The 128,299-nt window shown below is 45.4% G+C and overlaps 1 protein-coding gene and 1 long non-coding RNA gene across 5 annotated transcripts; one reads left to right on the top strand and one right to left on the bottom strand.

The window, feature by feature from the left end:
- Positions 1–23,339: 23,339 nt before the first annotated feature.
- On the bottom strand, positions 23,340–103,640 carry IRF2 (interferon regulatory factor 2). 4 transcript variants are annotated; one of them, XM_027598064.2, is made up of 9 exons: positions 103,437–103,640; positions 63,581–63,673; positions 55,475–55,574; positions 54,100–54,276; positions 53,740–53,786; positions 44,633–44,750; positions 33,232–33,396; positions 26,009–26,055; positions 23,340–24,699 (listed from the first exon to the last, which is right to left on the bottom strand). In XM_027598064.2, the coding sequence occupies exons 2-9, from the start codon at positions 63,665–63,667 to the stop codon at positions 24,391–24,393; spliced, it is 1,050 nt and encodes a 349-aa protein (XP_027453865.1). In that variant the 5' UTR covers positions 63,668–63,673; positions 103,437–103,640; the 3' UTR covers positions 23,340–24,390. The 4 variants fall into 4 exon arrangements, with proteins under 4 accessions (XP_027453865.1, XP_027453866.1, XP_027453867.1 ...); XM_027598065.2 differs by lacking the exon at positions 103,437–103,640 and adding an exon at positions 103,044–103,103; XM_027598066.2 differs by lacking the exon at positions 103,437–103,640 and adding an exon at positions 101,952–102,217.
- Positions 103,641–103,870: 230 nt separating this feature from the next.
- LOC113925850 lies at positions 103,871–108,566 on the top strand. Its single transcript, XR_003521073.2, has 3 exons — positions 103,871–103,911; positions 104,347–104,773; positions 105,195–108,566. It is a non-coding gene; the product is annotated as an uncharacterized LOC113925850 (long non-coding RNA).
- The last annotated feature ends 19,733 nt before the right edge of the window (positions 108,567–128,299 follow it).

Raw genomic sequence — 128,299 nt, 5'->3', positions numbered from 1 at the left:
ATTTGGGCAAGAGCAGATTGTTTAGAGCATAAGAAACAGTAAAGCAGAAACAGCATGATTGGCCAGGAGGTCAGGGACTTCCTTCTAAGGCGAAAAGTTCCTATTTTCTAGGCAAAGTTCAGCTAACACTGAGTTGGAGGGTTGTGACCGGTGTACGGTAGGTTTCTTTGACAGTGATGCATTTCCCTTAAGTGTGACTGACTCAGGTTTCAATCTGTGGGGTGGCCAGGCCACTGGGGCGGCCTCCATTTTGTGAGTCCTGATAGAATTACCTTTATCGCCAAGACCATAGAGGTAGTAAGCAGCTGGGTCCAGGGTCAGACCCAGGTCTTTGCTTCCAAAGACAGGCTGTCTATCACTTCTGTGAATAATAGACTTGAAGTTTCCTAGCACGATTGTACAACTCATCTGAGAAACCGTAGGACCTTGGCATCACTTTGAAGTTCCTATTGTACTGAAGCCTCTTAGGAATCCTTGAGAGTAGAAAAAAGAAAGGATTTTTATATGTATTCAGAGATTGCTTATTTGTTTTACACACATAGCCCTTTCTTAACCCACGTTGTTCACCTGCCAGAGTCCCTCAAAATCTACCATCCGTCCACTATATGACGTAATACATAATTCCAGTGAGCCAAAAGTCACTTTTTTTGAGCTCCAAAACTTTGCGCGTCATTGCCCATTCAGAACCCACGGGGCTACATTATCTCTGTCTGAAGATCGGCACAGTGACTCTCCTGTAGCTCAGTTTTCTTGGGGTCTGTCAAGAGAGACGATAGAGGCAGCACATCAGCAATTTAAAGCCTGGTTTCACGGAAATCTCTGTAAGTAAAGCCCTGGGTGAATCTGTATCCTTAGACTTTTTGAGACCAAACTTTGAAAAATATATTGATGTCACTTCTTTGTGTGGTTATCTTGTTGTAGCCATGCCACCCTCTTGCACATGGGGCTGTGGCTCCCCTAAAGGGTGTAAATTCCAACTGGCAATCATCCTGGCAAAAGATAAATTCTGGGGCAGGAAATAAGGGCCCAGGGTTGAGATGAAGGGATACAACTTCCTCGTCTCTGAAGCCATGGTGCAGTTAGTTGGGTGCTGAGTCTGAGGATGGAAGTGCCCCGGGTATTTCCGGCAGTGGAGATGAGCTGTCCCTTGTCACATGCAAGTAAGCCATGAAAACAGCAGGATAGTGGTCTGGTAAGAAACCCCAGGGCAGATACTAGTTTGCGCAATATTTGTAAATTCATTCCTGGGAGATCCATATCTGTATCTATATCATTTTCTCTATCTATATCTCTGTCTGTCATCTATCTATCTATCTCTACAGCTCTGTGTGTTGTCTTATGTTCCTTCCTATATCTTTGAATCTCATGTAAAACCTGGGTTTTTGTTTGTTTGTTTTATTTTTAAGAGAGGGAGGGAGAGAATCCTTAGCAGGCTCCATGCCCAATGTGGAGCCCGACATGAGGCTCGACGCAGGGCTCAATCCCACGACCCTGAGATCATGACCTGAGCCGAAATCAAGAGTCAGACGCTTAACAGACTGAGCCACCCAGGCGCCCCTGGAATAAAACCTTGTTACCCTGGAATAAAACCTTGTTAAATGTTATCGTTTTGTCTCAGCCATGCCATGAAGAATTAATGAACCAGGCCCATGCAGTTGGTAGACAGAGTACAGAACAGAGTGGTATCCCCTCCCTCAGGCTGGTAGCAGGAGCAATCTCTGGAAAAGGCCAGGTGTGCCCAGTAGAGACGTGATCCTTGGGAGGGTCGATTGCAGTGTGACCAGAAGGTCAAGATGGAAGGCCCCGAGAGACCTACCCTTGAGTTCAAGTCAGACAAAACTTTGGGAAACAGCCATGAATGGCCAGCGAATAACTGTGAAGACAACCCATGTGTTGCAATAATATAGCCAGGGGCCATGTCATTAGGATTGTCACTTGGCTACTTTGTGCCCTGCCGAGGACAACCAGCCACGGGGGTGAGTTAGGGCTGAAACCCAGCCTGTCCTCCACTTACCAAGCATGCACACTTGCACAGGGCTGTGTCCATCTGGAGGAAGTGGGTGATGTTTCCAATTTTCAGAGAGGTGTTGTATGCCCTAGGGCAGCCCAAATTTGGCCACTGTAGTTTGAGTTACACTTTAAAAAGTACAACTCTGGAGTATAGTCAACAGAGTACAAGTCGTCGTGAAGTGGACTCAGGACCAAGTGAAGTGACCTGTGAAACAGGTTCGAGTAGAGAATGATCATGGGGCTTGGGCAGTGGGCCAGAGCAGGTGGCATGTCTCCTGTCACGGAACTGGGAGGGGACATATATATAGTGCCTTCAGCCAGTATCTGGAGTGCAGGGTGCCTTGGGTGGGCATTCATATCTGTGTGCCACAGGAACCAGGAGAGCTGAGCTGACCACAGTGAGCATGGGCAGACAGAGAAAGACCTGTGCTATACTGTGGCAGCCAAGGCATCTTCATAACCTTATGGAAGACCCCAGAAACTCCTAGACTTGTGTAAGTGAGAGTCAGAGCAATACACATTTGTGACTACTAGTTGGATCTCATATCCCAATTCCCATCACCATCGGTGGCACAACCTAGGAATCATGGCTTCCACTTGTGGTGCATTCGAGGCTTTTATTTATATACCTGTCTCCCATCAAGACTAAGTTCCTTGGGTCAGGGCTCATGTTCCATTCATACCTGTATCCCCCAAGAACTCCTCAGTGCCTGATATACAGTAGATGCTCAATCTATGTTTGTTGAAAGGACAAAGGATAGAAAGCTACAGGGTGTGATCTCTGCAGAACTGGGCACATCATGTTCCCACTGACTGATTTCTGGCTGCACGCAAGTTTGGGCCACCCGGTCTGACATTGCTACAGGGCTAGAGTGCTTGGAAAAGGATGTGGGAGATGTGGGAGAACAGCTGTACCTCTTTTTTTTTTTTTTAAGATTTTATTTATTTATTGGACAGAGAGAGACACAGCGAGAGAGGGAACACCAGCAGGGGGAGTGGGAGAGGGAGAAGCAGGCTTCCTGCAGAGCGGGGAGCCCGATGCGGGGCTCGATCCCAAGACTCCGGGATCGTGACCTGAGCCGAAGGCAGACGCTTACCGACTGAGCCCCCCAGGCACCCCCAGCTGTACCACTCTTGACAGTCATCCTGGGACACCTGAGTACTGAGCACTCTTGATGCACCATCTGCCCGGGCTAGCCAGTGCTTTGACTAACGAGCTGGGTGTGGATGGTTCGCTGAGCTAGGTAAGAAAACCAATGAGAGGAGAGAGCGCACAGAAACCTGAATGCCACACGGTCCACTGTTTCTTCTAGTGATGGATGCAATCCAACTTAAAGACAAGAGTGGACTGGGTGCTCTCCTCCAACTCCTTGATTTCATGACCAATATACCAAAGGAGAAGACACAGTTGGGGGATATGGGTTGGTAGGCTTGGCCACAAACTCCTAGTTTCATCTACAAGTTCCAGGAGACCCACGCATGAGCTTCATATTTCCATTAAATGTCTTCTCCCCATTCAGTCAGGAACTGTGAACAAACTTCTGTTTTTGACATTTGTTCTTGGTGGCTGGATAAATGGAGAGTTAACATTTAAGTGAACTGATGTAAATGCCTATTAATTTACTTCAGCTGAATTCAACAGGGGTTTTTAAGCAGGAACTATGTACACAACTCAATGCATCAGGGGACTTTTAAAAAAATCTAGGATATCAGGGCCTTTCACTAACTATCCAGTTACAAAAGTAGAGCAGAGCAACTTTGGGAAAATATAGAAACAAGAAAGGCAGGATGTGATCAAGAGTCCCCATGAGTGGCCCAGTCATTGGGGAGGTCTGAGGAAGATCACTGTAGGCTGGAACACCTCCCTGTGGGCATGAGCCAGATAGGCAAAGCTGGGTGAGTTAAGGGAGAAGAAGGGAAGGGGGAAGGGGAAAGGCATTTCAAGCAGGTGGAATGGCATGAGCAAAGGTTTTGGAGGTAGCATAACTGATACCTCAAAAATGTTTCTGTTAGGAATAGGAAACAAAGGCAAGTAAGATTGAATGAATTGGCTGCAAGTAGATTAAATGCTTTACAGGAAAGTATGTACTTGACCACATATACAGGCCAGCATTTGCCAAAATATTCTCACTGGAATACTAGCCTTGTATCTTGAACATAAGAAAAGAGTTCCATGGTCAAGTAAAAATCACAGTCCCAGCTGTCTTCGCATTAGGTGATTCACACTGTGCATTAACGTAGTCCTGAAATCTGTTTAACTTGGTTTAAAGCCCTGTTAAACATGAAAAGATGTGCAACATCATTAGTAGTTGGGGAAGTGAAAATTTAAAACATAACACCCTAGTAGAATGATATTAATCATGATCCCAGAGTCCTTGGATTGAGCTCCATACTGGGCTCCCTGCTCCGTGGGAAGCCTGCTTCTCCCTCTCCCTCTCCCCCTTACTTGTGTTCCCTCTCTCGCTGTGTCTCTCTCTGTCAAATAAATAAAATCTTTAAAAAAAAAAAAAGTTACTAGACTTAATTTAAAAAAAAAAAAACCAGCAATACTAAGTATTAGTGAGGATGCAGAGCAGATGGAACTCTTGTACTACTGCTGGTCAGAGTGCAAAATGGCACCACAACTTTGGGAAACAGTTGGGCAGTTTTTAAAAATAAAGTCAAATACATACTATCTTGGCTCAGGGCTGCCATAGCAAAATACCATACACTGGGTGGCTTAGCCAACAGAAATTTATTTTCTCACGGTTCTGGAGGCTGCAAGTCCAAGATCAAGGTGCCAGCATGGTTGGTTTGTGGCGAGAACTTTCTTCCTGGCTTGCAGATGGTCACCTTCTCTTTGTCCTCACGTTCAGTCTGTCATCTATGCCCACCATACACCCAGCAATCTCACTTCTAGACATTCACCCCATGAAATGAAAACTTATACCCACATGAAACTAGGACACAAATGCTTAAAACATCTTATTCATCATCACCTACTACTGGTAACAACCCAAATGTCCTCTGAAGGGGACCAGAATATACTACCCCAAAATACTCCACTTTGGTATAAGGATTATTTTGAGCTGGAGGCAACTGAGAATGAACAGAAGAAAGAAGCCTTCCCAGAGCTGCCCCTATCTGATTAAGAACAGAAATGTCTAAGAAATGAGGACTGCCATAAATCTCTCATTTTACGGCCACAAAGAAGACAGAAGGTCAGCGCCATGATGGACCTACACAAGCAAGCTGTACCAAATAATCCTTATCTTCCATTAGTGTCCCCATATATTTACCGTCCCACAATTTACCATCCCTAGAAGCTCAAACCCTTTTCTTTTGTCTTGTTACATCTCTACAAATTTATTGCCCTTTGGCTAAAATGGTATATAAGCTTTCAGGTCTGATTGCCTCTTTAAGGTTTTGATTTCCATGAGACCCTCCTTATGCATATGAAATAAACCTTTTTTTCCCCTCTTAATTTGTCTTTTTGTCAGTTCAATTTGCAGGCTTCCAGCTACTGAACCTAGGAGGTAGAGGAAGAAGTGTTTTTCTTCCCCTACACATTTAAGGAATGAATGGATGAACAAACTGATACATTCCTACAAGGAATACTGCTCCACAACAAAAAAGAATCAGCTACTGACACGTGCAACCATATGGTTGAATGTCAAGTACATTGTATGCAGGGAAAGAAGCCAGACTCAAAAGGCTACATATTGTATGATCCTGGAATAGGCAAAACTTGTAAGAGTAGAAAGCTGACACCTGGCTGCCAAAGACTGGGAGTAAGGTAAAGGGTGACTAGGAAGGGACAAGGGGCAAGTTCGGGGAGTGGAGGAAAGTTTTGGGAAACTCAACATTTTACATCATGATTGAGGGGGTGGCTGCACAATTGTGCATTTGTCAAAATTCGTAGAACTGGATGCATTTAAAAGGTAAATTTTATTGCCTATAAGTTGTGTCACAATCACTTCTTTTAAAGGAAGATAAAGGAAAAAATGACACAGAATGAATGTCAAACAAGTGAAAAAGATGCCTATTCACATCCCTTGGAACTATGTTTACATGGAACACAATTTGTAACTGGGGTTTGAAATCATAGATGAACAGTCACACCAGGATCCATCATTCATTGATTCATCCCACCAATATGTAGTGAATACCTACCATATGCATTGTTCTAGATGCTGGGGCCTTTGAGGGCAAATGCAAATTAAAAATAAGAGGCTTAATCATCCCTGTTGAAAATAAGGCAAGAAGCAACTCCGGTCCTTTCACCATTTCTTTCTCTGTCCTTTGCCATGCTATGGAAGAAAATGCAGGGAAGGAGATTATGGAATGTGGGGAGTAGAAATTTGTTGTTGTTAATATGGTGTTCAAAGAAAACCTCAATGAGCAATTGAAATTTAAGCAAAAACTTGTAGGAGATGAGAAAGAAAGCCATGAGGCCATCTAGGGGAAGAATGGTCTGGGCAAAGGGGACAGTAGGTGCAAAGGCCCTGAGGGAGGTTGTACACCTGATCTTTAAGTGCTCACATGTCAGTGCCTTCTCTTCTTTTGAGAATGCTGCTTGCTGATCTGCCCATCTGACCCACGTGCCATGCTTACAAAACTAAGACTCACCCTTTCTCGACATCCACTCCAAATAGGTTGGAGGATCCTGGCCTTTGCTTATGTTTATCTGCACTCGACTCTGCTATGGTGATTCTATTTCTTCAGCATCTTCTCTAAAGAGACCCAGTAATCTCACTTGTTTGAAGTCATCCCCAGTTCTTCATCCCATAAACCTCCACTCAAGCAACCTGAGATGCTATTTCCCCAATTCTGAGATGCTATTGATAGTAAGATGCTCTATCACTGAATAGAAGCCTTTCAGTGGGAAAAAGAAAGGAAAGAAGAAGAAGAAGAGAATTTAGGAAAAAAGGGGGGAGGGAAAAAGACAGGAAGAAAGTGGGGGGCTAAGTTTATGGTATATTCTCTTAAATTCTTTAGCATTTGCTTATGTATGCAATTACATGCTGCTATTGTTTTCCTATAAACCATCAATGAACAGTGGAATTTGAAATTAAAAATATAATACTACTTACATTAGCACTCCCCAATATGAAATACTTAGGTACAAATCTAACAAAATATGTACCAGATCTTTATGAGGAAAACCGTAAAACTCTGATGAGCAGTATCAGAGAAGAACTAAATAAATAACAAACGGGGGGATGTTTTATGTTCATGGATAGAAAGACTCAATATTTTCAAGATGCCAATTCTTCCAAGAAGAAAAAAAAGATGCCAGTTCTTCCTAAATTGATCTACAAGTTCAAGGCAATCCCACTAACATCCCAGCAAATGGATACCGATAAGCTGATTCTAGAGTTTATATGGAGAGGCAAAAGATCCAGAATAGCCAACACAGTGTTGAAGGAGAAGAACAAAATTGGAGGGCTGACCCTACCTCATTTCAAGTCTTACACTAAAACTATAGTGATGAAGAAGGGTGTGGTATTGGTGAAAAGAACAAGCAGATCAGTGGAAGAGAACAGAGAACCCAGAAACAGACCCTCGTTAATACAGTCAACTGATCTCTGACAAAGGAGCAAAGTGATACAATGGAGAAAAGACACAGTCTTTTCAACCAGTACTGCTGGAACAATGGATGTCCACATGCAAAAAAACTGGTTCTAGACACAGACCCTCCACCTTTCACAATTACCAAAGCTTCACTCTGGCTTATTTCAGAATCAGAGACTACATATTCTTCCAGATCATTTTGGACCCCCACAGTTTTTTATAACCTTGTGGGGACTTGCTGCTTTTCAGCCACACTTGAGAGCCTGGCCTTATTAACACACTTGAGATTGACCATGTGATTTGAAGTCATCAAGGAGAATCCTAGGGGTTTATTGGCATTTCCTCTTTGGTTAAACTTATAATTTTGTTTTGTCCTTTTTCAAGGATAAACATTAAACAGCTTCTATTGAAAGTCACTAGAAATTTTCTATAGATTTTGGGTTTGTGGAATAACAACGGTTTTTTTGTTTGTTTGTTTGATTTTGTTTTTTTTTTTTAAATGCTGCATGAAGTGGTCATAACAATTTCCCCTAGCTCTGAAAACTTTTTAACCCGCTCTGTGTGTTGGGGCGACTTGTAATGCTTGGCGTGTGCTCGGCAATCTTACGCACACATGACATGTGTTTGTTTCAATTCAGTAAAGCAGTGTACTCTTTGTGAAGACATTTCCAGTGACCGTTAGGGACACAAATCTAAGTTAAGAGTGTGTGGTGCCGCCAAATAAAGAAACAGAAGTGGCAAAGCGAAGAGGTACTTGTATGCTGGATCGGTCTGTGTGGCCATTGGTAATGCCAATCACATGGGCACCTCACTCTTCTGCCCAGCAACTGGCAAATTTTTTGACAGAGCATGCATTACAGATCCCAATTCCATAAATGTTAACATATAAAAAAAATAAAGTGAGTCTCAAACTAGAAGAAATAAGGCAGCTCTCAAAACTCACAAGGCCAGGGGCGCCTGGGTGGCTCAGTAGGTTAAGCGTCTGCCTTCGGCTCGGGTCATGATCCCGGGGTCCTGGGATCGAGCCCTGCATCAGGCTCCCTGCTCGGCGGGGAGTCTGCTTCTCCCTCTCCCACTGCTGCTCCCCTGCTTTTGCTCTTGCTCTGTCTGTCAAATAAATAAATAAAATCTTAAAAAAAAAAAAAATAAAAATAACTCACAAGGCCTTGAGAATTATCTTTAGCCCGCAGAGCTGGAGCCGTATCCACCAGCTAAAAAGTTATGTCTACCTCTACACTTACTGTAATCCCAACTCAAATCACTGTTTGGAGGGAAAACCAACCTAAAAAGGAAGAAGAAGACAATAGTTAACGCTTATTTTAAACTTCCTGCCAGAAATACGAGACTAATTCCTTTCAGATTGGACTTAGTTTCCTGAAGGCTCGTGGGCATATATGTATTTTCATGGCTCTGCTGAAACATGGAGGCTTCCTTTTCTGGGACCTTGAACCTCACTTGACTTAGCTGTTGTGAAACACCAACTCACCTCTGATAACAGGAATTAGGAATTAATCCTAGAAAAGTAGCCCGCAGTTTCATGTGTTCACGTGTATGGTTACACGTGAACACATGAACAAATTTGGGGTGTATTTTGTTTCTTTCTTTTTGAATAAAATCATAAAGCAAGAACGTTTTAATCACGGCTACAAGCTCTCATACAGCAAAACCCCTCCCTTCCTGTTTTAGCAGTAAGAGCTTTGCCTTGCTGCCTCTGGAAAAATTCCCAGCTTTTAGAAGGACGAGTAAGCCCCCCTCCCTCTCCACCCCCCCGCCCCAGTCTGGGAATATGTGACAAGAATCTACATGGGCGGGCAAAGCCAAACCAGGCCAAGATGCAGGTATCTGGAAGAAAGAGTCACTTTGTGGGGGGCTCAGTGCCTCTCCCCGAGACCAGCCCCAGGGTAGGAATGAGTGCCCTGCGTCTGTCCCCTGCAGCCACACACCCCTGCTGGTGCACACAGCCCCGTCAACCCACAGACGGAAGGAAAACAAACAGGACCACAGGCCTCTGCTCTTCCCGCCTTAGCAGCACTTGGTTGCTGGACAGGAAAGCACAACGTCTCTTCCGGGGTGGCTAGAAACCCTTTCCTCTCATTTTTGGCTATGAAATCCTCCACGTTCAGTGCAAGCTTTCAGATCTACCTTCTTTATTCGGGTTGATTTCTTTTATGAGTAAAGGACTCCTTTTCCATTACCGACTGTCTCTGCATGGCACACTTGGAGGTCGTGGAATTTTCTGGCAACTGACACAGCCAGCCGAAGCCGAGCAGCAGTGCCATCTCCCCAGAACCGACGGCCCTTCCCAGGGGCACCACTGTTGAAAATGAAAAAATTCATTTAGGGGAACAGAACTTTGATCTAAATAAAAAGTCAGCACTGTGTCATAGTGATATATATAAAGGCATCTTTTGTATCTACTTGAGTTAGATTGCCATCTTCAAGCACAATCTTCTCAAAATGACTACTAACTTTTGACATCGATGCTGATCGTTCTTGAGCAGATTTCATCCACAGGCTTTCTTGTGATCAGTCCCTGGCTGGATGGTAAATGTCAACAAAAATTTGGTATAAATTACATTTCACATTTCACCATAAATTTCTTGAGAATCAGAAAGATAGTAATTTTTTTTCATTAAGCATGTACTTTGTAAAACACATATTGCGCCCCAAATTGTTTATTATAAAAGAAAAAAAGGCATTACTAAATATCTGAATACATAGTTGTGGATTCAGACCATACGATACATGACAAAACCACACAGCAAGAGCGTTCAGGATACTTTGTCTATGGGCAGTGGGAGCCACGCTCAGCTTTTGTTTCCTGCCCATGTTACGTGTACCACTAGCCTGTAGTTTTCTGAGTTTGCCACTGACCTTGCCGAACGGCAATGTGATGATGCTGTACATCTCATAGGCCACAGTGCAGACCACACAGCACAACTGGCCGGCCTACCAAGTGGCCTGCCCGAGCGACAACTCTTCGGAGGGTCTGGAGACTTGGAGAGGTCATCAATCCCTAGACCCACGTGTCTGAAAGCATTTTATATTTTAAGCATCCCACATACTATCCTTCAAAAGGAGGTATTCGTTGTGCTGTGTCGGGAAAGCGTCAGGGATACATGTTAAAATAAGAACTGTTTTCACTGCCCATGCATCTCACACAATAAAAGCAGAGGGGGCGCCTGGGTGGCTCAGTCGGTTAAGCGACTGCCTTCGGCTCAGGTCATGATCCCGGAGTCCCGGGATCGAGTCCCGGGATCGAGTCCCGCGATCGAGTCCCGCGATCGAGTCCCGCGATCGAGTCCCGCATCGGGCTCCCTGCTCGGCAGGGAGTCTGCTTCTCCCTCTGACCCTCTTCCTTCTCATGCTCTCTGTCTCTCATTCTCTCTCTCTCAAGTAAATAAATAAAATCTTAAAAAAATAAAAATAAATAAATAAAATAAGAGCAGAGGTCTACCGAACTTACCCGGGTTCATTGAACGTGACTGTAAATATGAGTATGTGATCAAGTTTTCAAAACGATCCATGCTCATTACAATTGAAAAGAAGATAGAATCTCTATTATGAGGGCACAGTATTAAATATATAAGCAAGTTCTACCTTATTAAGTTGTTCAAAACATTTATATCTTTATTTCCGTTCCGTTAGACCTGTCCTGCTGAGTGTGTCGTGTTAAAATCTCTATTTTCTATCTTCTATTCTCATCTCACGCAATTTCTGCTTTATGTTGGTGGTTGCTGTATTATTTTGTGTATAGATGTTTATAATTTCTTTTCATTGCAACTTGTGGTGATCAGCTTTAAGTGTATTTTTTGTCTCCAAGCTTTTTGGCCTGAATTCACTTTAACTGGTATGAGTCACTACCCTGTCTTCTTACTGTTTTTATTTTTCTGGTATATTTTTGGTCATTTCTTTATTTTGGGTCTTTTGAACCACTGTGTTTGGGGTGTGTCTCTTAAATGTAATATGGGATCCGCTTTTGCCTTGTGAGCTAATTTGAGAACTGGCTCCTTTTTCCCTATAGCAAGAAAAGAGAAGAAACCAGCAAAGTCCATTCCATCACCTGATTATGACTTATTTGTTTAGTCTCAAGGCTATCACATTATGTTATAGTTAGGCATGTGTTATGTTTACTGTGTTTCCTTCTGAATTGGGCATATTTTCTCTGCTATTTATTTATTTTTCATTCTTTTTACCATTTCAGAATGCTTGTATGTTTGTTCCAGTGGCTATCTTTCTATTTGTTCCATTTATGGTGTCCTTAATCTCCTTTTCTTTGTTTTCATACTGAGACTTTGACATCTGGTATGTCTCTGTATCTTTCTTCACTTATTAACTATACAACTTTCAATTTTACTATTCTACCTTCCTATTTCTCACCCTTCCCTCTCTTTTTTTGGTTGCTTTATTTTTACTTTTCCAAAACACAAAATATAGAGATACTGCTCTTTTTTTTATTTATTTATTCATGAAAGTCAGAGAGAGAGAGAGAGAGAGAGGCAGAGGGAGAGGCAGGCTCCCCACCGAGCAGGGAGCCTGATGCGGGACTTGATCCCAGGACCCTGGGATCATGACCTGAGCCAAAGGTAGACGCTTAACCATCTGAGCCACCCAGGCGCCCCAGATACTGCTCTTCAATCCATATCCTCACCCTTGTTTTAGTCTAAGCTATGCAATTAAATATATTCCAACATAGATAATATAATAGTTAACTAATACTAATATAATATAATAGTATGATAAAATTACATCGTAAAATACATTTTTACCACTAGTCCTTTGGCGAAAGTTTTCCAGTTTTCTCTTGGTTGGATAAAGCTCATCCTCTAGAAGAGCCCTACAGCGCCTGCGTACAGTATTCCCCGGGTTACTGCATGTTAAAACTATTTCCTTCAACCTTGGTATTTGAAGGACAGCTTGGCTGGATAGAAAATCTTTGGCTCACACTCTTCATTCTTGAGCCTCTTAAGCATGCTGCCCTTTATTGACTGGCTTTATAAGTTGTTCATGAGAAGTCCGATGTCACTTTAATATTCTTACCCTTATAGGTAATTTGGCCGTTTTTTTTAGGAGGCCTTGGAGTGGATTGAATAGTGACTCTAAAAAGATACATCTATCCAAGTCCCTCGAACCTGTAAATGTTACCTTATTTGGAAAAAGGGTCTTTGCAGATGTAATTAAGAATTTTGATATTAGATCATCCTGGATTACCCAGATGGTCCCTAAGTTTAATGCCAAGTGTTCTTATAAGAGAAAAGGACAGGGATGTAAATTGGAGAGGCAGGAGAAGAAATGCACAGGGATAAAGAGGAGGGCCACATGAAGACAGAAGAGAGACTGGAGTGATGTGACCACAAGCCAAGAAACATCTGGAATCACTAGAGGCTGAGAAAAGCATAGCGGATTCTCTCTTAGAGACTTCAGAGGGAACATGGCCATACAGACACCTTGATTTTGAACTTTTGGACTCCAACACTATAAAAAAATAAATTTATGTTGTTTTAAGCCACCAGTTTGAGGCACGCTATTATTAATACAGGCACTGAGGATTATGTGTGTGTGTGTGCGCACACATGCATGCATGCGTGTGTGTGTGTGTGTGTGTGTGTGTGTCTTTAAAATCTCATAGCTTACTAGAAAATGTCTCAAAATTTCTCTTTTTAGATAAATTTTCCTATATATGTAGTGAGCCTTTTCAAATATTGATTTACATTTTTTCTTATTTCGGGAGAGTTTTCTTGAATTATAGTTGTTTCATTGCTTTGTTTTTCTTCTTCAGGAGCTGCTACTCTATGTATGTTGGACCTTATTTGCCTGTCTTCCATTGTAATCACATTGTCTTCAACCCCGGTTACACCTTTCTTAATTTTATTTTCATTCCCTTGATTATCTATCTGCCCTCCTCCAATGTTGAAATCCTACAACATCCAAATCTATTTTCTTTTGAGCACTTCGTATTTGTTCTTCATTTTCAAAAAGTTTTTGTATTTTTCTTCAATTTATTTCCCTAAGTCAATCAACTCTTATTGCATTTCTTCCTATTTTGTGCCCACTTATGGCCTTACTTTTTAAACTTTGATTTTCCTAAATATCTCCAGTTGTTTGAAAATAATTACTTCAATTTGGAGTGTTGCTGTCCAGTTTTCTTCTGCTTTGTGATTGGTTTGGGGTGGAGAATTTTTATCACTTCAACTGTTGTGATTCTCATTTTCTGTGTTATTCTAATAGCAACTCTTTATGGAGTTAGGTTGATTTTTCTTCAATTTCCCCGGGCATTTTGTAACAGAGTTCCTAATTGAAGAATATTTTCAGCCCTCAGCTGTCAGTGCAGTGAAGCAAAATGTCTTTAGTGGACAGTAAGGGGAGCAGAGACATCATATAATATTTATATGTCATTTCTGCAAGGTCCTAAGTTTTCTTCTTAGTTCCTTTCTGTGTCTCTTTACTCTTTTCCCCAGAGATTTTAAGTCTTCTCTCTCCTACACTCTGTACCCAGCTCACAGTGACAAGTGATAGGAACTCTCTTGGGATATGGTGTTCATTTCTCTACTTACTGGTAATTGGAAGTTTGAGGTATCCTCTCTCTTCTAATGCTGAAGTCATGAACCACAGGTGGTTTTGTTGTGCTCCTGTTGAATTTAAGGTATGATAAGATTTGATTTCAGGTGGCTGCACTTCTCCTCCAAATATGGAAACTCCCTTAGATTAGGGCTTTTTCACCCCTTTGAACCCATTTTCTCTTTTTATCAACACACAATCTCATACACTATTGAAATGTTTATAAAATTCAAAATAGATGAAATCTTGTAACTAAAACCAAATCAAAGCAATGAGACAAAGCACTATTTTCTTTCTAGACCCACACTTTCCCCTCCTTAGATTCTGGTGTGTGAACATTTCCTCATCCCCTGCTCCAAATCACTGAACTGAGTAATTTCCAGAGCCATTGTCTTAGTCCATTCAGGCTGCTGTACCAGGAATACCATAGATGGTGGGGCTTATAAACAACAGAAGTTTATTTCTCACAGTTCTGGAGGCAGGAAGTCCAAGATAAAAGCACCAGATGGCTGGGTTTTGCCATGTCCTCATGTGATAGCAGGCAGGAGGGAGCTCTCTGGAGCCTCTTTTATAAGGGCATGAATAGTATTCATGAGGGCTCTACCCTAATGACCTAATCACCCCCCAAGGCCCCACTTGCTAATACCATCCTACTGGGGGAAGAGGCTTCAACATATGAATTCTGGAGAGACACATTCAGTCGTAGCAGCCATAGTATTGGATCAGGATATTTTGCCATAGTTGTTTTGATGCAGGAATGTTTGGATACTTCTAGACTTATGCCTTTTGTAATACTTTTGTTCTCTCTTTTTCTTAACTTTTTACTGTCTGTTCTGTCCACTTTAAGTGGTATGATAGCACTTATACCCAGGATCTATCAATATCACTGATATAATGAATAATCCAAGAGAATGAATAATGAATGCGACAATTGTCCCTTCTCTCTTCCTTCTTCTACCATTCTTCCCTCTTGGCCAGAACACATCCTGTTTACGTACTGTTATTTGATCATGTCCCCACCCTTGTTTTGGTCTTCGCTACGCAGTTACATACGTTAAATTCTCATGATCAATGCTTTTCTTGAAGTTTCCCCATTTATCTCTTGCTGGCAGCAGCTCATCCTTCAAGAGAGTGCCCTAAGAGAGCCTGTGTGTGTGCGTGTGTGTGGTGTTGATTCCCTGTAGGGTCTTCAGTGTGAGTGAAGGTAGCACTAAGAAGCATTGCTTCTGGAGGGAGAATCACACCTATAGAGAAGTAGTGGTGCTCCTTGCAGTTCTGGAAGGGAAGAAAAAGACAAGAGGGGAAATCTTGGGATCTTGAAGAAATGAAAGAAATACACTTTTACATCATCATGGTCACACTACAGTGAAAAAGACTTTTTATTATTCATTTATAATCTGAATGTCCCAATGTTTCCCGACCTGTGTACAAAGGACACCATATGACACATAGACTAGCTATCCTAAACTTGAAAGTTCAACCTCTGCAACCTAAGGCTTTCAGAAGCATAACCCCCTGCCACCACTACCACCCATTTTTTTGAGGTCCCTCCAGCTCTAGTATCTTAGGTTCTCTGCTTTGTGTACCGATCTACTAAGTACACTTCTGCCATCTCTAGCCTGGGAGCTGCTGCTTCTCTGGGCCGGCTGCCAGCCCCACAGTCTTGCTACTTTTAGCCAAATTCTCATTCCTTGACTATGGCTGCTACATGCTCCACTGATGTGATCCTACTCCAGAATGTCTGGGAGCTTCTCCTGGCCACCTGCTTCTGCCCTTTCCAGGGTAATTCTTGTCATTCTACTTGATCTGCCACTCAGGCTCAGGCCACGGCTCCTCAGACCACTAGCTAAGGAAATAAGGAGAGGGGTGGGCCCTCAGGTGGTAGCTTTCCACACCTTCAGCCATTCTCTCCTCAGGGGACACACGCTGCTCAAGGGTGGCCAGGTGTCTTTACGGGCTCAAGCAACAGTCATGACACCACTGAGAACAGCTCACCTGTTCACCCCATCACTTTCAGAGTCTTTTTGGCTCCAGCTGGTCACATTCCAGGATCTAGGCTCTGACACACTCTTCTAGCTGTTTTTCCAGAGCCTTCTCAGCCCCAGTGTTAATCAATTTAGGCAAATAGAGGCCCTGGAAGGGAGTACTCCTGCCCTCACACCCGGTATATGTTTGGGCTCTGACAAAGCATCTGCCATATAAGGTCCCTTGTCCCATCCACGAGGTCGGATAACATTCTAGGATAGGGTAGGAATATATCAAGAAAGCACAAAAGCCTAATTGTTTATTAGTCTGTTTTATAAGTATGTTGAAATACACCTAGTTTTGAAATTGCTGAGTCAAATATCATGCATCACAAGACCTTTGTGGGAAATACAGTGCAAACTGGTCCATGATGGATGGTATTATACTGCTGACCAAGAAGGAAGCAAATCAGAACCACCTCAATAATCAAAAGTTTATTTAATTCCACTTGGTGGTTTTATAAGGCATTTAAAAAATTTGGTTGCGTTCATGTTGTTAAAATTAAAAGTAACTACCAGCAGGTTCTGACCCTTTCAACTTCTACCAGAAATGGTAGCTTAGCTCCTTCTAAGCCACTCATCCCAATAATAGAATTAGCTTGTCCTCATAAAGGATGGTCCAGGATTTTAAAAAACAAAAGCAGAAAACGAGTGCCACTAATTTTAGCTATGTAGAAACTGGGGTCACATGTTTGAGCTCTGGGGTCCTCAGTGGCAAATCCTTGAATTCATCTAAGTGTGGGAGAGGATGCGTAATTTGGAATCAGCATTCCAAAGTATGGATATTAGCTATTTTATATACAAGTTGTATGGTTGATAAAATTGAATGCCTACAATATGCCCCATATTTTTATGGCATTATCTTATTTAATGCTTACAATATCCTTCCAAATAAGGTGCTAATACCCCATTTTATATACAAAGAAGCCACTTCTTATAGATATTAAGGGATTGCCCAAAGTCATCAACAAGTGAGAACTGAACCTAGGTTTTTCTGATTTCAAAAACCTAATCTCCCACTCTACAATATTGCCTTCTCATATACACTGGATGCACAGGATGAAGTTTCCATTGCCTGGACAGCCTTACCCGGGATTTCCTACTTCTTTTTTTTTTTTTTAATTTTTTATTGTTATGTTAATCACCATACATTACATCATTAGTTTTTGATGTAGTGTTCCATGATTCATTGTTTGTGCATAACACCCAGTGCTCCACGCAGAACGTGCCGTCTTTAATGCCCATCACCAGGCTAACCCATCCCCCCACCCCCCTCCCCTCTAGAACCCTCCTACTTCTTTTGGTGTTCTTGGCAAAGAGTGGCTTCTTCGAGGTTCATGGATGTCTTGAGGAGTCACTGAGTACCCACTCCCTATTCCCTCTAGTGTGTCTTTCTCTAATGCAGATGTTGGAAATCTAGAACCATGTTTCCTAGTCTTTTTTTGTAGCTGGGGCTTCTAACTGTGAATTAGGTTCAACTGATTACATGCATTTGCACGAGACTGGAAGTCAGAATGGCAGCAAAATCCACCTTCCCGCTGATTTGGCTCTAACCCCTGGCAAACATGATTGTGGAGACACTGGGGCTTTCGGTCACTAATTTAATGGAAGCCAGAAGATAGAATGGGGGTGATAGGGACTTTCTGATTCTTATATTTCAAGGACAACTGTGTGTTTTCAGTCACTACTTCCAGTGACAGCCTCCTGATCGCCAACCTTCACGGTCAGGGCAGACATGGAAGCAGCCCTAAAGTCGGCTCCTCCAGCCTTCCACACAATGCTAGAAACACCTGTTTCTCTCTGCTCAATGCCTTCCTGCTTAAAATAGCTAGAGTGGTTTCTGTTTCCTGCAACTGAACCCTGCTGATACACACTGTTTTCCTTCTTTCCCGCTAACTGTGGGTCTTTGCAACTGCCAACACTTCAACTGATCCTTTAAGCTCTAAAATGAAATTTTGAATATCCCTGTTTCACTCCCTATCTCTCTCATCCAGCTTTATTTTTCTCCATGGTATTTATTGTCACTCAACGATGATTTATGGGTTGAATGTCCACCCCTCCTAGAATTTAAGCTCCACTGGAACAAGGACTTGGTTTTGTTCATGTCTATACAGTTCTCTAACACAATAGCCCTGGCAAAGAGTGGGAATGTAATACACAATAGTGAATGAATGAATCTAGTTTTTTTTTTTAATTAAGCTTTATTTATTTATTTATTTGAGAGCGAGAGAGCAGGACGAGGTGCAGAGGGAGAGGGAGAGAAAGTCTTAAGCAGACTCTGCACTGAGCAAGGAGCCCCACTTGGGGCTCAATCTCATGACCCCTAGATCAAGACCTGAGCTGAAACCAAGAGTCGGATGCGCTTAACCGACTATGTCACCCAGGCGCCCTGAATCTATTTTTCTTAACAGAACACTACTACTAAATTAATGCCTTCCTAATAGACCCATCAACAATATGCCCTTAATGATGCCTCTTCATGAAGCTTCCACCTGGGTTTAGAAAATCTAAAAGGAATACACCATGACATCTGTTCTCTGGATCTTCGCATTAAATTTAAGGTGACTAATTCCTCCCAGCTTACCTGAGACTTTCCCAGTTGTAGCACTGAAGTCCCACATCGTGGGAACTCCAGCCCTGGGCAAACCAAGATGGTTGGCTACCCTAACTAAATTCATGAGGTGCTAAAGAAAGGCATTTGGAATTATGTTACTTTAAATCAGCCTGGCAAATAAAAGTTTGCAAACACGAATCTGTGAAACCATCCTGTGGTTTCCTTCCCATATCGCGGCCGTGGTGCCAATAACCCCTGAACCCATTTGAGCAAAGGCCTTGAGCTGTATTTCCCACTTTTACCAAGATTCCTGTTTGCTTATCCCCTGGATGTGTCAGGGCTCAGCCTGGGAAATGAAATCTCTTCTGTCGTTCATAGTTACATTAAAACTACGATTTGTCAACTTCCCAGAGAGAAGGTGCAGCAGCATTTATAGCACCAGATCCCAAAGGGAAGGCAAGAGAAGTCCAAGTCCATAATCTCTTCAGGAGTCAGAAGAGTGAACTTCAGAGAAGATTTATTATTTATTTATTTATTTATTATTTCTATTTTTTTGGGAGGGTGGGCAGAGGGAGAGGGAGAGAGAGAATCCGAAGCAGGCTCCACGCCTAGTGTGGAGCCCCACTCAAGGCTCCATCATCCCATGACCCGGAGATCATGACGTGAGCCGCAACCAAGAGTGGAATGCTTAACTGACTGAGCCACCCAGGCGCCCCTAGAGAATATTTATCAATGTTATTTCTAGGCCATTTCTATTTCTTAGTCATCCCTAACTCTAAGGAACTCACCCCCTTTAGCTGCTAAAGTTATCCTGAAACTTCAGTGAGTTCAAACATAACTTGTGGATTGAAAATGTCAACACCTTTGAACTGGTGCATTAGAGAGAATCGGGAGAATATGAGCGTTCTCAGATCTATGACCTAGCCTCCCGGCAGAGGGAACATCTTGGGCATTCTCTTTCCCTGATGATTCATGTGGACGGGTGTTTGGGTGTTTAGATTTTAGAACGTTCTTCTCAACCAAAACTGAAACTGAGAGGCGCAATCACTCTGGAATTTTTTGCACCTGCAAAAACAGTTGTGTTACTAAAATCAGCTGCTTTTGCTTCGCAGGCTGCTGCATGTGATGGTGGTGTTTCTCCAGCCACGCGTGTAAGGGGTTCACTGCCAGGCACTTACACAGTCCCGGCACAGGACCTCTCACAGAGCCAGCATTCTCCGTTCCAACGCGTTTATCATGCAGATCCAGAGAAACGGACCAAACCTCCAAAGAACAGCTTGCTTACAGCACCAGAAGTGCACGTGCAACTTCTCTCCATAAGAAATTGGTCAGACTTGAGAAAATGCTTTTCAGACCGTGTGCACTCTGAAATGTCCTATGTCTTGATCCTTCCCCAGCATGACTCAAGTTCTTGGACAGACTTAACATTTCTGCTAAAACCAGCTATTAGGCCTGGCCACTTCCTTCCTTCCTGGCACTATTTTCAGTAGCAGAGACACGGAGCCCCTGCACCTGTTGCTGGAGCCACAGAAGGAGACCTCTACAAACGCTCATTTGTCCCCACGGCACAGGCAGGGATGCCCGAGCTGCGGCAGGGGGGCCGGTGTCAGTGTCCAAAGGGGCCGGTTGGGACTCAAAGAGGCCAGGCAGCCTCAGGAGGGAACAATTCTTGGCACCTTCTTGGCACACCCTGGGGCTCCTCTCCGGGTCGGCAGCTGGCCACGGCCCCGGGGGGCGCAGCCAAGAATTCCAGCCCTGTTAACTTTTGATACTGGGATGGCGGATCCCAGCGGAGGGGGAGGAGGTTCTGAGGATGACTACCAACCTCGTTCGTCATGTTGGGATGCAAATGTGACTTTGAGATGCTTACAGTCCTGCGGGCTGTGACGCTCTTGGGGAGGGGTCCACTGCAGCCTGGGAACAGATGGAGAGCTGGCTCCTGGCCCCCTTGGCTGGTCAAGGGTTGGGTCCCACTGGCTCTGATCATCCTGGCCCTGGTTATGCCACTGGATGGAATTTTAGCATGAGGTAGCTGAACACCACCAGGTAAAAACCGGTTTCTGCTCCCGTTCTCTTTTCAAACCAAAACTAGTCCCGAGACACTGGATATCTGGCATGGCATGCCAGGGACTCATCTTGGCTACCTCATTGCAAATCTCCTCCTAGCATGCTTTTTGTCTTTCTTCAGTAGAATTTGGCAGAAGAGCGGGGTTCTTATTTTCACCTTTTATCTGGGTCTGTTTGTCCACAGCTAGAATAACAGGGGCTTTTAAAAACCTAATGCGTTTAACGTTCAAAGAATGGCCTCAAGCAAATGGAATGTCTAATGTTCCCTCTCTCCAGCTTAGGGCAGGAGGCCACTTGGGGGCTTAACATCTTTTTCATTGACAAGCAAAATATTTCCAAAAGCACAAGTTTTAAAATTCAGAACCCTGAGACGGAATCACTAATAATCGTCCTCATTCCTAAGATGTTTACCTCAGTAGCGGGTACCTGATAGTTTAGTATACTTTAAATGTGAAGAAAAAAAAAAAAAAAGGAAGAAAGGGATACTGTTTGGAGGTTTTGATGTCCAGTGGATTTGTGTGTCTTTCTTATCCATGTGTATTTCTTCTTCTCTATAAATACATTTGAATAGACTAAACACCTCCTTTGGCAGCTACTTCATCAAAACATTGAAAAAATGCTATGGTTGAGCATGGATTTATTTAGATATTTGCAAGTGGTGTTCTGGAAGCCCTTTGCAGTTCGACGATGGGATGGGTTCTCTCAGCCTTCTGACTGGGAGGAAGTGGCTGTCACTGGATTCACAGTTCACAGCTGTACCACGCTCCTGTTATCAGCGGAGAGACCTGAGTGCTGGCTACAGAGAATGGAGACAATTGTCCCAAAGGCTGTTACGTTGAACTTACTACTTACACACACACACACACACACACACCCAAGCCCATCATAAAAGCGTTATCAGCTCACACAGACGCTGGCCAAATGAAGCACGTGTCCCTAGTACTTCCTTTAACTGACAACAACTAGTTCTGAGGCTTAAGTCCCTGAGATGCCCCATCTCATCTGCATTTCTTCCTCACGTCAACCCTCAGCTTTGCAGAACTAGCTCGTTTTCCCACATTCCCGGCAAGTAACACTTAGGATGATACAGCCTTTCTCAGAAATCACTTAAACACGATTCCGTTCTCCGGGGCCTTATTGTGCATTTCTAAATCCCGAAATTTCTTTCAGCTGGTAAGGGTCTGTAAGTCTGGTCACAGCCACGGAGGTGGAGGACACAAGCCCAGGGATGGCATCTGGGACCTGCCGAGCTGCGCAAAGGCGCAGGATGCGAGCTGACTCCTCCACTTTTGGAAGAGAGAAGGGGAACCGGGACAAAAGCCACCCTTAACCCTCTGACGGCCGGGCCGCGCGACTTAGGGCCACTTTTTGTCATTATTTTTTCAACTTATTTAAAAACAGGATGATTAAATAGAAGAACTTAGAAGTCACAACAAACTGGACTCATTTATTTAGGACTCGGGAGAAGAGGAGGTCTTCACTGAAGAGCATAGTGCTTAGGAGGAGGGAGCCTCTCCTTCCTCTTTAGGACTTCTTTCACTAAGAAGGTGAGGCTTTCCAATGAAATTGAGTAAACACACAGTCAACAAAGTGCTCCGCACAGAAGAAGTCAACCATCAAGATGTGGCATTTCAACCCAACACATCAACGAGTAAAATGCTTCAGTTAATTTCTGTTCTGAGCTGGATAATTTTATGACCACTAATTATGTCTGCAGCCACACATGGAGAAAAGCATAAAAATAGCTCTCTGTCCTTTCATTGAAGGGACCTTTTCAAATATTAACTTAGCAATCTCCTCCTCAACACCCAGGGGTAGTAGATAGGCAGGTAAGTCTTCGTTTTCTGACTTTATAGATATCATGGATGCATGAGAGGTTAGTGCAGTGGCTTTTCCAAGGTCAGGGACACACCTTGAAATGACAAATGGGTGAAGGAGTCTGGAGTTCTGTCATGCAAAAGGACATGCCCTAAGTACTGAAGACAGCTTCTCTAAGGCCCCAGGTCCTGGATAGAAGACTGAGGTAGACCAGGAGCCCAACATGCATTTCCTAGTACTGAAAACATCTTGCCCACGGGCCCGGTATGTGACATAAATACAAAATTTTAGTCATATGTATAGGCCTATGGATGAGAACAGGAAAAGCACAGAGGTGGGTGGAATGTGCTCACAGTAGAGAAGGAGATAGTGGGGTGGCTTTGGACTCCCTCCGCTGTCACACCAGACTTGGCCTTCACTTGTGCCCTTGATTCTTACTACCCATGTGACCTTGAGTAAAGGCATTTTCATCTGAAGCCTCCATTTCTTCCATGTGAAATGGAGCTAAGTCCCGATCCAGGACACAACCTTGACGAGTGAAGAAGGTAGCTCATTTACACGCGCAGCTGAGCACCTGGCTCGGGGTGCGCACTCGAAAGCGGAGGCCGTTCAATCTTCAGAGTAAGACACCTCCAGGGTTTCTTGTGGTTGAAATGGGATAAAGTTTTGATCCCCAAGAAGCAATGATACTTTGCCGCCCCTATCCCATGGTGGTACTCTCAAGTAGACACAGACAAAGTCAGGCATGATGCCCATTAAAAATTTAACTATATATCATATTCATTTATTATCAATCCACAGGATAATTTGATTGCTACATGAGCTCATAAAAGCTTTTTCACCTTTACAAAATTAAAAAAAATGTGCCACAAGGATGTAATAACAACTGCTGATAAACAAGAAAAGGAATCTTAAAATTATAAATTTGCTGTAGAAAAGATAAAAAACAATTATATTTTCTTTAGAATTTTACCTTGAATAAAATATTCCCCTGTATAAAAAATAAAAAAGCTTGCTCTGGTTAGAATTAGAATATTTTTGTCTTCAAATCTGGGAATTTGCATAATATCTCCATGATAGTTTTCCTTTGTACCGCGTGGCATTCAAGCACAGCAGATTAGATTTTCTTTTTCTTTCTTTCTTTTTTTTTTTTTAAAGCAGTCTTAAAAATGGGACATCTGTGGAGAAGTTCATTTTCTTCTTCTCCTCAGGGATGTGGAACACAGCCTTTGCGGGGAGGAAAAGGAGGAAAGGAACTGGGTGGGATGGGCCGGGAAGCGGGACAAAGGGCCGCGAAGGGGTTGGTGGGGGGCGCTGAATGTGCTGAGAAATAGAGCAAGATCACAAGAAGAAGGTCTATCTGTAAGTGCTTTAAGATAAGGTGCAGAAGCAGACTGCAACGTCGCTAGTACTGCCCTATGTACATATTCACAAGAATAAAAAATTCCAGCTAGTTCACATTTTCTCATCCGTTCTGAGGCATCCACTCCACCATGCTGGCCTTGACCACAGGCAATGCAGCACCTCGCTGCCCGTGTGAGTGTTGGTCCTATGACGTCCTTGAACTTGAGGGAGCAGCCCTGGGAGATCCAGCAGGCTCTAGAGATACGCGTCTACCAATGGGCTGGAGTCCTGAGTTAAAAAGAAGCTCCAGTACTGGAGTTGGACACAGCAATCAATGTTCTATTGTCAAGGCTTTTTCCCTTAGATTTGTCTAAAACAGGTGTCAGAGAGAAAAAATAAAATACAAACAAACAACAAAACAAAGCCAAGAAATCCCAACAACCACCAGGGGAAGTCGAAGGCTTAACAGCTCTTGACACGGGCCTGGGTGATATCTGATGTTTTTTTGATGACGCTGGCCCGAGTCTCCCGGTCCGGCCGACTGCTGCCGGGCGCTGGGGTCACGGAGGGAGGGAGGGGCAGGTCTGGTAAAGTGGGCCATGAGCTGTTGTAAGGCACCGGACAGCTCTCCTCTTTGATGGTGACCTGGAGGTCAGGTTTGTTGGAAGTAACGAAGGTCGCCATGCTGGGCAGCAGGTAGGTGCTTCGTGTCCCCATGTTGCTGAGGTACTGTTTGCCTTCAATATTCCTCTTCCGCCAGTGTGGTCGTCCCTTTCAAACAAAAGAATCAAGATATATATTTTTTTTCTTTGCCTTCGATCGAATGGCTTAAAAAAAAAAAAAAAAAGATGCCCCCCACCCCCCAACTCCATTCCCACACGTTGGTGTGTTCACTGAGTTTCTGAAGAGGCGTGGAATGAACAGAAGCTTAGCGACTCGACATCCCTCAACTGAGATCCACACCCAGCTGTTCACATCCCAAGCAACGGTTTCTCTTCCCTTTTCATCAATTCCCATTTGCTACCTCCCAGAAAAATAGCCAAAACTGTTCTAGGAAGGCAGGAAAATAAAGCAGCAACTTGGTTTCTGGTTCCCCTCTCCTCTGGCCCCCCAGCCTGATCATAAGGTAGGCTTTAGGTCATCACGGCTGGTGTGTCAGAGAGTCTTGCTTCCTCACTCACGGCCCAACCCAGCCTTTTGAGTCAATCTGTGCTTTCAGAGAAAGGGAAGTGAGGAACCCAGAAGGTGAGCGCCTTTCCACTGCTTTCAAACAGGTACAGCTTAGCGCTCCAGCGTGCCAAGCAAATAGGGGGTCTCGGGGGGGGGTGGCTTCACTCAAAGAAGGCAATGGAATTTCTGACCTTGAAGAAACAGGGTTGGAATGTCTGTGAGCATCTACACTTCCTGTCTTTTCAGAGTTCCTGGACTCCACTTGAAGTGTTTAGTATACTGGGAAATCACGAACTGAAACAACCATTAGTCAGTCAGTCAGTCAGTCGCTCTCTTTCTCTCTCAAACAGACACAAAGCCGGAGGTTACAGCCATTTCCTGCCATTGTGGGAGCCCAGCCTGGAGCGGACTGAACACACACCTAGCCCCCGGGCACGGACCACAGAGGGAGGGGACTCCAGGTAACCGTGGAGATCCTTTGGCTTAGCACTTCCTGCCGGTGACTTCCGGTCACCGCTTTTGGCCACTTGGCCCTTCTGTTTCTGCTGGTGAATTAGGACGTGCGTAGTGGTGAGAATATCAACAATTTCTGGCCTCCACCTCAGTCGCCAGTTCCTGCTGTCAGAGCCTCTTTTTCTAACGGGAACACCTTACTCTCTTTCCTCCCATTCAGCTCCCAAAGCTTAAATCTATACTTCAAAATCCAAAAGTACGGCAAATTTTCATGTTATGTATATTGGATCACACACACACACACACACACACACACACCCACACACACACACAAAATCCTCCAGCAGAACTCCTGATCACACTTGGAGAAACGTAACTAGCAGCAAGGAACCCGAAGGGTTGGTGGGGAACACTCCCACAGCGTCTGTTGGAGCCGAGTGGCGGCCGCCATGCTTACCTCGACGCTCTCTTCATCACTGGGCACACTATCGGTAGTTTCGCTTTCTGTTCACAGAGAGAAAAACACAGGGCTATCATTCCTGCCGCTCAAACTGTGGTGAGGCTCAGGCAGTGTTTAAAAAATATATCAGCACTTCTTTTTTTCAAAGGAGAAATGGGTCAGTGAACTCATGATCGTCACCCTCTTTGTGAGGCTCAATAAACACTTGTACTTGGGAGATGCTAGGGTGGATTTTATTTCTCTGATTTTGGCCCTTCGTCCAAGAGTCGCGGGGTAGCTCCCTCTCCAAGGGCCAGGCTGTGTTTTCTCATGGCCGCTACCTCCCAGGATTGGGGTGTTGGCCCCACGGTGCCAATCTGCTCTCTGCTCCCCGGGACCTCTGCTCACTCCTGTGCCCACGTCACCCTCTTTCCTCAGGGCTGCTCTATCCACACACCCCACTCGTGCTTTCTTCCAATCCCTGTCGATGAGTTCACTTCAGTCCCCACTCAGAGCCTTCCTGGATCACCCCCACTTACTCGGATCCCTCCTTTACCTCATATCCCTTTCATACTTATATCTTGGGTTTATAAAGTTGCATCTTCCACCCGGGTTACTGCGGTGGACAGATTCTAGGGTGGCTCCCATGATCCTCATCTCCTGGTGTTTGCTTGCTGGTTGGGACTCCCTCCTCTGCAATGTAGCTGGGACCTGCGACTTGGCTTGAAGCAACAGAACACCGTGAGCGGTGGGATGTATGCGACTATGTCAGGTAAGACCGAATCCTGTCTCGTGAGGAGACTTTCTCCCTTGCTGGCTCTGAGGAAACAAGGAGCCATGTTGGGAAGATTTGCATGACAAAAAAACTAAGAGCTGCTTCCGGCCAACAGCCAGCAAGAAACCGAGGCTCTCAGTCTGACAACCCGCAAATAACTACATTCCACCCCAAATCCTGTGAGCTTAGACGTGGACGTCCTCCGCGACATCCCACCCTCAGACGAGCTAGCAGCCCTGGACCATAGCTTGACCACAGGTCTGTGAAGGCAATATGCTGAGCAGAGAACGCAGCTAAGCCATGCCTGCACTCCTGACCCTCAGAAACTTGGGGGGGGGGGGCGGGGAGGTAACAAATGTGTGTTGTCTTAAACTACTAAGGTTTGTGGTTATGTTGTGATGCAGCAATAGACAACTAATTCGCTTACCATCCTGACTCAGTCTGCCAGCTTCGAGACACAGAGCAGGTTCCCTAACTTCAGAGTGTAGTTTCCTCATCTGTAAGACGGGAGTATTGACATCTTCCCAAGAGGATTAAGTGATGAATCAGTGAGAGGATGTGTGGGAAAAGGCCTAGCACAGGGCCTGGCCCACCGTGTACACTCAATAAATGACAGCACACCTTTGTCCTGAGCTCATCGGCCTTGCTCAACAGTGGATTTGCACAACAGGCTAGATTAGCAGAGTCTAAGTCAATAGCTAGCGATCACACATCACCTGTACGTATAATACAAGATTTTTTTTAATTAAAAAATTTAATTTTTAAGTTAAATTTTTTAAGTGAAATATTTTTCATCTTTTTTAAATAAAAGATTGATGGTGTGCAGCTCTTCAGTGTCCATAGCTGAAAACACAGAGGGTAGAGAAATACACTGAGCCTTAGAGAGCCCCGAGTCCGGGTCCTTCCTCTGCAGCCAAGGCCTAGCGAGCACATCATGGGGAATGTTTATAGAGAGCCGGCAACTGGGCACGCAGGCCTTGTTTAGCCCCCGCAGAAATCTTCGGTGGGAAGCAACTCCTATCGCCCCCTTTATGCAGAAGAGCTCAGGTGCTCTGGCACCTTCTACCTCTTTCCGCCCCAAACCTACGGAGCAGCTGACCTCCAGGCTCACATCTGGCTGGTGGCACAGGTGGGACCCGAGGCCTCCAGCCCAGACGGAGCCCTTTCGACCATGCAGAGCCCGAGCCTCCAGAGCAGAATCTCTATGACTTAAAGAACAAATGGATAAACTGAGCCACAGGTTCATCCCTCCAACGATGAAAGCGAGAGTGCTGACCACCCTGGGCCCGCCCTGGAGCCTTGCTCCAGTGATGTCTCCCCCGCACCCACCCCAGGGCTTCCCCGGGAGCAACCAGAGCATGGGCTGGGCCTCTCCTCTCCTCAGACGGAGCAGACTTCCCCAGAGCATCCCCAGCGGTGAGCAACGGCCGTCCAGAGAAGGCTTCGCCTGGGCTGACGACGACCCTAGCTCTCGAGGCCCACGGGCCACAGCCGCCACAAGCAAAACAAGTTAAAAAGCCTGCTCGCAGAACCCTCGTGCTGGCGCGGTATCCCAGGGAGGCAGGGATCGGTATGGCCCCTCCCAAGAAGAATGAGGAACAGAGATGTTGAGAAACCTTCCAAAGCTGTGGCCTGAGTCAGCACAGAGGAGAGAAAACACAACTGCACGTCTGACTCCGGGCTCCGAGCGCTGAGCACAACAGCTCTGCTTCCCCGCAGGGAGAGCTCCTGCAGCTCGGGCTGAAATTTCAAGATCCCCTTTCCATTTTTATGCTTAGCTTTCTCTCTGTGCTCTGAAGCCAGGGTTCCTCTTCCTCTCATATGCGTCTAGACCCTCTTTGCTCCTAATTACCTTCCATCAATACCATCATCTTCTGTTCCTTTTCCTCTTCAAACAGAAACAAACACACGCCAGAGGCATGTGGGGCAGGGCGGGGGAGGGGGCAGCTGGAAATCCATGGAAATGAGCAGTTAACACCAGGGTTCTGGGATCCTGCCCCAGCCCCAGCTGCGGGAGGGGGTGGAAGGCAGACCCTGGGCAGACTCCTTGGTAAGCCCTTGCAGAGACCGTGAACATGACCGGAATGTTCACTGCCCTCGAGGACCCAGTTTTTTTTGTTTTGTTTTTTTTAAAGATTTTATTTATTTATTTGACAGAGAGAGAGAGAGAGAGAGAGAGACAGCGAGAGAGGGAACACAAGCAGGGGGAGTGGGAGAGGGAGAAGCAGGCTTCCCGTGGAGCAGGGAGCCCGATGCGGGGCTCGATCCCAGGACCCTGGGATCATGACCTGAGCCCAAGGCAGGCGCTTAACGACTGAGCCACCCAGGCATCCCGAGGACTCAGTTTTCAAAGCTTCAGGGAACCAGTCTGAGACAAGAGAAGACATACATGTTTTGAACTGACATTTTCAGCTAACGCAGATGTTCGTCGAGAGAGGGGCTTCTAAATTAAGATCACCTGCTTCTGGAGTCACTCTAAAGGCTCTCCATATTAGCAAGCTGAGATTTCTAGTTTTTATTGCTTAAAAGAATGGCCCTGAGTGCCTTTCACCTAGGAGCACAAGACGCCTCAAGCTCCGGCCGGAGGACCTGAGACCCTTCTCTCTGGAATAAGCTTGGCTCTCTCGGCTACCCCGACATCACTGGTTTGTTGGGTGCACACAGGCCCTTCTTCCTCTGTTTCCTTGGCTTTCCTTCACTGTTGCCATTCTCAAGATCCCTTTCTATTATCACAAATGAGTTCACGGCACCTGCTGCATCCAGATGAAGGCCACTGCTGAGTATCAGCCTGCACTCTTATTCCATTTTCCCTTTTGAAGAATTTAGATTTGTTTTTTTACTGGTGGTGAATACAATGGAATAAAAAAATGCCGGAGTTGCTTCGCTAATGTGGTGTGACTAAGTGGGAAGTATCTGCAGGGCGTTACAGGTACACGAGTAGCTCATTTCAATGCTGCGGTCCCAGTTTCCCTGAAAGTGACTGTGGGAGGAATGGGGATCGACCCTGGGACGGGCTGATCTCACAGATTGTTCTAGAGAAGGCACTAGTCTTAGCTTCACGCGCCACTTCAGCCCCGTTCTTACTGTCCAACCACCTCAGGAACATTCTGGGGAGGGAGACAGGAGGCTTAATGTGAAAGTCTTTTTTTTTTTTTTTTGCATTCTGACATCCCGGTACGTTTTCCGGAAGGCTCTTGTTCAACAAGTTTTACTCATAAGATGGACAAAGATTTCCTTCCCTCGATCCTTTCCTCAACTCACTAGAAAGCGCAACCAAAAGGTTCAAATCAGAGTCTTCTTCATTTCAAAGCACTGTTACCTTCGCCCCACCCAACAAAATGCAAGCCTGCTATGGTTTCCCTGAGGACCCAAAGTCTTCAGTGCCAGTTGCTAGTCAGATGCTGACAATCTCCACTCTCTCGGTTATAACCAATTAATCCTTTCTATTACACTCTTCTCCATCTTCTTGTCCAGTCCTCCACAAAAATCCTACTATGGCTTTCTTTTACTAAACCCTCCATAACCTAATAAAACCTTGGTGCCATACATACATCAGGCAAGAGGCCACCGTACAGAAGACCTTTAAATACGAAGTGACTGTCCTCTGGAGTTTCCCAAGGTTGGGCTCTGGGATATCGCTCTGCATGATGGAAGTTCTAAGAATCCAACAAGAAATTTATATTGTCTTAAAACATCCCCTGCAAGTACATCCACTCAGGGAAACCGCCTCCTTTCTCGCTTGCCACAAAATTTAGACCATAGAGATGGGACTTGCAAAACGGACTGTGGTTATACTTCAGTGATCAGTCACGGTAAAAAAAAAAAAAAAAAAATCACAAACAACAACCTCCAAATACCAGTTTCCTAAGCAAGTGAATGAAATGGTGAGAGGAAGTTGAAATTCAGTTGAATTTCAGTCCAAACAAAGGAACCTGATCACCAAAACAAAAAAAAAAACAAAACACCAACCCAGACAAGGAGCCTATCCTATTGGGGAACATAAAGTAGGAAGGGTGAATGAACTCAAAAGCTGCCTTTCCCAGCAGAATGCTATAAAATTCCTTGACTGAAAGACCTCAACCAGCCACGGTCCCTAACAGGTAAATTTCGGGTCTGTAAGCTCTGGAAAATTGGCAGTGATGAAACATCTTGGCTCCAGCCAACAAGCCTCACTCCAAAAGGTTCTGGAGAATTCAGACAATGAAAACAAGGGACAGAACCAAAGGCCAGACTGAAGAGCCAGCCTCCAACCACACTCCCTCTGCCCGTCAGCCTGGCACTGCGATCCTTCTTTGCAAACCGATACAAATGTCCTGAAAAGGGTAATGAAATTTTCATCTCTCTCTGCACGGATCAGCTGTTCTTGGGATCCTTCTGCCGAGGCAAGATGCCACTGAGGGCAGAACAGCAAGACGACATCTTTGTGGAAGCCTCGAGAAGGCTTCAGGAAGGCTTCAACAGATAAACAGAAAAGTTTATTCTGAGGCTCCAACCCTTAAAAAAATTAAAACAGCACATGCAACAGCATGATGTAGAAGAAAGTCACACGTTTTCAGCCATAGCTGTGTAAATGTATGCAAAGTAGCCTAGTGTTATCTCAACTGTAAAATTAAGGCATAAACACGCTGCTCTGCCTCCTTTGGTGGGTCCTGGAGGTCAGGAATGTGGGTGCGTTCTGCACCCCAGAGCCCTGTGCACGTGTCCAGGGCAGCGTTACCGGGGAAGGGTTGAGCCCGGGCTGCTGGAACCAGCGACATGTAGGTGGAACCACTGTTCTTCCGCCGACACACTGCCTTACCCACACTGGCCTTGGGTTCCTAATTTTTCAAGAGGGAATAACGATGATACCCAGGCTGACAGGGTGATTCTCCTGATGATGAAGCAAGTCAGCTGCTTCCAAGCATGGAGCACAGTTCCCAGGGCACCACAAACATGCAGCAAATAATAATTATCATCAATGGGGCCTGGCAAAGACCACCAAGGATCTCACACAGGTAGGGGCTCAATGCGTGATGACAAAACAACCCATGAGCAGCTTAGCCTCTCTGACTGATTACAAGCTTCTTGTAGCCAAGGTTCCCTCTCACTTTCCTTCTACATTCCTGGCATAGAAGGAAGTCAGGATCTCGAGGACCCTAGGTGAAATCAGCCCATCACAAAGGTGGTATGATTCCACTCCTGTGAGTTACCCAGAGCGGCCAAATTCATGGAGGCAGAAAGAGCAGGGCGGTTGCCAGGGGCTGGGGGGGCGGCGGGGGAGGGGAATTGGTGTTTCTCGGGGACAGAGTTTTAGTTTTGCAAGATGAGAAAGTTCTGGAGCTGGATGGTGGTGACGGTTGCATAACAAGGCGAATGCACTCACTGCCGCCAAAATGTGCACTTAAAAACAGCAAAAATGGCCAATTCTGGGCTATGTCCATTTCACCGCAATTTGAAAACATAAGCTAAAAATATAGAAAGCTGGTGTTCAGAAAACAGAAGGTTAGGTCAGTGGCTGACAATTCAGAAAGAACCTGTCCTTTGAATCAACCTAATTCTAATTCTGACTGTGTGCCAGCCACTGGAGCGGCCCCCTAACTGGAGGACACTGGGGGCACATCAAGGACACTAGGGAGATTCCTGAACGGGCATTCGAGCTGACGGTAGCTCCTCGGGATACGGCCTCTGCTTTCTATTTTTAATGTCTGCAAGCAATAACATTGACTCAGAATTTATATTTCTAATTATAATCGAGTCCCCTGAAAATTAAGCAGAGATCATGGGAGAGCGTAAGACGATGTAACGGTGGTAGACAAGGGAGCCCCCACTCTGTGCTGTAAAGATGGAAGAACCACCCGAATCTGTTCTAATCCTAGGACTGTCTGGGTCAATTCCTGGGTCGTTACGGGGTCCTTCCCTGGGGAATCGTATCTGGGCTCAGGCACCTGGCCTGATTAGAAGCTCCCCTGAATTGAAAGAGACGGGGAAAATAAATGGAAACGAGTAAACATGGTGGGATGGAACGAGGCTCCGGGTCTCAAGGCTGAGTTCAAGTCCTGACCCAAACACTCACTGGCCATGTGTTGACCTAGGACATCTGCCTTCACTTCCAAAAATTCCGAAGGAGCTGGAAGGAATGGTCTTCGAGGTTCCATCCAGCTTGGTCAAACTCAGATTCCATTGAAAACACCCTTCTGGATTTCTGATAACTTGTGCAAATAAAATAGACTTTGATGAACTACTTCTCCAAAGAAATATTGTTAGTCATGCACGAAAACGTTATGGGTGATCAAGTCAAGAAATGCTGTGGCCATGTCTTCTGAGAACACAAGTACCCAAGAAGATGTCCGTGGGGAAAATAAAGCAAGAATAATTCCTAGGACGGAGGAGAGGCTCTTTGCTGTGCAGTGAAGCGGGTGGCCCCACACTGAGGGACTGCCCCCACCCATCCTTGCTCAGCTCCAAAGGTTCCCACCTACCCTCTTACCTGCATAGGAAGACACGGGGGAAATCTGCAGAGGGTAGAGCTCACTCATGCTGACCGGCTGTTCGTCACTCTCGGTGGTCACCTCTACAACTTGGCAGATGTCCGGAGGGTTAGTGACAATCTCTTGATCCTCGATGTTGCTGTCCAGATGGGACTGTCCTACAACTTCAAAGATAAGACAGCCATCATGCACCGATGCCTGACTCACCGTTGTAGCATGCACTCTCAAGAAAGCCAACCTTTCCCAAAAGAGTTGAAGAGTCAGGAATCAGATTCTCAGTCACCACATGTCATCGGCCGTGAAACCGAAGAATGGCCTTAGCTTTGGGTCAATGTCTCCAGAGAAGCAGCTTTGCCAGGAACCTGGCTCCCCGAGGCTATTTCCAGCACGCTGGCCAATGGTGCTTACATGTGGCAATGTCCCAAACTCAATCTAGTCATAGCCAAGCCTGCAGGACCCGAGGCTGCACCCAGAGCTAGCCCCAGGGCCACATAGACAGTGCTTCGCACTTGACCCATTTCTGTCCTCTGCTCTTGCGCCAAAGGAAGCTGCTGTACTGTTTTCCAGGTCCTGGGTCCAGAGAGACATAATCGAATTTTACTAAGGAGAAAGGACCACCAAAATCCATTCCACTGTATCATTTCCAGCTCTGGGGGCTCTGTTCATGCTCCCAGCCCTTTCCTACCCTCCAGGCAACGTGACCACGGGAGGAAATATCAGAACAACGGGGACAGAATGCTTTCCCAAGCCTCACACAGATTTGCCACACCAGCTCCCAGGACACCGAGAAGATGAATTCCCACCGCCCTGGTTCTGAATCCTGCCTCAACTTTTCATTAATTAAATTTTTTAGTTCAAATTCGTTGTAGCTTCACATACAGTTGGAAAAAATAATAGACACAGATCCTGGGTGCCCTTTACCCAGTTTCCCCCAATGGAAACATCTTGGAAAACTCTAGCACACTATCAGGATACTGACGCTGCTAACATTCTACACTCCTTGCTGTGATTTTCCCAGTCTCCCTCGTACTCCTCTGTGTGTGTGTATATGTGTGTGCCATTAGTTTTATGCAATTGTATGTCATATTTCCTGTGTTTATCTCATGTGCTCACCATATGTCATCTCATGTGCTCACCATATGTCATCTCATGTGTTCACCAGCGTAGTCAAAATACAGAACAGGTCCCTCATCACAAGCATCTCCTATACCCACCTCCCGTTAGCCTCTCCTCCCCACCATCTCTAACCCCTGACATCTACTCATCTGTTCCCCAGTTCCGTAATTTTTGTCCTTTCAAGGATGTTTCATGAATGAGGTCACACAGTAACCTTGTGAGAGGAACTTTTTCACTCAGCGTAATTACCCGGAGATTCATCCACGCTGCTGTGTAATGTACATCCATACCCGGTTCCTTTCCACTGCTGAGTAATACTCCCTGGTATGGGTATACCACAGTCTGTTTAACTACGCATCCACTGAAGGACTTCTGGGTTGTTCACGTTCTTTGGCTATTACAAACAAGGCTGCCAAGAACATTTGTGTACAGGGTTTGTATAAATGTAAGTTTCCATTTCCCTGGGATAAACGCCCAAGAGTGCAATTGCTGGACCACATGGTAACTTCATGTTCCATTTTACAAGAAACTGCCAAACTACTGCTTGGCATGGCTACACTGCTTCACATTCCCAGCAATGTATGGATGACCTAATTCAGGCACATTCTCACCAGCTTTTGGTGTTGTCGCTATTTTCCTACTTCAGCCACTCAGAAAGGGGTGTACCGGTATCTCCTTGTGGTTTTAATCTGAATGCTCCTAACGCCCTCCCCTGCTTTTAAACAGAACTGACCTTATGCTTCTGTTGGCAATTGACTGAAAGAAGTATCCCTGAAAACTGGCATTGATAAACAAATGGAAACAACAAAGGAATAACAATGTTTTCCCAAGGGCCTCAAAATATTTTGCCACCATAATCAACGTTTTACTCATGCCTGTGCACGTTAGTTTAACACTGCCGCCCAGGACAATGACAGGCAAGCCGCCCCAATCCTTTTATCAATTAAGAAGCTCAGGCACAGAGAGGTAGATTAATTTCCCCAAAGTCACACAGTTCAGGTTCTGTGCAGGGCTCCCCGTCCCTCACGTTTTCTCGACCGTCAGTTTAGGCAAAAAGGCCATCGCGTCCCGATCTTCTTGAGAAGTTTGCCACCCTGGGCAAGTTCTTGTCTTAACTGCTCAGCATTTTAATTGCTCCAGTATTTTTGTTTACAAATGAGTTCCTGTTTTAATTACTTTTTGGAGAGAGACGAAATGACCAGCACGAGGTAGAGAAAACATGACCTGATTCTATTCAGAGATGGCTTGAGAGGGGAGTGAGAATTCTGGAGTTCTGGAATGAAGCGAGGGAAGGCACCCAAGAGGCTGGGGGAAGGAGATGTGGGGATGTGATAACCATCCAGAAAGCCACAGCATTCAGAGAGGAAGGGAAACGGAATGTTGTTTAGGTTCTCCTGGAGGGGATAAAATTAAAGAAGAGGAAGGCAGGCTATATATGGCAGGCAGACTCCCAAATTCTTATTTTATCCTCTGGACTATCCTATTTGAGCATGAAGAGCATCAATTATGCCTTTCACCAGACACAGACGGAGCGCCGACACTGACCTCTCCCAAGTCTCCTCTGCCTCTTCTCTCACGGAAGATAAAATGGCAGGAAAACAAGATTTCCCAAATCCTAAAAGCAGTTGGCAGAGAGAAACCAAACGGGGTGCGCGTGCACATGCACATGCGTGTGTCTGAGGAGGGGCTGGCTATAAGCAATACCCTGCCCACTAAGGCAGTTAAGGTCTTCTATAAATGCCGACTTAAATCGAAGCCACTCTAACTTCCAGTACTCCAAAGTCCAACTCTCTTTTGCCCTGTCGTTCCAAGTAGACAGCAAGTGAGCTGGGAGTACACCTGATGGCAGCAACTCAAATGTCTTCCTCTCCCAACAGCCCCTTGCTCTGACCAGGAATTCTCCCCCTCGCTGCTTTTCCCCCAAAATGCCCAGCTGAGTCGGTCATTCAACTCACGGAAGCACCTACTTTGTAGGTAGGTGTGCTTACTGAGCACCTACTTTGTAAGAGACGTTGTTGTCAAGTACGAGGAGGGGCAGAGCACGAACAATCCAGGCAAGGGCCCGGTTTGTGAGAACTCTGGGAGGACTCCGGGCCAGCACAGAATGCTCTAGAGGTTAAGTTTAGGGCAGTTGTGAAAAGAAAAAGAAGGGAAGGGGGCCGGGGAGAGGCCATAGGAAAAGAGTTGAGAAAGTGGAGTAATTTTTTCCAGTCTGAGGAATCAAAGGCTTCATTGAGGCAGTAACACATGGTTGGAAGGGGAGGGTGAGCAAGAGGCAGTGTTCAGAATGCCTCCGTCTTTCTGAGCCTTCTCCTGGCCACCCCAGAACAGACGGTCCTCTCCTTCCAGAGCGCCTCTCCCTCACTGTCCCCACTGCTCGGCCAAAACTACAACGTGACACAACCCTGTCCCACTTCCTGACTTTCTGCCTCGTATCGCAGGTTAATTCTATGTATCTCCCTTTAACTTTTTATTTGCGAGCCTCCTCTCCCAACCAAGTGGTGGCTCCCGAGAAGAGTTGGGAACTGGGATTAGAACCTCCTGTACCAAATCCCAGCACAGGCTCATGGCTTACGCCCGCGGTTAGCTCCATGGAGCTCTGCTAAACAAACCGACGAGTGGACAGACCGAGGCCCACCGACCAGAGCCAGAGTCCCGCAGGAGATCACAACCACCTGGAAACACCGCGTGTGACAGTGAATGCTTCCTAGCAAATTTCAAGACTTCTGGCAAGGGGGCTTTTCAGAACCTAGATGAAGTGATGGAGACAGAGGGGGCCATAGTTGCCCGAAGCTGGGGGTAAGGGGAGGAAATGTTTGGGGTTGATAAAATGTCCTGGGTCTTGAATATAGTGGTGGTTGCACACGCTTCTGTCAAAACTCACAGAACTGTACACAAAAAGGGGTTCATTTTAGGGCGCCTGGGTGGCTCAGTTGGTTAAGCGACTGCCTTCGGCTCAGGTCATGATCCCGGAGTCCCGGGATCGAGTCCCACATCAGGGTCCCTGCTCAGCGAGGAGCCTGCTTCTCCCTCTGACCCTCCCCCGTCACATGTACTCTCTCTCTCTCATTCTCACTCTCTCAAATAAATAAATAAATCTTTAAAAAAAAGGGGGTTCATTTTATGCTATTTCACTTAACATCTGAACAACACCGGGGGCCCAACTCACAAGCTGCAAACCCAAAGGAGAAGGAAGGAATGCCCAACGTCTGGGATGTTTTCTCTGCATGTGCTTTAGGCACTAGCCCTAATCAACTGACCGATCTCTCTCTCACTCAGGAGTTCCCTGAACCACCAGCCTTTGTCCCAAGTGACGACATGGACAGTAACACTGACTCCTGACAGTCAAAAAGACACTCACATAGCAAACTGTTAGCAATCTGCTACAACGAATCAAGTCAGAAGTGATACCATGCAGGGCGCCCGGGTGGCTCAGTTGGTTAAGCGTCTGCCTTCGGCTCAGGTCATGATCCCGGGGTCCTGGGATCGAGCCCCGCATCGGGCTCCCTGCTCAGCGGGGAGGCTGCTTCTCCCTCTGCCTCTGCCTCTGCCTGCCGCCCCCCTGCTTGTGCTGTCTTTCTCTCTCCCTCCTTCTCAAATAAATAAATCAACTCTTTAAAAAAAAAAATTGCCACCGCGTGGGGCACCCGAGGACCCTGACATAAATAAGAGTAACAAAAACAAACACTTCCTGAGCACTTACCTTTGCCTTTCCCACTCAGCCCTGACCTCCCACCTGGAAGACTCCATGACCCCATGAGGAAGGTATAATTATCGTCCCCATTCTAGACATGAGGAAAGGCATCGTGGAGAGTTAAATATTAATTCAAGGTCAGACGGCCAGTAAGTGGCAGAACCAGGAGTCAAATTCCACTCTCTCTGACCCCGAGGCTCAACTCAAATACTCTGCAGGGCGGTCTCCCCAACCGAAAGAACTCATCAAGTTCCCACCGGGCTGCTCCTGGCTTTCTAAGCCCATCTGAGGATAAAAACTTAGGAATCTCACCTTACTGAGACCCTGGGCTCATAACCAGTAGTGAAATTGCTTTTCAGCAGCTCTATACTTGGGTGCCAAGGAAATTCTCCAATGGTTAGAGGGGCTAGGAATCCACTAAGCTTCTCCAGCACATCAGGTCAGCCCATCAGGAAAAAAGTCACCCACAGGAATGTAATTTTATCTGGACCTAGTTGCTAAGAATTGCAACAATATTATTCATGGCCGCTTACTGATGAACCAGTTTGGTTCCTTAAAAGGTCATTCTAACTTTATTAACAATTGCTGATTTAATGTAGGCCTCCACCTGAGAAAGCAGTTGCCCCCATGCTTCCCAGAAACCTCTTAAGAGCAGAGACTATTAGAACTGAAAACAGGGGGCTCTGGAAGGGGAGTGGGGTGGTCCTACCACTTTATAGCTCAAGGATGCTGGAAACCCAGAGAGGCCAGATAGACTGCCAAGGTCACCCCGGTGGCTGTAGGGTTGAGCATAAAGCTTATCAGCGGGCATAGAAAATCAGGCTATCCACGGTACTAAGGAGATAACTTTCTTCTTGATCCTATCCAAAAGTTCGAGAATTGAAACTGTTAATATTAGCGCTGATGGAGGCTACCTTCCTTACTCAAATACATTTTAATACGATTTTGATAATATCATCATCATAATATTACTTTACCACCCTCTAACTACACAGTGATTTTTCCATTAGGCTCATTTTGTGCTCCCAACAACCCTGGGAGGTAGACAGGATCAGAATTATTATTATTTCCATTTTATATTTCAGGAAATCGAGTCTCAGAGAGGCTAGGGAGTTTGCCCAAGGTCATGTGGTAAGCAAAGAAGCTGCAGAAGTAGGTCTAGAACCTACGTCTTTTAACTTCTAATCTGTGTGCTTTTTATTTATTTATTTTTAAATAAAATGCAGCCATGATTTGGGAGAGATGCCCAAAAGCAATGGTGGGAAAGACGGCGAAAGATGGTCACCGTGGGGTTAATGATTTCAGAGAATGGACTTGTGTCCTTGCACGGGCCAGATCGCCCCAGCTGCAGCCTCTGCCTACCTCGACAGGCTGCTGTATGTCAGGGCAAAGCAGGAGTGTGACTGGGGCAGTATATACTCTTCACTCCCACGAGAAAACAGTGCCACGTGCCACCGTAATGGGGAGCAAATTATCTGTCCCAATAAAATCTCAGTCCAGTTAATCAATACATCTCAAGGGTGGATGGTCTGGGAGCAGAGATGCGGGTGAGACTTCTTGGGGTGGCAGCTTACACTTCCCAGCAGAGCTACCAAACGTCCATGTCTTTCTGTGCTGTGTGGATGAGCCCTCACGGCCGCTCCGCAAGGGCAACACGCACAGCCCACCTCGCTTTCTGGAAGGATAGGCCCATGGAAGTCAAAATGTTCAGAATAATTCAAGTTCAAAAACAAATCTAAAAGAGGTCGGCAGGGACCAGGTAGCGGGACTCTGGGGGACACAAGAGAGACTCAGGTCTTCGATCTAGGGGCAATGTGACATGATGGTGAGACTGGCATTTAAAAAAAAAAATCCTGGGGCGCCTGGGTGGCTCAGTTGGTTAAGTGTCTATCTCTGGCTCAGGCTGTGATCTCAGAGTCCTGGGATCAAGCCCCGCCTCGGGCTCCCTGCTCAGCGGGGAGGCTGCCCCTCCCTCCCTTTGCCCCTCCCACTGCTCGTGCTCTCACTCTCCGATAAATAAGTAAAATCTTTTAAAAAAATTTTTAAAAATTAAAAGTTAAAAAAAAAAAATCCCCCCATGTGGAGAATGAATGGGGAGGGGGCAGAATGGGGGGAGAGCCCTGGCAAGAGTGAAGGTGACTGGGGGTAATATCAGAAAGAGAAAGAAGGGGCTAGATTTGAGAACTATGAGGGGAGACAGAAGGAGCTGATGGTTAATTATAAATGAGGTGGTGGCAAGGGAGAGCGGAAGTGAGAAATCTATAGCCTCATAAAAAAAGATGGCAGGCTTCTTGGGCAAACAAAACCTTCTCTAGGTTGAAAGGCAATAGCCAAACTACTACCAAGGCTCGTGCTGGCGCATGGCAACTGAGAGGATCCCATGCAGTCTCACCTCGGTGACCAGGCTTCCCCAGGTCCGGTCCCCTGAAGAAAAATACGGTGCACTATCGGCTCTAGGTCTGGGTATGTTGTGACATTTGGGTTTCCCATCTCACATGGAGTTTCATATCGCTCAGAGTTTTCTAGGAGTTCTGGTAAAATTGGACGCTTTGTCTCCAGACAGGTGAAGAGCTCAGCCCTCCCCGAAGAAGGCACGAGGCACGGCACACAACCCACCGAGAAGGAGCACGGAAGACCTTCACTCCCTCCCCCTAATGAGGGGGGGGCCTTCCATCTAAAGATCCACCTCAAGCTATTATTTATCTTGTAAAGGGATTTTTTTTTTTTTTTTTTTTTTTTTTTACATCTTAAGCACCAGGAAAAAGAGCAAAAAAAAAAAGAGTGAACAAAGGGGCTGGAAAAAGATGAAGACACAGTTCTACAGCCTAGCGTCACACTTCTGGCCATCCTCAAATCATTATGAATTCGGGTGTCAGAGGCTGCCAACCTTGAGTCATTACCACGAGGGCCCTCGTGGGGACCCGAAGGTGGTCTCTACATTGTGAATCTGTTCTCTTTGCAGCTGCAAGTCCTCCCTGGTGATACGTGAGTTTCTAAGCTTGTCTAAAAGAGCTACTCAAGCTTTACTTTTCAAGTCAGTCAAATTTGGAAGTCATTACCAAAAAAAAAAAAAAAAAAAAAGTACATCCTATAAGGTGCATTGTGGGCAGACAAAATCCAAATTGCATTATTTCCTAATGGCTATATGTCTAATCACTAAGGATTGCTTGCTTGACCTGGGAATGATGAATAGCCTCCCTGTTCCACAGCAATCTTTGCTTTCTTGAAGGGTGGGGTTACCTTTTATCGAGAAACACAATGGGGTTATAAAGCACTGCCTAGGCAAGTCAGACAGAGCGTCCGCACCTGCAAACTTTTTACACTGGCCTGGAGATGGTTTCAATACGGCTCAGCAAAAGCACGCTAACCTGGGCAAGATGCCAACAGGCTATTGTCAGAACAATTCAACATGTTGCTGGCGTCTTCCGCTTCCTCAAAACAGAAGTCACCACACGCAAAAAAGAATTCAATGCTAAAGACAAGTAAAAATAAAAATAAGGAGTTTTCTTTTTCTTTTTTTTCTGCCACCCTTCAAAGCAAAGCAGGGTTAGGTCTTTGGGCGTGCTCACCTGGGCCATTTAATCATCCAGGAGAGACAGAACATTCAAAGACACATCTTAAGTGCTGAGACACCGCGCTCCTTTTCGGGGGTCTCAGCACAACTGGCTCAATTGGAAAGTGCGTTGAGCTGTTAAGGACAAGGCGACAGCAAGACCAGCGGCCAGCCCGCCGACAGCCACAGGTGTGTGCCTGTGTGCGCGTGTTCCCGCTGCATCATTCGTGGCAAGGATAAAAGTAAACCACGGCAGCCATCAAGCAAGAGTTCCCGGGTCGGGGCCGCTGTTTTGTCCACTTACTGGATTCCCGGTTTCGTCCACTTACTGGATTCACTCACAATAGCGTCCACCCCGCCTGGAACAAAAAGGTACTGGGCAGCTGGCCTCTGCTGAATTAACTTACGGATTTCCAATCCATTTCCCTCGCTAAGAACCGACAGACCATGTGAAAAACTGCTACCATACAAGACACCCATTTCAGTTCCCAATTTCAATCTTATCCACATATATGCTTCTAAAAGCAGAAAGAAAAACACCTGGAAGCTTTCTTCTTGGTGCCTGAAGACAAAACTGGACTGAACTCCGGGCTCAGAGACGCATGAACTGAAAGCAAGAAATGGTGTCATTTTTAAAAGGACGAGAGAGAATCTCTCAAATTCCACCGTGGCCTTGGAGTCAGAATCCCTGTGTTTCTCACCTCTGTCCACGAATCACAGGGGCTGGGGATGGCTAATTAATGGTCACGGTGGGAGTGAAGACAAAAGCTCTATGAAGGGTTTAAAATCCAAGGCAGTGCTACTGTTAACAATGATCACCAATTACCCCCTTCTTTAAAATACTTGCATGGATCCACCTGGGGTATTATTATATACCTTTGTAAGGGCCACCAACTAATTAGAGATATTCAAACTCCTTTTATGCCCTCCATTATTATTTTATTATTAGGCCAAGGAAGAGACTCATTTAATCCAGCAGGTGATTTTCTAACCAAACTGGGCATCTGTCTTTGCCCCGGAGGTTAAGGACTCATTAAATTAGCACCAACCCCAATAGCAGCAATCATACCAAAGGGCAAAGAACAATCAACCTGACAGAGAATTTACATGCCAAAGACTCAACCAGATGTGTTTAAAAAAAAAAAAAAAAGGGTAAAGAAAACTCTGTACTACTGTGACTTCTGTTCGCCATTGTATCCGAGGCTGAAGTCACCTCATACATGAAGGAGAGCTCAAAACCAACCAGCTCACTCAACAGAGCTGAATCTTAAGAAAAGGTGCCTGGAATCTTGGCAAACATTTTCTTTTCTTTTCTTTTCTTTTTTTTTTTTTTTTTTTACAGGGCTGAACGGGCAAGGCTTTCCAGAGGCTGCCCGCTGAGGAGAGGGAGACAGATGAGAACTCAGGAGGGGAGCGCTGGTCAGGTGAGGCCTCACTCCCCAGCGGAAGTGAGAAGACACTGTGTCTCTGAGACCTCTGCTACACCGAGGGGAGCGCGGCCTGGCAGCCATAGGCCCTCATCCTTCCCTCACACTGCCCTCTGCCAAAGCCCTCAGCGTTCAGGGGAGTCCCCGCGTACATCAGCCTACTTCCCAACTCCAAAACCCAGGGGAAGAGGGCCCGGGGCCCTGACATTTGTAGCATGTGCGGCCTCCTGTCCATACTCAGCCAAGGGTCCGGAAGTGAAGGCATCTGGACAGGAGGTTGGCTCTCCTAGCTCTACGTGATCTCGCTGGTTCTTATCAGCATCAGAAGCCCCGACAGTCTGCAGAATGGAGGAAAGTTTAATGGACCACAAGGAGCCCAAGGGCCAAGCCTGGTTCTGGATTCAGGGGCTGGAGCTGGAAGACAAGCTCACTGCAGAGCCTCCACCATCCACTCAGCGCCGTGGCCCAGTGGGATCCAGCTGAGATGAAATTCACTCTGGTCCCCCTCCTGCCTAAAACCCTCCAAGGGGTGGGGTGTACATCGTGTGTGTGTGTGTGTGTGTGTGTGTGCGTGTGTGTGTGTGTGTGTGTGTAAAACAGCTGTGCACTTGCCTGTCTCTCATACTTCAACAAAAAAAAATTTTTTTGCAACATACCCTCCAGCAGCAGTTCGGGAATAAAACCCAATGTCCTTTCCCATGGCTGGAAAAGTCCCCAGGACCCCACTTTCCACCCCTCTCTGACAGACCCTTGTGCCCTCTCCCCAGGCTCACCCCCACTCTGGACCTCCTTAGCCCTCCAGGCGGGTTCCTACGTGGGGCTCCACGTCTGGCAGTCCCGGGGCTCCCCCTCACCCACCCACTTAGGAGGAAATGCCACTCCTTCCAGAAGCTTCCAGAAGCCTCCCATCTAAATCTGGCCCCAGATATTCTCCCTTGTTCTTTTCTTTGCAGCATTTTCCACACATGCTAGCACTGTAGTTACCTGTGGCCGTATTTGTTTACTGTCTCCTTCCACGAACTAGGAACTGTCTCCTTCCACGGAACTAGGGATGGGGACTGCCCTGTGCCCCAACCTATTACTAGCACTGAGTCTGGTCTGTGGACGGTGCTCAAGAATCTTTGTGGAATCAAAGCATGCTGTTTGGCCACAGGTCCCTGGGCCTCAGTTCCTTCATTTGTAAGATGAGCACCACTTTTGTGGCAGGTTATGCCACGGGCCAGGTTCTGAAAGGACCCGCGAGGACAGTCTTCCCTCTCCTTATTCCCCAGTTCGAAGAATAACACTTTTGTCCATGTGACCGCTCCCTGAAAGATGGAGAAACGCTAATCACGAGCCACTGGGGGGAGAAAACCCATTTCATCTACTTGAGTCTCCTGGGAAGTCGCTCTTGGACTATTATCTTGAGGCTGACCCATCAAAAGTTCCTTTCTCTGCTCCTCAAAGGCCTTTATTCTTCAGCCCTGAAACTTGGGGGCTGGAACTTTGCATGTTGAGATGGTTCCAAGATCTCCTCCCACTGACTACGTTATTTCAAATCACGTTTCACAAATTTTAGACCCCAGGGGGCTGCTTGCGTAGATAAAAAATGAGATGTCAAAACAGTTTACCTATGATGTTCACCGTACTATCCACTTCATTTTTTATAGCTGAAGTCAGGACGGCATACTCAGGAGAAAGATCACTTACTCCATTACTAAGCCCCAAAGATGACTCAACTGGTTCTTGCTAGGAAGAAGAAAAGAAAAAAGAATTGAGAACACTTCCTTTCCCCTCCTTTTTCTTAGCTTAAATTCTATCCTCTGTCTCCTTTTATTTATTTATTTATTTATTTTTACTGCTAGGGTCATGTTCATCCCCTGAATGCATTCCCTACTAATTTAAATCAGCCTGAAGCTAAAGCAGCACATCTCTGCACGGATAATATACTGCCAGGTATTTGCCTACTTTCATTTTCCTTTGAGGAAAGGGTAGGAGCACATCTGGTTTGCTTTTATGAAAGGCTTACACCTGTAGGCGATAGTTTGGGGGTTCAGCAGGGCTGCATAACTGTCTGTGGAAAGAACCGTGTGCCCAGTTTCTAGTTCTTCCTTCCCCGAGGGAGGGAGTGCTCAGAAGGGTCAACTCCTGGCTTCCTAAGGAAGGACTCACGCCACTTCCTTTACAATGATTTCTGAGGAAAAGGTCTGCCTCCCCCACTGGGCCAAGAACAGGAAGCCAGGGGACTTTCCTCCTGAGGAGAATGATTTCTCCTCAGATAAGGTTTGCCCTGGACCCTGGCCACCTGAGCACCTGTCACTGGGCGGGTGGCCGGTAACAAGGGCCAGACTGTGGAGAAGGCCACCTCCCCCGGTGGAGTCCAGCTGGGCAATCCCACACCCATGGCTTCACACAAATGTCTTTCGAGCGTCTGAATGTCCCAGATAGGCCGAGGGGCTACTCGTTCATGCTAATGAAATGATGCATCAAGTTCCTCGTCCTTAGTGTGGCTCTCACTTCTGCTTTATTCAAGTGCCCTGGAACCCTCCAACCTCTGAGAGGGCCAACCGACTCTGGGGGAGCCAGTCCTGAGGTACACATTGACTTTCAGCATGTTGATGAGAGAGCTTTTCCTCAAGGTAAGATTGCATCTGCGTCTAGGATAGCAATCGAGTCAGACAAAGAAAGCCACACAGGACAGCCCCTTTGGGAAACCAAGATGGAGAGTGGGGGCAGAAAAGAACACAGGACGGGAACAGAAGATCATTAGAGGTAGATATGCCTGTGCTTTGAAAAGTCCAGAGTGGTGGGCATCTCTAAGGCATGCAGGGTGTTCTTATCAGTTTATTTATGTGCTACCTGTAATCAGTGATGAGCCCCCTCCCCCCCACCCAAAATCTTAGGGAAGCCACACAGGGAAGGAGGGGGAAATTACCTCCTCCTTCATGATCCCAACCTGGCAAACTCCCATCACGGTAACGAACTGTAACTTGGAAGACATCACTTCAGTATCCAGCTTGGTCCCAAAAAACTCCCACATGCATGCTGACAAGAGGCACCAAAGGGCAAACAGAGGAGGGGCCCAGGGCCCAGGCCAGCCTCCCTGGGTGGAGTCTTTACCCCTTTCTCCTGCAGCACCTTGCATTTCCCCCTTTTAGGAGGCCTTTCTGGGGAAAAGTCGCTTGCCTGTGACTTGAGCCTCCAACCTTTCTCCTCCCCCCGCCCCCCACGCCTGTGTTAAGAGTCTGTGGTCGGTCTGGCCGCCACTCCAGCCATGGCCTCAAGCTCCAGGCTCCTGCGGGGCTGGTATGACAAGCCTGTCATCCGTCAGGCTCTGCAGTCATGCAGGGGTCGGAGCCTGGCTCCTCCACCTCAGGCTGGATGCAGGACCTGATTTAACCCTCTTGGAGCCTCTTCCAGGGCTCTGCAGACAGCGGTAAACTGAGGACGGGCAACGGACCCACCTCCCAGGGATGGCGTGAAGATTAAATGAGATAAATAGGCACCTGCCACTTACTACCAAGCTAACGCTTCCCATTAGCCGAGCATAAATAAATAAGGCCAATAAAACTGCTCTCAAGTACAGTGAGTGACCTGTCCTCAGATCCTGCCCCTCAACCCCACACGCTGACATCCAACAGGGAGGAAGGACCGCACCGTCCCTCTTGAAAACATGACTGTCCGTCGTTATTATAATTCTCTGCCTTCTTGTGGCACCAGTCTCTCTCACTGCCTACTCAAGGGCTCCTTTTCCATGTCCCCCTCCGCCCCCCGGTCATGCCCCCCCATTTCGTTCTGCCACTTCCTTTTCCTCGATTGCCCAAAAGGAACCACCTACAGAACATCTGAAGGAATTATGAAAAGACCTGCTAATCTGTATGGGTTCCTTTTGTTGTCAGGTTCTTTTCTTTTTTTTTTTTTGCTCATTCCGCTTCTAGGTTTCTGATAAAAGTAATGAGGCAGTCAGACTTGCATATATTTAAAAACCTAAATTATTCTGATCTCAACTGAAGGCCTCTAAGTGTTTCACATGATCTACCGTTTAATTAGTGGCAAGTGATACCTCTATCACTTTCCACTTGAGAAAACTATGACTCAGAGACTAAATTAATTTTCCAAAATCACACTACTTCTAGCCTAAGGAGATACAAGAACTGAACTCAGTCTTTGGTCACGCAACATGAGCCTCTTCCAGGAGCTTTCTGCCTTGATGAACCCTGCACAAATCCCCACAGAGATTCAGACAGAACTACTTTCCGCACGGTTTTCCTCCCCCACCGCATCCCTACCTCGTACCCTGCACTACTTCTCCACTAGAACGGTACGCTCTACCGACGGAGACCGAGTCGGACTATTTCGGACATGGTTTTGCTCCTCCCAACCCACTTCAAAAAAATGCCCTATTGCTTCTGAAGTCTTCAGTGCAAACCATCTCATGGTTACTATCACTCCGGAAGGCCAGTGTAGTACACTGTCCAGTGAGATGTAGCCAGCATCTCTCCGAAAGGTCTCCACTCAGGGTGCAAAACAAGGATCTCCACTGTGTGCAAAGCAAGGATCTCCACTGTACTTAGTCAAACCTCGACCATATACCTTTTTTTTTTTTTCTGAAGCAAGAAACTCAAATTAAGGAAAGGGGTGCACAGTTCTCGATGAAACATGCGCAGAGAAGTCTTTGTCCGGCCATCTCCTGGCCCCGTGTGGTGCCCACTCCCGCTCTGTCCCCTGCCTTGCCGTACCATGGCCTGGGCTGATTAATCCTCAGCTAGCCTCCTCTTTCTGACTTTAGACATCATCGGCCCTCCTGTGAATCAACTAGTTTCCCACCCCAAAGAAAACCAAACCAAGACTATGCGTAGGTTCAGACCCGTCCATGGTGCCTTAACTCTGCCAAATCTTTATGCCCAAGAACCTTTTTTCTCAGTATAGGATCTAAAGTTCGGCCTGCAGTTTAAGGGATTTGGGGCAAAAACAAACTGGCACGAGAGAGAGAGTCCAAGGGAAGGAGCCACACTCTCTTTAGACCTCTAACGTAATACATCCTTGGTTGGTCTCAAAAGCTGCACGTGCTGGAGGGGCTGGGGGGTGGGCCCGAGTCAGAGGACAGCAAGGGCCCCTCAGCCTCTGCTCCAAGTCCAATCCATCTCATCCCTGGGCCACAGCCCCTTGTCTAGATGTCCTTTTCCTTGTGGCAAAATACAATGGCCGCCGGAGCTTTTCCATCTACAACCCAGCCCCCTGCTACCAGAGATACCCTAATTCATCTCCTCGAAGCCAAATTTAAGGACATCTCTAGGCCTCTCTACTAAGTAAAAGTTCAGGCTGACAGCTGGGCTTCATAAAAGTAGCCCAGGGACGGGGCGCCTGGGTGGCTCAGCCGGTTGAGCACCCGACTCTTCATCTCAGCTCAGGTCTTGATCTCAGGGTCATGAGTTCAAGCCTAGCGTGGGGCCTAGTTAAGAATTAAAAAAAAAAAGAAAAAAAAAAGTAGCCCGGGGGATTGCACACTCCACACAATGAGGCCACTAGTAGAACAGGCTGATGCCTCCTGCCCAGTCCTACAACACCCTCCTTCCTTCCTTCCCTGGAACTCGACCGTCTGCCTTCTCTTCCTACTCTCACTGCAACCTCCCTCTGACTTCTCTCCTTGGCTCCCTTTCCTCCTCGTCTTGTGCTTGGGTCTCCGTACTCCTCTCATACAGCTTCTCCTTGGAGAAGGCATCTGCTCTCAAGGCCTCCAGTATCGTGCCTGAGTACATGACCACACGCCTGCACTCCCACACTTAGCTGAGCTCTGGGCCCATCAGATCCCTCTTTCCACCTGGCGTTTGCTTCAGAGAGCTCTCTGTCACGTCACACTCAACACGTTCCAAGTTAAACTCTTCCTCTTCCTCACAAAGCACGCTCCCCTGCCAACAGTCCCTTCTAGGAGGCTTGACACTTTGATCCACTCCTGCCTGCATCCTCTGTATCCTCTCCAGCAAGACCTTCCCCTCTGTGCCGAGGGCCACCGTCGTCATCTACACTTGCCACCGCACCCTTCTCCCCTCCGCTCCTTCCGACCGCCATGAGAAAGACCTCCCCCCTTAAATATCAACTCCGTCATGCTCCACTCCTATACCCAAGCAGTTCAACCAAGCCCCACTTCACAGTATCACCCATCGAGGTTATTCAGCCACCCAGTCTTCAGACGCTGAGCAGTACCCTCAAGAGCCACCAGGAGCGGAAGGAGGTACACAAGCCTTCTCTCGTGCTCCATCCGGGGCAGCTCTGATTCTATCTGTATTTCAAGTGGGCTGCCAGCCAGTGTGTGTTTCCATCTGATAAAGGTTCAAAAACTGAAGACCTCTTCCAACCAATGACAGGATCGCTCCAGTACCAGCCCTCACAGGTGGTCCTTGGACAGTGACAGGGAGCACGTTGCTTTGAATCCAGCTCAAGTCACTGTTAGAGCCAACAGCTCGATTAGAAGGTTCTGCTAAAAACCAGTACCTGCTTTTCTGTAACTTCTACTTGGAGGTCTTCATTCAGAACGAATACAGACCGGGCCTGCTCCCTACCAGGTGACCTGAGAGATTCTCCTCGAATACAGTTCCCATCACATAGCACCAATGCTTTGATCTGGAAGCACTTTATAGTTTCAAAGCATGCATGTTTCATCTGCAAACAATCCTAGGAGGTGGGAAGAATTAATTTCTAATCCTCCCCACCCACGGTCTTTGGTTTCCCACTGTTGCCTCACACAGACTCCTGCTCTAATTAAGCCAGTTTCCTGACGCATCCAGGGAAGACCAAACAGCGACTCTAACTTCCTGGCCTTCACGTGACACTCCTGGTGCTGGGGACTGACCACCACGTTACTCGATCCGTGCCCCAAAGCCTGGCTCAGGTCCCACAGCTTCCAAAAGACCAAGAGGCACCAGGTGTGGTGAAAGCGTGTGGGTTTTGGAGCTGGACTGACCTGGATTCAAATCCCAGCAGTGCTACCCTGGAGAAATTACTCATCCCCCTGTGCCTCCCATTCCTCGTATGCGAACAGGACATGACCTGCCCACTCCAGGAAAAGCTAGATGACATATTCATTAGAGCTCAGAACTTGGCAGGGGCTCAAAACTGGCAGCTACCACCCCTCTGTTTACCCCCTCCTCTCCTTACTGATCTTGGCCCTGTGACATTTTTTTGAAACACGTACATGCACTCATGATGCACAATATAGTATTTTTCACTATTGTGGCTCTTAAGTCTTATTTCCTCGGGTGGTCAGTCACCTCCACACAGGCAAGGCCTGGCTCCAGTAAAACCCAGCTCACCGAGTTCAGAGCATATATATTCACAAAGAGAACATCGGAGCATACTGAGACAGTTTCTGCACCTACTACATGGCCAGTAGGCCTCAGTTCCCCGGGCTCGGGGAAGCTATTTGCTGAGGGAACATGTAATATGGAGATACACTGCCTGAGTGACCCCAGAAAAATTCTGACACTTAGCCCACATGTTCTCAACATGATTTGGGCGAGTTAAAACTTCAACTCGAACTGAATGAGGATTAGGAGGAGCTTGTCTCAATAGCAAATTTTCCCACCTGGTCCTCCACACAAGTCAAACATTCTCAGTGGAAGAAGTCTATCTGGTCTCTCCTGCTACACATTTGCATGGCACATATTAACTCAGAGCTTGGGCGTGGTGACAACAAAAAGTAATGTATTAATAGCTCAGTAAGGATAAAGTTTTTTAACTGTACAATTCCGGGCAAGCTGGAGCGTTCTCTCGGAAAACATTCTACCGAAACATTTCACGAACGCTATGGCGTCGGGAAGCTAGAGCTTGGGAAGGTTACTGGCCTCATCTGTGTTCTGAGGCCACACTGTGGGACGGAGGCAAGCCGATTTAAAGTCAAAAGTGAGGCTGTGTTTCTTTCTGATGAATTGCCTGCCTTCTGCTGAAGGAACAATGTCCCTCTGAGGTATTAACCTCAGGTATTAACCATACTGCCGTCACCGGAGGATTTCACAATATACACTTTGCTGGGATGGAATCTGACTCACACAGTTCCATCTAAGAAGGAAGCTCTCACTTGCTTTCCTGGGCCATCGTGGCCAAGCCTCACCCGGGGCTGTCCCTTCCACAACTTGCTCAACTCAATGGCCACCTGGAAGACACCACCATGTCCTGTGCTTATAAGAACACCCGGTGTCATCGATTCTAAAATGCGCATCTCCTCGAATGTCCACGGCCCTAAAACAGAATGCGCCTTGTAATCAATTGTGGGCCACGGTTTCATTGCAAGCAGTTTTTCTTGCTTAGACATACGTAAACTAACGGTGTCCTCTTATTATTGGCATCTGATATTCGATTGGGCGTGGAAGGTATGTTTGAGCAAGGTTTGTTGAAAGTGAACGTCGGTTACTCCGTTCTCACTGTGTGTTAACTGAGATTATGAAACTAAATCTGCACAGCGATGTAAAACCCCCACTCCTGCCTCACACGTTATATTTATTTATGCATCTATTTAGCAATCAGTTCTGTACCAGGCATGGAGCTAGATGCTATGAAAACAGTCGTAAATATGACACAGTCATACTCAAGATTGTAGCAAATTCTTCAAAGTCACCTATTTGTGGGGAAATCATACTTTTCTGACTAAACAACACCCATTGAAATGTAGGCCCTAGAAAAAATCCAAACTCTGGGACACCTGATACAACTAATAACTAGTTTTTTTTTTTTTTTCAATTGCAAGGAAAAATAAATTTTTTAAAAAGTGATGTTAAAGGAGACCCATAGATTAAGAAAAAATGTAAGAGGGGCGCCTGGGTGGCTCAGTCGGTAAGTGTCTGCCTTTGGCTCAGGTCGTGATCCCAGGGTCCTGGGATCGAGCCCCGCACCGGGCTCCCTGCTCCGTGGGGAGCCTCCTTCTCCCTCTGCCTCTGCCTCCCTCTCTTTCTCTGTTCCTCATGAATAAATGAAATCTTTTTAAAAAATTAAAAAATAAAATAAAATAAAAAATGTAGGAGACATAACCCCCAAATCACAATATGTGAACCTTATATGGATTTTAATTCAGATAAACAGACTGTATAAAAATGACATCATTTATGAGGCAACTGGGAATCTGAACACTGGATATTTGACGAGATTGAGAAATTACTGTTAATTCTTCAGATGCAATAATGATACTGTGTTATTTTTTAAAGAGTGCCCATGTTTTGAAGGTATATACTAAAATAATTATGGGGGGAAAGTGAGAGGATGTGGGATCTGCTTCAGAATAGTGCGCTGAACCGTATGAAATGGCTTTGTGAGTCAAAAATGGCCAAATATCGGTCATTCCTACGGGCTGGAGGGAGATGGATGGCGGCACCCACCCGTGAAACAAAACAGCCACGAGCTGATTAATGTGGAAATTGGGGTGATGGTCACAGAGCAAAGTCTCCTCGGGTGTCTCCTTCCTGTGTGCCTGCAATTTTTCCACGATAAAAAAGTTAAAACAAAATTAGGCCTCAGCACTGTGCCATATTTAAAATAAGCCGCAAACTAAAAATATTTAGAGTGAAACTGGACGTGTCACATATGAAATATTCTGCTGAAAATATTTGTTTTCCACTTTGAAGGGAAGGTGAATACTTCCGAAATTTTAACAGTTTATCTCAGCTGCCCCTCAAATTCCATCTACCTTCGCAAGTCTAACTTTGTATCAGAAGTAAATATCGTTGTATTTTGTCTATTTGGACTAACTGGCTTGTTTTTAAACACTGTGTTGTCTGGACAGTTGGGGTTGTTCCTCTGACAGCGATTCTGGGTTAGGAATCAAGAGTACTTGGCATCGTCTTTAAGTTCAGTTCTTAGTGACCACACGACTTCGGCCACGTGTGCCACCGCCCTTGGGCCCGCGTGCGTCACTCAGCTCCCTTGAACCTCAGTTTCTCCATCTGCAAACGGAGTGCCGTAAACCCTAAGACAATCTGACAATCTTCTTTCTGAAGGTCTGTAGGTCAGGGAGTGGTAGTGTCTGCCCTTGGCTCAGCAACTGAAGCTCATCCTCAGTTTTGCACAGGTTTGGGCTATTCTCTGACTATTTAACAAGGGCCAAGCCATCTAGGCACAAAGATCCTCACACCGCAGGGGATTCCAGACCACACAGCCTACTGGAAGGCTCACGCACACACATCCCTATGGAAAGGCTTGGGGAGTCATGAGAGTTAGTTGTTAGTTCGGAGGTGAGGCAGAGAGATGCAGGTGAGAACCACACTAATAGGGTGTTCAAACGGACCTCCATGCCCCCAACCTTGGGGCCTGTCATGGAATATAAGCATAACACATAGGTGATACATTTTAATGTAAGTATATAATACCTAATAGACTTTAAGATCTATTTAATAGCCTGGAAACACACTTAATATGATCAGATAGGAGCTAGTTGCTGGAGCTCAGCTAGAAGTAAGGGACCAGCTGGCAACGGTCGTGGGGACCAGATGGAGGTTGGAGTCCAGCTCAGTGTGAATTTGTGACTTCATTCATAAACTGCTCAGTGAAATTGGATTAGGCAGGGGATACGTGTACCAGAGTCTGCTTGAGGGGACAAGCCTAAGAGGAGACACGAAAAGCACATAAAACAAAAAAGCCAAAGAAGAAAGACTAAATACTTCACAGAGATCACGTTACTTGGTTTTATGAGACAGAATAAGAATCATTAATATGGTCACAACTTTGGCTTTCTCTCTGAACAACCAAAGATTACCTTGATGTGCTTAACTCTGTCTTCTTTTTCTGTCTTTGGTTTCTTTCCTGTGGCAACAAAAAACAGTCTGGGGTTAATTCGTGAGGAACGTACAGAGAACATTTTCCCCTCACTTCTTTCTGGAACTCTCGATGAACCCATGCATACTTTAATCCACACATGGTCAAAATTCTACATGTTTCTCCGACCGCCTTCGGTGACCTAACGGTCACTTCCCCCAGCAAGGCAAAGGGAGGACTATCATCCGCAGTGTGGATAAGTGTTCTATCCTCGGAGTGACCACAGATGCGGAAACAAAGAAACCATAGAGGTACTACGACATATATTATGTGACCACTGTATTAGTCAGTAAGTATCTACCTTTCTTAGAAGGTCGCTCAGATAAGGGCAACATCCGGTACACTCTGAATGCATTGTTTCCCTTCTTTATACTTTTATCCTTGACTTCTTCGATGTCGGGCAAGGAGTTCATGGCACATCGAAAATTCGCCTTCCATGTTTTTGGATCAGGTTTATCTACTCCTGGTTGATGCTTTCCTAACAAAATAGCCAGAAGAATGAAGGTTAAGAAAAAGGAGGGGAAAAAAATAGACAGAAGTTTCTGGAAACATAGGCTTGCCGGCCAGGTAGTGCAGAGACCCCTTCTTAATTCCAGGTTACTACAGTGACCAACCGGTTTGCCTGTGACCAAGGCCGAATTCCTGGGATGTGAGAATTTTTGTTTTAAAACTTGGACTGTTCTGGGCAAACTGGGATAAACTCGTCACCCAGGCTCGACCTAACAGCTTGAGAAAAAATTGATAATGGTAGAACGGAGACTCAAGGTAAGTAACCGAGAAAGCTGGCAGGTTGGGGAGGCCTTTAAGCCCAGGTAAACCAGAGTGTCCCTTCCCTTTTCCATCTGACTCTCAAATATTAGTAAAAAGTCTATTCCTGTAAATAGCGTTCCCTACTTAAATTCTACTATAAATAAATATATTCTTGACTATCTTTTGGAGAGAGAAATTCAAACCAAGTTTACCACTCCAGAACAGATAAGTTTCTGGGGAACATAATCAGAATCCCACATTCACAGGAAATTTAAGGACTAAGTTTCTATAGGGTGGACAAAGCATCACCTCTGAGTGATGGAGTTTGGGCCCCACGTGTCCTGGATGTGCCTGGGGACACACCACGGGTTTTTCAGAGCTATTTTCATGAGGCCATAAGCCACATGTATGTAGTAAAAAAACTTTTTTTAAACGGTTAACACTGTATTGTATAGTCAAAATTTGCTGAGAGAGTAGAATGTCAAGGTGCTCGCACCAAAACCAAAAGCAGTAAAAGGTAAATATGAGAGGTGATGGATGTGTTAATTAATTTGATGGGGGGAACCTTTGCACAACGCATACATCAAATCATCCCCTGGTACGCTTTAAATATCTTACAATTTTATTTGTCCATTACATCTCAAAAAGAAAAAAAAAGATGGCACTGGGGCGCCTGGGTGGCTCGGTGGGTTAAGCATCTGCTTTTGGCTCAGGTCATGATCCCAGGACCCTGGGATCGAGCCCCACATCGGGCTCCTCGCTCAGCGGGGAGCCTGCTTCTAACCTCTCCCTCTGCCCCTCCTCCGCCCACTTGTTTTCTCTCTCTCCCAAATAAATAAATAAAATATTTTAAAACAAATGAAGGCATGAAAGTAACAATAAACAACAACGTCTGCTTCTATACATGATGCGGGGGGCTTTAATACCTGTATGGATTGCCCAGTTCCTAAAGAGTGGTGCATCTTTTTCCACATCCCACCCATGTCTAGCCGCGTGCATCCAAGGGATCTGGAAAATCTTCTTTTCCTAAAAAAAAAAAAAAAAAAAAAAAAAAAAAGACTGCAGCCATGGAATTCAAGCCACCTTTAACAGAAGGTTTTTACGTCCTAGCCAGTAAGGTTCTCTATTAAGTGACACTGGGTTTGCTGAGTGTCTACAGTAAAATCTACTAGGAACCAAACCCGCCTCCCCACTGGGCCCCAGATCTTGACAGTCTATTCGGGAGAGATTCAGAGGCGTGTGGAGTCTAGCAGAATAGGAATGCATTCCAAGGTCAAAGGAGTTGATTTGGGGATATGCCAATGTGTTCCGTTATCTATGCCATTTTTCCTTGAAGGACCACAGAGGATAAAAGCCACTGACTAAAACCTCCAATGCTTATGATTATCGTTGATTTCCATCATTTGCTAGAGAGGAACTCTAGTCGCCTTAGGTAAATTAAAACTTAGGCAACTTTCCAAAATGACACCCCTTTGAGCTGCTAAAGGGAAATCGGGGTTATCTGAGGTCACTGCCACAGTGATCCAATACCTCAGTCTACCGGGTAGCCAACAGAAAAAGATTTGGTCTACTTTTCTAACCCCTGGGTGTATACTGCCCTGCAGGAAACAGCAAGAAGTGCAAACAAAGATGTATTAAATGGGTGGAGATGATACTACTTTTCTAGAGAAAAGTCCCTTGGTACAATTCTTACAGTAGGCCCTTTCCATCTCTCCTACTGCTCGAGAGGTAACTCTAAATAGCTTAAATCAACCCTGGCATTTAAAACACAGGATTAGAAACTAGCAGCGCTTTAGAAACAAAGTCACACTCACGTGCGACTTCTTCAGCCAGCTCTCCTGACGGTCCCGGCATTTACTAAGTTCTCGTGGCTCTTTATATGTGACTTCCCACGGGTTCATGTGGTCTCAGTTTCATTTTTTGCAAGAACCTACTGAGCTCCAGGTATGTAATTATCTCGGCCTTACGGTTGAAGAAACTGAGGAACAGAGTTAAGTTCCACAGCCAAGGAAATGATCAGAGCAAGTGTCTGAATTCAAAACCAGGCCACGGGATCCCATATTCAATCACTTAATCACACTACATATCGTCTCCCAGGGGAGATTTCCCACCCTATGACACATCTGTTGTCCCGACTTCTGTGGAAACCAAGCCCAGGATAACTGTATATTTTTAGCCCTAAAGGTAGTTCAGGTAGTTTCTAGGGATGGGGGTCTGGGGAAGGCAAGAAAATGTCAGTAGGGATTTTCCACCACTTTGGTCTCACACAGTGAAAGACAGAAATGGTCCCAACAGACCCCCCCTAAGGGAGTCAATGCCTCTACAGAAGCCTGAACCAAAAATATTTGAGAATATTTGAGAGCTCCCCAAAAACCGTTAAAAGGGAAAATTCTACTGCATTTAAAACTCAGTTACTAAATAACTGAAAGCGAGAGACTTTTCATAAACCCCTCCTTGTTCATTCTGCCTCATCCACCGAGATAGCATGGTTTCAGTTTAGCCATTTCCAAAGAGCAGTGATCAGCCAAGGAGTGAGTGAAATTTTATTTTTTTAATGTAGATGAAAATCAGAGAGCAAAGTCATTTACGGCAGTTTCTGATGTTCACGTGAAAATGAAAAAAATAAATAAATAAATTTATTTTGGTGAAAGAACTTCTCCCAAAAGTGCAAAAACAGATCTGAAGGTTTACGCTTAAAGGCGCAGACCCTTTATAGAATCTGCTGTTGCACATTTTTGTAGGTCAGAGGAGTTCCGGAGGGGACACAATCTAAAGTCTATCTCGTAAAACACAAAGTTGATTCTGATAAGTAGATCTTTTCAAGCATTTGCACGCATGCAGTTGTGTGTGCACACGTGTGCTCTCACACACACCCCTACCAAATCAAGTCCCATAGAAACTATGCCCAAATCACGAACCCACAAACATAATGACTAAACCTAGCAATTATCCACCACGCATCCATGGATCCTCTTTCCTGGGCAAAAGGTCTGAGTGGACCTTTCTCAAAAGAAGATAAATAAATGGCCAATAAGCAAATGAAGACACCCAACACTGTGAATCATTGGGCCAATGGAAATCAAAACAACAACAAGACACCATTTCCTATACCCCCAGGGTTGCTAGAATAAAATAATATAAATAAATAAATAAATAAATAAATAAATTGATTAATTAATAAAAAGTTGGTGGTAAGGATGTGGAGAAACTGGATCCTTCCTACACTGCTGGTGGGAATGTCACCCAGTGTAGATGCTAGGGAAATCAATTTGGCTATTACCCAGAAAGTTAAACACAGAGTGCCCACATGACCTAGTAATTCCACTCAGAGACTTACAAACAGGCGTTGAAACAAGTATTTATACGTGAATGTTCATAACATCACTACTCACAACAGCCAAATGTCCATCAACTGATGAATGGATAAAGGGAATGTTGTACACGCACAAATGGAATATTATTCAGTCACAAAAAGGAATGCGGTATTGACAGGTGCCACAACACGAATGAACCTCGAACATCATGCTAAGCGAAAGAAGCTTTCTACATAAGGCCACATAGTGAATGGTTCCATTTATGTGAAATGAGCAGAAAAGGCAAATCCAAAGAGACGGAAAGCAGATTAGTGGATGCCTTGCACAAGGAAAGGATTTGAAATGCTTTGCAATGGAAAGTGACTGCTTAATGGCCAACTGTTTCCTTTTGGGGTGATGATAATTCTGGAATTCTAGTGGTGATGGATGTATATAACATTGTGAGTAGACAATGTCACCGAACTGCACATTTAAAAATAGTTAAAATGGTGGGGCGCCTGGGTGGCTCAGTCGTTAAGGATCTGCCCTCAGCTCAGGTCATGGTCCCAGGGTCCTGGGATCGAGCCCCGCATCGGCCTCCCTGCTCCGCGGGAAGCCTGCTTCTCCCTCTCCCACTCCCCCTGCTTGTGTTGTGTCCCCTCTCTTGCTGTGTGTCTCTCTCTGTCAAATAAATAAAATCTTAAAAAAAATAGTTAAAGTGGTAAATTAAAAAGAAACCACACACGTCACTTTTAACTAGTTTTTCATACTGCAAAAAATAAACTGCTAATAAACATATCACGTTTTGTTTTCTTTTTAAGATTTATTTATTTATTTGAGAGAACGAGAATGAGAGAGAGAGCACGTGAGAGGGGGGAGGGTCAGAGGGAGAAGCAGACTCCCCGCTGAGCAGGGAGCCCGATGTGGGACTCGATCCTGGGACTCCAAGATCATGACCTGAGCTGAAGGCAGTCGCTTCACCAACTGAGCCACCCAGGCATCCCGTTTTTTTTTTTTTGCTTTTTTTGTTTTTTTTAAAGACGATGCTGAAAGATAAAGAAGGTGAGACTCATTTTAAAACTGGAAGAGATTCTGACCAGTAAACATTCTGGTCATCGATCAGTGTGTCCTATTAGGGATGGTGATGGCGTCGCTCTGTGTCTGTGTAGACTCTGGGCCATCAGTCTGTGCCATCAGAAGCCCTGAGTAGCCCCATCCACATAGGCTGTGCCCACCATGTTTGGAGGGAGAGCATGTTCCAGACTCTACCCATGTTTATACAGAGAGAGAGGACTCTGCCCACCTGAGGGAAGGAAAGAGAAGCAGTACTTAAGTTGAGAAGAACATTTAAGATTATCTTGAGGAATGCAGAAGGTACCTTGGCCCCAAATGGCAACTAGCTCTCTTCACCTCCTCTGCCTCTTCTCTCCCCCAGTATTTATAGGATGTTCCAATTTACTCTGCTATTTTTGCTGGGACTCCTAACCTTGTTCTGAGACGGTCTGACATTTACACAAGCACAAGCCTGCTTTCAAAGTGTACAGAAGGGTAAGGTCTGAAACCAACTGTTGACGCCAAATGCTTGGAGAGTGGCCTCGGGCCCCCAGGGTCCAGGCCAATCTCCCACGTGCAAGAAGCGTGTCCATAACCAGAGTGGGAATCAATCAGAGCTACAGGAGAAACAACGAACCCAGTTGTGGCTGCCTCGTTCCTTCCTCAAGAAATGGCCCAGAGAGACCACAAGCAAGCATTCGGACCAATCCAGCACGGACCTGGCCTCTTCGACAAGTCCAAAAGCAAGAAGGGGGGGGTAAAAAAAAAGGAGGGGCTACTGTTCATCATCAGGACAATCAGGAGACACTTTGAGTCAGAACAGCCTTCTCTGGATTCTGACGGAACAAATCAATCGTAAAAACACATTCTGGGGAGTACGTTAAGGCATTCGGAATACGGACGGCGTGGGGATGATATTAAAAGTTATGATTAACGATGAGTAATTTATGGTTAATCAATTTATAATGGTATTGTGAATATGCAGAAGACAGTCTTAAGTCTTACAGATGTACACAGTCAGGCAGTTGCTTTCAAATGCCACACACACACACAGGCACACAGGCACACACACAGGCACACAGGCACACACACAGACACGTAAGTATTTTAAATGTCAATTAATTTTTTTAAATCTGGATGTGAATTTGGAAACTACATGAGAATTTGCTATGCTATTCTTTCTAGTCGTTAGACTGTTCAAACCTGCCTCGTGTGTTTGCAAATACTCATAATAAAAAGTAACGGGCCCAAGCCCGGGCCGTCTGCAGGAGCTTGTGCTGAGGCTGCTTTCCCAAACTTCCTCGCGGCTCCTTCAGAGGACACACGCCACCACCATCCTCCTCCACATGTACTGAGAATAAGAGATGGAAACCAATTTGAGGCATTCATTGACCACTGGTCTGTCTCTTACTAAGAATGTCCCGAATATGATGGACTCTCCACTTGAGAGAAACACGACAACTGCCAACCCAATGTTTTTAAGTCCGATTCTCTTAACAGCACAAAGACACAGTCGCCAATGTTACTCCTCTTCAAGCAACACATTATTCTCCCATTTACTTATGGAACAGTATTCACCTAGTACCTCCTGAGGGTCTGGCAGGAGGCCTAGCACCGAGCCTGAGAGCAGCAACAATCAAGACATTTCTGGCCTGCCCCCCGAGGCCTTCCAGCACAGAGGGCTTCGCCACCACCACCAACACATTCTGAATAAGGCAGCTAAGGCATAAGTGAGGAGTAACAAAGCCCCACAGGCAGTTTTCTGAGTTATAACCAGCCTTCAGTGGGAGAAGAGATTTTACGGTGATCTCAAACCACTGAACACACAAGCAGGGGTTCTTAGGCAGAATGCTTCTGAATAAGAAGGAAATAATAGGGGGTGCCTAGGTGGCTCAGTCGGTTAAGCACCTGCCTTCGGCTCAGGTCATGATCTCAGGGTCCTGGGATCGAGTCCCGCACCAGGCTCCCTGCTGAGCAGGCAGTCTGCCTCTCCCTCTCCCTCTCCCCCTCCCCCTGCTCTCTCTCTCTCTCTCTCTCAAATAAATAAATAAAATCTTAAAAAAAAGAGACGGAAATAATAGTAAGGTCTCCAGTGAAATATTTATGTGGGCAGATGAATGCCAAAGCCTAAGTTAACAGAAACCTATAAAAAGATGGCCTGAGGAGGTATGGGTATGGAGAGATGTCCCTGACGCCATCCGAGGTCCACAATGACTGGAACAGCCCTGCCCGTGCGCATGGACACAGCCACATGCACACTGGGCCCAGGCCCGTGGGCCGCCTGCCCCACTGGCTCCCCCCCGCCTCGGGTGCCCGTGGCCTCCTGTGCCAGGGGCCTCCTGAGACGTGTCATCTGCCACAGGCTAAGAGCCAGCAGAGCGGCCAGACTAGGTGGGTAAGGGGTCTCCTTTCTGGCCCTACCAGGAAAGAGAACTCACAAGCCAAGAGCCGGCTGAGTGCAGCTCAGCAGGGAGGGCCACCTGCGAGGGGCCAAGTATACAGCTGTACAAAAAGGAATCCATTCCCTTTCTAGTTGTCTATCAGAAAAACATGGACAAAGTGGATGGAAGGAGAGGTGTCTTAATGGAGAGTCCCAGTGAGGAAGCAACCGTAGGAGGGTGTGTTTGTTTCCCAGACCCATCGTAACCAACTGCCACAAACGGGGCAGCTTACAACCACAGAAATCTATCCTACCACAGTTCTGGAGGCTGGAAGTCTAGAACCAAGATGTCGGCAGGGCCACATTCCCTTCAGAGGCTGTAAAGACAATCTTTCCTGGACACTTCCGGCTTCTGGTGGTCCCCGGTGTCCTTGGCTTATGGCTGTACCTCTGCAACCTCTCTGTCTCCACATGGCCTTCCGTTCTTGTCTTATATGGACACTCGTCATCAGACTGGCCCAGCTACATAATCCAGGGTAATCCTGAGATCCTTCACTTTCTCCAAAGACCCTTTTTCCCAGTAAGGACGTATCCACAGTTTCCAGGGGCTAGGACGTGGATATACCGTTTGTGGGGAGCAGGGGTGGGGGCGGACCACAATTCAACCTACGAGAAGGACAGTTAATTGCACCCTATCAAGTGCCTAATCATACAGGGGACATGATAACACGGTAAGTTTGCCCCTGTATCAAGCCAGCCAAAATTGATGGATGTGTTTTTTAAAAAGAAAAAAAAAATTACTTCTCTTCAGAAACCAGGAACTTCTATTTTAATGTCACTCTAAATCAATATAGGCGATGCTATCTTGTCCTTTAAAACATAACCCTACTTCGCATCTCTGTACCTTGGCTTCGTCGTCTGTAGAATGGAAAACATCATAGTATCTCCCCCCATTGTGGGGATTATGTGAGTTAATGCACATGTCTTACTTAAATGAGCACCTGGCACTTCATAAACGTTAGTTTTTATGATTATTATCATTACTGAGTACCCTATGTTTCTTCAATTCTGCTTGACGACACTCTCCCCTTCCTTATAACCAAGGGGGCCACGACCCAACCTGACTTCTTGTTTGTGTCTTTGGAGCAGGCTGATTACAAAACCCCTCCATGATACACATCTGAAACACTATGGATTTAGCAAGCCTAGAAAAAGAAATTATTTGCCATAAGACCTTAAGATACAGGACAGTTCCCCTGAAGCGAGCATACAGTTTACTTATTGCTAATTCACTTCTTACCCCACCTCGTTTCAGAAAAGGACCTACTGAAACTGATGTGCTCAAATACAATACCATTACATTTAAAATAAGTGAAAAAAGAAATAAGTGGGCGAGGGGAAATAAGGCTCAAGAGATATCTGAAAAGATAAGATGAAGCCAGGAGTGATAATGAGTAAGCACAGTGATGCTGCAGGACCCTCCACTCTTGTTAGAAGTGGGCCACAACCGGGCTCTAAGCTCTCGAGCACGCCATACAAAGATAAAGCCTGACCAGCTGAATTAGTCATCGGGTCCTTAAGATTAAAATGAGAGGGAGGCAGAAGAGGAAAAGGAAATTTACTCAGAAGAATTGCGATATTCCTGGGAACGGGAGAGAAACCTCTCCCTTGGGCCCTTTTAAAGAAGGCATGATATATTAGTTGTTTTTCTAGGTGATAATTATATATTTTCAGGTGTTCTTTATTTTGATATCCACTCTCTTCCTGATTCACTCCTAGCAGGTAGGATCAATTAGACTGGGAGTCTGAGGTTGGTAAAGTAAGGGAGGATCTATGTACGTGTGTATTTATGTACATATGTGGGGGGTTGTAAATGACAGCCTACTTTTTTAGGACGGGTAGGCACACAAACAGTGTGTCACGATAAAAAGAGAAGACTTTTTCTTAAGGCAAAAAACAAAAAGTTTTCTTTACACGGACAACACTGAGAAGAGAGCCAATACGCTCCATTCCCAACACAAAACCCGAGAGTTTCCATGTTCTCTAATCCTAGAAGCCAGGAGAAGTAAGAGAGGCGTTTAGAGAAGGAAGGGGGTAAGAATCATTAAACAATAACACAGATCATTTTTGGTTGGCTGGTTTTGTAACAAATAAGGTTAAGATTTTGAACACAAAGAATGCAATTTTACTTTGGCGGTCCACGTGCATGTCTTTTAGTAAGGGCCTCTCTCTCTCTCTCTCTCTCTCACACACACACACACACACACACACACACACACACACACAGAGGTACCCAACACACTTACCTTATTAAGCCACTTTAGCCCTGGTATCGTATTCGAGTTGATCTGTTCCTCCAGCCACGGGCGCATCCGCATCCTTTCCACCGGCATGGTACCCTTTGCAGAAGAGAAACACAGCATCAGATAATTCTGCTAGTGACTGTCAGGTCTGCACTGTGAAATTCTACACCCCTGCCTGACCCCCTTCTGCTGTCCCCTTCCCCAAAACCACACAGCTCACGTGGGTGGTGGATCGGAGGGCCAGGGCGGGCGGGAGGGGTCCTGCCCCGCTAGACTACACTCAGTCCTGAGGAGCTGTCTCAGTGGGGCAATGGTTCGGGCCAGGCCGGCTCGCAGCTGAGAAGGTCCCATGGGTGTAGGAGGCCTGGGCTGGCGGAAACCCTGCTAGTTCGAGGGCCTGGACACCCTAGGGACTTGGCCTAAAGAGAGGTCTTAGCCCCACCCCAACCCGGCTGTGTAGCAGAGCCCTTTGGTGCATCAGCTGGGCATCGGGAGGACCAGCAGTTTACAAATACCTTTGGGTGTTACCCTTCCCAGAGGCCAGGGTGGACAGAGCAAAACAGTTGTGGGAAAACAGTGCTTAGAACCAATTCTGGCTTTTGGGTATCTGGGTGACAGAAATGTTCTGAACCACCAATTTTCATGCTTTAAAGTCTAAAAGCATCAATTCGCCTGGCGTCCTATCTACTCTCAGAGCCCGGCAGCATCTCTGCTCTGGCTTCAGCTCGGCGCGCACGTTCATGCGCTCTCTGGCTCCCTCCCTCAAGGGTCCCCCCTCGCGGCCACCTCCCTCTGACCTGAGAGCCTCCCCCCTTCCCTTTAGCTAACCTTCCCTCTGAAAATAGCTGCCTGGTCTAAACACAGTTCCTCCCCCAGCCCACATCCTGCCCCTCTTCCCTCCTTCCAGATGCATTTCTAGATAGTCTTTCCCTTGTCCACTCAAATACAGCCAGAGTGCAATCACTAACAAAGTACTGTCTAGCACTCATCTTCAGCCTATTTGCCTGTAAATCTAAATGGAATGTGGGATTCAAAAGCGAAGGTGAGGTCCATTCAAGCCTCCACTCTATAAGACTTCATGGGCAGCGTGACATCATTCTCTTTTCAACCCTCAGCTGTATCTTCCTTCTTTTACTCATTTCCTCCTCCGAAAACAAGCTCCGAAAGTTCTACTGGGATGAATTTGGGTTGCAGTGATCCAAGTCTCGGTCACTCTCTCTTCCAGCTCGCAGAGGACTTCCCTCGCCTCTGTGCCTCCCCCGCTCCCCCAGCTTGCGAGCATCACTACGTCGGAGCCTTGGCCTCGAGAGCCTGAAGACTTTCTAGAACTCGATTCTAGAACCTGCACATCTCTCCCAGTTCAGATCCACTCTCTGTTGCCGAGGCCTCCTCGGAATCCCTGCTCACACTGCGCTCGCTGCTCCTCCTTCTCAGGCCTTGCCCGTCCTTCCCCACTCTCCAAGACCCGGTTTCTGCCCTCCTTCTGCACAGGCCTTCCCAGACCACTCTAGCCCAATCCTCCGCCCAGACTTCCCCCAACACGCACTGATCCTACTTTGCTCATTTGAGAATCAAACATTGCTTGAGAGCAGCCATTTCCACGCTGTCTTTATTCCTATCCTCCACTGTGTACATCTCTCTTCCTAACCAAACTGTAAGTGCTTTGAGAGCAGGAACTCTACCCCTCGTAGGGTCTTTTACTATTCCTACAAAGCCCAAATGCTGCCTTCCACCCAGGAGATATTCAAACAAGATCCAGGCCAGCTCTGAAGGTCAGCCAGGCTAGGCTGCCATTGCTGGTCGGCCCTGTCCACACACGTGGAGGCTTCAGGCCACCGTTCTTTGAGATAAGTAACAGGAGGCTTGGGGACAGTCCAAAGGGGCCCCCCACACTGCTGCTCTTGGTGGTTCGCAAGTCATTCCAGTCCCTCATGCGTTTATCCACCTTTTCAAGATCGTTTATTGAGAATGATATTCCAGGAACAGGAAAAGGCAAGACATCTGGAAACTCCTAGTCTAATAGGGAACAAGAAGGAAGAGATTACCATACCACACGAAGAGTCCTGTGTACAGAATGATACCAGAACGCAGCTGGCAACGGAGAAGGGGCCAGAGACAGGCGGGAGGGCCTGGAGAACCGTGCCGAGGGATTGTGATCATCATCCCAAGACAGGAGGGAGAACTGAGGATTAATGCAAACGAATTATATGATCGATTTTGTTCACAGTAAAGGGAAGAGCTGACTACAAAATCCAGACCAGTACCTCACCACTTTAAATGCGCACACAAGTCTTGATTTGGCAGGTCTAGGTGAGCCCTGTGATTCCCTCTTTCTAATAAGCTCCAAGGTCTTTGGACCAGACTCTGAGGAGCAAGGCTCTAGACTGCCTTCTATTTTTAATTATGAGCCACCTGCTCTTCCGTGCTCTTCCTGCAAAGTCTGGTCATTCTGGCAAGCAGAGCCCCTCCATTAGGCTCAGCGTATCGCGTTCTGTATCACCTCTCTGTTGGTCCATCCCTTATTTACATGCTGGGCCTTTCTAACAAGGACACACAGCTCAGCCAAACCTTGGTCTCTCAGTTACCTAACCAAAACACTGTGGAAATCACACAAGTGTGATGACAGTCCTAACTCAAGGACTGAGTTAGGACTGTCATTACTCATAGGCAGATTTTTAGGAAAAGCAAAGATCGCAAGTATCGCCTTCTCAGAGTAGGACAAGCTCTGTTACAAAGGACTTCTCTTACTTCAGGTTCTCCGTTTTGTTTTGTTTTAAACACCTAGGACTTCCCCGATGTTACACACTGGGGAAAAAACTAATCTTTTCACACGAAGATACTTCTTCTATGTATACTTGATCTTAGAGCCCGGCCCCACGTCTCACACACTAAACAGGTAATGAACGACCAGTGGTCTTGCCGCCTGACACGGAAGAACACAGGTGCCGTTTGCCATAGGTCTCCCATGGTGGTCACCAGCTGAGCGCGCGTCCTGACTTGTGCGGAAGAAAGCGAAGGTGGAATTCTATATTGAGCCTAGCGCCAGAAACTCATCCTTCAGTTGACACAAAAAATAAATGAGATTTCCAGAGATTAAAAGGCTGGGAGGACAGTCATAGAGGGTCAGAGACTAGATACTGAGAAAAAAGTCTTCCTTGGCATGAATCTTCTAGCTTCTGTCAATGAAATTCACGGTGACAGATGGGTCTTCCTTTTGGAAGGCGAGTTTCCCAGAGGCACCTGGTCCCACGGGCCACAGGAAACTCAAACGGAGTCGGGGAAGGCATGGAACAGGTTAGAAAAGACAAAGAGGTGCTACTGTTGGCAAGAGAACCACAGTCCCCCAGAAATCGAGACACACGTGTTCCAGTCCTGACCTTGACGTTACTAGTGTGTGTCCTTGGGCTAGTCCCCCAAACCCTCCGGTCTGCACTTCGATCATCTAGGAAAATGAGAGGTTTCAAAAAGATAATTTCTCAAGTGATCCACGACTCTAGGAATCCTTTTGTGACATGAAAGCTCATTATCGGGTTTATCTTTTGTGTAAGCTTCTATGCTCGCGCCCTGGGTTGTTTTTAAGAGTGAAATGCTTGGGGCGCCTGGGTGGCTCAGTCAGTTAAGGGTCCGACTCTTGATTTCGGCTCAGGTCATGGTCTCAGGGTCCTGGGATGGAGCTCCACGTCCAGCTCCTCACTCAGCAGGGGGTCTGCTTCAGGATTCTCTCTCCTTCTCCCTCCACCCCCCTCTTGCTCACATGTGCTCTCTCTCTCTCTCAAGTAAATAAACAAATCTTTTTTTTAAAAAAAGTGAAATGCTAGAACTATGGCTCTTTAAGACTAAAATACGAAGCATCTACCCTCGAGCCCAACAAAAGGCACTTTCTAAAATCACACATCATTATACCTTTGAGATGTGGGGTTGGGATCATCTTTAAAGCCATGGCATCAGCCTCTAAATCAGTTCAGTACATGGCGGGTATTTAGAATATCACTGATACCAGTGATCCTGCATGTAAGCTATTCCCTGCGACTCATAGGAAGTGAACAGTCCCCCATGAAGTTGACAATGGTATGGTCATGCTCAGGGCCAGAAACAGTGATCTTGAATTTTAACCTAAACAACTGAATTTTGGATCTTGGAATAGTAACGGCAATGGTTACTATTCACTGAGCACATACTATACGCCAACCCACTAAAACCAGTTTTCCTGAGTTTCTCGTGTAATTCTTATAACCCTAGAAGGTAGGGACTTTATTTAGTATTCTGTATTATAGATGACGGGATAGGTAAAGGAACTGCTTGAAGGCAATCTGCTAGTAAGTAGGAGAGCCAAGACTCTCATTCGGATCTCTCTGACATGCCCAGCTTCAGAAGCCCTAACACCTGCTTTTTTCTTACCCTAGAAAGCACTCAGTTATGATGGTCTCTTAACTGTTCTACTTCCTGAGCCTTTCCCAACTCCTGTCTGTTCTGCATACCACTGACATATTAAATTTCCTAAAATACCACTTAAATCATGTTAATATTCTATTCCAGAGACTTGTAAACATCCCCGCTGGATTTAAGATAATAAAATCCTTGGCTGAGAGGTGGGTGGTACGCTTCTGCTAATGACACAATTAGGTAATTCAGACCTAACTCCCAAGGCGAATAACAAGAAAACCTACACAAAACATGTTTTTTTTTAAATCTGTTTAGAAGAATCAGAGAACTAAGAAGGTAGCAAAGAATTAGAGGAGAGCAGGATCGGGAAGAAGAAAGAAACCCAGGAAGGTAAGCCTGACATTTGGGGCATTCTTCCCCCAGCCTGGGGGCATCTGCCAATTACCCAAATAGGAGGCTCCAGGGCATAGAGGCTGAGCAAAGCTTCTGACACATTTGGGTGACTAAGGCGGACAAGAATTGAAGATCAGGACTTAACTAGGAAAAGAGAGTCTAGAAACCACACACACACACACACACGCTTCATTTGGGATAAAACTAAATGGAAATAGACTAACCTCAAAGACTGAAGCCTGGCTTTGAATCACCTCAATCCCTGATCAAATTAAAATAATCTGGAACTCCCAGAAGTAAATGTAATCATATCTTGAGGAAGACAACATTATCCTAGGATTTATATTATCTCTGGAGTTTTTCATACACACAATCAATATAGCTGAGAATACAAGGATAAAAGACAACAAAATAAAAAAATCAATGAAATATGGACAACAAAAACAGACCCACAGGGATTCAGACACAGGTCTTATACAGATGTAAGGGATACACAGATAAAAGTTTTCAGACACAGTCTTTAAGACAAGTATGCCTAACATGTTCAACAGCCTTTAAAACAAGTATGCCTACATAAAAGACAAGATAGACAACGTTGGTAAAGAACTAAAAACTAAAAAAGAAATTCTAGGACTAAAGGGCAAATAATTAAAATTAAGAACTCAACGGATGGGTTTACTAATAGATTAGACACCACAATAAAAAATAATAAGAAGAAGACAGGTCAGAAGGAAATAAACAGAATGAAGCACTTAAGAGACAAAAGGGTGGAAAATGTTAAAAAGAAGATAGCACCCATAGCAGATTTTATCTTAGAGGTAAAAAGATCTAAAATATGGGCAGTTTGCAGGTCCATGAAGACAAGAGAAAGAATGAGGCAAAAGCGATATTTGGGGACAGTGGCCAATTATCTTCCAACCACAGATTTAATAATTTACCACAAACCCCAAACGGACAAATACAAATACCACCACACTACAGTACGCGTGCTGAAAACCAAAACCATAGCGAAAAATCTTAAAGACGGCCAGAGGGGAAAAAACAGGCATCACCTTCGAAAAACGAGTAACAAAAACCCCAAGACCCAGAAGCCTTACCGTGGCTACTCAACTGAAACCCCGGGAGACAAAAGACAACGGAAGGGTGTCCGTAAGGTACTCAAAGAAAAAGCTGCTATTTGTAAAAAGCTGAGCTACAGCAAAAATTTCCTTTGAGAATGAAATGGAAATAAAAGCATCTTCACTCAGAGAAGAAGAATTTCCACCAGCAGCCCCACAGCTCATCAGATCCCAGTTGCAGGGGCACAGGAGGTGGGTCAAAATTGGGGAAGAGGGAAGGCGAGAGTATGGGCGCCACGCAGCCCTCTTTGAAGAGGACTTCAGCGTGAGTCTGACCACCGCAGCGCTCCATCCCATTTCTTCAGCACCTGGGACATTGATCTGTTTTGTAAGTAACCTGCCAGAGCTCTTGTCAACCTGATAGCCCTCCCCACACAGCCATGTGCCCACCCTTCTTCCCAACCCACCGAAATGCGGCCCTCCTAACAAAAGCTAGCTCCAATCTCTTTTCATCGACGAAACCTTCTCTCTCAGCTCTAACCTGGGACCCTCTGCTCCTACGGCAGGTACTCCTACTGCAGTACCCAGTCATCCAGTGTATGGACAAATATGTATTAAACACAGGTTATTGCAAGGAACTCTGCTAGGTGCTAGGGAGGATTCAGAGATGTGTGAGACCTGATCACTACCCTCAAGGAATTAATAAGTTAACTGGGGGTATGAGACATAAATCCTATAAAGCGACCTAATAATACTATAATTATGATAATAAAAGACTGCACTAGAGATCAGAAGGCAGTATACGATTAATTGCCAACTACGGGAACTAGTTCGTGAGGAATCCATAAATCGTTATCGGATGGGTTGGTAAGGGAAAGCTTTGCGGCACACGAAGAGCTTATTAGGATGGGGAGGAATAGTCCAGGCACAGAGAGGGTGGCAAGCAAGCCAGGCAAAGGTGAAGGCTGGTATAAAGGGCAGAGGCAGGACCGGGGAAGGTGGGTTTGCTGAGGTGGGCGGAGCAACTGACTTGGGCACCAATATGGGTGGAGCTTCGTGAGAGTCCGCGAGCAGAGCACGTGAGCAGGTGAGCAGGTGAGCCGCGCGGGCTGGGTGGTTTACAGGAATCATCGCTAATCCACACACCGGCCCTTATCAGTTAAATATTGTTATCGCCATTTTAGGGAGGAGGAAAAGCGTAGCTTGAAAAGGTGACTTGAAAAAAAAAGAAGAAAAAACCATGTCGCAGTCACCCAAGCCCCTAGAGGAGGGACCAAGGCTTGTACCCCCCATCGCCCAGCCCAACTGGTGGACAGAGGCTCCTAAAATGCTGGGTACCAGCCTGAGATTAGTCACGTATAGCAGTCACAGAGGAGCAAACGGAGGCAAGGAGATGAGCCAGCGGCTACTGTTCGGGTCCCGCGTGGAGGCTGCGGGAACGCGCAGAAAGTGACGCAAGGGGCAAGCCCCGTGTAGGAACGTACTAGCGACATCTAGTAGTAACTTTTCCTGAACATTCGGTAATCGTTCCCCAAATGCGAGTGCCTCTTGCATGAGATTCTACACTCCTCACACCGACCTTTGTACCCTTTTGGCAAAAGTTAAAAATTCCAGTTCAAAATTACGTGAGTGGAGAGGAAGGCGGCTGGAGTTGAAAACCGAAAATCCTCGCCATCATCATCGCCCTCCTTGTCCGCATCACTTGTCCAAGTGCTTCGTAGGAATCAGACCCTAGGCCGGGGGCTTTTCACGCGTTACTTCATTTAATCTTCAAACAAGCTCTATGAGGTATAGTATCTTACCTCCATTTGACAGATGAGGAAATGAAGCTGCTTACCAAGCTGCAGAGCTATTAAGTGGTCAAGCTACGATTCAAATCCGGATCCACCTGATTCCAAAGAAGATGCCAAAAACCCCCAGGCCAGTGTTTTTCAAACACTGGGTCATGAAATCAATTTATGGCACTTCAGTCTTAACGTATGTGAACACACAATACAAACTATGAGAGTCCCCCCCCCCCCCCAGTAAGGGTAAGGTTGTTTTATTTTATTTTTTTTCCAATTTTACATTATCCTGGTACTGTGGTCAAAAGGGGCATAAAAGGCATTTTATTTGGCCGAACCGCTCCCCAGGTGTGTGCACGATGTGTGTGCACCTGTGGGTGCAGGGGGAGGGGGAGGTCAGGGTGGAAAGTAGGAAGCGGAAGAGAAGGATGTGGCGAACCTCAGAACCGTACGCAGTCCCGGAAAACAGACGTGAAAAGCACGAGAGAAGTTTAACAGCAAGTGCCTGGCACGAAAATATCGCGTTCAGAGCTAAGATAATAGGACTCTGAATCTGAGGGTGGGGTTTGAGACCCGCCCGGTTGGCTAACCTTAATAATACTACGTCTCTGCCTACAGTATTCACATCACTCTGCACACTCTGGTGGGACCCTGGAGGATGAAGTCAACAATTACCAGTCATGAAATCAGGAAGGCATTTTAACATTGGGATGAGCACCCGACCCAGAGAAGACAGGCCTCTTAGTGTACATGTTACCTGCACCAATGCAAAACCAATTTCAAAAAGTTTTATTAAACTTCAGGAGCGTTAATACGCAAGCGAAATCGATTGTTACCAGTGATGTAATCCTCATTCCCTGCACTTACTGTTTTATTTTATCGAACTTTTGAAAGATGCTCGTCACGGATTCATTTAATAATTTTGGTCTCTAGCCCAGTTCTTCTCAATGTTTTAAGCAATTCCACCATGAATGCTCCTACTATGTGGGCTTTTCAAGAGCTCAACCTTGGGGCACCTGGGTGGCGCAGTCAGTGAAGCGTCTGCCTTCGGCTCGGGTCATGATCCTAGGGTCCTGGGATCCAGCCCTGCATCGGGCTCCCTGCTCGGTTATTACCTGGGGAATTTAAAAAAAAAAAAAAAAAAAAGGACTCCCTGACCCCCTCTTAGACTCACTGAATAAGAATTTCCAGGGATTAAGAACCAGGAATTTTTTTTTTATTATCCCAGGGCAATTTGGATATGCAGCTACATGTGGCTATCCCTGCCATTCAGTACCATCAGCTCAATGGCCTTCCAGATCCCATTTGTATAATAAACATCTCCAAATGAGTCATAGGAAAACAAGGACCCAATGGTGAATAGATTTCATCATGAAGAGAATATAAATACATATGAAATTAGAATTCTAAAATGCCTTTAAATACCACAGAACAAGTTTCCCATACTGAGAATCATCCAAATTATAGTTTTGCATATTCGCCATTCTACCCACAATTTTCTTATTGGATGTGTTTTCTATCTCCTTTCAGAAGATATTACCATAGTTACTTCACAAAAATTTCCCTGTCTCTGACCACAAACTACTCTGGTACCTGAAACAGTGTGATTGAGCGTCTGATAGTAACTTGCACTGCATCACTGCAACCGAAACTGACTTATGGCCTCCACGTGTGTGTTCAAAAGACACCAAAATATATCACTGGTTTTCCGTACTGTTGGTGAGCCAACAGTCATTCTAGGAAACAGTTCTCAATGCAGCCTAAAGAGAACAGGAGTTCTCTCCATCCAGAGAGCAAGCCTTGAAGAAACCCGGGACACACTCTTGTCTATGCAGACACGCGCTTTTCAGAGAGGGGGCCCAGAGCCCTGCCGCCCATCCCCGCCCAACGAGCCCCACTCCCCTGTCCCGTCTCCCCAGAGTGCCCATTCTCTGGCCCCGTTCTCTGCCCAACACAGCTGCTCTAGCACTTCTCCACTAACAAATGAGTCTCACTTCCTCCCTCTTGCTTGCTCATGTGTCACAAACTCATGCCTGGGCTGAATAATGCCCAGTCCCGACTCTACCATGACACGTTGATGGTTTATCTGCACATCTTTTTTGCTTCTCCCTCATCAGCCCCTGTCGCTGTACCCCACAGGAGTGATCTCAGATCTTTCCACACTGCCTAATTCACGGCCACACTCATCAATCCTGGAAAGGCTCTTGCCTCTCACTTCAGAGAGAAAAACAGACACCACCAGGCTCTTCTTTCTGAGTTTCTGACTCCTCTCCCTCTTCAAACGTATCTGGACTTCCATGCCTTCCTTTTTTCCTTCTTCAGGCCAGGAGGGTAGTGATGCCACTCTCCACAAGGGGAATGTGGAAGGTTTAAGAGAAGAAATACTGAGATTGGTTTTGGGTCTACTGGCTTTGAGATATTTTTGGGATATCAAAAAAAAAAAAAAAAAGTGTTGGGTGGGCCATTAGATCCACCGAGGCTAGAGCCTGGGAGAAATGCCCAGCCTGGAAATAGCCAGCCACCCCTCTGCAAAATTTCCCTTGAATTCCTAAAACACTGCCTCACAATATATATCCTATGCTCCTTTCAAGCCGACGCCTGGGTTAACATTGCTACATATGTTAATATATACATCTGTGTTGACTTCTACTTTGCATCAAACAGGCACCTGATAAATACAGACCAGCCTTCTCCAGCAATTCTGGACACGTTCTGTACCCGCACAGTCCAACAAGGGAGCCACCAGCCACGTGTGGCCACTGAACACCTGAACTGTGGCTGGTATGAATGAGGAACCATTCACACCAGATGGACACAGAGTTTCAAGGCCAGTTCTAGTTTTGCCAAATCATAGTGAGTGCTCAGGTGTCTGCTCAAAACAAAGTATCTGCCTAGGACACCCCTGTGGGGTTTTTGAAGAGGCTGGTGAGCCACCTGACATTGAAACTGTTCTATTTTGAGAAAAGCCTATTTTATTTTGTTTGCTTGTTTGTTTTTTCTGTTTTTTTGTTTTTTGGGGGTGTTTTTGGTTTTGTTTTGGGTTTGTTTTTTTTTGAGAAAAGCCTGGTTTTAAAAGGTCTGACTCACGCTCTGCAAGCTTAATCACCTTTTGGAAGGCAACCTGTTGGTAAGTCGGGGAGCTTCTGTGTGAGTAACTCGTATCCCTGTTTAGACCTGCAGGCCCTTGAAAACACCACCAGCTGGCAGGTCCAGAGCGCCCAGGATCCCATGCTACGTGACAATGATATGAGCCATAGTTGATGAGTCTTAAGTGCTCAACAGTGTCAGGCAAGTTCTCAGCTTGTTATGAGTATTATTAGTTCACTTGATTTGCCACCATCATGTAAGGTAGGTGCTCCTAAAATCTCCATTTTACAGAAGAAGAAACTGAGACACATAAGGTTAATAAGTAACTGGCCCAAGGTCACAGAGCTATGGAGTGGCTGAGTTCACAATTTAAACACAAGGGGTCTTAGGCCCTTACTTGGCCTTTGGACCATGAGGCCAAGTTGGGGTCCACATAAAGAGGCATGGAGGGCCCAGTACCTCCCAGTCTGACGCAGTGTCCGCACTGGGAGCCTGTGCTGAAGGGGCTCCCGGGGCCGAGAGAGCCCCGTGGCCAGTAAGCACTGCTCCAGCCACACTGGTTGGGCCCCATGCATAGAAAGCAGCTTCCGGACCTCCATTACCCAGCACCACCCCCCATTAATTCGTACTTCCTGCCCCTCTTGGTACCTTCCTGGCTGGTGGAAATCAGCAAGACGTACTGTGTATTCTGTCCTGCCAGAGCTTTATTTTTGTAATTTGTACTAGGAAAACAATATTTCCCCACTCCAAAATAAAACGATCTTTTTACGTTCTACCCCTTCATCTCCATCTCCTGTTCAAGAAAGCAATGGGAGAGAACCAGAGGGTTTGTTATCTGTGTGTTTGTCACTGGGTGCGTTCTCCAGTTGTTTAGGTCTCTGCTTCAGGCAGGTCACCTGGCCCAGAGCATGGGCCACCTGGGTCCTGGGCAGTCTTTAGAAAGGAGGGGAGGAAGAACGGGCGTCCTGCCCAGCTTATTCTTTTTTCTTCTTCTTCTTCCTTTTTCTTTTTGTACCAATTAATTAACATACAGTGCACTACTTGTTTCAGAGGTAGAATTTAGAGATTCGTCAGTTGCATGTAGCACCCAGTGCTCATGACATCACGTGCCCTCCTTAATGCCCATCACTCAGGTACCCCATTCCCCCAACCCACCCCCAGCAGCCCTCAGTTTGTTTCCTAGAGTTGAGTCTCTTATGGTTTGTCTCCCTCTCTGATGTTGTCTTATTTTATTTTTCCTTCCCTTCCCCTGAGTTCATCTGTTTTGTTTCTTAAATTCCACATATGAGTGATTCTTGATGAGCCCCAAGAACTAAGCACACGTAAGACCCATAGATGCTCTACCACCTCAATGCACATTTTGCATAAACATCCGTGTAAGGTACTGAAAACCACTCAGGTGGTAAGCTTTTGGGGTATTTGTCAATTTCCACCCTGTCAGTGTATATGCAGAGCAAACACGGGCCATGAGGGCCTTTTGCTTCTCCCTCATTTTTAGTATCAGGACCTCTAACGAGTGCCAGACCTCATGCCTGCAAACGCCACGCCAACCTGCCTCCATCTGTACTCCCTCCACACCCTGTTTGTCCTACATCCGCCCACACCAACTTAACTTCCCTCTCGGAATGAAGGGCCACTTTTAAATCTACCCTTCCCACAAAGCTTTTCCTGACCAATGCAGGTTCAACTCTCAGCACAACAGCCTTCCTGCTCATACGGAGAGAGTGGAACCAAGAAATAGCTGGATGTTAATGATAACTGATCTTATCTGACTCTTCGCTAATTAAGTTGACCTGGACTAAGTGATTCTGATCGCCACAGGACCTTGCACTACCCTTATTTGTCACTGAGTAGCATGGTGGCCACGATGCAGGGCTGACAGGCACCATAACTTGGGGACAGCACAGCCACCCATGAGCAGGGTGGAGACCAGGGAAGGCCTTGGAGGCCTGTGTCCCAAGGAGCTAGTGCCACATCCTTATCACCATGCCCTATATGAGACTCGAACTGGGGAGTTGTGACCCTAACTGAGAATTCAACCTGCCATTCCTCTAAAAACTCAGAAATCTCTTAAGTGTCCACCACTTTCTTCAAAACTGGGGGAGGCATGCAGGTCTGGGAGTATTTCCCTCAGCAACGCTGGCCACTCCCCAGGGCACTGCCTCAGGAACCAAACGCAGAGGGCAGCAGAACCCCAGATCCTTAAGCCTCAGTATTCTCATCTGTAAAATGGGGATAACTTCCTTAGAGTTTGTGGTAGGATTAATAAGATGTGTAAAGTGCCTTGCCTACTATCTGGTCAACAGTGGATATTTAATAGTTAATAGTTTCCACCGACACAGATTTTTGGTCAAGGATGTTTGACGGAGCATCATTGACAACAGCAAAAAATTTAAATTGATCCAAACACCAGACAGTATGGAGATGGTTGCATAACATGCGGTAGACTCAAATAATGAAAAACCGTGCCTCTAGAAGAGTATTTCACTTGTATGAGAAAGTCATCAGCATATATATGTTAACAGAGAGCTAATATATGTCAGTATATATTCTATGTATTTTTATACATTCCATATAAGTAATATTTAAGTTAATATAGTTCAGAATATAATACAAGTTAATAAGTGATAAAAAAAAAAAAAAGCAGGGCAACACACTCCTAGGATATGCTGGGCACGGCTGCTGAGTCGGGGTGCTGACACAGGGTGCCCTTCATGACCATGGTCAGAGCTCACCCCTCACAAATGCTCCAGCCGACTCCCACAGAGGCCAGCGCCGCCTGGTACGGGACTGACGACGCGCACCAGGACACAGCTGTGTGGCCCAGAACTGGGCGGCCAGGGGCCAGGGGAGCACCCCGACCCCAGCGGCACCAGACCAGGTGAGGAGGTTTGCTCAACAGTGAGTAAAAAGCTGCCATCCATTACAGCATAGGGTGTCTCGGGGGTGGGGGGGTATAATCCCCAGGAGGAATCGTAAAGCCACATCCTAATGAGTGCCATCCCATGTTCACTCCAAGTCCTGAGCTTTCCAACAGCCCTGATGGCAGCACGGTGCTCTAATTTTAGATCAGAGAATAAGTATAATATGGCAATAAAGAACATGCTTCTCAGGGCACCTGGGTGGCTCAGTCGTTAAGCGTCTGCCTTCGGCTCAGGTCATGATGCCAGGGTCCTGGGATCGAGCCCCGCATCGGGCTCCCTGCTCGGAGGGAAGCCCGCTTCTCCCTCTCCCACTCCCCCTGCTTGTGCTCCCCCTCTCGCTGTGTCTCTCTCTGTCAAATAAATAAATAAAATCTTAAAAAAAAAAAGAACACTCTTCTCAGAACGACGGAGTTTCTGTCTATCCTTCCTCCCCCCTCCCTCCCTTCATGGACGATGTAATCCAAAAACCCATTAGCTGGAACTGTGCAAAGCAGATGTACTGTGTTGAAGAGTGTGGCCCCCAAATTCATGTCCACCCAGAACCTGTGGACATAACTTTATGTGGAAATAGGGTCTCTGCAGATATTATCAAATTAAAATCAGGTCATACTGGGTTAGGATGGGCCCTAAATCCAACATGACTGGTGTCCTTACAAGAAGAGGGAAATGTGGACACACACACATACACAGAGAGGAGACGGCTGTATGAAGACAGAGATGGGGGTTGGGGAGATGCATCCACAGGCCAAGGAATGCCAAAGATTACCAGCCGCCACCAAATCGAGCAGAGAAGCAGGGCGCAGATTCTCCTTTAGAGCCCCCAGAAGAAACCAACCCTGCCAACACCTGGATTTTAGACTTCCAGCCTCCAGAACCATGAGGCAATAAATTTCTGTTGTTTAAATCACCCAGCTTGTGCTACTCTGTTATGGCAGCCCTAACAATCAGAAAATAGTAGACATTTGGGGAGCAGAGCAGAAGCGTTGCTAGTGTGGGGTCCTGGCATGAAGAGGCTGTCCCCTTGCAGGGGAAGGAAGCAGTGACCTGTAGCGTGGGGAGTACTGAAGCCCGTGTGGGGCAGCGAGAATAGACACTGGGGGAGACGGAAGCCTAGAGTCGGGTGTCAGGGCCCAAGTGAGGTGACAGGGCTCCTGTCCAGGGGCAGCAGTCCCATCCAGAGCACAGGAGCCCAAGCAATGAGGTGGGGGGACAACCTCATTGCCACGGGGAGGCCGTGGGGACGTGGGATTAGATACATACAGGCAACTGAGTAAATTACTTAATACGTTAAGGATAATGGGAGCCAGGTTTCTCACTTTTGGAGAAGGAAGTTCAAACAGAGGAAGAAATCTAGAATAATCCCAGATGTTGGAAGAGAATAAGGACCGAATTCATAGTTCATCATGTATCTCGATAAATACAGAAATAAATATAGATGTACAAATCTGTGTCTGTATACAGCACATATACTCCCTGCCCACTGTGAAGGTCTGGGGGCGGCCACATACCGCTAATGGTAAGCACACATAATACCCAAATCTTAGTTTCTAAATACCGTTCTAAAAGGAATCATGGCTTCTTGGGAAAATGGCTGATTGCAGGTCTAGGGCAGAGAATGCAAAAGATAAACACGAACCATTTTGGAGGACCAGAAAGTAAGGAAGTGTCCAAAGAACTCTGGGGATACAGCAAGAGGACAGAGCAGCCAAGGGGCTCCCACCAGCCAAATCGGGGATAATCTGAACATCAAAATACTGATGAAAGTGTGTTAAGGTCCACTGAATGAAATAGGAATCAATGAAAAAGTAAACAGGGAGAAGAGAAAGCTCTTCTATAAAGCAGAATGCCAAGTAGTAAGGGTGGACAGAGTATGGAACCAGAAATCACCACTCGGCAGCTATCGAAGAAGTAACCACACCACCAGGAACATCAGTGGATGCTAAAACCAGGGACTTAAAGGTTCCCGAGAACTGGGACACGTACAAGGTCTTGAGGTACCTCCCACACAATATTTTTTTATGAAAGCGGGGAGGGGCCGAGGGAGAGAATCTCAAGCAGCCTCCATGGCTCCAACGTGGAGCCCAAGCGGGGCTCGATCTCATGACGCTGAGATCACGACCTGAGCCGAAATCAAGAGTCGGACGCTTAACCAACTGAGCCACCCAGCCGCCCCACCCATAAAGTATTTATCACAAAAGGAAAAAGAATAACCTTACAAAGGAGAAGCCTGACGGATACCTCTTTAGGCCAAATGATCAAATGAACATCACCTGTAAAGACACAAGTCAAGGTCATTCACTACCTAGAGGATGCCGTAAGAACGGAGCACCGTGTCTGTGATACTCTTGCGGAAAATACACCACCTCAATCTAATCACTAGTGAACTGCCAACAAGCCCTAACGGATGGGCATTCTATAAGACAGCAGGCTTGTCACCGTCAAAAAAAAAATCTCAAGATCACAGAAGTTACGGAAAGATGGAGGGCACAGGACACCTGAGCCTGGGTCGGACCTCTCTGCCATGAAGGTCACTGTGAAGATAACCGGCGGGCCTGAATGGGGTCTGTGGATTAGGCGGCACTAAGTCAATGGCCTGCTTCTGCACATTACCATGTTGGAGCATGCCCTTGTTTGCCGGAAAGACACATTCAAGCATCCAGGAGTGATGGGACGTCATGTTGGCAAGTGACTCTTTTGGGGGGAAAAAAAATGCTTTGCAGTGTTCTTGCAACGACCGTGTAAGTCTGCAATTAGTTGCAAGGAAAAAGACTTGGTGAGAAAGACGAGAGCAGGAGTACGTGAGTGATTTACCATCCAGAGGGGGAAACGACAGCAAATACATTTTTCTGCAAATACAACAAATTCTAGAAAAGTCCCTCTCTGGTGCTTCAATTAAACGGTTGGCAGTTTTTTCTCAGTCCAGGCACCACGACTGGATTAAGTACACGCATCAATCACGAGATCTGTCCATCCATCAGGGGCAGTGCCATCAAGCAACAATTATCTCAACGAGGGGCCTCGACGCTTCATTTCCCGGGAAAGATGAGGAGTGATGGTCCATAATTCACTTAAATGGCAGGTTGTTTGGAAAACCAGAAGTGACCAGGAGCTCGCGTACATAGTTTAGAGAAGGCTCTCGGAGTTAAGCATGAAACATTGACCTCCTAACTTCTGTACTAATATTTAACAGCAGTTAGCAGCTATCTACACTTGGAAACACAAGGGTGGTGTCCCAGGGACGTTGCCTCACCCCGTCGGTGAAGTTAGCAGCAAAGGTAAAGCAGTCAGAAGCCCCCAAGCCTGGGCTGCCCCTGACCGCCTTTCCCAGATAGCCGGCCTTCCGAGGCCCCGCACCAGCATATCTTCTGCAGGAGCTCTTGGTGGTCATCCGGTGTCCCCAAAGCGGGCTTTCCCAGCATAGTTTCATCCCTCTGGCAAGGACGGCTACCCCCCCTCAGCCTGTCAGGCGCTTGGCTCCCGAAATGCCCACTGTGAGTAAGGGTTTTGCGGCTTGCTTCTCATTTACAACTTTCTCAACTTGCAGGATTCGGAAGCCTGAATACCCTTCAGTTCTACTTGCTCTAACTTGGCGGAACATTGCAGTAACGACTTTGGCCTCGGAGGCAGGAGCGGAGCACAGATTTCCAAGAGAATAACTGTTGCACTGTGAGAATAGAAAGTGCCCCAGTGGGTCAGGAACAATTCCTTCCTGCAGCAGAGCCAGTGCCAGGCAGCCGTTCCGTGAGCTCTGCCCTCCAGCCCTAATCTCATAGCAACCCCGCAGCCAGAAACCTCCCCCTGCGAAAGCACAGATATCTGCTTAAAGTCCACTGCTGGTTCCAGTTTCCTCTCCCTCTACTGTCCTTCCTCCTCAAACCTCCAGCCAGTGGGGCTGCCCCAAGGCCTCTGCCCCTTTCACTGCCCGACCTCACACTCTTTCCGTTTTAGCTCCCCGAACCACTTTCCCAGCAAGCCTCCTTAGTCTCTCCAGGCCAGGCCCCCAGATCTGTCTGCCCCGATTGATGAGAACCTCCATGAGGCCCCAGAGCATCTCTGCTTGCTCACCGCGCTCTGTTCCCAGGTCCTAGAGCATGGCAAAGGCTGAGGCTTCTTAAATAAACCATGAGCTTACGACGTATGCCAGGCATCAACGATCATGACGGGGTTGGGGGGAACAGAGAGGGGCTTGAGAACTAGGAAAAGAAGGCTGGTGCACAAGCAATTACAATAAGGAAAGTGAGGATCTGCCAAATGAAAAGGTACACATACATGCTGCAGGGAATCCCGTCTAAGAAAGCAGCAGGGTGTACACCTTTTAAAAATTCTTTCTTATAAACAGTGCTTCAAATTATCATAGGGTTTCAAAACGTAATGTGGAACCTTGTTTATTTCAAAGCTGTATGTGTGATCGCTCACTAGAAACTTACCAAAGCCCATCCGCACCGCGCCGGCCGTTTACCAAGAACTCATCGATGGTCAGGATGGTGACCAAATCATTTACTGTCCAAAATGGAACACTTCTAAGTGTGAATGGGGCCTTATTAATAATTATACCTTGCCTCTGAACAGATGTAAAGAGGGACTGTCCCTGGAAAAACCAGGACGTGGGGGTGTTCTGGTTATGGGAGAAGGTAGCTCTTTTATTCAAAATCCTCGGACCAGGTAGGTTTCAGAGTTCAGCCATGTGGGGATACCAGAGAGAATATGGTGCATCTGCCACATGGAACCAGAACACCCCCAGCAATGTCTAGAGCAGAACCCGTTAATCCAACACAGCAATATTTCTGCAGTAAAACATGAACATTCACACTGATTGGGATGAGTGAAAGCTATGAGCAGCAGCATGCCAATTCGGGGCAGACCATCCTGCCAAATGAGTCATGATAAAAACTTTCAGTTTTCAGGGCTTTTTGGATTGCAAATAGGAGATGTGGGATCTGTAATTAATTTCAAGTTATTTCTACCCTTGGAATATATTAGTGTTCCCATATTATACAAGGAAATAAGCATCTTCTTCCTTAAACTGTACTTACATTATAAATTAATCTGGCATGCACTATGCTTAAATTAGTGAATAATAATAGCACAGTTTTAGTCCCGAAATGGAAAAGTTTCATGCAAACTTCTTTTGCACATTAAAAAGTAGGGAAATACTTCTGCAGAACATTTTTTATGAAATTTGCCATCTTAAGCAGCCATTTAAAAATTATTCTTGCCTTTACGTGAGACCTCCCTGGCAATATGGATATATTTTCACTTTTTTAATTAAAAAAAAAAAAAGAAGAAGAAGAAGCCCTACTGCTCTGTGGCAACCATCATCGGAACCAAAAGCACTAAATACTTATAGTGGCACAAATGCACATTTACTCAAAGAACTGTCTGGAAAGTCTACCTGCTCCATTTTCTTTTAAATATTTTATTTATTTATTTGACAGAGAGAGAGAGAGTGAGAGCAAGAACACAAGCAGGGGGAGAGGGAGACGGAGGCTCCCAGCTGAGCAAGGAGCCCCATGCAGGACTCGATCCCAAGACCCTGGGACCATGACCGGAGCCGGAGGCAGACGCTTAAGGACTGAGCCACCCAGGCGTCCCCTGCTCCGTTTTTGTGTTTTTTTTTTTTAATCGCTTAAAATGACTTTGAATGAAAGGGCCTAGCTATCATCGCCGTGTAAGAAGTACAATACAAGCTGGACGTGGGCAGAAAGTCAGGTCCGAGATCCTGGTGCACACAGTTTCTCCTGTGTGAAGCGTAAAGAAAGAAAACACACTAAGGCTAACGATGGTCTAGGTGAAGAGCCCCCAGAGACCTTCCTACCATAAGGGCCAAAGCACTTGTACCAGTGTTTACATTTACTGACTTGAACTGTTTATAAATATCCACATTAAAAAGGCAAAACTTGCCTCAAAAAAAAAGAAAAAAAAAAGCTGTCCTGGGTCTTTAGCAGATAATGATGGTGGTGTCGATAGACGGCAATGACTATTTATAGAGCACCCACGATGCAACTGGTATTAAATTCTGTGTTTTCTATACATGATCTCACTACCCCTCACAGGAACCCTATGAGGCAGGCACCATAATCATTACCGTTTTAGGAACAGGAAGACGCAGTTTAGCCCTTGCCAGAACTGATTCCCCACCACGGAGCTCCATTATCATGAGAACCGAGTGTCCAAAAATAGGCTCTGACCTTGAACGGCCAGTACTCATCCCCGTGTGCCCTTTGGGTCCTCAAACCAAGCTAGTATGTTTCCCAAGCTTTACTGGGGACACCGCCTTCTGTCTGACAGTTGCCTCCTCGAGTCAGGAACATTTCAGGAACGAGAGCCTTCAAGTCAGTCACCCAGAGCTTGGAAGATCAGAAAGAAAACACAGAGGGGCGCCTGGGTGGCTCAGTCGGTTAAGCGTCTGCCTTCGGCTCAAGTCATGATCCCGGGGTCCTGGGATGGAGCCCCACATCAGGCTCCCTGCTCCGAGGGAAGCCTGCTTCTACCTCTGACTGCTGCCCCCCCCCCCCCCGGCTTGTGTGCTCTCTCTCTCTCTGTCTCTCTGTCAAATAAATGAATTTAAAAAAGAAAAAAATCTTAAAAAAACAAAAACAAAAACAGAAAACACAGAGCCAGAGCTGTAGCACTCTCCAACACTTTGTTTCATTTGGTCTTTGTTCTGAGGGAGGTACAATTAAGAATACAAATTACCCACAAACAAGGATTGAACAAGGAGATAAGTGAGCTGTCTGGGGCTTTTTCTAAAATGGGAGCCGTCTGACCCTGTATGACCCCAGGGCTGCGCTGATGAAAACACTTTTTGGGGTGTGTGATCTATCACACCAGATCCAGCAGCAGAGATAAGCAGGGGTTTAAAAGCTGACGTCCCTAAACAAAACTCTGTAGAACCTTCCCCCCTCTACCTGACAACTGCCCGTCGGGTGCTGCCGGCAACCACGTGATGACAGAGGCACGAAGAGGGGTCGTCAGGGAACAAGATTTAATGCTGCCCTGGCCCTGTTTTTAGCCTGCAGGCTGCAGAACGAGGCAGGCGAGAAATGAGGAAAGGCCTGGTGCTTCCTTCCTAAAAGTGACTATTTCTGAATTACCCAGTTTCATTAAGAATGCACAGACCAAAGGTTTTGGTTCAGGGAAAACATTCTGCACCTATCCAATCTGCCGCATTAGAATGAGGGCGAAGGAGATTAAATCCATACCTAGGGACTCATAGGAGGCTGGAAGAGTCTCATCACAGCATGAGTTCGTTCATTTTCTCCCCGCCCCCCTCCCCCCCAGCTGCCATGGAGGTAACAGAGCAGAAAAGGCAAGAGTGTGCAATATGGAGTCTGGCCGAGATGCCTCGTTCCCAACTCTAGCTCTATCTGTTCTGAGCTGTGTGACCTTGGGCAGGTTACTCACCCTATCTGTCCTCACAGGCCTTTGCAAGGATTAGAGATGAGGAAACATGTAAAACATCTACAACAGCTCTTTCTATCATGCATGGGTTATAGTATAAAAAGGTACAAATTTTCCAGATAGCAGTTGGGCCATAGGTATCAAAAATTTTATTTTATTTATTTTTTTAAAGATTTTATTTATTTATCGGAGAGAGAGCACAATCGGGGGGATCGGCAGGCAGAGGGAGAAACAGGCTCCCTGCTGAGCAGGGAGCCCGATTCGGGACTCGATCCGAGGACCCTGGGATCATGACCTGAGCCGAAGGCAGATGCTTAACCGACTGAGCCACCCAGGCGTGCTGGTATTAAAAATTTTAAATGACAACCTTTGACCCAGCCACATCACTTCTAGGAATGTTTCCCAAGAGATTTAAATAAGCCTGAGTGAAACATGCTTTCTTTAAAAAAAAAAATCTACAATTATCATGCAAAGGTAATATTCTTTCTTAAAAAAAGAAGGTAAGAAAGTTCTATGCCGTAGCACAGATAAATTACTCCCCAGACACATCTAAATTATGAACATCTAAGAGCATTTTTAAATCCATCACCTTTTCCAAGTATTTTCCAGAAGAATTCATAGAAGGCAATGAGGACCTCAAAGGGCAGAAATCACGCTGTGACTTCTGGGTGTGTTTGGGCCCAGACCCCAGTACCTAGATGGCATTGATTCTGCAATTCAGCAAAGCAAGAATCATGGACAGATTTCCAAGCATATGGACTCAGGCTCATCCTGCACGTTCAAACCTTCTTTCCATATGGAAAACAGGAAAACAAGCGACCCTAATTTTCCCTTAATCAGCATGTCCTCTGAGCACTGCCTTTGCAGTACAGAAGTAAAGCACTCTGAAAGGCAAGGCTTCTTTGGGGAGTTAAGCGAAGAGTTCACTTAAGACTGTCCCTCTTTCCACGAATAGGCTGGTGTCCCTGGGGCCCCCCGTCTAAGTCAGCAGAACGAAAGCCCAGAAAAGACATCTTGGTCCTCAAGTATGCCAGGAAAGTAGGGAAGATGTTCAAGAAGATGGTGCGTGTCAGAAAAGTGTGGACAACGAAGTGGGTGAGTGAGCCACGCACACACTTGCTTGGGGAGGAGGAGCATGGCAGGAGACAGAAAGGACCTGAAGTCCCCGAACTGTTGCTATCACACAAGTCCTTGGTACACTCTGCAGACCGCCAGTGGGCGTGTTTTGTCCCACTGGGGATACAGAAAAGACAAGGGCACACAAGGAAAGAAGAGAGGGCAATGCTTTCAAGGCTGAGGTTTGAAAAGGCAAGTCACAGGGATTCTCAGCAGGGCCAGCATCCCGGAACCTTCTAAGAAAATCTGTCTGCATCAGATGACAAAATCGTTTATTGTCATCTGATTTTAAATCCACTGATGGCAGACTAAGTTGAAAACCCATGCCATCCTGAAAAACAGTTGCCTGAAAAGAATTTGCTCTGAAAAAGGTTGACTTTGAAGGCAACTGTCTATCTTTCCCCCTCGACGAGAATAAATGCTTCCCTCCCTCAGTCCCCATCCACAGGCTGTGCCTGAAGTCTCCCTGGGGGCCATTTTTCCTTTGAAGATTTCCTTTGAGTTGTCCCCTCAGTCGGTAAGCTCTTAATAAAGGTTACTTCTTCTTTCTCGTCTTCTCCTTCTTCTTCTGTTTATTATTATATGACCCGGTGCAACATCCTCCAGCAGCTCCAAAAGGCCCCCTGAATAACCTCTGAGCCATAACTCAGCCTGTCCCACCTTCCCGAATTCATATCCCACCCGCTGATTCCTCCCAAAGCTCACAGCTCCGTGAATTTGAAAACAGGCATATCTCTGTATAAAGTCCTTGTGCGCAGGAATCTCATCTTATTCATCTCTAAACCTCCCCAGATATCAAGCACAGTGCCTTGCAAATAACCATATGTAGTAACTGTTTACTGATAAGTGTTGGAGAAGGTCACAGGAGAGACGGAACTGCCGGCTGAACTGTGAGCTGGACCCCAGCAATAGGATGCTCCTCGCCCCATCCCCTGTCCTTGGAATGTGCATTCTCCTTGCCTTTCCTGCTCCCAGAGGCTCCTCCAAGGTCACAGCCTTGAGACAGCGATGTAATGTTGAGGACACCTGCACCGTGTATGTGACTGAACCCAGGGCCTCCATAGAAACGTGTAAGGTTTGGCGGGCGGGTGCAGAGAGCCAATTGTCTTGCTGCCTCCAAGACAACCTTCCTATGCAAGTTCCCTTTGCTTATTAAAACTGCCACCGACCAACCAGGATTGGCCTGCTCCTTTCTCCATCTCTCTCTGCCCTCTTAGTAGAGAGGCCAATTTCAGATTACACCAGGGAAGCTCCCCGAGAGGGATGCAAACCAACGAGAAGGAAGTGGATGGATCCCTCCACGGTGGGCAGGGGGCGGGGAGGAAAAAGCAGATGATAGGAACTATCATCCATGTTGTGATGGAAAGAACTTATTATGAATAAGTGATAAACAAGTGTGTGGAGGGTTAATGATTACAAGAAGCATGCAACCTAAAAAAGAATAATTTTACTACTTTCATAATATTTTCCAGATGAATTGAGCTTAGTGTGTTAACAAACTTCTGAATTACATTTACTCAACTTTTCATTCAAAAAATCTTATTGAGCCAGGTAGTGTAAAAGGCCCCATGTGCCAAGCACAGTGACAAACTTTGGCGGGGGGTGGGGCGGCAGCACAAGGGAAATTGGGACGTGATCTCCGTCCTCAGCATTGACCCTGCAATGATGGACCCAGGCACATAAGCAAACAACTCCAAAATGAGGTATCTTGTCCTGCAGGTAACACTAGAGAAAAAAAAATGAGGACGGTAAAACTTTCGATGATGCACTTCAGGATCTAACAGAGCTTGTGATAACTGAACAGGGCATTCAACACCACTGGGTCGTGGTTCCTTCTCCGCATCAGACTCCCCTGCCCCCAACACCATTCCATTAGCTTCACAATAGTGTGACCCTGAGTTTTATATAGGTGAAATTTTTTGCGAGGCATTTTGGGGGAGTTGTACTGTATTGTGTAAAATCCCAGAAGAGCTAACTCTGGAAGGCTTCCAAGAAGAGGGGGCATCTGACCTGGGCCCGGAGAGGTAAGGGATCCTCAGGTGTAAAGCAAGGAAGAACATTCCAGACAAAAGGGAGAATAACAAATAAAGGCAGGAGGGAGGAAGTGTGCATGGCAGGTTTGAACCATCAGCAACAGGGAGAAGCTGTGCCCTGGGGACAGAAGTGGCAGAGCTAATTAATAGACAGCCATTTGTCCTTGCACCTTAACAAAGGTCCCTGTTGACTGATGAGGGGAAACACCCCGATACACCCCAGGGCGCATACAAACATGGCTGATGTGCTCTCCACCTGCCGTCTGGTCCTGTTCCTTACTAGGCAACACAGCACATGAGTCCTATTAGCTCTAAGGTACTACAGATGGGCCCATGTCTGGACAGGAAATAAACGGAGAACTAGGCCAATCATTATAATTTAAGGCAGCCAACATTTGTTGAGTATTGGGTATATGCAAGTCATTTTGCTGAGCCCTGAGGAACACAGGCAGTCATTAATAATAGATGTAGAATGTGATATAATGAAATATAACCCAGAAAAAGCTAGGGTCTTTGAATGAGATCTTCAAACCTCAGCCCTACAGGGAACTGGAGAGCCCAGCAAATATCCCTTACATGCTATCAAGGCAGCCCAGCCAGTCAGCCAGGCTGACATGGCCTCCACACCCGATGGTGGTACCATTTTGACTTCAGCCCTGCTGAGGGAACGCAGATGGGAAGGAGCCTCAGCATGGCAGAGCCAATGTCGTCAAGTTTCCTCTGGGCTTCTGGAGTCCCTGTAGTTTGGGCTTGACCCTAACGATCCACGAACCAGCCCTCGCATGGCCTTCAGGGGGCATAACTCAGAGAATGTGAGCAAGCATACCTCATGCCCGGGCGGGGAGGAGCGGCCTAACCCAACCACGAACTGCCAGTCTCACTCCCGAGGGGAGAGCGAGATCCCCATCACTCTTGAAGCAAACAGGACACCCTAGCCTGAAAATTTCTGCTATGCTAAAGCACTGTTTTGGGGCACCCTGCCATCCACTCTCTTGGTTCTCTAACTTGGCTTTCTCATCCGTATTAAGGACAACTGTCTACTGTAAACCTATTCATAATCACTTCACTCTCTTTATAAACCAGATCAAAGCAAACAAAAGAAAGCACAAAAAAATATTTTTATACCTGTGCATTACTTCCTCTTGGGAACCTACGAAAGCACCTCAAAGGCAGGCCTGGTTCTCATCAAAAGCACAATCTGGTCCTTTCTGCAATGCCCATCGTGCGTAGAAACGACGAACGCACACCCCCTTCCACCTCCTCTCAAATGTGGCAGGCTCACAGCCCTGCCACACCTGGCCAACAGCCATCATCTAGCACTCTCTAAAATGTAAGGGGACAACGTTCCAAATCCCCAGTCACCACCACCCCACCCTCCCCAGAAAACTTGCTCTATGCTCAAAACAAAGCGTTTCCTTATGGGCACATGCCTTGAGGTGGCTGTGGTCCCCCGGACCGACCCAGTCACTCCCGTGATCCATCCACTCCTGCCCCACCAGACAATTCTCCACGCGCCAAGAGTGGAAGGAATCTTCAGCCCATCTTTTGTTTGCTCTGACTGTTCCCTCAACCAAAGACGCCCTGCTCACCTGTTTGCCACCAATGGCCACGACCATCCTCCTGTGGCAGGTGTGAAGTCCAGGGCGAAGCACACCCCCATTTCTCTGGGCAAAGACACAGATCCTTTGGCTTGCTGTGCTTTTATTAAGCACACATTTCATTCTTTTCATTACGACAGATGGTTTTCTATCGCCTGTCTCTCTGAGTAAATGATAAGCTCTTTGAGAACATGAAATTGTCAACTTGACGTCTCCACAAGCACCAGGCTTCGCACACACTGTTCAAAAAGGTGTGTTGAAGGAATTAATTCTCCTGAGAGTTTCATTTAAAATGTGTGCTTGCAGAAAGGAGTCTTCAACTTCATTTCATCAGGATCATATTTGTTTTCCTAGTCCTTGAGGCAAATTTTGAGGACTCTTTTGAAAGCCTGGGCCCCCAACCTGAAGGGAATATAAAGTTCCCTCCCTCCGCCATATGTCAGAGACATTATGTATCTTCTTCCCAATTAGTCACAACTTGCTCTTAGTTACAATCCATATGTTATCTTGCTAGGCCGTATGATTTAATAAAGACCAACTCTGCAAAAGGATCAAGTGAAATGAAAAATCTGAGCACGACATAAAAGCAAACCAAGAGTAAATTTGCTGCTGTACATTTGTGATATTTCACTGAATTTCCTCATCTCCTACAGCTCGCATAAGAACAAATAAATGGTTCCTCATTTGGTCGATAATTCACAATAAATACACAAATGCTTTCATTTTACTTTACAGGTCTGTTATTACAGCAATAAATTTTTTTCATCCACGCAAGTAGTAGTATTAAGCCATTACTGGATGTATTCTGTTTAAATGCTCATGCCCCAAGTGTTATTCTCAGGCTGCTTTTACTCACTTTTATCCTAATTCCACAATGGTGATGAACCTGAGGGTCTTTTTCATTAGCACCATATGAACAGCCCACTACAAATTAATTCATTACCGTATTCAAGCACTGCTATGTGTTTCCTCATACCAGAAATTTTAAAATTGAAAACACAACACCAAAAAAAGTTAATTCTTTACTACAGAGTTCAACACAACATACTGAGTACGTCATCTGGCCACAAGATCCTGGGCAGGTCATTTGATGTCTCCAGCTAAAAAACTGAAGCAGCAGACTGTAATCTCTAAGGAAACTTCCAATTCTAGTATTCTGAGAAGATTAAATACTTTTATCTGATCCCGTTTACCAATCCACCCTGATTTACTTCATGCAATGTAACTTATCATGCGCTTTATCAACTTTGCATTGCAAAATGTTATAAATGATTTTGTGCCCCATGCTACACATACTATATGAGGGGGGATCATTGTTAGCTTTTCAGACCATCTAGCACGTCACTAGGGAACCCACAGAAAAGAATGACATAATCCTACAACTCAGCAACAAAAAACCCCAAATAACCAAATCAAAAATGGGCAAAAGATCTGAACAGACATTTTCCAAAGGAAATATACAAATGGACAAGAACATCACCAGCTGTCAGAGAAATGCAAATCAAAAGCACAATGAGAGGGGCGCCTGGGCGGCTCAGTCGGTTAAGCAGTTAAGCATCTGCCTTTGGCTCAGGTCATGTGGGATCGAGCCCCACATCGGGCTCCATGCTCAGTGGGGAGCCTGCTTCTCCCTCTCCCTCTGCCACTCCCTATCATTCGGGCTCTCTGTCTCTCTCAAATAAATAAATAAAATCTTTAAAAAAAAAAGCTACAATGAGATACTACCTTCACACCCATTAGGAGGACTAGTATCAAAAAAAAAAAAAAAAAAAACCTGAAAAACAGAAAATAACAAATGTTGGCCAGGATGTGGAGAAACTGGAACTTTCATGCATTCCTAGAAGGATGCAAAATGATGTAGCCACCATGAGAAAGTCTGGTAGTTTCTCAAAATTTTAAAACATGGAATTATATGATCCACACTCTTCACAATAGCTAGATGGTCATAATAACCCAAGTGACCATCAACAGGTGCATGGATGAACAAAATGGGGGAATACTATTCAGGCTTAAAAAGGAATGAAGTTCTGGCACTTGCTACAACAGGGATGAACCTGGAAAGCGTTCTGCGAAGTGAAAAAAGAAGACAGACACAAAGGTACAATTATTGTATGATTCCACTTACATGAGGCGGCTAGCGTAATCCAAGTTCATAGACAGCAGAACCGTTGTTGCCAGGGGTTGAGGGCAGCGGGGTTATGGTTTAGTAGGTACAGAGTTTCTGTTTGACTTATCATGTTTGGCATGATAAGTCCATTCTGGGGTGGAGAGCAGTGAGGGACGCACAACGTTGTCAACGCACTTAACGCCACCAGATTACGCACTTAAAGATGTTTATAATGGTAAATTTCGTGTCATGTCACTTTTACCACAATAAAAAAAAAAAATAAGCAGACAGGCACTGATGGATTCACTGCTACTTCCACCCCTTCCTTCAGCCCTGTTATGGATGATAGTTATTCTTTGCTTCCAGGCAACTTGAAGCATTCACTAGCCAAATACACGTGTGCGCACGCGTAGGGGCACGTGCACGCGCACACACAAAGAACGAGAGCAAAAGAGGGAAGGGACGGAAAATGAGGATTTTCAAAAATGAAGTAAGGGCCAATTTCCTGTTCATGGTGATGACACCTCGAACCAAGTTGGGAGAAAGCCTCTCCTGGACATGCAAAGGGTTAGCTTCTCCCAGCACCAACGTCTGGGGAGGGATGGGAGCAGTAAAATTTATCAGCAGCTCTGCTAGTTACAGTGCCTACCTTGAGGGAAAGGGAAGTCGAGAGCAGAGATAATGAGCAGGACTTACCCACATGGGTTTCCTGAATGATAAAAGAGACCAAGCAACAGTTGAATTCTACATGCCAGACTAAATGCGGAAGACCTGTCGAGAAACAACGGCGACGGCAAAGCAGTAGGTTATATAATTTATTAAGGATCTGTCTTTTAGGAATTAAAATGTATACACCCAGCCAAAAAGGTGTCGTGTTAGTACTCTTGCTTCCCGTAGGCTCTGAGACAAGGCCACGTGGCCCATGAAGACCTCTAGAGGGTCTTCACCCTTATCTAACAGCACTTCCGGAACAGGGGTCGTACCTGCCCAGCGGCTCGATTGTTTTACGTAGCCGTTCAATTTAGTGATAACCTTGCAGTCATATCCTTGTAGCTGGGAGCGCAGATCCTGTACCCCGCTAACTCAAATCCAAGCTCAATACCTTTTTACCTTTTTGTACCTCCCTCTCCATGTAGTTAGCACTGGGGAAACACCTAATTGAATGAACGAATGATCAAAACAGTCCACTGTTCCAGTTGAAGGACTCAACCCAAATTGCAACCTGACTTTAAAGAAATTAAAAAAAAAGTTTTTTAAGTCTTAATGTATGAAAAGCACCTGTAAGAGTGGCACATCCTCCCCAACAATATTGTAAATTCATCCTGACTTCTCGACTCACCAGTATGACCACACCCAGAAGTGGAAATGCAGTTCATCTATCTACATTCCCTACTGGGGCCTCCTTGGCAGGCTCCCCATTTATACTTTCATTTTATAACAGAGAGAAGAAAGGGGAGCAATGCCATCTGTGTTGGTCCCTGGGAATACCCAGAACACCCCACAAGCCCACAGTGCCCTTTTGGGGCAAGAGCTTCATGTCCAGCTCCTCTGTCTCCATTCCATCCTGAGGACCTTACCTTCCAAGGTCAGCTGAACAGTGCACAGGAGTTAAGTTTTCCCATATGAACAAAATCCCAACATTCCCCAAAAAGAGTCAATAAAGATTTACCTTTAGGATTACTATTTTAAAGTGAGATTATACTTTCCTGTTCTTCTGTCAGTTGCAAATCCCCAAACCTACGAGAATTCACTTAAAACTCATCTGCAGTGTTTTCATTGGTAGAAAGCAATCAGGAAAGCTCTGACCCCCTGAGCAGCTGGGAATTTCTATGCTAGAGGTTTGGTTTAGTCTTTATTTTTCTAGCTGCTGGCCCTGCTAAAACATGATTCAGTGAAGGTCGTATTTAATCTCGTGGAGAAAAGCTACCTAAGCAGTTCTTAGGTAGGCTTCAGTAAAAATAAATTGCCTTGGCTCTGTGGAGAAGTCTGTTGCTTCAACCCAACAATTATACTCAGAGAGAACAAATGGAGGAAACTGTAAAATATTGTACTTGATTTTAAAAGACTTTCACTGCTTATACGTCATGGCTAAGTGTTTGTTAATAATAAAGTTATTGTCAATAACTAACCCACCAAGAAAGTAGCAGCTCCCAAATATGTATCTCGGGTTTATCGGTGACTATAGCTTATCTATATGTACAGGGAGGCATTAGTATACTCATTGGAACTTAAATGTCAGAGAAAGGGGCTGGTAAGATTGTTTTAAAGTCCTAGGTACAAAGGAGAAGAAAAAAAGAAAACAATTTTTCCCCTTCTGGATGTTGAACCCCTAATACAAAATGACAAATCCTAACGCAAAGCGACAAATCTCAATGTTTACGTGCCCAGTACATATACCATTAGGTGTCTAACCCAACACAGATCTGTGCCATCCATCCTGAACTGGAATTCAGCCTTCTGGAGCTAAACTTTGCTTCAGGGCTGAAAATCAGATCAACAAATATTTATTTAGTTCTTACTGCTTATCAAGTACTGGTGGGGAATGCAAAGGAATACAACACCAGCCTAGCTCACAAATCCCTTGCCATGTAGGTGTTATAAATGGAAAAACCCAAGGAATCAACACTTTTCTTAACAGTTTCAAGGCGCCAGAAAAGGTTCAAGATGTTTGAGGCTGATCACCAAAGCAATGGCACATGCAGTGTGTTGCTTCTAAAGAAATCCAGAGCATTTTGGTATCTTAGGCTGAAGAGATCAAGGTGAGGTTTGTCTGGGGAGGTGGGGAGGGGCATGCAGTTATCACCGAATGTCCGCATCACCGAAATGACCACTCACGTCTGCTTTCCCTCAGTCCTGTTAGGTTCAGTCCTCGGATGACAACTTTCCCCCATACTTTTCTTCATGTCCTAATCCTGGACCACAACTAACATGGCAGCCATCTGTGGCCATTGTACTCTTGAAAATGTGGTCAGGCTGAATTCAGATGTGCTCCGGGCATAAAAGACACATTGGATCTTGAAGATTCGGTACGAAAAAAGAATGTAAATGACCTCATCAGTATTTTCATATGAATCACATGTTGAAATGATAATATTTTGGACATACTGAGCTATATAAAATATTAAAATTCATTTTTCCGCTTTCTTTTTACTTTCCTAATGTGGCTCCTAGAAAATTAAAGATTATGCATGCGGCTCATGTTTTATTTGTACTGGACAGTGTTGTCCTAATCAGTATTTTTTTTTTTTTTTTTAAAGCTATGCTTTGGTACTTTGCCTCTGCCTCTGGTTATAGCCAATACTAGCTCATAACAATCCAAAAATGTCTCCAGGATCTACAAACGGATCAAAACTATTCTAATTTTTTTTTCAGATACAAATCAGGGATTCTGGAGGTTTCTGCAGTTGTGAAAAATCTTAGGCCACACTCTGATGGAGTCACACTAAGTCATTCTCCAGTAAAGGTTGTGTGAAGAAATAAAACTTCGCTGGATTCCTCAGTGCTCCTATGAGACTCTCTAACCACCCGAGACCCAGGAATGTATACAATAGAGAGAATGTATATGACATAAAGGTAGGACACGTCTGCATTCAGTTCCCCTAGCAACATTTTATTCTTCACTGTGCCGTAAGAATTGGATCTGTAGCCATTTGTCTAAATTAATTGCTCTGATCCAAGAGGATAATTATACTCTTATCCATTCCAGGGGGCCAACCGGTTATAGCCGTGACTAGGTCCCTGGGTTAAGCTCCCAGGGTGCCAGGAAGACCTGTCTCTAAGCATGGACATTTCAAAAGCCACAAAGCCCAAATCTTAGGAATACTTCTAGAAAAAGCCTCATGTTCCAAAAGTTTGGGATGAGAACCCTGAATCCTTTCCATCCACTCTCACAGGAGCAAAGATGGGGTTTTTTTTTTTTCTCCTTCTCTGTTTCTCCCTTGGGTTGCTCGATGTCATCTACAGAGCATAGCCCACACCCATGTTCCACCTGTTTTCACAGCATCACCTGAGGGTCTGGGAATGGGTGTCCGCGGCTGCAACATCACTCTGGCTGTTGACCTGGCCATAATGGTCGATAAAGAACTCTTTTCTCCTACTCCAGTGTCTTGTTTCTGTGGTTTCACATACATAAAGGAGGTATCTGTGAAGTGGGGTAACATTTGTGACCACCCCCACACAGTTTTTGGCAAAACAGTGTGTCCCACCCTCACCAAGGAGCCCTCAATCTCAGTAGCTTCAAGTAGCTGAATAGGGACAAGGGCATCTCTCAGCACTAGCTGGGAAAGCCCAGATTCTAGATCCTGGCTCCATACATCAAGGCAGAAAGAGCTCAAGAATGACCACATCCAAGGGTCTCTGGGTGGCTCAGTCGGTTAAGCATCTGACTCTTGATTTCAGCTCACGTCTTGGGCTCAGGGTTGTGAGTTCAAGCCCTGCGTTGGGCTCCATGCTGCGGTGTGGAGCCTACTTAAAAAAAAAAAAAAAAAAGGCCACATCCACCTACAGCATCCTCCTCAGCAATGTCCTGATCTTAACATTTATCAAGGTAAGGCCAGAGGGGACACTTCAGAGTTATCCTGAGAATATTTTTCTGGTTATAAAAGGAACTGTACTGCTATATTAATATGGAAAATGCAAGTGTTTCAAGAGGGGGGGGGGAAGCCAAACACCCTCGATCGCACCATTCAAATGTTCTCTGCCAGTTTTTTCTTTAATGATGTATATACGAATACACGCACATTTCTAAAATAAAATTAAGGTCACAATTAAGTATCTCTTTTCCTCCACTCAACATACATCACAAGCACTTTTCCATCATTAAATGCAAAAGCATGAATTTTATTAGCTATCCATCCTCATCATCTGGCTGTGCCAGAGTTCATTTACATGTGTTCCCATTGTGGGTATTTAGATTGTTTCCAAATTTGCACTATAACAAAAGCTAATTCGATAAACATCTTCACAAATAAATCCTTGTCCCATCTCCGGTTATTTCACATGAGTACGTTCCTAGAAGTGAGATTACTGGGACTGAGGGTTTAACATTTTTAAGACTTTGAGTCTCTAACACCAAATTGCACCCCAGAGGGTTTCTTTCAACATAAAACCCCAACTAGTTTCACCATCGGTGACCTGCGGGACCCAGTGATGGCATGTCGGGCTCTGCCTTAACTTTGCCACCTGTTCTTTAGAGGAACACGGAATCAGCCCATTCTGCTTTCCTGATTCCTAGTCACCCCCTACAACCTGACAAAAATAAAACAGCAGCCCAGAGGACCAGCATGGGTCTAAGAGGAAGACCAGCATGGGTCTAAGAGAGCGATTACAATATTTCTAAAAATTTGTATCGCCATGTATCTTCCTTTCGGAGCCCATGGTTGCCTCCAAAGGCCATTCTGGACCAAGTCTGAGGCCTTAAGTCGGAGCAGCAATTCCTCCATCTGCTCCAGCCCCGGGCATGCCTACCTTGAAAGGCTTCAGCCATGCTTAAGGAATAACTACCCACAACCTCCTGTTCACTTGCCTCAAGTTGGCTGATGCCTAGTGGTTTTCCCATCAGACTTTACCTCCGGCAGGATAAAAAGGCTTAATTCCAAAGTCGGAAATGGGGGGTCCTCTAGTATTTCAACTTGACCTTGAGTTCCCATCAATTAACTACCAACTTGCTCCCTGCCACCCCGAAATTCCTTCAGTGGTATTTGTTAATGAGACAGAAAATCCACCTGCCTGATTCCCTCTTCTCTCTCCCTCCCACTCCAGAGTTCAGTAGGCACTATTCTACCCTACGCTTTATTCTCTTTTTTCATCGTTTCAGCCCCCAAAAGTGTCACCTTCCAGTGCCCTTCCCACTCTTACCCCACCCATCCGCGGACCCACTAACACCCTATCCAGGTGTTGAGACACTCTTCTCACCACTGTAATTCTTCTCATCCTGTTCAATAATTCTAGGGTAAGGAGAACAAAAAAGCTCTCTTCAAAAATAACACAGTAGATATTACTTGAAAAAAAGCAATTTGTATGCAGTCTCTTCTCAGTCAAAATGTCAACCTCATGAAATGGGAAAGTCAGCAGGATTCTAAGATTATGGGGCCAGGACAGTGTATTCTATCTATAAAACATTTCTTTAGATCCTACACAAACCTGACATTTATAAGCTCAATAACAACAAATTAAATTGGAAGCTCATCTTTCCTTCCATCACACTGGGTGTGCAAGTGTAGCAACAGATTGCTAAGTGTGCCTGAAGAGAAATTATTTATGAAAATTACTTAGCAAGTACTTGACTCCCAAAAATATTGGTTTAATGAAAATTAGACAGAACTTTATCACACAAAAAAACCTAAATGAAGATATTTTGTTGAACGACATTGGCCTTGCCCTTGAGATAAACATGCTCAGAATCCCTCATCAGAGAGAACTGCACAAGCTTTATTTCCCATAAAAATGGGGACAATGCTCGACTCCAGTTTTCTCTTGTTTATCGGAGCTGAATACTACACTGATAAAGGGGAATATGAGCTGAAACAGAAACACACAAAAAACAAACCCGTAACTCTTGATGGCCTTCCTAGACCAAGAGACGTACCCATAAAGCAAAGTCCTTCTTGCCTCTTCAGAATGGAAAATTCAAAGGATCACAATCATCACACTAATATCACTTTCATATGACAAGCAAGGTCAACATGAACAGAGCCGACGGAGAGTGACCACGGATTCCCTACTCAAATAAAATGTGGAAAACAGGTCTGCATAGCATGGCCTGAGACAATACAAAAATAAATGATCTGGCCCTGAGAAGAGATCCTAATCATGATTCAGTGGTTCTCTGCCTTCGCTCTGGCCCACGCATCTGAGGGACAGGGATCCAGGAGGCCCTGGTGGATAACAGAGGCTTGCTACGAGGGTGGGGGTGGGGGTTCTTTGGGTTAAAAGAATCAAGGAGAGGAAGGCATTGTAGACAGTCTTAAACCTAAAAGTTCTTTGTGGCTTCTAAAAGCCCCTTCCCTCCCAGGTGATGCTGAGATGCACAGGAGCCCCATACCCCACAGGTAACAGAACCACACAGCCCCATTTTACAGATGTGAAAACTAAGGTGCCAAAAGGAGAAGAGACTGGGAGAGTTAACGAAAGGGCTGCAAGTCAACTCCAGGCCCCTGGACACTTGAGTTCACACACCTTGCACTACACAGAGCCTTGAACACAGCTGGGTGTCAACAAGCATTTAAAAAATTAGAGATAGAAGGGTACATGTTTGTGTTCATTCAGTAAAATAAGCGCCTGGGTTACTACAATGGTTCACATCCTGGGATCCCTGGATCCCCAGCAGAACTCAAAAGTTCCTGCTGCCGGCAGGGGTCCTGGGCTAGATTCAGAACTCAGAAGGCCTAAGGGGACTATGAGTTTATCTAACAAAAAGGCTGCCCGGGATCTAAAACGTCAGGTTTCTCTACTTTGGGCCAGAATTAGATCAACCAGATTTGAGGATGCTATTTCTCCTAGGTCAATCGGGAGTTGTGCCAAGAAGTCTTCTGCAATTCTCATAGCAAAAACAGGCATCAGAGTCTTCCTAACTAAACACCATTTATTTCAGGGACAGTCTGTCAAAAGATGGAGCTGGTGAGGAGGAAAATCGTTGAAAAAGGAGGCTTGAAGGTAAAATACCGGAAGATAGAGGCCTGCTGCCTGTAGCGCGCAGGGCCTGGCAGAGTCCTCAGGACAGGCTAGGGCCTGGCATCAGGTGCCAAAGGGCTGGATTTGCTGCTGGTGTATTTCATCTGGTATATTACGCAAAACATTGGCTTCCCGCTGAAATCTGGAACCTATAGATAATTTATCAATCTTTGCTGAAAAATCAAGATTTATTCAAACTTCCTCACTTCCATTCCCACCAGCCACTTCCTTAAGGGCCATCCCTCAACGCTGCCTTGGGCAGACATCGTGCACCCAATATTGATCACATTCAGGACAAAAGCAGGACATGTCAGAAAGCCCTGATCTCCTAACCCATGGGGGAATGATTTTATTAATAAAACTGACACTTCACAGCAATTTACATTCTGTTTATATATTACTTTATGTACTTTTAGATGTTATATTTTACGAAAAATATACTGTTCATTATATTTATTTTCACATACGTAGTGTTGGGCATACAGTAAGCATTCAATAAATTAAAGTTAACCGAATTTCCTTAAAGATGTTATAGCAAAATACTAAAATCAGCTTGGGGCATACCTGTAATAAACATAATGATGCAATGGTAAAGAAATTTCAGACTAAAGCACACTGAGCCTGAAAAGATGTTTATATAGAGAGAGACAGAGAAAGAGAGAGAATACGTTGGTATCACTGTTATTTCCATATCATTTGGTCTCCATGGATACCATCTAACTTCTCTTCTGACAGGAAAAAATTCACTGACAATATTATACTTCACTGTTAAATTCTTTGATGCTTTACATAAAACAGCTATTCTGTGTTTAATTCCTTGCCATTATCCACATACTCTCAGAAGTAAATCCCTTTTTGCTGCAAATTCTCTAAGAGAAAGTCAGTGTTCAATCCACAGTCCCAATTTCCTGGCTTTTTCACATTAATAATAATGACAGAATTCTGAAAGGTAATGCCTTACATATTTGTAGATTGCTATAACTCATACAACCTTCCTTCATACGCAGGATCTCGTCTGTTCCCCAAAGCAACCCTACCAGACAGGCACTTAAAGTACTGTTATCACCTTCCATAGAACTAACCCCCAAACGGTAATCACTGTTATTTATCTTTCGGTTGTGTATTACCAGCTGACCCACTAAAATACAATTTCCCCAGAGGGTAAGGAAGTTGTTTTCCTGTTCCCAGTTGAACCCACAGAGCCTAGCACTGTGTCTGGTGCCTAGTGAATGTCCCAGGAATATTTATTAAGTGAATAAATAAGGTCCTTCATCTGCTTTACGCCCTTTTTGGTATAAAGCACAAAACAGAACCATGTCCCAGATACCCCATTTAGAGTTCTGCTCTTTATCAAAAGGAAATTGTGTGAAAATGTTCTAGAAACAACAGAGCTCATAGTCGATAATCCTACGAATAAAAGGACAGTGTCCTTGCAAACATGAAACAATGGATGCCCATCAAAAGTTAAATATCCGAAGTCTCGAATGTTCCACTACTAGTTGTGAGTTTAACAGCCTTAACTAGCTTTCGTATATTGAACATCCGCCTAATATAAGTACTTCAGGAGGCAGAGTGAGAAAAAAGTGGGGCCATGGTTCTTAGAGCTGTCAGGACCTTAGGACAACCATTTCTTTGCCATAATTTGCTTCCAGTTTAACTACAAACTCTCACTTTTGATTACGATGACATTTTTACAGGTAAATAAGTCTGAGGTATGCAAAATTATCTTCAACTTGTGAAGATCAAAAGAAAAAAGACAACTCACTGAGGATGAAGTATATAAATGTTTAATATTGGGAAGCAATTACAAATCATCACAGAACAGAACTCCTGAATCCAAGAGGCCAAAATCTAACTTCTCACACAACAGGCTGAGTTATAAATTATAATCATTCACTTATTACAGCGAAATTCCGGACTTTGCCATCTATCAGTCAATAGACGTTCCGAGGTTACCCCGCAGAAATGCCCGTTTAATTTCTAAGTATTCCATCTCCGAAGTTTCCTTAGAAAAGCCACGTTTTTCCAGAATTTTTTAGGTTTCTATTTCGATCCCTTCCCCCTCCAAAAGAGGAAGGATGGTGCGTTGGGAAAACTCAAGAATCCTGAATCTGTGTGCCCCCCCCTGAAGTGAAACAGGGATTCCCCCCCCCCCCAGGTCCTGGTAGGGGGGCGCGCATCTGACATCAAGACGATCCACCTTTCGAGCTCAGTCTGTCACCAGACCCCTGTCTGCACCTGCCCTGCGAGCACCAAAAAGTGCAGGCTCCTAAGCTCCAGTGCAATTTGCAATCGGTCTGAACACTAATAAATGACTGCAGGCTTGACAGCAGCCTTGGTGATTCCTGAAAATCCACAACAGGAAATCTAACTATCCTCCACCCTCCCTAGCCATTCATCAAAAGCAGACCCAGTCGCGGCAACAGGGAGGCCAGTAGCAGAAGGCAAATGCCAGCACTTTTCCTCCTGTAGGAAGACTCTGCGTTTTTATACCGTAACCAGGAACGGGGAGCACTACCCGCCGCCCGCACTGGAGGGCGGAGGCAGAAGAGGGAAGGAGAGGGTAAAATGTCCCCAAGTTCCAAACACTCCCCTCAGCGGTTGCAAACCAGCGAACGCCGCGCCGCTAATCTGTGGCCACCCCGAGTGCCGGCCCCAGGGGGCACACCTACAGCTGATGCCCCAGGCTTCTGCCTACACCCACGGACCCGGGCGCCTCACCTGGCGCCCGGAACACGGTCTCTGCGCCCGGCTCGGGCTGCCAGCCTCCTTCCCTTCTCCCCCTCCAACAGGGCAAGGGGGTAGGGCGGCAAACGTACCGAGACCTGGGGCCAAAGACAGATGCCGGCGCGTCCTGGCGAGGGGATGCAGTTACATGCAGAGGCCCTCCGAACTTGCGGAGGCTTCCCGAGCCCCTCTCGCGGACCGGCCCCCAGGCCGGGGTACTGAGCGCGGCCGCGGGCGGGCGGGCGCCACGATTGGCCGCGGCGGGCAGCGCTCGGTGGGCGAGCCCGGCCGGCGAGGCGGAAAGGAAGTGGCGGCCACGGCTGTGCACCAACCACGTTCGGCCGGCGGGCGAATGCCACTCGGCGCCCAGAGCGGGGTCGGAGGGCGCGGGGCGGGCACTCGCGTCCCCACCCCGCCGCTGCCCGCGCCCCTGGACCCCCAGGGTACGCCCGCCCCCACGCCTGCCAGCAGGGCGCCGCTCGGTCCCCGGAGGCTCCCCGCCCCCACCTCGCCCGCTCCGTAGCCGAGGCGGGTCAGGCCCAGCGCGCCAGGCCGGCCCGGGGGCGCCTGCGGGGACCCGGCGGCGCCCGGCGCTAGGCCGCGGCCGGGGCGGATGACCCCCTCCGCGCGGCGCCCTCCCAAGACGCGCCGCCGGAGCCCCCCCGCGCGCCTGGACAAGTGCAGTGACAAAGCCCCAGGGCCGGGCCGGACGCTGGCCGGCGGGAAGGAGGACGCCGCGTCCCTCCGGAGCGGCGGTGGCGGCAGCGGCCCAGCTCCCAGGAAGCCGGGCGTGCCGGCCAGGCCCGGCGCCCAGCCCCGCTCGGAGCCCGCCCGCCGCCTCCGGCCGCTGGCACCCCACGCCCGCGGCCGCTCCCCCGGTCCCGCGGGCCGGCGAGCCCTGGGACCGCTGCGGGGCGCCCCACCAAGTTTCCTTTCGCCGCGGCGCGAGGCGCCTCTCCCGGCCGGGGCGCGGGGCGCAGGCAGCGGGGCGGACGGCGGGCTCCTGCTTATTCACGCTGGGGCTGCCCGGAGAGAGGCGCCGCCGCCGGACACCGAGAAGGACCCGCTGCCCTGCTTCGGATCTGGTGGCGACGGCGTCTGTAAACACGCACACACATGCACCCGACAATTCTGTTTTAAAAGGAGGCCCGACTCCAGCGGACCTGCACCCACACACACAACACCTGGGGCGCAGAATCACACAGAGCAGGTCTGTGTCCATGGAGCCACCTCTCCGCATCTGCAAATCCAAAAGTGAAATTAAACCTCCACCAACCTCCTCCTCCTCCTCCTCCTCCCTCTACCTCCTCCTCCTCCTCCTCCTCCTCCTCGCTGCCTCAGCAGCAGCGGCAACAGGAGCAGAACCTGCTTCCCCTAAAATCGGATGATCCCTAAGAGCGCCGACTGTTCCTCCGAAAACCGGTATTAATATTTATGAACCCCAGCATTTTCCGTCTGCAAAACACTGTGTCAAACCATCAGGACGCGCGCACACACACATCCCCGCCAGTCCTCACAAACATGCCCTCGAGAAAAACACACACGCACAGTCACAACTATTATTTGAAAAATGTTACCTCTCAGTGTGCTTTTTCACACTACCAATACAATTCCGCAAGGTTTAAGTGTTGCTAGGGTGTGTGAAATGGAAATGAAAGCCCGTCAGTTGAATAATCGCAGGAGCAAAACTAAAAGTTACTCCCCGGCTTGCCTGAGAACAGTCCAGATCGAAAGCAAAACAAGGAGAGGAAACTGCGAAGAGCTGAGGCTGGAAATCCCCCCACCCCCCGCCCTCCTCCCCGCCTGGCTACCTCCCTCCCTCGCCTCCCCCCTCCGCCCTCCTCCCTCCGCCCTTCCTCCCCAGTGTTTGTTTCAAGCTTGTGCAACCGGGAGGTGGAGGCGGGGGGAGGGCGCGAGCGGCCGGGCCGGGAGGTGCGGAAGTTCGCCGCGGCTGTTCATTGGCGGGCTGCGCCGCTTTCATCATTTCTCGGAAAAGTCAATTTCATTTTCACTTCCCCGCGTCGCGGCAGCGGGAGCAACAAGCGGCTGCTCGTGAGTCTGTTGTTGGCACACCGGGACGCTCACACTCGCCGCGCGCACACTCGAGGCCCGGGGGTGGGGGGGGGGATGGGGGGTGGGGGCGACCGGGCCCCAGCTTCGTTTGAGGCCCGAAGCTAGCGGCTGTAGGAGAGGAAAGCGGGTACCTGAGCCTCCCTCGTCAGGGCTACCTGAAGGTTGGGAAGGAAGGAAGGAGCAGGAGGGCGGCAGGGGGAGCAAAGGGGGCGCTTGTCATCCGGTTGGTGGGGCAGGTGTAAGTGGTGTTTAGCCCCGCTGTTTTCAGAGTGGCTAAAAACTCGCTTTGTAACATGCCCGCCTCCGAGGAATAAAAGGAACAATGAACGGGCAAGACAGCATTACTTCCATATTAATGCAAGAACTGGGCCAGGCGAGGACTTGCGACCTTAACCTTACTTGAACCCTCATCAGGAGCTGAGGGTGTAACCATTTGGAGGGCTGCCGCCATCTCGGGCGCCACCAGGCGCTCTGTTTGGGGGGTGAGGGCGATAAGGAAGGCCTTCCCCTAGTCGGTCTACAGCAGCACACTGGAGACTGACTTAGCGCCCCTGCGACAGAACTTACACTTACTTCCCTGCAGGAGGAGATGCGCAAGAGTTCATGTGTGAGTTAATTTTACTTCGAGCTGTCTTAATCGTATGTCTTAATCGTGGCCGGTCCAGGAGAGATGCTTCGTGTACTGTGACACGTTCAGCCGGATTCAGATTTGGCCTCTTTAACTTAGTAGCTGGGCATGCTCCGTCAAGTTGCACGACCTAAGGCCTCAGTTTTCAGTGCTGTGAAACGGGGATAAATGATAGAATGCAAGACTACAACTACAGCACCTGTCACCTTCAAGGTGTGTTAGCTCACACTGATAGGATTCATTTGAGACCTACCGCTTTGGGATCCTTTGCCTTAACAGTGTCAGTTCTCATCTAATTATCCCTTTCTTCCCCCAACTGCAGTTTAATCAGCCTTCTCCCAAACTTCTCTACCCAACCAGGAAAGACCCTTCCTGGGAGGCCATAGCTATTTACATGTGAACCCTTCTAAAAACGTAACTCCAGCATCCCTCTTTGCCACAGAAGTACTGAATTCTGTAGATTGGAAAAAAAGAAAAGTCTCCAAGTATGCATATGTGATGAGGAGACAGCTGAGTGTTTACGATTCGGTTTTGTTGCTGTGATCTCAGAAATAGATCTCACATATGCACATTGCTTCTTCTCCCCTCTCCTATAATACTATCTGACACAGACACTTGCTTTCTTATTTCCTAGAACATTGACCGCTCCGGGCAACGAGGGCGTTATAGACAAAATCTGTAGGGCAGCTGTCGTTCTTTGCCCACCTAGGGACGCGAGTTACAAACCCCAGTAGTCGTTCTTGATGTCTTCTTTCCCCCAACATACGTCCAATGGCCTGTTGATGCGACTCCCAAATACGTGTGGACCTGGCCCCTTCTCCGTCCCCACTGCACCGCCGGCGTTCAGTTATGCGGCTGTCTCCAACCATGCCCACCGATGTGCTCCCCCAGGCTAGCAGCCACACTACCGTCCGATTCAGTAGAAGATTAACTTCAAATAAAGCACGATTCCAACCCTAACTCAGCCTCTCATAAACCTCTCTGTAGCCTTCAGAATAAAGTCCATATTTTTTTAGTATTTATTTATTTATTTATTTTGAGAGAGAGAGCTAGAGCAAACGGGCGGGGGTGCAGGAAGGGGGCGGGCAGAGAGAGAGAACCGTAAGCAGGCTCCACGCCCAGCGCGGGGCCTGACACAGGGCTCTGTCTCACAACCCTGAGATCATGACCTGAGCCGAAATCAGGAGTCGCTTCACTGACTGAGCCACCCAGGTGCCCCATGAAGTCCATGTTATTTAACAAAATATATAAAAAATCCATTATGATCTGGCACCAAGCTACTTTTCCAGCCTCATCTCCTGCAACTGGGCCACGGGAGCCCCACACTCCTCCCTTTTGTCATGCCCTCCCTTTCTGTAAAACAACAGAGCTCTCCTCTTGTCGGTTGTTTCATCCTTCGCATGGTACCCAGCACAAACAGACGCTCAAATACTTGTGAATTAATAGTTACCTGCCCCTTTTGTCTCATGAAATATTTTAGACTTTATCAGAGTATTTTATTTTTTTATATACTGTAACCGATACTTACTGTACAGAATGCAGAAAATGCAGCAAAGTTGGAAGAGGAAAATAAGCCACCTGGCATGTCACCAGTCAGGAATCGGGCTGCTGCTATTTTTATGTATTTCTTCCTTTAATTTTCCTAAAGGGCCATTTCAGGTCCTCATCGATGCGGTCTCTCTGTATCATGTAGTAATGCCCATTGTGCTTCCCATTTTCCATGATGTGTGTGTGACTTCCCTCTGTCCTGTTCTATTTCTTGGCTGGCTTCTCTTCTGCTGCCGGCCCCCTAAATTATGATGTTTCCAGACATTCCATCTTAAACCCTTCCATTTTCTCATTCCACGTGCTTTCTTTTTGAGTGCTCTCACTCATGCCCAGAGCTTCAGCTAGCTCTATTTGGTGTTAGATCCAAAGTCTGTAGCTTGTTCCTCGGGTTTGACAAATTATGCACGTCTAAAACGAAACTCATCACATCTTTCCCAACAACCTTGTATATTTATCACCTCACTGACCCACCAGCAAACTGGCAGACATCCCTGACTCCTGCCTTTCCTGAGCCCCCTGGAGCTCCCAGAGGCATGGGTACTGTTTCCAATTTTTCATAAACACATAAAGCATAGATGAATTTCACTCTATTCTTGTGACCTTGATGACGTATCGCTACAGACCAAAAGTATAAATACGCCCCCAAAAATCCACATGGTATTGATATACACAGGCAAGAAATATTTCTTGGCCCTTTGATGAGATACGTACAGTCATAAATCTCTGTGGAAAATGGATCAATATAGCAAAATATAACCTCTTTGAAAGTCTCTGAAGAAAGTAACCTTTGCCATCCCAAAGAAATCTGACCAGACCCCTTGGTCTAATACAAAAACCACTGTGCGAGCAGTCTTATGTAATGAAACCAGAGTGATCTCCTGAGTGAGGCCTGTTGTTGTTTCACCTGGGGAATAGCACCTTCTAAAAGAAAATCTACCTGCATGCGTTAGGACTAATTTCTTTTCAGGGAAGTTGAGTAAGAGCAGTGATTAGTTGGACATGTAGAGATTGATGTCTCCATGAAGGATTTCAACTAAGGAAGAAAATTAAAGATACATTCAAGGTTAACCCCTTTCAAATGGGTTTTTCATTTATTTTCCTAACAAGAAGAGTTTGATAAAATAATCAATCAAATAGCCGACATTTACACAGTGCCCACAGATTTTTCTCAGCACTGGGAATACAGCACTGAACCAAAACCACTGGAAATCTCTGCATCCCGAGAAGGTTTCTTCCAGTCTAGTAAATTGTCATGTTAATTTCCATTACATCATCTCCCAGTATCCCAGCATCCCCTCCATCTATAATCATAGCCTTTAGAAATGTACGTTAAAGTTAAGAGTGTGCAAAAAGATGGCTCGCTCACTATAATGTTAAGTATTTATAGTTGTGATTAAATCAGTAGCCCCTCATCCATCTGTCAATGGATGTCCCAATCTTCTCCACCTTATCAATGATACCACTCTGTTCTGGCCACAGAGGCTCCCCTCCATGGTGCTATAATTCAGGGGATTATAAAATACAGAAAATGAGTATTCCACACTTGCAAGAGCAGTTGGGCCAATAGAGAGGCATAGTCCATAGTCCTGAACTCTAAAGAATATTACTGTGCAGTCCCCGTTGAATAAATAGACAGTCAAGTTAGATTTTAGTTGGGACAGTAGAACTGTAATGACATTGAAAAGGCCCTCAATCAAAGTTCAAGGATCAGAGGCATCAAGTTGGAGAAGATCTTGACTATTACCTCATGTAATGGTTTCTCCCACTTTACTAGAAAATGAAATGAGGTCTATTTTGTTGCAATTATTCTCTGAAATCATGAATTTAAATTGAGCGATATATTGCCCAGTCCTTAGTAATAAATATTAATTTTGTCCTGTTCTGATGAAGTAAGGGAAAAAATATTCTTTAAAATTGCCAGGATAGAGACAACTGGCTGGCTCAGTCAGTGGAGGGTGTGACTTACAATCTCAGGGTTGGAAGTTCAAAGCCCCATGTGGGGTGTGGAGATTACTTAAAAATAAAATCTTTAAAAGTAAATAAACGAAAGAAAAAACTGCCAGGGTGTGTGTGTGTGTGTGTATGTGTGTATATGTGTGTGTGTGTGTGTCAGAAAGAGAGAGAGAGAGAAGGGGGGAAAGAGAGATTATCTTGTCTAAAAGGAAGGTTTACAATTTTTACAACTTCATACATTGTTTTGCTAAAATTTCTCTGTTCCATCCCCAAGTAGCTCTGAAATATTCATCACTTCGCCAAGGTGATAAAGCATAAAGTAGTACTTTTATTTTTAAAGTCAGAAGGAAAAGGTGTCAAAAAAAAGGAAAAGGCATCCATAGTTCTGTCTTGAGGTTCTTTAGAAAGAATTACTATAATAGTTTCAAGTATTAAAAATATTTTAAACAAGAAATAAACTTCAGGGGCACCTGGGTGGCTCAGTGAGTTAAGCATCTGCCTTCAGCTCAGGTCATGATCCCAGGGTCCTGGGATCGAGTCCCACGTCAGGTTCCCTGCTTGGAAGGAAGCCTGCTTCTCCCTCTTCTACTCCCCCTGCTTGTGTTCCCTCTCTCGCTGTGTCTCTCTCTGTCAAATAAATAAAATCTTAAAAAAAAAAAAAGAAACAAAGTTTTTAACATAAATTCAGCAAACCACACGATTCACTGGATCTGGATATTTGGAGAATTTTTTGTTACAGCTTCCAGTCTCTGTAAGCTCTTCACATAGCATAGGAAGCTCGATGACACTCAGCGTGTTCTCTTTCTTCCCAACATCCTCATTCTGAATGACACCCCCTTCATTCTATTTGCAAATGTTTGGAAATTTGCCAGTCAGAAAGACAGAAGAGTGTCATGAAACAAAGGACTGAGAGTATTTTTAAGTCTCTGACTTCCTCGAAAAAACTTCTTCTCCCCTAAATCCAACACATGCAAGACAGTTCACACACACACACACACACACACACACACACACACACACACACACACCACTCTTGGCACTGAGGCGGCGAGTGGGTGACATTTTGCAGGCCTGTGACGGCCACGCTGGGGACACTGAGCTGCTTGAAGGCTGTAGGAACAAGACAAGCCTCTGCTCTCCCAGAGCTTAAATCCCAGTGGGGTCAATGTCAACAGACAACCCAACCAATAAAAAAGTTACATATTTGTCTTGGTGTTTTGAAGGAAATAGACAAGAGCTTTGACTGAAAATACTGGCAGATCTAGGTGGTCAAGGAAGGTTCCTCGGAGAAACTGACAGTTGAGCCGAGGCTTAAAGAACGAGAGGATAGGGGCACCTGGGTGGCTCAGTTGCTTGGGTATCTGCCTTCCGCTCAGGTCTTGATCCTGGGATCGAGCCCCGCATCGGGCTCCCTGCCCAGTGAGGAGTCTGCTTCTCCCTCTCCCTCTCCTGCTCCCCCTGCTTGTGCTGTCTCTCGATCGCACTCTCTCTCAAATAAATAAATAAAATCTTAAAAAAATAAAAAGAACTAGAGGATGCTGTGTTAGTTCCCTAGGGCTGCCATAACAAAGCACCACAAACCAGGCAACTGAAATAAACAGAAATGTATTGTCTCCTAGTTATGGGAGCTGATAGGCCAAGATCAAGGTGTCACAAGGAAAAGGTCCGTTCCTTCTGAGGCTGAGGGAGGGATTTGCTCCATGCCTCCTAGCTTCTGGTGGTTTGCCAGGAATCTTGGGCATTCTTCGGCTTACAGATGATCTCTGATCTCTGCCTTCATTTTCACATGGTGTTCTTCCGGGAGTGAACCTGTGTCCAAACTTCTCCTTTTTATAAAGACACCGGTCATTGGATTGGAGGCCCACCGTACTCCAGTATCATCTCATCTTAACTAATGACCTCTGCAAAGACCTGTTTCTGCATAAGGTCGCATTCTGAGGTACTGAAGGTTAGGACATCATCATATGAATTTGGTTGCGGCGGGGGAGGGGGTTTGGGGAGGACACAATTCAACACATAACAGGTACCAATTATGCACTAAAGCCCTGGGGCAGAGGAAATACAGCAGTGCAGTGCAAGGATTTCTTAATTTGTTGGTTTCTTAGGAGAATTTACAACTGTTCTTTCATTGCCCTCTCAATTCATTACATGTTGGATTTGCTGAGGAAATACAACACATTTATGATATTCTGAAACAGTTTTGTCTTTTTTATTTTTTTTTAAGATTTCATTTATTTATTTGTCCGAGAGAGAGAGAGAGAGAGAGTACAAGCCGGGGGAGCGGCAGGCAGAGGGAGAAGCAGCCTTCCCGCTGAGCAGGGAGCCCCATGCGGGGCTGGATCCCAGGACCCCAGGATCATGACCTGAACCAAAGGCAGATGCTTAACCGACTGAGCCACCCAGGTGCCCCCAGTTTTGTCTTTTTAATATTCATTTTTAATTCCTCAGTTAAAATATTTAATTTCCGTTAGCTTTCTCTCCAGATTCTCATCTCCAGAAATGAAGTAAGTTTTTATTTCATTCTTTTTACCCCTAAAGAAACTTTCCTTAAAGAAGAAGGAAAAAGAGGAGAAATATTCGACTATAGATTCCAGGCATTTTCCTCAGACTGTTTTGAGTGAACAGTGATCATTTTCAGAGATTACGTCACCACAAAAATCAATATTCATTCCAAAGTTCAGTGGCTCCAAATTATATCGGTTTTTTGATTTCTAAAAATGTTCAGATTTTTTTTCTGTCAGAAACTCCTCGTGTAATAAATCGTTTTCACAAAACAACTTTTGTTGGCAGAACAATCAGTATAAGTAAAACTTCATGGTTTGCCTTGAACATTTTGTAATTTGAAAGCAAATATTGATTTAAACAGCCCATCACGTATTTTCTCAACCTCAAGCTGTGGATCCTGCTTTCTGCACCACTCCTCTCTTGACAACCAAAAAAGGTCGACTTTTTTTCTGTTTTACGTATTGAGGTTCTGAGTAGGCTTAATTTAGGGAGAAGGTCCTGTTGCTTTAAAAAAATTTTTTTTAATTTAAAAACTAACAGCCACAAAAACTGTTAGTTTTACTTCATTTTCAGATAATCAGAGAGAAAAAATAAAACACAACCAGCTGTAAGTGGAAAACCACTAAAGATGGAAGGAGAGAAAGAAATACAGACACCAAGCGACAGGAGGTGGTTGTGAGCGTCCATAGAGCAGAGCCAGCCACCTTAGAGGTACCAACATTATAGGCTTATCATCACTTGACTTGCTCCGTTGTCTCCCATTTTTCTTTGTTTTTACTTCCCATCTTGATGAGAACTTCTCATCTTTTCAGTGATGCAGAACCAAAGAATCATGACCAGTTGTTTTCATGTATGCAGTTAAGGTCATTCGTGAAAGTTTAGATTTGGACAGCCCTTCTTCCCTCATTGAGAAACAAAAAACATGACCCCCAAGCCTGTCATCTTTCACAGTGCTCATAGGTTTTACCACATACACACTTTTCCTTTTGTTGGTATTTTTGCTTATGATGAATTTAAGTATGATAGTAGGAAATATTTGTACCATATTGAGGGGAAAAGGAAAATAAAGTTCACATATGCAGTATGACCACCCCAAAGATGTAAGTAAGACCAAACGGAAGTACAGCGGAACATTAATAGTGATTGTCTTGAGTGTTGGAACTATGGATAATTTTTTTTTCCTATTGAAAAGTTAACATTTTTTGAGGATAGATTTTACTTTTATTAATGTAAAATTTTAAATAATATTGTATAGGTGATTTCAGAAAATATTTCTTGATATATGATGTTTATATAAAGTACTTGTGAGTTTTAGCTAGTTTTTTCCATAGAACTTCAAAAAAGAAAGCACTGATTAACATATCTTATATCTTACACTACATTCTTTTAAGAATTTTTAAACCTGTGTCTCTTTAAGTTACATGGAAGATAATTTTTTCCTACAAATGCCATGGAGTTTCTCCTAATCTTTTATTTTATTAAAACATTCAGCTTTTAAAACACATTTTGTGTTTTTATCTAAGAGTTCAAATATTGACTCTCAAGTGAACACATAAGAACAAACTTATAATGTATATCCAGATAAATAGCTATTAATCAATGATACATCCCATGATCATTAATATGTAAATAACCTTTTGTTTTCATTCACATCATGGCTTCAATATGCTATTTGAAAAAGAGTAAGAATTAAGAGAAATTTATAACAACTAAAGAATCTTTTCTAATTATAAATTTTCATTTCACTTATATGCAAATTTCAGTTACTATATTCTTAGCAATCAAATTCAAATTCTTAGATCTCAAACATGAATGAAGACTCTAAGAAAAATATCAAACTTCTATGTTAAATTTGTTCTTTTTGCTTTTCGTCTTTCTGGCACTTTCATATTTAGTCATCACATTTCCTATTCTGCTTGCTCAGTTTCCACATACAACTAGATCAGCAGAAAGGGAGGGAAAGCGTCTCATTTGAGGGCAGTGAAGGAAAGAATCTCTCTTTATCGCTCCCTCTCTCTCTCCCTCTCTTCTACAGGAACTCACTCAGTAGAAGAGGGTTCTCTGCCTGCAAATGCTCATTTGGAATTCAGAATACATTTTACCACAGAACTAAGAAGAAACTATAACAATATGAGCAATATAGTTTACCTTCATTGTGGGTTAAAATGGGAATTTGTGGGCCGGCCTGGGAATCCAGTTTCACAACACTGCACACATGGGAAATTTTCATTCTGAAATCTTAACAGCTGTTTTCCAAGGATATTGTTGGAGCCCATTGGATTGTGTGGGTCTGGGACTGCCTGCCCTCTGCAGGGCTGTGCTTGGCATTTTGGAAGAGACAAGGAGGAAGGAGGCCTGGTTCCTGACCTCAAGGCATTTGCAGGCTCCATTGGGAGACAGGGCCCACAATGAAATGATTATCTCAAGACAGAAATGGTTGGTGGCTCCACTCCCAGGTAACATTTTAATACATTTATTTACCTGTTTGTTCGGCAAACAGGTTCCAGTATGTTTCTTGACTCTATATTAATTATCTTTCTCTTTTTTTATGTTTTGCATAATATTTTCTAATATAAGTATTACATGATTATTGTAGAATATTAGAGCAATACAGGCCTATTTTGTAGTGACAAAATCGGAAAGCACTTGAATGTCTGTCGGTAACTGAATAATTGAATAAACCGTGGTTGATCTATTCTATGGGATGCTATGCACAAATAAGAAAGAACACATTAAGGTTTTCTGTTGATCTAGAGAGGAGACCAGGATGTATTTTAAAGAATGAAAATGACGATGCAAAGAAATGTTCATATTATGATCTTATTTTTGCAAAGACAACCTCCAAAAAAGACCCCCCCCAAAATGTTTGAATTAAAAAGGATAAAGGTATATATACAAAGCTGTTAATATTGGTCACCTTGAGGACAAGTGAGTTATTAATTTTTTTATTTATCTTTGTATTGAGAAAAAATGATAATTTTAAAATGAAAATCTGGAAATACAGAGCAAAATAAAGAGAAAATTTAAAATCACCGATTTCTGAATTTTATTTTGTTAGGATAGTGTGTGTGTGTACTACTCTGGATAGCTAATTATAAGTAGATTTTTCTTGACTGTCCATGTGTTTATGTCACTTCAAGCACCTTGTGGCAAAAGTGCTTTAATCCAAAGCCACCCAATAGGCCCACAATGGAGACACTTTTAAGCAGGCAGGCATTTCAGCTCCCTTTGGGATCTGCCTACTCTCCCTGTGGGAATGGCCCACCTTAGCCCTTTCTGTATATCTCTCCTACCTAAATGGAAAGGAAGACTTTCCTAAAGTGTAAAAATGTGATAATAAAGGGTGTTGTTCTCACGCCAGCATGAGCCCTGCTCTCCTTAAGGGTTCTCTGCTTTATACTGATGAATTTTCCAACATCGTCTTAAAGAACCAACATGGCTTCCCACCAGGCAAGCTGGATGTACTCATAGGAAGGAAGCAAGCAGATAACGGAGTCTGGTCTGCTAACTACATTTTTTTTTTTTCAGATTTTATTTATTTATTTTGACAGAGAGACACGGTGAGAGAGGGAACACAAGCAGGGGGAGTGGGAGAGGGAGAAGCAGGCTTCCCGCGGAGCAGGGAGCCTGATGTGGGGCTCGATCCCAGGACCCTGGGATCATGACCTGAGCCGAAGGCAGACACTTAACGACCGAGCCACCCAGGTGCCCCTCTGCTAACTACATTTTTAAGAAAATGCTGTATACATTTCTGCTCAATATTGCTTGTAAGTCCATGACACTAGTTCAGTGGACTCTGAAAAAGTGAGTGGCTTAGTCCAGTTTTCTCTGTATTTCTTCCGAAGAATTATTCACCAGGAGATAGACATCAATTATATCAACATGACACTTTCATCAGCACAAAACTGAACAATTCCAGATAGTAAACAACAAAGCATAGCCAGAACTACCAAAGGAAAAGCTCAGAAGGCTTCCCCAAGGTAGTAGGATTTGGGCTGTACCTTAAAGAATAGGTTAAAAATAGAGTAATTAAAAATATGTATTTGTGTGTGTGATTAATAGCCAGCTTTAAAAAGCCTTGACAGAAGCTTTCAGCCTTTAAAATGACCTCTCATCCCGCAGAGAACACCCATCTAACAAACTCATCTTGTCCTATAGTCCAAGCTAGTTCTGTATTTAAGCCAAAGAAATTTTGTTGAAGTATACATTAAATGTATTGATAGAGTTAGGAACTAACTTTTTCCATTAAAAATTGGAGATGGGGGTGGAGAGAAAGACTCCTAGATCCAACATGTGGAAGAAATATGTTTACTATGATCTCTAAGGCAGATCTTTAGCCTCTGAAACTATAGATGGAAAACTATTTCCCTGTGATATTTCAACTGATTCCTTAGGAGTGAAAGAGAAAAGTTACAGTCACCAGATCAGTGCCTGTAGATATAAATTTCTTGGATCCTCTTAGGGCATGCAGCAATGGGCAGCTGATACAATGATGGTGATGAACCTATTCATGGTCATGTTCAGGATGTGCAGAAGAGTAGTCTCAGCTTACTTATCAACTCAGCATTCCACTCACAAGTGACTTTGATTACAAATCTGTGTCTATTCCATGATACCAAACAGCTGGTGGAAACTTAATACCTATTGTCTAGATGTTTCGCTTGTGGTCGTGTAGGCAAAACACCCACCTGTGCACTAACCTAGTATTTTATCCAGATGTTTGATGGTGTGCCTATGACCCTTTCACTATATACATTATTTCTTCCTGTTAGCCTATATAAAGCCCAAATTAGATTAAAATTCAATTTATCTCCAAGTTTAGGCTTTAATTAAACAAAAATAAAGGAATTCTAAGAATCCATATATGGCGAGTCATGTTTTCTGCTACAAAAATGTGAGAGACTCTTGAGTTCAGAATAACAGAGTAAACACAAACCCACACAACCACCTTTTGTCAAAATTCACCAAGAAATTTCAGGGAGAACAGGTAACAGAAATGTATATCGATCATTAGGAAGCTAAGTGATGTCCATACCCACAATATATGGAAATAGATTTTGGAAAGAGGAATAACAAAGAGCAAGGAGCAAAGACTGAGCAGAGAGAAGGAAAGTCAAACCTTCACACCTGCAAAGGGAGTTGGAGGGGTATCCAAGAGAAGTGGGCTAATTTTCCACACAGGACCCAGAAAAGACACAGGAATAGGAAACACTGGGCAGGGGCAGCAAGATTAAATTAAAAGTCTATCTAAGGAGCAGTTAGGTCCTTACAGTTCTCCACCCTTATCTAATTCCGAAGCAGTTCGTTGACTTCTTTCCCTCCAAATGCTGAAATGGGCAGAGGTGGAGTTCCTTTTAAAGCAGGTGAATTGAGGTAGTCTGTATGCTGAACAGTGAAATCTCCATCTCCCTTCCGCTCTCAGACCCAGAACACCAACATCCAGAGTAAAATTCCCAGATTGGAGATTGGAGGTTGCTACCCCAGAGGAGATACTGGCCAACAGTGATATTTGGAGGGCCTCAGTAGAAAACCAACTGGTCCCCTCAGTTTGCCTCAGTGAAGACCACCAGTGTATAAGCTCCTGTCCAAAGAGCTTCTGGCTGGGTCAGCTTTTTGGTGCCTTAATCTTAAGAGTGAACACCTTAACATAACCACAGTGAAAATAAAAAGAATAAAGAATTCCTGCAACAAAGATGATGCAGGAAAGAAAACTTAAAAATAAAAAAAACAAACCTTTCATTAACATCATTAAAGATATGAGAGAAGATATTGCATCTATAAAATAGGAACAAAATGATAGAAAAGGAACCAGTGGAGAACAAGAAAAAGTTCCCAGAAATTAAAACTAAGACAGAATGTTTAAAATTCTATAGAATAATTGGAAGACAAAGTCAAGTAAATCTCACATAAAGTACAATAAAATAAGAGAAATGGAAAATAGGAAAGAAATACGAAAAATGAATGCTCTATTCAAGATATTCAGTATCTAGAAGAAATTCCAGAAAAATGATAATTAAGATAACAGTAGACAGAAAAATTAGTAAAGGCATAAGGCAAATTCCTCAGGACATTTTGAGGAACATGATTTTCCAAATTTAAAACGTACCCCAGTATTTGGCACAATGTGCGAAGGAAGATATATGAAGATCTATACCAAGATTATCATCACAATGAAGAACAGAAAAGACAGTTTGGCAATGAAAAAGTAACAAGGACTATACTTGACCTCCTGCAGTAAGTAACTAGAAACCTGGACAAAACATGAAACAACTGGTTTCAGGCATTGACTAGAATCCTTGAGAAGAAAAGGAAACAAATAAGCCAATGCTGTGCTCTCTGTTAGAGGCAATTTCCACACCGTGGTTGCAGTGACCGGGGATAGGGTGGGGGGTGGGGGTGGGGGTTGGGAGGGGATCAAACAGAACCAGGAAAGGGAGTAAGGAAACTAATATGACAGGTCAGAGAGGCTGAGGGGCCGGGGGTTGTGAGGCAGAGCTCTCAAAAAGAGGTAGTTATATAGAAAAAAGTTCCAGAAATGTGTATGGTCCCCTTTAGTGTTTGCTGACTCCTGAACCAGGCATATGGAAACCAGTACTCCAAAATGCTGGACAAGGAATGACTGGCAAATTAAATATTCCCAGAGCTCACACAGACCTTAAAATTGAACATCCATCCCCCAACAGGCAGAATGAAGAGGGCTTACTGATCATCCAAGGCATTTACGCCTCTCAGGTAGGGCTGAACAATCCCTGGAGTAAAGGCTACTTTCTGTATGTCTTAGCAAAGCTTAAAAACAGGCCTTAAAGGGATAAAGCTGATACGCAAGTAAAACTACTTGTTCAAACAAAGCCAAAAACTCATTAAGGTAAGACAAAAAGCAAACAAAATCCAGACAGTCAACAACATAAAATACAGTGTCTAAAATCTAATAAAAAATTACTAAACATGCCAAGAAGTTAAGAAAATGTGACCCATAATCAAGGGGGAAAATAAATCAAGCAATAGGAACAGACCCAAATAAAAGCCCCAGATGATGGAACTTAGTAGATGAGGATTTTTTTAAGCTCTTAGAATCACGAACACATATTGAAAGGAAAACATGAACTTAATGAGGAAATACATGGAAGATATAAAAAAAAAACCAAATAGTGAAATTTCTAATATAAAAAGTACACCATCTGAAAAAAAAAAGTTTAACTAAATGAACCCACACCCAGATCTTGGTTTCCAAATCCATTCTCTCATAGGAGAAACGAGGGCTCTTTGAAGGATCAAAATTACCATCGTTGGTCATAAGTCACGTTGATAGCATACATCCTTAATACGATGTGATGAGAATGGCATTTTACCTCTGTGGTCTTCCTCCCCCAACCCCATAACTCCAATGTGACAGGCAAAATAGTGGCCCCCCAAAATGTTCACCTTTCAAAACCCAGAACCTGTGAATATATTATCTATGGCAAAAGGGACTTTACAGATGAGATTAAGGATACAGACTTTGAGGCGGAGAGATGATCTTGGATTATCTGGCTAGACCCAAACTAACTGCATGGGTCCTTAAAAGTGGAGACCCTCTCTGTGGTCAGTAGAGGGAGAGAGAGAGAGAGACAAAGACGTGACAGTGGAAAAAGGGTCAGAGAGATGGAAGGGTCAGAGAGAGCTCCTAGGTTTGCAGATGGAGGACGAAACTACCAGCCAAGAAATTGTAGATGGCTTCTAGCTGCAAAAGACAAAGAGACAGAGTCTCCCCAGAGCTGCCAGAAAGGGTCACAGCCATGCTGACACCTTGATTTTGGCCCAGTGAGACTCACGTCAGACTTTTGATATACAGAACCATAAGAAATAAATTTGTGCTATTTAAGCCACTAAGTTGGGAGTAATTTGTTACCACAGCAGTAAAAAACACATATATTAAGTCTAACCATGAGAAAAACATCAGACAAAGCCAAACTGAAAGACATCCCACAAGATCCCTCCTCAAAACTGTCAAGATCATCAAAGAGAAAGGAAGTCTGAAAAGCTCACAACCTAGAGGAACCTAGGGAGACATGATAACTGCATGTAATGTGGTATCCCAGATGGGAAAAAGACCTTGGATAAACTAAGGAAATGTGAATAAAGTATGTACTTTAGTTAATAGTAATGCATCAATATTGATTCATTATATTTGTAACAAATGTGCTACAGTAATGTAAAAAGTTAGCAAAAAGGGAAACGGTGAGAAATATACAGGAACACTCTGCACTATCTTTGCAATTTTTCTGTAAATCTAAAAATGTTCTAAAACAAGTTTCAGAAAATTCACTGGATAGGATTAGCACCAGTTTAAAAACAGAAGACAAAGCAATATGAAGTCATAGTAATACAACCTATCCAAAATAAAGCACTGCGATTCAAAAAAAAAAGGATGCCTGGGTGGCTCCATCGGTTAAGTGGCTGCCTTCAGTTCAGGTCATGATCCCAGGGTCCTGGGATTGAGTCCGGCATCAGGCTCCTTGCTCAGTGGGGAGCCTGTTTCTCCCTCTGCCCGCCCCTCCCCCTGCTTGTGCTGTCTCTCTCTCTCTCTCTCTCTCTCTCCGACAAATAAAGAAATAAAATCTTTAAAAAAAAAGACTGAAAGGGGTGCCTGAGTGGTTCAGTCGGTTGAACACCCAGCTCTTGATTTCAGCTCAGGTCATGATCTCAGGGTTGTGAGAATAAGCCCTGCATCGGGCTCCATGCTCAGCACTGGGTCTGCTTGAGATTCTCTCTCCTACTCCCTCTGCCCCTCCCCCATCGCTCACATGTGCTCTCTTTCTTTCCCTCTCTAAAAAAAAAAAAAAAAAAGACTGAAGGAAGAAATAAACAGAGACTGCGTGATCTTTGGGAAATGCAAAGCAATCTGACACATGCATAACTGAAGCCCCAGAAAGTGAGGAGAAAGGAGACCAGAAAAAATATCTTTAAAGAAATAATGACCAAAAGTTTTCTAAGTTTGATGAAACCCTCAAATGCAAGAAGCTCAGCAAACCCTAAGGAAAATAACCAACCAAACAAAAAACACAGTAAGGTATATTATAATCAAATTTTGAGAACGCATGATAAAGAGAAAAATCTTAAAAGCAGCAAGAGAAGAAAAAATATTATACAGAGAAGAACAAAAATAAAGAACAAAAATAAAGAAGACAGCAGACTTCTCATCAGAATTTTGCAAGCCCAGAAGACAATGGAACGGTACTAGTTAATGATCAGATTGATGAATTCAATTTAAAAAGCAGCACAAAGCAAAAACATAATTTTTTAAAGATTTTATTTATTTATTTGTCAGAGAGAGCAGCATACAGAAAGAGAGGGAAAAGCAGGCTCCCCGCTAAGCAAGGAGCCCGATGCCGGACCCTGGGATCATGACCTGAGCCAAAGGCAGATGCTTAACCAACTGAGCCACCCAGGCGTCCCACAAAAAAGCATAATTAAACAAGTGGAACTACAACAAAAAGCTTCTGCACAGCAAAGGAAACCATCAGCAAAATGAAAAGGCAACCTATTGAAATGGGAGAAAATAATTGCAATTCTTGTATCTCATAAGGGGCTAATATCCAAAATATATAAAGAACTCCTATAACTCAAAAGAAACAAACAAACACACAATCCAATTAAAAAATGGGCAGAAGATCTAAATAGACATTTTTCCAAAGAAAATATAGAGATGGCCAACAGACACATAAAAAAATTCTCTACATCATTAATCATCAGGGACATGCACATCACAACCACAGTGAGATACCACCTCACACCTGTGAGGATGGCTAGTATCAAAAAGACAAGAGATAACAAGTGCTGATGAGGATGTGGAGAAAAGAGAACCCTTGTGCCCTGTTGGTGGGAATGTAAATTGGTGCAGCCGCTGGGGAAAACAGTATAGAAGTTCCTCAAAAAATTAAAAATAGAACTATCATATGATGCAGGAATTCCACTTCTGGGAATTTATCTGAAAAGAATTAAAACACTAACTCAAAAAGATATGTGCACCCTCATGTTCGTTGCAGCATTATTTATAGCAGCCAAGATTCGGAAACAACCTAAGTGTCTATCTATGGATGGATATGAAAATTATGGCATATATACACTGGAATGCTATTTATCCATAGCGGAGAATGAAATCCTGCCATTTGCAAATATATGGATGGACCTCAAGGGCATTATCCTAAGTGAAGTAAGTCAGAGAAGAAGAAATACTGCATGATCTCTTATACGTGGAGTCTAAAACAAAACAAAACAAGCTCATAAATAACAGAGAACAAATTGGTGATTGCCAGAGGCAAGGCATGGGGGGGCGGGTGGAAGACATAGGTGAACTGTTCTTCGTTTTTTTGTTTAAATAAATGGACATTTTAAAAAACCAGAAAATGTAAATTAAAGGTTTCTTTTTCACATGACATTGTAAAACAATAAGAAGAAAATATCTTGGAGTGGATAAAATCAAAATCTTGGAAATCATTGAAGAAAAAATTTAATAAATTTAACTACACATAAATATTTTTAAATTCAACATGAAAAAACATAAACAAAATAATAAGACAAATAGCAAACTGAAAACAAATATTTGTAACATATATAACAAGGTCCTAATCTCTATGAAATAAAAAATAAATAAGATTTCTTCCAAAGTCTACTTATAAAAAGACCAAAACTCCAATAGAAAAATGGGCAAGTACATAAACAAAGAGAGATATTTCACAGAAAAAAAAATGGATAATAGACATTTTATAAAGATATTTGACTGCAGCTATAATTAGGTAAATGATCCTTAAAAATAAAAATTTTTAATAAATGATTTTGGCAAAGATCAAAAGGCCTGATGGGAAATAATTTTCTGCAAGTTCAGGGGAAACAGATGCTCTCACACACCTCTTGTAGGACAGAAAATTGGTGCAACCCCTTTGGAGGCAACTTGACGATACGTATCTTAACGTAAACTTCCCATACACTTTCAACGCAGCATTTCTCGATGTTCATTGTATTGCTGTCTTAGTAGATATAAGCAAAGGCGTGCAATATTCATTGCAGCATTGTTGTTCATATAAAAATGCGTAAATAATCCAAAACTTAACAAATAAAAAGCCCTGTAGTGGACATAAAACTTAGAATTTAGTTAAAAAGACAAGATTTATATACTGGAATCAATTAGGAAATAATCCCAGGGCAATGTATCAACTTGAGCATTGTCTGTAGGCAAATTATGCTGCTGATCCCCTAAAGTAACTTTTCAAAAAAGACAAGAGTCCACCGTTGTAATGGGTTAAATAGTGGACCCCAAAAAGACATGTTCATGTCCTGACACCCCGAACCTGTGAATATGATCTTATTGGAGACTGGGCCTTTGTGGACATGATTAAGTTAAGGAAATTGAAATAAGATCATTCAGGATTATTCTGGTGGGCCTAAATCCAAAGACAAGTGTTCTTATGAGAGACAGAAGAGGAGAAGACATACACAGAAAATGTCGGGAAGACAAAGGCAGAGAGAGCTTGCACAGGGAATGCTTGGAGCACCAGAAACAGAAGGAGGCAAGGAAGGATTCTCCTCCAGAACATTTGGAGGCCAAGAACTATGGCCGTTTTTATGCTTCTGCTGTATATACAAGGTTACTCACTATTGATCAACCACCCCTATCTTTCAAAGTACACAAAATCAAATAGATGTAAGATCTTTAACCCTACAACTGTACATTATTTAGTTTAACACCCAGATTCTTGGGGCACCTGGGTGGCTCAGTCGTTAAGCATCTGCCTTCGGCTCAGGTCATCATTGCAGGGTCCTGGGATCGAGTCCCGCATCGGGCTCCCTGCTCAGCGAGAAGCCTGCTTCTCCCTCTCCCACTCCCCCTGCTTGTGTTCCCTCTCTCGCTGTGTCTCTCTCTGTCAAATAAATAAATAAAAATCTAAAACAAAAACAAAAACAAAACAAAACAAAAAAAAACCACCCAGATTCTGGGTTGGTTAGAATTTCATCGTACCTCCTCTCAACTTCATGGGCCTATGCGGTCCCATATGGGGTTCTGGGTGATTTATCCCCTTTCCAAGTTGATCACTTGTCACTATCAGACAAATTTCAGATCTTATATCTTTATTCCTATTCAATGCCAGGAAAGATCAAGGGGTTGGGAGAAAATGGAATGGCGCGTAAATGGAATGGCACATAAAGACTAGTATTTGCTTTGTTTTTTTCCTCTCTATACCTACGAATAAGTTTTAAAAATCTTTTTGATATATTAAGACTTTTAATGAGGACAACTAAATAGATTAAATGTGTTTTTAGAGCAATAATAAGGCCAGTGATCTTGATAAAGCCTAATCAGTAGACACATTTTAGCTATTTCATGTGGCTCAACACAAATATGAATGCACACACCTCGAGCTCCCCCCAACACACGTATCCTATCACAGACTCATTAACAAAACTTAGACACTCACTTTAATGATATTATCTGACCTATTTTTCACAGAATGACCCATTTTTCTAAGGGACTTAGACCAAACCAATATTCCCAGGTTTTGGACCACCAAAGAAGGAAGGAAGTGTACAGAACTAACATTTACTGAGTAGATATTATGTGCCAGGCACTCTGCCAGATGCTTAACCTTCCGATCACTCTGATAGGTCATTCCCTTTGAGGTTGAGGCTCCAATTCCATTTCAGTTTTTTATCATCTCTGCCTGGTCTGCTAGAGTAGGCTCCTTACTAGTATCTCTGCTTCTGCTTCGGTTTCCTGACAGCCCATTCTGGACTCAGATGCACCGGAGTGTGATTAAAATAGATCCTGTTGCTTTCCAGCCCCTTCAGGCATTTCCCATAGCAATTAGAATGAAATCCACACTCTCTTCAATGGCCTACAAACCTCTACGTGTGGTCTGGCCTGCACCTACTTAGCTCTCTCTCACTTCATCTGGGATGACTCTCTTTCCCACTCACGCACGATGCCGCAGCTCAGGGGTCAGCACATTGCAGCCCATAGGCAAACAGCTGACCACCTGTTTCTGAGCCGCCCCTGAGCTAAGAATGGTTTTTACATTTGTCAAATGTTGGAAAGAACCAGAAGAAGAACAGGATTTGGTGACACATGGAAATGATTGGCAGTTCAAATATCAGGGTCCATAAATAAAGTTTTATTGGAACCCAGCCATGCTCATTCATGTATGCATTATCCGGGACGGCTAGGTGGTCTCCACTAGGTGGTCCTTGGCAAGAAACGTTTGCCGGACGCTGCTTTAGTCACACTGGTCTCTCTTCTGTGCATTCTTTCCTCGGGGCTTTCTATTTCCTGTTCCCTCCTCCTGGAATGTTCTCCAGCTCTCCACACGGTTAGTGTGTTCTCATAGGGTCTCATTATCATGGCAAAACCAGCAGAAAGTCACGTACTGTTAGATTGTATCTGCCACCTATGAAAGGGTCAGTCTCCGATCCCTGGATAAAGAGATTGGATTTCTGATTCTTCCTTTCCTATCCGGCAGCAACAAGGAAACAAGAGGCTTTCTGGAGGCCAGGGTTGGCTCTGAACTCCACTGACCTGGTGATTCCCTCTGCAGCTGGGGTGCAATGGATGTCCCTCACCTGTCGCACCCCGGATTCGAGGAGGCTGGAGGACAGACTGCGTGTCCCATCTTCCAGACTTGAGGGAATAAAGGAAGCTTCAGAGACTCCTCTCATGCCATTTCAGCCACATCTCTATCCCATTATAGCCAGCAAAGCAGGTGCACAGCCCGGAATTCTTGGTGTAATCTGTGGACATGGAAATGCAAAGGAGGATGAGGTTTCTATCCTTACAGCACACTGGTGCGCGGAACACAGTAGCCCTTGGATCATAGGTAAAAACATGCACTTTGCGGTGTCGTCAAAGTGCCCAGATCTTGGATCAGGAGGCCTCCTCTCTCCATATCAGCTGCAGGACCATGCCAGTCGTTGGGCCACTCTGAGCCAGCTTCCTCTGTAAAATACCAACTTGCCTAATCCTCTTTCAGAGTCCTAAGGATCAAATGAGAAAACATTTGTAAAACTGCTTTGCAAACCAAGTCTTAAAGAATAGAAAGTATTCATGGGCCTTCTCTAAATACCATAAGACAAGAACACCATATTCTTTTTTTTTTTAAATTTTTTAAGATTTTATTTATTTATTTGAGAAAGAGACAGCAGGGTGGGCAAGAGAGAGCACAAGTTTGGGGGGGAGGGAAAGGAAGAAGGACACTTCCTGCTGAGCAAGGAGCCCAATGAGCGGGCTCGATCCCAGGACCCCAGGATCATGACCTGAGCCGAAGGCAGACGCTTAACCAACTGAGCCACCCAGGTGCCCCAAGAACACCATATTCTGTTTAATAAATCCTACTGTGACAACTCTCACAATTTTGTGTGTATTTTGAGACTTTTTAATTAAATTGTTATGTCCTTAAATGTATTATTTTGTTCTGAAAATAGATGAAGAAGGGGCACCTGGGTGGTGCAGTCAGCTGCATGTCTGACTCTCGGTTTTGGCTCCGGTCATGATCTCAGGGTTGAGAGATCGAGCCCCGCGTCGGGCTCCATGCTCAGCTCGGGGTCTGCTTGAGATTCTGCCTCTCCCTCTGCGTCCCCCCCCCGTTCATGCTCTCTCTCTCTAAAATAAATAAATAAATATTTTGAAAAATAGATAAAGAAAAGATACATGTAAGATCTTAGGGGCTGTCAGCTTAAAATGCAAGTACATTCACTGAGATGCAGGGGGCAGCCTGTCTGAGGCGAGATGAGGATGGGAGATTCTGAAAAAGAAAGCCGCAGAGATAACAGATCAAGGTCAAGTGGGGGGGGAGAAATGCTTGGTACCTCCTCTCACATTTATGTGGCAGTTTTAATTTAAAAACAATCTATTTCTCAAAGCAGTTCGGCAAATGGGGTATGCCTTAGGAAGTGTTGCAGTGTAACTGGGTGTACCAAGGGAAAGTGTGAATTGGAAAATAGAGGAATGTGCAATAAATCCATGGTCCCTGGGGACAGCGCTGGGCCAAGAGCGGGTTTTAACATCAACCGTAAGTCTGTTACAGCCTGCGTGAGGGCCCCGTCCCTGGGGTCGGGAGACGCGGGGCCAAGTGAATGCTCTGGCGCCTGCTAGCCGTATGAAGTTGCTCTCTGGAAGCCAGCTTTCTCATCTGTGAAATTGGGACAATATGCTCTATCTTTCAGGGTGGTTGTGTGTAGAGATAAGCACTCTGTGTGCTGCTCAAAGGGAAGCTACTGCTGCTGCTTGAAACGGCCGGGTCAGTAACGACAGAGATGTCCCCTTTGGTAAGACAGTCTGGTCTTCAGGGGCGCCTGGGTGGCTCAGTCAGTTAAGCATCTGCCTTCGACTCAGGTCATGATCTCAGGGTCCTGGGATCGAGCCCTGCTTCGGGCTCCCTGCTCACTGGGGAGTCTGCTTCTCCCTCTCCCTCTCCCCCTGCTTGTGCTCTCTCTCTCTCTAAAAAAAAAAAAAAAAAAAAAAAAATAGCCCTGTCTTCACTAGGTTGTAAAAGATACCAGTGTTGTAGGATAGCCAACACTAGAAGCTGACAAGTCTAACCGGGGTCCTGGAGATCATTCAAGATATGCAAGAACAGATGGAACCCAGGGGCCAACGTCACAGTGAGGATCTTCATGTGACTGAAGAGTGAAGCGTCTGGGGTCTGACTTAGATAATTCGTACGAGGCCGGTGCCACAGGAATTTTTCAGCATGGGGCCCCAGGCCTGGAGAAGCAACCCTCGTTGTAGTCAAGAAGGAAAGCCAAAGCCTGAGCCAGAAAAGCTGAGCTGAGCACCAGGTTGGGAAGGTAAGAGTAAGAGACAGAAAGTAGGCCACGACCCACGAGAGGCCTGAGCAGGTGGTATGTGGGATGTCCATGCTAGGGTATGGCAGGGGGCTCTTTTTTCCATGCCTCTGCGGAGCTAGCCCAACTGCCCACACCTCCCTGGATGGACCCTTGCCCAGCTGTCTGTCACACCCCAGCGGCATCCACAGCTCTGCTCTTGTTCTCACCTGTAGGGAGCAAGAGAATAGAGTGGGGAGCTGGGGTTGGGCCAGGTGAGAGGTTGCTGGCCAGCAACTGTAGGTGAGCAGGGAAACTCCAGGCCCTTAGCAATCTGGAAGATCTCCTTGGTACAGATGGAGGGGACAGTTCCATGCATCAAAAGCCAATCTCCTTGCCCACCTACAAACCCAATTCCCTCAGCACAGATCACTGTAGAAACTCACCAAGTGCCTTTAGAGACTTGGAGGTGGTGACAGACCAACTTCACAGACCTGGGGTCCAGTGTGTGCGGCCTCTCCTCTACCTCATGTCCACCTTCCCTTCCTGGCCACCAGCACCGGCCTGCAGATAAGATCACTATGCAGTAGGTCGATATTCCCAGTCAATGTATAGAGGATGAAAGACAATTTAGGATTACCAAAAATGTATAAAACAATGGGGTGTGCAAAAGATGAATACTGGACTTTGTGTAATCTTTCATTACAAATGTACTTCGTGAATTTTCAAGAAAGTCTAGCATGTAGCATTTATCAAACTTTATTGTACTAATAGAAAATGTTATGGGCTTCCTAATTCATATGTTGAAGCCTGAACCGCCAGTACCTCAGAATGTAACTGTATTTGGAGATAGGGTCTTTAAGGAGGCAATTAAGTCCAAGTGGAGTTATCAGAGTGGGCCCTAATACAATGACTGGTGTCTTTATAAAAAGAGGACATTAGGACACAGACACAGAGAGATACCAAACAGGTCCAGGCACAGAGAGATGACCATTCGAACACACAGCAGGAAGGTATTTACCAGCCAAGGAGAGAGGCTCAGAAGAGACCAACCTTGCCAACACCTTGGTCTCAGACTTCCAGCCTCCAGAGCTGTGAGAAAATACATTTCTGTCGTTGAAGCCACCCCGTCTGTGGTACTTGGTTGTGGTAGCCCTTGCAAACAAATGCAGAAAACTTATTAATATCTTAATGATCACTTTGGGATATGCTGGAATAACATGAATAATTATTTCAATACTATTTTATTAAAATTTATTGTGGACATTTGTTCATTTTTATGCGTTGGTTCCCTGGTAGCCCTGGTTTATAAGCACTGACTTACCCTCACACCTTCTCGTGAGTTCTTTGCCCTGGACTCACACAAATGCTCCAAGGGGCAGGCTCTGCCATTACGGACAAACACGGTGCATTCCCAGGCTGTACCCCTACTCCCTAGCCGGGGCCTTTGGGACCGTAGTGGCTTTGTACCACGTCAATACAGCTAAGCCGGAACCATGTTTCCCGGACGAAGGGAGCAACCTGCGGAAGGCGGAAGTGACGCGGCGGCCATGACTGTAGCAGAAGGCCGGCGTCGGTGGCAGCTCGCACGCCGTGCCGTGTGGCTGCTGGCTCACCGCTGCTCCAGCTTTCTCTGAATCCTGGCTAGGTCTGTAAATAACTCCATGACAAAGGGCACCAGCTCTTCTGCAGGTCTGCTTCATCGTCGAAGTCAGGACCGGAGGCAGAAAAGCCCAGCGTGGGACCTATAGGTCCCATCTCCTCGGGGCAGGTTCCAGTCCATGCCTGCGCTCCTCACAGCTCCACTTCGCATCCGTCTTCCCCTCGTGAAGCCTCCCCAGCCTGCTGACTTCAGACCCACATCTTGACGCAGGGACAACAGATTGCACAGACTGCTTAACCAGCTCCCATAATCATGTACATTCTAATCCCTATAATAAACTC

The sequence above is a fragment of the Zalophus californianus genome, chromosome 2 (assembly GCF_009762305.2).
Source record: "Zalophus californianus isolate mZalCal1 chromosome 2, mZalCal1.pri.v2, whole genome shotgun sequence".
NCBI classification, from domain to species: Eukaryota; Metazoa; Chordata; class Mammalia; order Carnivora; family Otariidae; genus Zalophus; species Zalophus californianus.
The sequence above is the reverse complement of the archived record's forward strand: the minus strand, read 5'-3'. Positions and strand labels throughout refer to the sequence as shown.

Excerpts from the sequence above, each read along its gene's own strand:
- IRF2 (XM_027598064.2), bottom strand. The coding sequence starts at position 63,667 with ATGCCGGTGGAAAGGATGCGGATGCGCCCGTGGCTGGAGGAACAGATC. Across the intron at positions 54,277-55,474 it reads GAACTGGGCAATCCATACAG|GAAAGCATCAACCAGGAGTA; the intron begins GTATTAAAGCCC and ends CTATTTTGTTAG. Across the intron at positions 24,700-26,008 it reads GTGATGAAGAGAGCGTCGAG|GGACGACCACACTGGCGGAA; the intron begins GTAAGCATGGCG and ends TTTGTTTGAAAG.